This window comes from Brachyhypopomus gauderio, unplaced genomic scaffold (assembly GCF_052324685.1).
Source record: "Brachyhypopomus gauderio isolate BG-103 unplaced genomic scaffold, BGAUD_0.2 sc86, whole genome shotgun sequence".
Classification (NCBI taxonomy): Eukaryota; Metazoa; Chordata; class Actinopteri; order Gymnotiformes; family Hypopomidae; genus Brachyhypopomus; species Brachyhypopomus gauderio.
In genome coordinates, this window is record NW_027506907.1 from 875,940 (window position 1) to 1,020,118 (window position 144,179).

At 43.6% G+C, this 144,179-nt stretch overlaps 6 protein-coding genes and 3 long non-coding RNA genes across 11 annotated transcripts in view; 7 read left to right on the plus strand and 2 right to left on the minus strand.

Annotated features, from left to right (window-relative positions):
- Positions 1–19,476: 19,476 nt before the first annotated feature.
- Positions 19,477–24,606, plus strand: taf5l (TAF5-like RNA polymerase II, p300/CBP-associated factor (PCAF)-associated factor). The gene is given in 8 exon segments (XM_076991830.1): positions 19,477–19,621; positions 20,035–20,176; positions 20,370–20,474; positions 20,727–20,920; positions 21,754–21,900; positions 22,210–22,596; positions 22,778–23,440; positions 23,442–24,606. Coding segments are annotated over 7 exon segments (1,779 nt in total). The 5' UTR covers positions 19,477–19,621; positions 20,035–20,037; the 3' UTR covers positions 23,586–24,606.
- A 348-nt stretch (positions 24,607–24,954) lies between these two features.
- Positions 24,955–40,883, plus strand: capn9 (calpain 9). The gene is made up of 20 exons (XM_076991826.1): positions 24,955–25,283; positions 31,003–31,072; positions 31,549–31,667; positions 32,463–32,596; positions 34,927–35,095; positions 35,354–35,437; positions 35,593–35,678; positions 35,914–35,991; positions 36,369–36,529; positions 37,079–37,233; positions 37,360–37,568; positions 37,843–37,879; positions 38,198–38,278; positions 38,462–38,519; positions 38,659–38,723; positions 39,143–39,211; positions 39,531–39,609; positions 39,747–39,863; positions 40,196–40,254; positions 40,419–40,883. Exons 1-20 carry the CDS (start codon positions 25,083–25,085, stop codon positions 40,443–40,445), a joined length of 2,058 nt encoding a protein of 685 aa, XP_076847941.1. The 5' UTR covers positions 24,955–25,082; the 3' UTR covers positions 40,446–40,883.
- Positions 40,884–42,294: 1,411 nt separating this feature from the next.
- On the minus strand, positions 42,295–48,633 carry LOC143493439 (uncharacterized). The gene is made up of 7 exons (XR_013125419.1): positions 48,166–48,633; positions 44,472–44,661; positions 44,166–44,275; positions 43,760–43,965; positions 43,002–43,207; positions 42,753–42,912; positions 42,295–42,479 (listed from the first exon to the last, which is right to left on the minus strand). It is a non-coding gene; the product is annotated as an uncharacterized LOC143493439 (long non-coding RNA).
- Positions 45,330–54,339, plus strand: LOC143493440 (uncharacterized). Of its 3 annotated transcripts, none has more exons than XR_013125422.1 (6): positions 45,330–46,084; positions 49,932–50,099; positions 52,663–52,821; positions 52,935–52,995; positions 53,076–53,687; positions 53,771–54,339. It is a non-coding gene; the product is annotated as an uncharacterized LOC143493440 (long non-coding RNA). The 3 variants fall into 3 exon arrangements; XR_013125421.1 differs by having other exon boundaries at positions 53,076–53,204; positions 53,592–54,339; XR_013125420.1 differs by having other exon boundaries at positions 53,076–54,339.
- A 6,898-nt stretch (positions 54,340–61,237) lies between these two features.
- On the plus strand, positions 61,238–68,624 carry ltv1 (LTV1 ribosome biogenesis factor). Its single transcript, XM_076991789.1, has 11 exons — positions 61,238–61,462; positions 61,934–62,065; positions 62,242–62,439; positions 62,690–62,777; positions 63,153–63,288; positions 64,995–65,253; positions 65,439–65,566; positions 65,745–65,887; positions 66,078–66,130; positions 66,276–66,479; positions 67,358–68,624. Exons 1-11 carry the CDS (start codon positions 61,460–61,462, stop codon positions 67,469–67,471), a joined length of 1,458 nt encoding a protein of 485 aa, XP_076847904.1. The 5' UTR covers positions 61,238–61,459; the 3' UTR covers positions 67,472–68,624.
- A 569-nt stretch (positions 68,625–69,193) lies between these two features.
- ifngr1 (interferon gamma receptor 1) lies at positions 69,194–77,874 on the minus strand. The gene is made up of 7 exons (XM_076991791.1): positions 77,402–77,874; positions 74,297–74,429; positions 73,370–73,545; positions 73,082–73,251; positions 71,112–71,274; positions 69,901–70,031; positions 69,194–69,657 (listed from the first exon to the last, which is right to left on the minus strand). Exons 1-7 carry the CDS (start codon positions 77,472–77,474, stop codon positions 69,310–69,312), a joined length of 1,194 nt encoding a protein of 397 aa, XP_076847906.1. The 5' UTR covers positions 77,475–77,874; the 3' UTR covers positions 69,194–69,309.
- Positions 77,875–110,196: 32,322 nt separating this feature from the next.
- Positions 110,197–118,285, plus strand: LOC143493420 (uncharacterized). The gene is made up of 6 exons (XM_076991836.1): positions 110,197–110,444; positions 114,863–115,580; positions 115,713–115,948; positions 116,145–116,205; positions 116,368–116,418; positions 116,775–118,285. The coding sequence occupies exons 1-6, from the start codon at positions 110,297–110,299 to the stop codon at positions 116,833–116,835; spliced, it is 1,275 nt and encodes a 424-aa protein (XP_076847951.1). The 5' UTR covers positions 110,197–110,296; the 3' UTR covers positions 116,836–118,285.
- A 4,686-nt stretch (positions 118,286–122,971) lies between these two features.
- Positions 122,972–125,734, plus strand: LOC143493449 (uncharacterized). The gene is made up of 5 exons (XR_013125441.1): positions 122,972–123,308; positions 123,441–123,676; positions 123,873–123,933; positions 124,106–124,156; positions 124,513–125,734. It is a non-coding gene; the product is annotated as an uncharacterized LOC143493449 (long non-coding RNA).
- Positions 125,735–143,240: 17,506 nt separating this feature from the next.
- Positions 143,241–144,179, plus strand: part of LOC143493451 (uncharacterized) — a 2,000-nt gene continuing 1,061 nt past the window's right edge. Inside the window, exons 1-3 of the mRNA XM_076991872.1 lie at positions 143,241–143,442; positions 143,591–143,815; positions 143,913–144,158. Of these exons, the coding sequence (XP_076847987.1) occupies positions 143,286–143,442; positions 143,591–143,815; positions 143,913–144,158 (628 nt within the window). The 5' untranslated portion in view covers positions 143,241–143,285. The remainder of the gene's footprint in view (positions 143,443–143,590; positions 143,816–143,912; positions 144,159–144,179) is intronic.

Consider the following 144,179-nt stretch of genomic DNA (forward strand, 5'->3'; position numbering starts at 1 on the left):
CTAACATACACATAATACAGAAAGACCACACAAACACCAACATACACACATAACACACAATGACCACACAAACACCAGCATACACATAATAAAATCACATCCTGCTTAACACCTCAAAGCAGGAATCATGATGACATTTCAGTAGGTTTAAGCTAGGACACACTCTCTTTCAAACACACACACACACACACACACACACACACACACACACACACACACACACACACACACACACACACACACACACACACACACACACACACACAGAGAAAATACATAATTTGAGTAAAAAAATGTAAGTGTCTGGACAGATATGTATTTAGACATACATTTGTGTGTGTGTGTGTGTGTGTGTGTGTGTGTGTGTGTGTGTGTGCATCTACCTTAGTCATAGTTGGGCCTAGAGATGTTACTCTATAAATCCTGTGGATCAGATGCTGTGTGGCAGATGATGTTATTTTATAAACAAAATGCCATGGTATGTGCATTTGCATGTGAGTGTTTGCATGTGTGTGTGTGTGAAGTTAGGTATTCAGATAACCATAACAGCCAGAACCTGAAGTCTGCTAAGAGATGCCATATTCGAATGCTGAATAAAGAATCGAGTCCTTAAGCTGAACACAATTACTGATTTCAAGTGCTGAATCTAAATTGAAGTGCTGAATCAGAATTCTAGTGCTGAAACTGGACTTCCGCTGCCTCCTGTGTGCAGCTCTCTGAACACGTGCAGTAAGCTGTGTGCAGTCACACAATAACACTGTGTGGGCTTTTCCACTGAACACTCCATCCATCTCAGTCCAGCTTCCTCCCCCCACACCTGAATTGATCATCCCCAGAGATCAGCCCTGACAGTGTGACAGGTGTGTGTGCAGTGGCGATTCTACAGTCTGTTGGGGCCCTAGGCAAAAATCCCCCACCCCCCCCCCCCCCTCCCATAGGGAAGTCAGGTCTCATATAGTCATTGCAAACTTTGCACATCGCCACTGCTGTAGTTTAAAGTGTGTCGTCCCCCAGGGGCCCCCACTGTCCTGGAGCTTTAAGCAGTTGCCTATCTTGGAGGTGCTTCTGTGTGTGTGTAATGTGTACACTTTCATGAAGAGGTTCCGTTAATAGGTTCCTATGTAGTGTCAATAGTAGCAACAAACAGCTCCTGCTCTTCCCAGACTGATTGTTAAATATTATTAAGTTAATATAAGCTGTGAAGTGCGAACTGGCTTTTTCACAGGAATTTACTGTATGGCATAAAAGTGTAAAATTAATGAATGAAGTCCATTAAGGCACAGATAATGCACTTCCGCATGTACAGTCTCCAGTACCACGGACAGCTCCCTCTGCCTCGATCCGAGCCCTGGAGCAGACCCAGACACATCCGTGGTCCGTTCACGGGTTCCACTGGACTGCAGGTACTAATTTGGTTCTGATTTGGTGCGTGTGCACTCTTCCCCAACATGCCTGATTCAACCCATCAGCTCATTATCAGACACGCTAGATGGGTCATGGCAGGCAGGGGTGTATGTGGTGGTCTGTACATGGCTACCCTTGGGATCTTTTATCGATTTAAAGCAGATCTCTATTTTTTGTATAAAGGAATTATTCTCTCAAAAACTTTCAAACGATCTCAATATACTGTAAATAAAGAGAATAAGGTATGAAACCATACACACCACAGTACGCAGCAGTATTGTAAAGTGATCTTAGATTCCCGGGATTTGGTCACCTGCCATTGTTACCTCATAGTCAAACGTTCTCATATGGAACACGTCCTTCAACAGATATGTGATCTCCTGCAGCGTTATTCAGCTGATCCATATTTCAGTATGGATTGAGGACAAAGTCGAAATGTTTTACTGAAAAAAGCCATTCAACCTGTTCGTGGTACAGCTGACACTACCAGGCCTGTGTTCATAACACTGCACACACACACTACCAAGCCTGTGTTCATAACACTTCACACACACACTACCAGGCCTGTGTTCATAACACTGCACACACACACTACCAAGCCTGTGTTCATAACACTTCACACACACACTACCAGGCCCGTGTTCATATCACTGCACACACACACTACCAGGCCTGTGTTAATAACGCGGCACACACACACTACCAGGCCTGTGTTAATAACACAGCACACACACACTACCAGGCCTGTGTTAATAACACAGCACACACAGGGAACGGTGGTATCACACAGGATCAGCACACTGGGCTGGACAGACACACGGGCGGGTAGAACTCTACCTGCTGCTCTTGCGGGGCAATGGGAGATCCTTCTGAAATAAAAGGGGGGGGGGCAGAGAGAACAGTAATCATTTTAAACATGTTTAAACATTGTAGTTTAGTAACACGTTGCTTATAGACATGGAGAGCAATTGTGAAATTAAAGAGGTGTGATGTTACAGTGAGGGGACTTTAACATGAGCAGACACTCGAAGGAGAGGGAGGGGAGTGGGGGGGGGTAGGGGCAGAGGGAGGGGAGTGGGGGGGGTAGGGGCAGAGGGAGGGGAGTGGGGGGGGGAGTGGGGGCAGAGGGAGGGGAGTGGGGGGGGGTAGGGGCAGAGGGAGGGGAGTGGGGGGGGAGTGGGGGCAGAGGGAGGGGAGTGGGGGGGGGGGGTAGGGGCAGAGGGAGGGGAGTGGGGGGGGCAGAGGGAGGGGAGTGGGGGAGTGGGGGGGGCAGAGGGAGGGGAGTGGGGGGGGGAGTGGGGGCAGAGGGAGGGGAGTGGGGGGGGTAGGGGCAGAGGGAGGGGAGTGGGGGGGTAGGGGCAGAGGGAGGGGAGTGGGGGGGCAGAGGGAGGGGAGTGGGGGAGTGGGGGCAGAGGGAGGGGAGTGGGGGGGGTAGGGGCAGAGGGAGGGGAGTGGGGGGGGAGTGGGGGCAGAGGGAGGGGAGTGGGGGGGGGTAGGGGCAGAGGGAGGGGAGTGGGGGGGGCAGAGGGAGGGGAGTGGGGGAGTGGGGGCAGAGGGAGGGGAGTGGGGGGGGTAGGGGCAGAGGGAGGGGAGTGGGGGGGGAGTGGGGGCAGAGGGAGGGGAGTGGGGGGGGGTAGGGGCAGAGGGAGGGGAGTGGGGGGGGTAGGGGCAGAGGGAGGGGAGTGGGGGGGGTAGGGGCAGAGGGAGGGGAGTGGGGGGGGGGGGTAGGTGCAGAGGGAGGGGAGTGGGGGGGGGTAGGGGCAGAGGGAGGGGAGTGGGGGGGGGGGGTAGGGGCAGAGGGAGGGGAGTGGGGGGGGTAGGGGCAGAGGGAGGGGAGTGGGGGGGTAGGGGCAGAGGGAGGGGAGTGGGGGGGGGGTAGGGGCAGAGGGAGGGGAGTGGGGGGGGTAGGGGCAGAGGGAGGGGAGTGGGGGGGGGGGGTAGGTGCAGAGGGAGCTCCCAGGCAGACTACACTTAGGGGAGGGTAATCCCCAACACACGGGGCAATTACACAAATGAGATCATGCAGAGAGACATGAGAGGAGGCAGGAGGGGCAGAACGAGGGGGGAGAGAGAGAAACTGGGAGAGAGAGATCAAGAAAGAGAGGAGGGAGTGAAAACGTGTGAGGTGTTGTTGTGGAGCCCTCGCTGGTGCCCCCTGCAGGTGCAGGAAGGACTCACACTGGGGGCAGTGACTTCACCTGCAGTGATTCACTTTGATGACACTGGTGTGTGACACAGGTTCCTCCCGCCAGGTCGGCTGGCGCCACTGAGCAGCTAATGGAGGAGTGAGTGGGTAAATGCTCTCAAGGGCCAAATGGTGTGTGTGTGTGTGTGTGTGTGTGTGTGTGTGTGTGTGTGTGTGTGTGTGTGTGTGTGTGTGTGTGTGTGTGTGTGCTGCATCCTACCCCTCTGCCATCTTCCTTAAAAGGCAGTATGTTCAATTAGAGTGCACCACGCAGACACACACACACACACACACACACACACACACACACACACACACACACACGCACACATACACACACACACACACACACACACACATACGCACACATACACATGCACACAAACACACACAGACACACACAAATGCTACAACACTGAGAATAGCTCTCCAGAACTAGGATTTTCAAAACTATTTTGCCAGCTGACCTTGAATACTCCAGGTAAATAGCTGGGTGAAAAAATGGAAAGAGAAAGAAAGAAGGGAAACAGAGAGAGAGAAAGAGAGTGAGAGAGAGAGAGAGAGGGGAGTATTGTTCAAGCGCAACAAATTCTTGTGTTCTGAATATGATGAATAAACCTATAGACACATCTTATCAATACCTGTACCTAATGACACACTTTATCAATATATATACCTATAGACCGATAAATACACCGTATTAATACCTATTGGCTTATTGACACACCTTATCAATATCTTCATTTATATCCAGATGCTTTAACAGATCTTCTCAAGCATGTCTTCAGATCTATAGAAAACACCATCCCATATCCTAGATGAACTGACCCCTGCATAATCCTGTACTTATGTTAACTGTTGCTTAGCCTATTTTATTTCTTTCTTTAAACATGGAAACTTTTGAATCATGATGAAAGTGAGGGACATAACTGCAAGCAGGTCTGGTATCAGAGTCATCATGCTGTTCTGGGATCAGATTCCTCCCTGTCTATGATCTCAGCAGTCTCAATAACTGATCCAAGGTCAGACCGTCTCTCTTGTTCTTTAGTGATTGTGGTGAGGCATCGCTGGCACGTCTGAGCCTCTGTGCTAAAATGAGGCTGAGGGGGTGGGGGGTGGAGTCTGTGAGGGTGGAGGACACCAGGGGGGTGGAGTCTATGAGGGTGGAGGACACCAGGGGGGATGGAGGTGGGGGTGGAGTCTGTGAGGGTGGAGGACACCAGGGGGGTGGAGTCTATGAGGGTGGAGGACACCAGGGGGGATGGAGGTGGGGGTGGAGTCTATGAGGGTGGAGGACACCAGGGGGGATGGAGGTGGGGGGTGGAGTCTGTGAGGGTGGAGGACACCAGGGGGATGGAGGTGGGGGGTGCAGTCTATGAGGGTGGAGGACACCAGGGGGGATGGAAGTGGGGGTGGAGTCTGTGAGGGTGGAGGACACCAGGGGGGATGGAGGTGGGGGTGGAGGACACCAGGGGGGATGGAGGTGGGGGGTGGAGTCTATGAGGGTGGAGGACACCAGGGGGGATGGAGGTGGGGGGTGGAGTCTATGAGGGTGGAGGACACCAGGGGGGTGGAGTCTATGAGGGTGGAGGACACCAGGGGGGGTGGAGGTGGGGGTGGAGTCTATGAGGGTGGAGGACACCAGGGGGGTGGAGTCTATGAGGGTGGAGGACACCAGGGGGATGGAGGTGGGGGGTGGAGTCTATGAGGGTGGAGGACACCAGGGGGAATGGAGGTGGGGGTGGAGTCTATGAGGGTGGAGGACACCAGGGGGATGGAGGTGGGGGGTGGAGTCTGTGAGGGTGGAGGACACCAGGGGGGATGGAGGTGGGGGGTGGAGTCTGTGAGGGTGGAGGACACCAGGGGGGTGGAGTCTATGAGGGTGGCGGACACCAGGGGGGATGGAGGTGGGGGGTGGGGTCTGTGACGGTGGAGGACACCAGGGGGGATGGAGGTGGGGGGTGGAGTCTATGAGGGTGGAGGACACCAGGGGGGATGGAGGTGGGGGTGGAGTCTATGAGGGTGGAGGACACCAGGGGGGATGGAGGTGGGGGGTGGAGTCTGTGAGGGTGGAGGACACCAGGGGGGTGGAGTCTATGAGGGTGGCGGACACCAGGGGGGATGGAGGTGGGGGGTGGAGTCTGTGAGGGTGGAGGACACCAGGGGGGATGGAGGTGGGGGGTGGAGTCTGTGAGGGTGGAGGACACCAGGGGGGTGGAGTCTATGAGGGTGGCGGACACCAGGGGGGATGGAGGTGGGGGGTGGAGTCTGTGAGGGTGGAGGACACCAGGGGGGATGGAGGTGGGGGTGGAGTCTGTGAGGGTGGAGGACACCAGGGGGGATGGAGGTGGGGGGTGGAGTCTGTGAGGGTGGAGGACACCAGGGGGGATGGAGGTGGGGGGTGGAGCTGAAAGCAGGCCAGCCAAGGAAGCCTTCCAGCCACTGCTGGTTTCCTCTCCTGGAGAAACGTGACAGCGTGAGCTTATTTAACAGCGTGAGGCTCTTCGAAGAGACGATTAAAAGCCTGGGTGGTCTGGACTGTTTGACTGTGCTACTGCGTCTCCGTGCTGCAGACGAATCGGGCCTGCAGAGCTGCACTGATGTGGCAGACTGCTTCACGTAGCCACGCAGCCACGAACGCAAGAACGGCTCCACGCACTTCGGAAGAACCGCAGGCCTGGCGGCTTTGGGTGACAGGCATGCTGGGATACCAGCTGGTGCTGACCCGCTGCATCCAGTCCGAGGTGGAGAGCATCTAATTGGCAGACAGAGCGAAGGGATCGGCAGATCCAGACAGACATCTGGATGAGCGAAGGCAACGGCAAACAGCGGCAGGACAAACAAACGCGGTCTGCACAGCTGGCAGCAAGACAACAGCCTAATGAACCTGGGGGGGTAGAGTGGTGAAGGGGAGGGCAGACACAGAAAGAGCACAAAGTGACGGAATATGAGGCAGGGGCATTAAGGTGCTCCAGCTGCAAGGGGTGGAGCCTCGATCATTTGCCACCTGCCAGGGGCGGGGCCTCACTTGTTTTCCAGCTGCCAGGGGCGGAGCCCCGCTCATTAGCCAGCTGCCAGAGGCGTGGCCAGACTGTTGGGAAATGACTAAGTAGGTCTAGTCTTTCAGCAAGCTGATTTTGTGTTAAACAAAACGTCATCATTTCAGGCAAGAAAATACTGTGAGAGCAGCTAAAGTTGGTTGAGTTACACTGTGACAAGATACATACACACACATACCACTAGTGTGTGTAACATCTCACCCCTGGACCTGGACATCTCCAGAAGCCTGAGTTGTTTTTCACTCTGGTTAAAATGTTTACCCCCTCTCTCCCTCTCTCTTTTCATCTCTCCGTCTCTTTTGATATCTCACTTTTTCTTCTCCATCTTTGTGTCTCTGTTCCGTGTTTCTGCCTCTCTCTATCTTAGTGTCAGTTCAGTACTGACACAACTGCATGTAGCACAATACTGCAAAAGCATCGGAAATACAGTTTAGAACATTTTGCTCGATTAACATATTTTGTAGCAGCAGTAATAACAATCTCTCTCCCTCTCTCTCTCTCTCTCTCTCTCTCTCTCTCTCTCCCTCTCTCTCTTTCTCACTCTCTCTCCTTCACTCTCTCTGCCTGACTCAGTGAGCCGTCAGACTGTCGCTCCTCTGATGGAGTGTGGGAGGCCGGTGGCGGGTGGAGCTCCTGTGTCTCGCCCCCCCCCCCAACCTGCCTCCACCTGCACGCAGCCATCTGGAGAGCAGGAGCCCCCACTACACGGAGGGTGGAGAAGGAAACGCACCACGGCACAAGATCCACTACAGCTCGGAAATCACACTCAGTGTGACAGGATGATAGGACAGCCAACAGAAATACAGAGAAAAGGTGTGTGTGTGTGTGTGTGTGTGTGTGTGTGTGTGTGTGTGTGTGTGTGTGTGTGTGTGTGTGTGTCTGAATGTGTTTGCTAACAAATGCAGGAGAAAACAAGCAATCATATATGTGACCCTGTGTGTGTGTGTGTGTGTGTGTGTGTATAGAAGCACAGGAAATGGGTTGTGTGTGTGTGCCATAGCAGTGAACAGAATGGCACCATCATAGGCGCTCTGGGACATGGAGGCCTTGACCTCCACCAGGTGCCCAGGTAGAGCCCAGACGTAGAGCTAGACACAGAGATAGACGCAGAGATAGATGCAGAGACGGACGCAGAGATAGACGTGGAGCTAGACACAGAGATAGACGCAGAGCTAGATGCAGAGATAAACGCAGAGATAGACGTGGAGCTAGACGTAGAGCTAGATGTAGAGATAGATGCAGAGATAGACGCAGAGACGGACGCAGAGATAGACACAGAGACAGACGCAGAGATAGACGCAGAGATAGACACAGAGACAGACGCAGAGACGGACACAGAGACAGATGCAGAGACAGACGCAGAGATAGACGCAGAGACAGACGCAGAGACGGACACAGAGACAGATGCAGAGACAGACGCAGAGATAGACGCAGAGATAGACACAGAGACAGATGCAGAGCCAGACGCTGCCCTCGGAACAACTCACCATCCTATATTAGGATTGCTCAGACAACAGACATAGTCGTGAAGACATGTTTCTATACTTTGGTGTCTGAAGCTAGTTGAGATGGTATAGTGATTGAACTTGTTTTCACATGGTGTTAAAGGAGCTATTTAAAAACATTTTGCCTCACCTTTCGTGTGTGTGTGTGTGTGTGTGTGCGTCTGACTGTGTGTGATTTGCCTGTATGTCACCCACTGTAATGTTGAGCCATACTGTGTGTATGGAGGTAATCTCATGTGAAACTCATACAGCTGCATTGATCTGAAGATTAGAGCCAGGGTGGAGCCATCCAGGGCTCTGTGCATTTTTACTGCATCTATACACACACACACACACACACACACACACACACACACACACACACACCACTCAATAGTATCCACACAATACATAATACACACACCCAAGCCATTAAAGAGCCTTCTCACAATGCCTCTGACCGTAGGGGTCTTAAAATCTGCGGTCCGGCACTGAGACGGAAGCAACAGAGCAGGAAACACCTCCTCTACTCCTGAATGGCAGGAGAGAGGGAGAGGGGGAGAGGGGGAGAGGGGGAGAGGGGGAGAGAGGGAGAGGGGGGAGAGAGGGAGCTCTCTGCATCCCCCTGGCCTGTGGGAGGTGCTAACAGAGGACAGAGTTTCCTGGCAGGAACGCCACTGGCACCCGGGAGGCTTGGTCACGGGTCAGCTGGATGTGTGTGTAGGCTGGCCTCTAGACCACGCCTACCTCTGAGGGGCGGAGTCAAAGAAAATAGCCGAATAAATAAATAAATAATAAAAATGAAACTCTGAGAGCTTCTGTGGTTCTTTTTTTTTTTCTTTTTTACAATGGCTTATATACAAAATTTTAAAATAACACAGTGAAACCTGACACTCAAGGAGCAGAACCTCGGCCCAGTTCTGCTCAGAGCATGAGAAGAACCTCGGACCAGTTCTGCTCAGAGCATGAGAAGAACCTCGGCCCAGATCTGCTCAGAGCATGAGAAGAACCTCGGCCCAGTTCTGCTCAGAGCATGAGAAGAACCTCGGCACAGTTCTGCTCAGAGCATGAGAAATCTCAGACGTTTTGCTAAAAACTACACAATGTGTTGTGCAAAAACACTAAACTCACTTCTCAATATTAGACAGAGATCTAACATGATCTAACATTTCATGTCACAGCCTTTCGAAATACGTCTCTGTGGTCAAACACAGCTGTCAGGTGCATGGATGGAGGGAACTTCACCCACTGCCCTCTTATAGTTCTCTCTGCTGGTGACTCTACCGGTCTTCAACTGAAATCAAAGGTAACACTGCAGTCTCTTCTGCCTACAATAAAGTCAGTGTAAGGCTGCCTGTTATATGCACCACTGTTGCATGGTCTGGTAGCCATTCACTGCCATCCACTTTGGAACCAGGGCCTTGGAATCTGGGCTGTGCCATTCAGGATTATGAGTGGTCCATATTTAGGATTTAGGGTTCCAAATGTCAAGGAAGAAGGGGACAAGGGGACAAGGGAGAACTACTGTAAATGGATTTTGGTCGATTGTGTGTGTAGCGTTTATAGAAAATGAGCCTCGTTTTCCATATCATGCATAAGCCAAAGTGAATAACTGTGAGATGTATCTTAAGTTACACGGACTCATTCCTATGGGACAAACGAACAGGAGGAGTGAGAGAGCGAAACAACAAAGGAGAGTGAGGGAGAGAGAGAGAGAGAAACAGCCAAGGATAGAGGGAGAGAGAGAGAGAGAGAGGGAAACAGCCAAGGATAGAGGGAGAGAGAGAGAGAGAGAGAGAGAGAGAGAGAGAGGGAAACAGCCAAGGATAGAGGGAGAGAGAGAGAGAGAGAGATACCGCCAATGAGAGAGAGAGGGAAACAGCCAATGAGAGAGAGAGAGAGAGGGAAATACCCAATGAGATGTACACACAGACAGGAAGCATGAGGACCTTCTATGTCGTGATAGTAGCAAAGGTTCCATTTCAGTTTTGGGTGTGGACAGTACTCACACCGCCCAACCTAACACATCATGAGTAGTGTGAGCAGAAATTACTGGGGGGACATGACCCCCACCATAGTAACGACGTGTTGTGAGGTCTGCTACACCTGCTATGTGTATACGTGTAAGTGTATGTGTATGTGTATACGTGTATGTGTATGTGTGTGTGTATGTGTACATGTATGTGTGTGTGTATGTGTATGTGTACGGCTGTGTGTGTCTTAATCTGCTATGCTTGTTTGTTTTTGTCACTGTCAGTCTGTGTATTTCTGCAAAGCTAGGTCACAAGAAAGAAATGAAAGCGTATGTGCTTGCAGACACACACACACACACACACACACCACAAACACAGTTTTTGCAGAGCAACTAGCTACTTGTGCAAAGTGCTGAAAGTGTATGTAATGGCATCATCTCTGTTGTTGTTCTTTAAGTGGGTGTTGAAGAGTACAAACTGAACTTCAGACTCTTTGCTTCAGTTATAAGAACCTCAGATAGGACAATAAGTCTTAAACATTAAAAAGTTTTGCATTAAATAAAACTAAACTCTGGGTCTTAGGCCTAACAGTGTAACCTTAATAATTCAGTATTCTGTTTCAATACTGACGCTTGTTACAGTTTTCGAGAAAGACTCGAGAAAAGATACAACTGTAGAAATCAGCTCACCTGTATCCTCCGCCGGTGTATAATACCGGAGTCATCCTTAACGTCACTCGATCTCTCGGTCATCGCGGATTTATTTTCCAGGCTATGTTTAAATTAGGGGCGCACCAACAGAAACGTCATTTGCACCCACGCATCGTCCAGTGGCACGTGGTGTCCCGGAGAGCGCGTGGATGGAGAACCGGACTTGTTACTCCGCCGCTTTGAACAAACTGTCACCGTGCCGCGATAACGGCTGTTGATTTTGGCGGACAGCTAAACGTCACTAAAACGACAGTTAAGCGAAACTTTCGTTTTGCTCCAAAAGCTGCACCATCCTTGCAGTTAGGACGTGTTTTGCCTGAGTGAAAACGGTTGCATTTCAATAAATATGAATAAGCACATCTCGGACGTTGCTATAATCTCAGTACTATTACACAGTCTACACGGTACCGGGAAAATAACACAGGACACTCCGTGATTCACTACATCGTCACTGATGTGTATTGTACGTCTGTGATCCAGGAAGCCCTGATCAAACCGCGGTAGAGTGTCCGTTACCTCTCTCCGCGCGCACGAGCCGAGGACGGGCGGTGGAAGATGCTCACGGACCGCTCGTGACTCTGTCCTAATGGATCAGCGCGAAGCCCCCACGGTAGAAACACGCGATCTCATTATCGTATCGTATAACGCCCGCTATAACCTCCGCTGTGTGGCTGCTTCATTTGAGTCCAGGAAGACCTGTCATGTCCGGTCTCGCTCCAGTTTGGCTATTCCTGAATGAATGACGAAGACCAGGTGATATGTCATATCTTGAAAGTAGGTTACAACCTAGTCTGGTAGATCCATATTTAGGTTACAATGAGTACCCTCGAGATTGCCGCTCACTCCACCCCCTTCCCTGCAAACAAGACCGGAGCGCAATTAACGCTTTCGGCGCTGGTCTGGGCTAGAGACGTGGGTAGCCGACGCCTGACGGGCTTTATACGGGAGGGTGGCGCTGAGTTTATGAATGGTTACTATACAAGTATTACGCTTGATATCTCATCATATTGGAGACTGGGAGGGTGGCAGAATAAAAAATAGAGAGAGAGAATCTATTTACATCAGGAGGAAAACTATGTGGTTTAAATCTGAAAGAAAACCAGTGTCCAATAAAGAACATATCACATTTGTCCTACTACACACACACACACACACACACCGCTGCTGTATAAAGATTATATCTTGGAAACAATGCACACGTCGGTTTTCCCCATCTACAGGCACCAGTGAGTAAATCCTCAGTGCTGCATGTAGCCCGAGGCACGGGCTTTACTACGCGGCTCCGTGAAATAAGCGGAGTGGATCGGAGATGACACATTTGTTCCTGAACAGTCGCTTTGCTTCTGTCTGTTCTGTCAAATTTAAACTGGAGTGGAAAATATGTGTTGCTGCTGTTGGTGTATTATGAAATACTGTGCAATTGTACCAAGCCAAGCATAATGTTGATGAAAAATGTTGTTTGTGCGACCCTTTCATCAAAGGTGGGCAGGTGTACTTGGATACACATATTTAGGTAAATGCTCTTGACCGATGCGCCTGTGTAATAAAGTCCAGTCTTGGTTCTTCTGTATATTTCAGAGTAAAGTCATTATATCTACTCATTATATCTACTTATCTTATACTTATAACTACTTGAAAATATTCTGCTTTTTACTCAGTTGCATGCGTGTCATTTAGAATTAATTGCTAATTCCTTTTTGTATGTTATTTTCATTCTGAACTGCATCTGAACTGTGTCCTGTTGGACATAGTCTCACTTTTGAGCCTAAAGATTTTATTTTAGTCTAAAGGCCTAGTCTAAAATTTCTTTGGCCCAGCGATGGTTTATTTCAGGGTGAAACCTCCAAGCCAATGATAGAATGCAAAAAGAATGTGGGCAGTCGCTGCCTCTGTAGTGATGGACTCATCAAATGGGGTGATCCTGACTTAAATACAGACTTAAATACAAAGTAGAGAATAGGCTGATATTCTGTCAAAAATTCTAGAATTCCATAGTGGAGTGCACATTATTCCAGTTGTGTCTCTGACATCATCATCTGTTTCTGTGACACAGAACACAAGCCCAGTGGCCATTGTGACATCATAATGTTAGCCTAGCTCTGCTTTCTCTACAGACAGCCTGAATATAACGTTGCAATTTGCCCATTCCAGATTACGTTGGAGACAGTGGAGTCAGACAGAGGAGACAGTGGAGATGGAGGGGAGATGCTTCATTTCCTAAAGAGATTCAGGCTTAAGCTGGATTTGCCCCACAATGCTTTAATGGGGTCACTTTTTATGACCTACACAAACAATTCTCAAGAAAATGGAAACATCCAGATAGACACACACACACACACACACACACACACACACACACACACACACACACACACACACACACACACACACATTCACATACCCATCCCGGAAGGTCAGATGAAAGCTGTGCTTCTGTGGTTTCTGTTGTCAGGTAAAACATCAGCATAAAAGCAACAAGATCAACACATAATAGAAAAGCAAATGGCAAACACTGTACAGTACACAAACAAACCCACAGACGAGGTTGGCTCCGCCCATATCTGAATAATGCATATGACCAATTACATGCCCCTCCTTAATTCATCCAGGCAAAAAACAACAGCTTAAAAGCACCCATCTCCCAAACACTTTAAAGTTACATCAGCAAATCATGAAGAATGATCTGTAGGCCACATAATCAGGTTAACTGTGTCTGTCTCCTCCACGCTGTGCTCACAGAGTCAGATTAACTGTGTCTGTCTTCACCGTGCTGTGCCAGCATCATCTTAAGATCTGCCCACTGGCGTTTTGCACACTGCTGACTGTGTTATCACTTCTGGGGGAAGCAGTACCTCACAATCACGTTGGCACTATGAGCTTCTGGAGGGGATCTAGTGTGTGCTGTGTAATTGTGGAGCTGGGGCTCAGGCACCAGTAGGGGGTGCTGTGGAGCACTGTGCTGAGCACAGTCCTGCTGGGACAGGAGGCCTGAGGTAAGAACACACAGCAAAAGGCTTCCTGAGGAGTGTGTGTGTGTGTGTGTGTGTGTGTGTGTGTGTGTGTGTGTGTGTGTGTGTGTGTGTCTGTGTGTGTGTGTGTGCATTTACTGTGTCTCCAGAGGGCAGATAATGTGCACTGTGGTAAGGAGAGTGACTGACTGATAAGTGATAACAGATGCCTGCATCTGGGCATCATGATGTCATAATCTGCGGACAATTGGGACATATTTAAAAACCCAGGTACTGTATTATCTGACAACATTTTTAGATATATTGTCATTAAAAATGAAGCCATTAAGACAAGAGATCCATTTGGAGAAGAAGGCCAAACATATGGGCAAAGTTGTTACACACAAGCAGTTTCTCTGCTTTCTCTCTTTCTGTTACTGAATTTAAATAGTAATAATTAGTTAGTAATAACATGGTAATAATTAATTGTGTATTTACCCTGTGTTAATTTATTGCACGTAGCAATGTTGCTCTCTGTATTCACTTCAGAGGTCATTCAATAGCTGTCTGACACAGAACTGGGTCATCGTCTCCATTGCAGAAAGCCACTGAATAAAATAGAAGACGTCCATTACCCAGAGGTACTGAGAATGACACTGAGAAGGTAAGAGAAAAACAAGGTGGAGGGCTGAGAGGAGTGGCAAGGGTGGTGGAGAGAGGAGAAGGGTGATGATGGTGGGTGGAGAGAGGAGAGGAGCGGCGAGGGTGGTGGAGAGGGTGTAGAGAGGAGAAGGGTGATGTTGATGGGTGGAGAGGGTGGAGAGAGGAGAAGAGTGATAATGGTGGGTGGAGAGAGGAGAAGGGTGATGATGGTGGGTGGAGAGAGGAGAAGGGTGATGATGGTGGGTGGAGAGAGGAGAAGGGTGATGATGGTGGGTGGAGAGAGGAGAAGGGTGATGATGGTGGGTGGAGAGAGGAGAAGGGTGATGATGGTGGGTGGAGAGAGGAGAAGGGTGATGATGGTGGGTGGAGAGAGGAGAAGGGTGATGTTGGTGGGTGGAGAGAGGAGAAGGGTGATGTTGGTGGGTAGAGAGAGGAGAACGGTGATGATGGTGGGTGGAGAGAGGAGAAGGGTGATGTTGGTGGGTGGAGAGAGGAGAAGGGTGATGATGGTGGGTGGAGAGAGGAGAAGGGTGATGATGGTGGGTGGAGAGGGGAGAAGGGTGATGATGGTGGGTGGAGAGAGGAGAAGGGTGATGATGGTGGGTGGAGAGAGGAGAAGGGTGATGTTGGTGGGTGGAGAGAGGAGAAGGGTGATGATGGTGGGTGGAGAGAGGAGAAGGGTGATGTTGGTGGGTGGAGAGAGGAGAAGGGTGATGATGGTGGGTGGAGAGAGGAGAAGGGTGATGATGGTGGGTGGAGAGAGGAGAAGGGTGATGATGGTGGGTGGAGAGAGGAGAAGGGTGATGTTGGTGGGTGGAGAGAGGAGAAGGGTGATGTTGGTGGGTAGAGAGAGGAGAACGGTGATGTTGGTGGGTGGAGAGAGGAGAAGGGTGATGATGGTGGGTGGAGAGAGGAGAAGGGTGATGATGGTGGGTGGAGAGAGGAGAAGGGTGATGATGGTGGGTGGAGAGAGGAGAAGGGTGATGATGGTGGGTGGAGAGAGGAGAAGGGTGATGATGGTGGGTGGAGAGAGGAGAAGGGTGATGATGGTGGGTGGAGAGAGGAGAAGGGTGATGATGGTGGGTGGAGAGAGGAGAAGGGTGATGTTGGTGGGTGGAGAGAGGAGAAGGGTGATGTTGGTGGGTAGAGAGAGGAGAACGGTGATGTTGGTGGGTGGAGAGAGGAGAAGGGTGATGTTGGTGGGTGGAGAGGGTGTAGAGAGGAGAAGGGTGATGATGGTGGGTGGAGAGAGGAGAAGGGTGATGTTGGTGGGTGGAGAGAGGAGAAGGGTGATGATGGTGGGTGGAGAGAGGAGAAGGGTGATGTTGGTGGGTGGAGAGGGTGGAGAGAGGAGAAGGGTGATGATGGTGGGTGGAGAGAGGAGAAGGGTGATGATGGTGGGTGGAGAGAGGAGAAGAGTGATAAGGAACCATCTGCGTCTGGGCAGGAGAAGCAGAGAGAATGAGCAGCAGAATAGTGGTGAGGCCAGAAGAACCATAGAAAGTAAGCAAGTAAAGTAACCTGCTTATCTGCATCCAAACAGTTCGAACAACGGCGCCTGTTGGTGAATATCAGTTATTACAACCTAAAAGAGTCACGCCCAAAAGGCACAGAAGAGTTTACCTATATTTACCGCGTGCAAAACCAGAGATAATACGGCAGATGGAAAGTTGACCTAAGACCTTTGTTGACCTCAACAAAGAGATTCTTGTTTTTTTGTATGTTCTTTACTGCAAAATGACTAAGCAACATGCTATATGCCCAATTATTTTGATTTGTTTCTAAACTCAAATGTTCATAAGACATGAACGTGATGAGTGCAAAGAGCCTATTTACGGCTTCTGTCGTTTCCACGATAACATGTGTCTGCTGCCTTGTGATCGATCGGTCTGTGACATGCCGCGCCTTACAAAGGCAGAGAGATGAGGACTGAGGCGAAATAACCGGAAATCACCGTCTCGCTCTTCCAATCTGCGCGTGGCATTCCTCATATGCGTGCGTGTGTGCGCGCGGACGACACTGTCCCACGAGGGGGGGGGGGGGTGTCAATCGCTGCCTGAACACAGCAGCGGCACAGAAGGCGCGTGACCGCCCTAACACGTGCCACTAATGAATGAGTACTTACCGCACGAGTGTTACAGAGCGTGCACTCCCATGAGCCAATGGCTCATTTGCCTTGTGATCACTTACGTGCATAATGGCTATCGTGGACACGGAAGCGGACTCTGTTATTCTTCCCCTGGCTGTGTCCCGATGGTGCTTCTGTTTAATTTCATTAGTATATCGACTCAATAATGATATTGTTCCTGTGTAGTGAAAGGAGAGCTGGACGCTCTCTATAGCTGAATACGGCGGGGCGGAACCTGGGGGAAGCCCCTCCCCACGAAGACAACATGTGGAGGCAAAACAGAAAAGTACATCTAATCTAATTATCGCGATTGATCGACGAAGCAGTACAGAAACTGGGCTTTGATCTAGCACAGAAGCAAACACACACACACACACACACACACACACACACACACACACACACACACACACACACACACACACTCGCTGTGGCCCCGATGACCACGTCGCTGCCTGCCTTAGTGACCTTAATGTTGCCTTGGTTATTTACTGGATGACGACTTACAGGATGAAACTCAGCTGACGTGAACTGCATCACGACACACTGCATAATAACTGGAAAGCTCATGAATAACACGGTGACTAATATAGGACTCAAAACACATGAACCCCGATCTCCAACGTTTATATCCACATCCATATTAGGATACTTAGTGTTGTTTTATCAGCGTGACATTATTATTAAGCATTCTTTGGTGTCGTTGTCATATCAGAATGACACACATATATTCATTGTCTGGTGTAACTAGCCCTGTGAGTGCTACCATAGTGACCGGTCCAGACCGGGTCCAGCAGGTATGACAGAAAAGGGCAGAAAAATATGATAGAAAAGGCACCAGACGGTTTCTGTCTTCTGCTTGGGTGTGTCCGAGACGGGCTGACATTTCAAGCAGTTCCCCGGGGTCGAGCTTCTGCGTCTGGGCAGGTAGCCAGGGGCTTTGGTGCTGCTACACTGGCTCCCAGCGTCACGGCAAGCAGAAACCCCAGGCCTGTCTGTCCTACTCATGGAGGATTAGATTCCACCCTGGTGGGAGTTATATGTGGCTACGCTGAACTCCATCTGTCCTGCAGAACCATCTTAAACTGGGAACTTAAATGGATGTACACACACACACACACACACACACTCACACACACACACACACACACACACACACACACACACACACACACACACACACACACACACACATATCCAAAAGCACAGAGAATGAATGCAGGTGTCAGGTGACAATGTGGTCTGACCAACATTTTCAAAGTTGTAGCTTTTTTATTATACATGTCTAAACTCACTCGGGCTAATGAGAAGACCTTCACTAATATACTAATAATCACTAATACAACACAACAGCGCTCAAACAGACATGGAGGAGGTGAGCACTACCACCAACGAATACATGTGTAGTCTAGAAAGTGTAAATACAGCAATATGGATCTGTTTGGACAAGCAATATGCATATAAATGATAGATAAATAGACAGATAAATGAATGCTAGTGCATGTCGTGGCAGCTACCAACACGACGAGTGCAAAAAGGGAAAAACCTCCAGAAGGGCGGCGCTCTGCTCATCGGCCACCATGAGCCGCAGTAAACCTGGGGACATTGGAGACTTGCTCACAGGAGCCCGGAGGAAGTGGGAGGAGCCTTGGGAGAGTGGAGGGAGGAGGGGCTGGCTCCCGCCTGTACACAGACGCACATCGACTCAAGAATACAACACTAACAAACATTTTTGTCATTTTCTCAATTTATATATTGCTGATATACCCTGTCAACCCCCCATACCCCTCCCCCCCAAAGCTCACATCCACCCCCCACCCCCAGAGTCGCCCCCTCTCTCCAAGTCAACTCCATGTGTTTTATGGGCAGCACCACTGCTTTCCTTTGCTCCTACACGCTAGCAATGAATCGTGGGGAAAAGACTTCAGAAGCCAAGAATGAAAGTGGAATCCTAACTAACGTCTCAGAGGACTCCGAAAAAATGCAGAGGCATCCACAGCACAGCAGCCGCAGCACCGATCCACCTGTCAATCTCTCGCTCCATCCTTCCCGTGAACTCATGAACAAGAACCCGAAATACTTGAACTCCTCCACTTGAGGCAAGGACTCACCCCTGACCTGTAGAGGGCGCTCCACCCTTGTCCGACTGAGCACCATGGTCTCAGTTTTAGAGGTGCTGATTCTCATCCCGGCCACCTCGCTCTCGGCTGCAAACTGATCCAGCGAGAGCTGTAGGTCCTGGCCCGATGATGCCAAGAGACCACATCATCCACAAAAAGGAGACACAGAATCCTGAGGCCACCAAACCGAGAAATTCTGTCCATAAAAGTTATGAACAGAATCTGTGACAAAGGGATCGCGTCTAAAGACTCGTGGAGACCGTGCGTTTAAGGTGGTTGCTCCAAAACTGGAACACACTTCCTACACATTTAAGATCAGCTGACTCTGTGGATACTTTTAAAAAACAGCTAAAGACTTTCCTTTTTACGCAGGCGTTTAGTTAGTAGTGAGGTTGCAGCCGTTGACCTTGTGCACTGTATTTTCTGGAGTTTTTTTAGTGTGTGCAACTGACAAGTGTGACTATATAAACTTGTCAGTTGCAGACATGTACTTACATGTAGCGTGTAACAGTCACATTATATTTAAACAGTCAGGTTATACACTGACATAAACTGAATAAATGAAGAATATAGGACTATCATAGTTGTCCAGTGTGGTGTGATACATTACTGCTGTTACTGAATGCCTTTTTACTGTTGCTTATTAATAATACAATATTACATGTTAATGCAAAAATAAACTCTAAAAATAAGTATTATTACACAAAGTAAAACAGTAAATGTAGGGTTATTGGTTTTTATAATACGTTTAAGAAACGGAACATTACAACAACGTACCATAGGATAAATGAAACGAGCGTCTTATCGTCGCTGGCTTCACAGTTTGACGGACGTGTGAAGCCATCGACGATCTAGCCGCAACATGAAGCATCAGCTCAGCTGTGAAAACTCTCATTTACTTTAATTTGACTTCTTAAACTTTTGCCTCGAGGGGAGAAAGATATGCAGTGAGTATAAAGATATCTGGACGACGTGGTGTGGTTTTATAACGATGGGTACTAAAGTATCCCAAGCAGGCGCTTAGCTAGGGCGCTAATCCGAGCTGTGTTGAAGCTGCCGCGGCCTGGTTGGACTGGCGGGGTTGGGGAACATTTATCAGAGACATTCACACACACATACACGGCTTCAGGGATCATACCGCGGTTTGCATGATCTAAATTGTTCTGTTCGTTTTTCTGGCTCGCTCGTGTCCGGTTCTGGCGCTTTGGGACAACCGGAGAAGTAACGTAAGTGTTCCGTAGCGCCGCCGATTAGGGGCAATTAACTGAAGGTCTGTCTTAGTTCACAGTGAGGAGAGTTTCACGTCGAGGTTGCGGTTCGTCCGGGGCTCGGTTCGTTAATGGTGATTGTCCCGGAACAGGTGATGAAACGGGGCCGGGCGGAGCAGATTCAGTACGCGGTGACGCAGTACCTGAAGCGGCGCCAGTATGTGGACATGGAGGGCTCGCTCAAAGGGGCCAAGCTGACCCAGACTGCAGAGGAGATGGCGGCCAATCTCACGGGTAAGATTGTACAAGTGGTGGTGTAACTAGTGCGCGCACGGGTCATCCGTGTGTGGCCTCGTGGCCAAAGAGTTTTAAGTGCATCAGTACCTCACTGGACTGATGGAAACTCCTTTATTTCATGGTCATTCAGAGGGATCTCTCTCTCTCTCTCTCTCTCTCTCTCTCCCTCTCTCCCTCCCTCCCTCCCCAGTCCAGACAGAGTCCAGCTGTGCTAATGTGGTATCAGCGGCTCCCTGCCAGTCAGACTCCCAGCAGTATGAGTCTCAGTTCTCCAGATTACGCACCTTTTTACTGGGTAAGTACAACACAGACAGAACCTGTCCCGACCGGCAGACTCTTTCGGTTCGGTTCTGAATCTCTAATGCTTGTGTGCCTGACTAAAAGTGCTGCGATATCGGTGCTTTTATATTCTGCGTGTTACAGAATAAAGGCCACCTTGGGTATTGGACTACTGAGCCTCAACATGACACTGCAGGATGTAGTAGTGAAGTGAGGTTTACCTCATTGAGGGTTTCTTCATGTCTGTGTGCCTCCCTCTCTGCATCAGAGGCGGAGACACCGTTGGGCCGGGAGGTGAGCGTGGTGCTGTTTCCTCTCTTCCTCTACCTGCACCTGGACATGGTGCGCTGTGGCCTGAAGGGGGCGGTAGATGCGTTCTACAGCCGATTCCACTCGCTCTTCCAGCAGGACGCCGAGCAGAAGGCCGTCGTCGAGCAGCTCCGCGGAGCGCTCACGCCACAGGTCGGTCTCCATGACGACAGCTACTACTCGCCATCGTAGGACAGTTTCTAATCCAGCAGGTGCTTGCACAAACTATGAAGACAGCCACTGAGTGTTGGTATCAGGATTTTATTTGGAAGAGCTAATCCTCCTACTGGTGAATTGACCCGCCTCTTATTTGCGAGTCTCTTGTTTGCATTGATGGGGTTTTACATGGATTAAGCATTGGTGACTTCTGGTGTACCGTGAGGTCTCTGGGCACAGTGCCATGTCTTCGTCCTGGATGAGCTTTAACTTTTTTAGTTGGTGTGTCTGCCCTACCCATGAGCGCCTCGTGTGGGGACTGAGTGCTGTGAGGTGCTGTTGATATTCGGAGTTGCTGACCCGGGGGGGGGGGGGGGGGGGGGGGGGTGTGGCTTCTATCATCAAACGCAGACTGAAGACCCATCTCTTTGTAAAGCACTTATAAGCACTAATCTACTGAAGCATTGGTATAAATCGTAATTGCACTTTATCTCTGGGAACACTTGCTAATGTAGTCTTGTAGGTTATTTCAGTCTTGCTAGGTAGTGCTCTCTGGGAACACTTGCTAATGTAGTATGTAGTCTTGTAGGTTATTTCAGTCTTGCTAGGTAGTGCTCTATGTCTAATCTTATATTTTGTTGTCTTCTTTCTAGGTATCAGCACTGGCAACTGTTTATGGCAGTGCTTGAGCTCGAGTAGTTTGGACTTAAACCTGTTTATACTAGATAGAGATGCATATTCTGACTAAACACTTAGCACTTTTGTAAGTCGCTCTGGATAAGAGCGTCTGCTAAGTGCCGTAAATGTAAATGTAATGTGTCTCGCTGCAGGATGTGACCTCCAACTCCAAACTGTGTGCCCTGCTGGAGCACAAGTATGTGGTCCACCTGACTGACCACGCCTACAGCTACCTCCTTCGCTATCTGCAGAGCGAGGACAACAGCACCCTCTGCAGGGTGCTCAGCACACACCTACAGGTGCGTTAAAAGCAAAATATGAAGTTGTACTTCAGCATTCGTAGTAGATTGACGTGGTTCTTGCTGCTTGGTCTCAGGGTTGGAGCAGATATTGATGGAATCCACTTCTGTACAGCTAAACATTTGGGGGGGGGGGGGGGGGGGTCCTAAAACCATTAAAAAAATACTGCTGTTTATACTGAATTTGTGAATGAACGTATCCTGAAGTTTTAAGCTGGAATCTTCTTTTACTCACGTATGCTGCTGTACTGCCTCGGATCTCCGAATGTCCGTAATGCCGAAACGCGTGTTTCATCTGTCCTTGCGCAGGTGGAGGTGACCGCCGTGCGCCACACCGACTACCAGCTGTACGGGACGGGGCTCGTGGCGGGTGTGGACGGGGCAGAAGGGGCGGAGCCCGTGGAGGTCCCGGCGGGGCTCCCGCAGAACGAGGCGGCGCTGGAGGCCCTGCAGGACTCCATCAAGCGCGTGCGGGAGGGCCCGCCGTCGCTCACCACCGTCTGCTTCTACGCCTTCCAGGACGCGGAGGGGCTGCTGAACGGCGCCGAGGTGTCGCCCGACAGTCGCATGCTGGCTGCCGCCTTCAACAGCTCCGCCCTCAAGCTGTGGAGTCTCCGCCCCCGGAAGCTGAAGGCGGCGCCGCACACGGTGGACGTGGCCAACGTTCGGCTGGCCTGCGACGTGTTGGAGGAGGAGGTGAGGCCCGTCTTAAGACCCACATCCGAGTCCCACCTTCGTCGTTTCGTTTTCTATCTAGTCGTTTTCTAAAATTTCTTTGTTATATTTTGTGTTCATTTTAAACCGTACTCTAATTTGTAACTTTAATACGTTTTGTCCAAATTTCAATTGATTTATATTGACGCGTATATTTGTCCAGGCGGATGAGGAGGACGACTCGGGCAGCGAGACGAAGACCCTGCGCGGTCACTGTGGGCCGGTGTACCGCGCGGCCTTCCTGACGGACAGCTCGGGCCTGCTGTCGTGCTCGGAGGACTCGACGGTGCGTTACTGGGACCTGCGCACGTTCACCAACACGGCGCTGTTCGCCGGCCACGCCTACCCGGTGTGGGACGTGGCCGTCAGCCCCTGCAGCCTGTACTTCGCCACGGCGTCGCAGGACCGCACGGCGCGCCTTTGGGCTCTGGCCCGCGCCTACCCGCTGCGCATTTACGCCGGACACCTGGCCGACGTGGACTGCGCCTGCTTCCACCCCAACTCCAACTACCTGGCCACGGGCTCGTCCGACAAGACGGTGCGGTTGTGGAGCATCCAGCAGGGGGCGACGGTGCGCCTGTTCACGGGCCACCGCGGGCCCGTGCACGCCCTGGCCTTCTCGCCCAACGGCAGGTACTTGGCGTCGGCGGGCGAAGACCAGCGCGTCAAGCTGTGGGACTTGGCGTCGGGCGGGCTGCTCAAGGACCTCCGTGGCCACGCCCACTCCATCACGGGCCTGTCGTTCAGCCCGGACAGCTCGCTGGTGGCGTCCGCCGCCCTGGACAACTCTGTGCGGGTGTGGGACGTTCGGGGCGGGCACGGGGGCGGGGGCGGGGGCGGCGGCCGACGGCTCCAGTGCCGAGCTGGTGGGGATGTTCTCCGGAGACACGGGCAGTGTGCTCAACGTGCAGTTCATGGCCTGCAACCTGCTCCTGGTGACTGGCACAGCGCCGGAGAAACAGGAGCAGTGACTGTATGTGTGAGTGTGTGTGTGAGGGTGGTCCATATTTAACTTCAGATTTTGCATCTTTAAGCCCCAATAAACAGTCTCGGATCGGATTGTTGGTCAGAACTCTGACCTTATGACATGTATGTTCAGAACAGTTTGTGTGACTGGATTGTCACAGCCGTACTTGATTTTTATACAAGTGGGCTTGTAGTTTGCAGACGATCGTTGCCTGTATTGTTGGAGAATATCTGTTGTATTGTAGACAGCCTGGTGTTTCCTATCCGTGTTTAGAGATGCGTTCTATCGCTCTATTCTTCATGGTGAGATCCTGAGCGATAGAACGATAAAGATGCTAAAGGTGCTAAACGTCCACAGGGGTCACGACCTCTGGCTGCAGCGTTTCTGCTCTGAGCCACGCTGCCTCCAGCTCGGCGACCGGCTGCTGTGAATCTCTGTTCAGTCAGAGATCAGAGTTCCCACGTGGCCCTACAGAGAGCAACGCACCAGCCTGAACGTTTAACAAAAACAAAAAAGCGCCAGATGTTGCCAAAACAGAACAACTAGAAGGAGGATGAAGTCTGCTGGCCTACAGCAGTTCCGGTTCTTCCACACACTGTGGGTTTATGTTCTAGCTGCTGGACTGCATGCCTCACATTTTTGTCATTGTTTCAGTCACGGTGAGAGGGCGGAGCCTGGAGGAATGGGCGTGGGGTATGGGGCGGGGCTTAAGAACATGTAAAACAGGTGGCTGCTTAATTCCTCTGGGACTGATTCTAACACCGGCTGTATCTGAGAAGGGCCCCATTGATTACTCGGTGCTGAAGAGTGTGTGTGTGTGTGTGTGTGTGTGTGTGTGTGTGTGTGTGTGTGTGTGTGTGTGTGTGTGTGTGTGTGATTGGCATTGTTATGAGCAAATATTTCCTATCTTGTCTGCAGGCATGCTAAAAATAGAGATATTAAACTTTGTACTCTTTCATATTTACCTGCAGAACTTCAGTGTTTGTATTGTGGTTAAAGCTGTAAATATATTTTGTTATATGTGATGTATTTGTCTGTTGACTTATTTGGGGGCGGAGGGTGTGTGTGTGTGTGTGTGAACGGTTTTAGTCTAGACATTTGTCCTGTAAGTGGTTGATGATGGGATAGGCAGGTCCTTCCTCATCATCTCCACTCCTTTTGTAGAGGTTTCGTTAGCTGTTCTTCTTAGGAAGATGGTGAAGTATTTACAGTCATTGTCACCTCGTGAGCATTTGCCAAGGTGTTGGCTGGGAATGCCTTCCATCCATACGCTGACCAATCAGAGTGCCCGACTGGCTCTCGGGGAGAAAGGTGTGGCGACTTTCGCCTGGGAGGCCAAACCTGTTTCCCTTTCTGAGGTGGGAAGAACCTGCCCATCCTGTCCACACACACACACACCTCTGCTCCGTGAGTGCAAACGGCAGAGCCAGTCAGCCCAGACGCACGTCCCTTGAACCCATCGTCACGTCGCTGTCTCGGTGAGTGAGCGGTTCGTGCCAGCATGCCTTCCAGTTCCACGCTGTCCGGCGGGCCCGGCGTCCGGGCGGAGAACACGCAGGCGGACGGCAGGTCTTACGAGCAGCTGCGGCAGGACTGCCTCCAGAGCAGGAAGCTCTTCGAGGATACCGACTTTCCCGCCTGCGACTCCTCGCTCTTCTACAGCCAGAGTGTGCCCATCAACTTCGAATGGAAGAGGCCCGGGGTAGGTACCGACCCAGAAGGGGCCCCGAGACCCAGCCAGGGCCCCCGGAGCAGTTTTGATGGGGGATTTGAAGCAAGCGTGGATGCTGGCCCTTCTGGCTTATTGGCGTAGGGCTGTCTGATGTTAAAAGGTCTGATGCAGCCTGTGCAGTGATGTCAGGAATTAGATGATGTGGACCGTACTCAAACTGACGACACTGTATGACTGATAAACCAGGACTGTAAGTGGTGTGTTAGTGGTGGGTCACAGGGCTCTTAACTAGTGTGTTAGTAGTGGGTTATTAAAGCATGCCGGTGCTTTTTTTGTTCAATGAGAAGATCTTCCACCAGCCTGGTCACTGAACCAGCACGACTCTTCTGAACATCCGTAGTCTCTCATGTTCCTCTGGGCAAGAGTGTCTGCTACACACTGTAGGTGTAGGTCTCTAATTCACTAACCTAATAACCGTCTGAATGAACCTGTCTGTCTTAGGCCTTAGGTGGGTGGATGCCTAGGTGTGTGTTTAGGTGTAGTTGGTGTAGATGTAGGTAACCTACCTATCTCAAGCCTCGAGTGTGTGTCATCTTCCACACTAGTCAGTGTGCTGTTCAATTCTGTAGATGTAGGTTAAATAAAACAAAAGGAAATATACGAATTCCACCTGTCACTACATCAGCAGGTTGGTGGGGGTTATTTGCCCTAGAACAAGTTTCTCTGGTTTGCTGAGCCAGTCAAAGGGTTCAAAGGTGAAGTAGCAAAAATGTATTATGTACAGTTGTGATCAAATTTATTCAACCCCCACTGAAATAAAGTGTTTTGGCCAGTTTGACATTGATTTTGATCATTTCAGTCATCTTATTTACAATTATATCAAAGAGGCACTTATAAATTAGACAAACATAACATAATATTTATGATGGAATAACCACAAATGTCTTTACTGTGCTCACATCATTATCAGTTTTATTCAACCCCCTAGTGACATTATTTTTTAGTACTTAGTACAACATCCTTTTCCAGTTATGACAGCTTTCAAGCGTGAAGCATAACTTGACACAAGTGTCTTGCAGCGACCTATGGGTATCTTAGCCCATTCTTCATGGGCAAAAGCCTCCAGTTCAGTCACATTCTTAGGCTTGCGCACTGCAACTGCCTTCTTTAGGTCCCACCAGAGGTTCTCAATTGGATTTAAGTCTGGTGATTGCGATGGCCACTCTAGAATGTTCCAGCCTTTCATGTTCAACCATGCTCTAGTGGACTTGGATGTGTGCTTCGGATCATTGTCCTGTTGGAAGGTCCAACGTCTCCCAAGCCGCAGGTTTGTGACTGACTCCATCACATTTTCCTCCAAGATCTCCTGGTACTGAAGGGAATTCATGGTACCCTGCACACGTTGAAGCTTTCCTGTACCATTAGAAGCAAAACAGCCCCAAAGCATAATTGACCCCCTGCCGTGCTTCACAGTAGACAAGGTGTTCTTTTGTTCATAAGCCTGGTTCTTCCTCCTCCAAACATAGCACTGGTCCATTGGCCCAAACAGTTCTAATTTAGTTTCATCTGACCACAGTACACTGTTCCAAAACCTTTGTGGCTTGTCCACATGACTTTTGGCATACTGCAGTCGACTTTTCTTGTTCTTTGGAGTCAGCAAGGGGGTGCGTCTGGGCGTTCTGGCATGGAGGTCTTCGTTATGCAGTGCGCGCCTTATTGTCTGAGCTGAAACTTCAGTGCCCACATCTGACAGGTCTTTTTTCAGTTCCTTAGCAGTCACGCGGGGATTTTTCTCCACATTACGCTTCAGGTAGCGCACAGCAGTCGCGGTCAGGATCTTCTTTCTGCCACGACCAGGTAACGTTTCCACTGTGCCCTTTAACTTGAACTTGCGAATGATACTTCCGATAGTGTCTCTTGGAATATTTAACAACTTCGCAATCTTTTTATATCCATTGCCATTCTTGTGAAGAGCAATAACCTCTTCTCTTGTCTTCTGGGACCATTCTCTTGCCTTCACCATGCTTGGAAACACACCAGTAGATGTCTAGAAGGAGCTGAGTATCACAGTCCTTTTAAATCTGCCTAATTGGTGCTTATCATGCTTGATTGCTGCTCGTTGACATCCACAGATGTTTTCAATACCTGATGGAAAACACTGGAATGAACCTCTGTTCTTAGGAGTGGTAGTCGTAAAGGGGTTGAATAATTGTGTCAATGAAGAAATCACAAAAAGGCCATTTAATACTTTATGACAAAAAAAATTGATGCTATCTTAGTTGCATTTAGTTCTTTAACAAGTCCTTGTAAGATTTCATTATGAACACAATTACAAATGTGCACTGAATTCCATAAAACCCTTCGCAGCATTGGGGGTTGAATAAATTTGATCACAACTGTATGTATTAAAGTCCTCTATACAGTCTCAGTTACACACTGCTGAACATTTTAGAACGAGCTGTACACACCCACCATTTGGTGACGGCGTGGTCACTAGATGAACCGTTAAATACCTCGTGGTCCTTCTGAAAGTTGTGGTCACATCACCAGTGTGAGTGCAGCAAATGACCCCAGGTCACACGGTACTATGGTACAACCAAAATATTAGTGGGTAAATATTATTTGTGCTTTTCTGATGAGAAAAGTCCAACTGCATGATGGTGGAGTTGACAGGTGGGCGGATGACCTCTGACCTCTCAGCAGTGTTGAGAGAAGGTGGGGTGGGGTTTGGAGCAGGTGGGGTGGGGTTTGTAAGTGTAAGTGTTTATTTATATAGCACTTTTCCAAGTAGGCCTACAAAGTGCTTTACAACAAATACAAGCATAAAAAATAGAATAAAAAGACCACATAAAACACAACATAAAAACAAATAAAATAAGACATCACAACCACATGCATAAAAAATGCTAGCCATGACCAACCTCAAATGCTACGCCGAACAGGTATGTCTTTAATCTCTTTTTAAACAACTCCTTAGACCCAGCAAGTTTAATGTCTAATGGCAGACCATTCCAAAGTTTCGGGGCACATACAGCAAAAGCACAATCCCCCTTGCGTTTTCTTTTAGTCCTTGGAACTACTAAAAGCCCTTGGTTAGAGGACCTCAGTGACCTAGCATTAGAATAAGGAACTAATAGGTCAGAAATATATAATGGTCCATCCCCATGTAAGGCTTGGTATGTTAAAACCAGAAACTTAAAATCTGCACTTTGGGCAACAGGCAGCCAATGCAGTGAAGCCAAAACAGGTGAGATATGCTCTCTACTTTTGGCACCAGTAAGCACTCGAGCTGCTGCATTCTGGCATTCTTAGCTCCTTGACTAAGACACGTAAATAAGGCATTACAGTAATCAAGGCGTGATGATACGAAAGCATGAATAATTCTTTCTGTATCTTGGAACGAAAGCATTTTCCTAATGTTTGCTATATTTCTCAATTGAAAGTAGCAGCTCTGAACCAGCTTCCTTATATGCACTGAAAACTTTAACTCAGAGTCAAAAATTACTCCCAAATTCCTTGGATAAGAATTTATCCGTAAAGCCAGTGGGCCAATTTCCTTCTTTACGTCCCCAATCACTGTTGGAGAGCCAAAAATCAAGACTTCTGTTTTTCCTTCATTTAACTTGAGGAAATTACAGGCCATCCAATCTCTGAATTGGATGAAACTCTGAATGCAATCAGTTAGACTCCTCAATCTACTGAAATCATCTCTTTTAAAAGATAAATAGAGCTGTATATCATCAGCATAAAAATGATAAGAAACATTAAAATGGCTTATCAAATTTCCCAAAGGAAGCATATATAATAAAAATAAAATAGGACCAAGCACTGATCCCTGTGGAACTCCACAGGAAATAGCAGCACAAGAGGACAGACTGTCACCAACAGACACCATCATATTTGATAAATATGATACAAAACATTCCAACGCAGTCCCTGATATTCCCACCCATTTTTGCAGCCTATCTATTAAAACACTATGTTCTACAGTGTCGAAGGCTGCACTAATATCCAATAACACTAAAACAGACACATCTCCAGCATCAGCATTCATCAGGATATAATTTAAAATCCTCACCAGGGCTGTCTCTGTACTATGTTTAGATCTAAAACCTGACTGGAACTTCTCAAAAATACCCTTCTCTTCTAGAGTAGCCAAAACTGTTTAGCAACCACTTTCTCCAGTAGTTTTGAGACAAAATGTAACTTTGAGATTGGTCTATAATTTACACAGTCTGTAGTATCAAGACCCGGTTTTTTAAGAATAGGCTGCACCATCGCTAGCTTAAAACAGTCTGGGACACAGCCTGATCCAAGAGACAAATTGATAATTGACTGAATGTGAATGCCCACCGAGTCAAAGACCTATTTTAAGAATTTTGCAGGGAGAATATCACCAGAAGAAGTAGACGAGTGCAGGCCATGCATAACCTTTTTTAGTTCCTCAAGAGAAATAGGAGAAAACTGCTCTAAAACTACAGGTACAGCCACCTGAGGAACCACTGTAATAGGTATAGAGGGAAGCGGAATATTACCTCTAATATCCCTAACGTTATCTACAAAAAAACTTTAAAACGTTTCCACATCAATCCTAGAGCTCATCGCATTCAGGCCAACCCCATTTACAAACAAATCAATAGTAGAAAACAAAAATCTAGGGTTATGCACATTTGCAGTTATTAATTCGTTAAAATATTTAGCTCTTTCGACCCTAACCCTATTATTAAAAATTAACCACATATCTTTTAAATATAAATAATGAACCTGAAGCCGTGACTTCTTCCATTCACGCTCAACTCTCCTACATATTTTCTTTAAATGCTGAATATCCTCATTTATCCATGGAGTTGAATTTACAACAGATTGTAGCCTTGTTTTCACTTGTGCAACCTCATCTAAAACAGTTAAACATGATTTGTTAAACGAGCAAGCCAATCATTTACATCAGTACACATAGACAACTGATCTCTAAACCCAATAAACATATCTGAAAAAGCAGCCACTGAACTGTCATTTAAAAAGCGAGACTGTACATAGTGTTTAGAGCATGCAGCAGTCATAATCAGGGGAACCTTAAAAATAATACACTTGTGGTCTGATACAAACAAGTCCTCCATAGAAAAGGAATGAGGAAACAACCCCAGCGTGAACACCAAATCCAATGTGTGACCCCGATTATGAGTCGGGCCTCCAACATGCTGAACAAAGTTAAAATGATCCATGGTGTTCAGGAATATCTGTCACATATCTATCAGGAGCCGGGACGGTGTTCCACCGGGTGGTGTTTTTGAGTTTGACTGAGAGTCGCTCATTTTGCAAATTAAAACAGCAGAAGACATGTAGACCCCTCCAACACGTCCACCCCCAACATGCCAGTGTAGAAGCCATTGAGAGTGAAAATTGCTCACTTGGGCGTTCCACTGAGGGATGAGTGAGTTTGTGTGTGTGTGTATGTGTGTCTGTCAGAGCTAGTTTGTCACAGGTATTTTTCAGACCAGGGCAGAGCTTGATCAGAACTACAAAAATGTGACCACACCTCACAGAAGCAGCCCGGGTGTCCCTCCCAACCACCCACACACTCCACACTGCACCGTCACACCACACTGCTCAGTCACCCACATTACACACACCTTGCACACACACTGCGCTGCTCAGTCACACGTTGGATCAGCCATGTAGTGTGTGTAACATCACACTACAGTAGCAATGACGATCAAGTAACCTCTGTCTCTACCTCTCTCTCATACAGGATGTTTGCAAAGACCCCAAGTTCATCGTCGGTGGGGCTGATCGAACGGACATCTGTCAGGGGGAGCTAGGTGAGAGGTCAACACTTTGGTCTGATCCATATTGTGTCAGCAGTGTGTCTGATCCGCAGTGTGTCTGATCCGTAGTGAGACTCAGATAGGTCTCCCAGCACTCCCAGTCTGCTCACTCCACTTCTGTGGAATGTTGCTCCCATGGTCCAGGTGTGCTGGCGGAGATTCAGGGGAGGCCCATACTGGAGATCCCTGGGGTCAGGGGTCAGGGGTCAACGGGGTGGGGAGACAGACACTGCTGGAGGCTACAGAGCACAGAGCTGCACCCTTACATTCCTGCAACATAACAATCGCAGCTCCAACACTGTGCATTCAGCACGAAAACACACACACACATACACACACACACACACACACATCCGCCCAGCTGGGCTCAGACACCGCTAGTCTTGCTGTTTTCACTGTAGAGGAAATAATGTCCAGTCATCTGTCTAAGTGAGATCTGTGGTCCCTAATGAGGTCCTTCCTGCTTACAGGAGACTGCTGGTTGCTAGCGGCAATCGCCTCCCTCACCTTGCACAAGGACCTGCTGGCGAGGGTGGTGCCCCTAGACCAGACCTTTGACCGTGGCTACGCTGGCATCTTTCACTTCCAGGTGAAGACACACACACACACACACACACCTTTAAAGTGAATGATTTAGGTGTTGGTATGCTCTTATGTTGCTTTTCCCAGATGTTATGAGTGAGATCTTCAGTGCTAAACTTTGAACACTGACCTTTGACCCTTTGAGTCCCTCATGGTGCAATTGCAGAAAATCAGTTCTGCATAGACTCTAAAACCAAGCAGTTGTCAACAAATATAAATCAAGTATACTGCATTAAAAACAGATTGTTTTGTTGTGGGGTTTGAGGTAGTGAATTTGATTAGTGTTTTTAATAAACATGGAGGTAAAGGCAGCTGGACTAACAGCTCGTCTTGGAGTCCAAACACAGCTCGTCTTGATTTACAAACACAGAGAGTCTTGATTTACAAACACAGAGAGTCTTGATTTACCAACATAGTGTCTTGATTTTACAAAGAGTCTTAATTTACCAACACAGAGAATCTTGGTTTACCCATGTAGAGAGTGCCAGCTCGCCAGCTCTGCGGTTTGAGCCGCTAAACGAAACAATGGGCTGGTATTTATCTGGCTGCCTGCCAGTTTGGAGTCGTTTCAGAGGGACACGTTCAACATGAAACTGCTGCTACGGAGCCCTGTGTATGAATCACGTGCTGGGTGGGGAAGATACACACTGCTGAATAAGTGAATGAAGAATTAGGCAGCGAGTTATTTTTTCCTGTAGCATTCATTGAACTAAAAGCTCATTTGCTGTGTGTGTGTGTGTGTGTGTGTGTGTGTGTGTGTGTGTGTGTGTGTGTGTGTGTGTGTGTGTGTGTGTGTGTGAAGTTCTGGCAGCATAACCGCTGGCTGGATGTGGTTGTAGATGATCGGTTGCCTTGTGTGAGGAACAAGCTGGTGTTCCTCCATTCTGCTGAAAACAATGAATTCTGGAGCGCACTGCTGGAGAAGGCCTACGCCAAGTATACACACACACACACACACACATATATACACACATATATATATATATACACACACACACACACTCACCTACACACACACATATATACACACACATATATATATATATACACACACACACACATACACACTCACATGTATACACACACACACGCGCACACACATATATACACACACTCACATGTACACACACACGCACACACATATATACACACACTCACATGTACACACAAACGCACACACACACTCTCACAAATACACACACACACGCTCGAACAAACACACATACACACACACAAACACACACATGTATGCGTGCACACACATGCACAACACTCACACGTACATTCATAGATTCAGAGACATACATACAGTTGTGGTCAAAAGTTTACATACACTTGTAAAAAACATAATGTTATGGCTGTCTTGAGTTTTCAATAAGTTCTACAACTCTTATTTTTCTGTGATAGAGTGATCGGAACACATACATGTTTGTCACAAAAAACAGTCATAAAATTTGGTTCTTTCATAAATTTATTATGGGTCTGCTGAAAATGTCACCAAATCTGCTGGGTCAAAAATATACATACAGCAACAAAATTTGTCAATTTTGGTGATGTAGCGAGTTGTGTCAATCAAATTAGCTTCATGTCATGGCCTCTTCACTTCTTGTAAGTGATTCTGATTGACTACAGCTGTTGACTTCTCATGAGCCCATTTAAATAGGGCTCATTTGACCCAGTGACTCAGCTACAAAAGCTACAATGGGAAAGTCAAAGGAACTCAGTGTGGATCTGAAAAAGCGAATTATTGTCAGGGAAGTCACTTGGAGCCATTTCAAAGCAGCTACAGGTCCCAAGAGCAACTGTGCAGACAATTATATGCAAGTACAAAGTGCATGGAACAGTTGTGTCACTGCCACGATCAGGAAGAAAACGCAAGCTATCACATGCTGCCGAGAGGAGATTGGTCAGGATGGTCAAGAGTCAACCAAGAATCACCAAGAAGCAGGTCTGCAAGGATTTGGAAGCTGATGGAACACAGGTGTCAGTCTCCACAGTCAAGCGTGTTTTACATCGCCATGGACTGAGAGGCTGCCGTGCAAGAAAGAAGCCCTTGCTCCAGAAAAGGTACCTTAAGACTCGGCTGAAGTTTGCTGCTGATCACATGGACAAAGATAAAACCTTCTGGAGGAAAGTTCTCTGGTCAGACGAAACAAAAATTGAGCTGTTTGGCCACAACACCCAGCAATATGTTTGGAGGAGAAAAGGTGAGGCCTTTAATCCCAGGAACACCATGCCTACTGTCAAGCATGGTGGTGGTAGTATTATGCTCTGGGGATGTTTTGCTGCCAGTGGAACTGGTTCTTTGCAGAAAGTAAATGGGATAATGAAGAAGGAGGATTACCTCCAAATTCTGCAGGAAAACTTAAAACCATCAGCCCGAAGGTTGGGTCTTGGGCGCAGTTGGGTGTTCCAACAAGACAATGACCCAAAACACACATCAAAAGTGGTAAAGGAATGGCTAAACCAGGCTAGAATTAAGGTTTTAGAATGGCCTTCCCAAAGTCCTGACTTAAACCCCATTGAGAACATGTGGACAGTGCTAAAGAAACAGGTTCATGCAAGAAAACCATCACATTTAGCTGAACTGCACCAATTCTGTCAAGAAGAGTGGTCAAACATTCGACCTGAAGCTTGCCAGGAGCTTGTGGATGGCTACCAAAAGCGCCTAGTTGCCGTGAAAATGGCCAAGGGACATGTAACCAAATACTAATGTTGCTGTATGTATATTTTTGACCCAGCAGATTTGGTGACATTTTCAGCAGACCCATAATAAATTTATGAAAGAACCAAATTTTATGACTGTTTTTTGTGACAAACATGTATGTGTTCCGATCACTCTATCACAGAAAAATAAGAGTTGTAGAACTTATTGAAAACTCAAGACAGCCATAACATTATGTTTTTTACAAGTGTATGTAAACTTTTGACCACAACTGTATATTCATACACACATGCGCACATTCACATACATGTGGGCGTGCACATACACACACATACTCACAGACATAGATACATTCATACACACACACATGTACGCATGTGCTCACGTACCACAATAATGGCCCTCACACCTGCTCTGTGTGACCAAATACTACAATACAGTTCTAAACATAAATATAATGATTGTGTTGCTATGGACACTAAAACGTTTGGACTCATTTACAGACCTGAAGCATTTGTGGTTTGGGTAAATGAAAGGTGTGTTTTGAGGTTTGTTTTGAGGTGTGTGTGTGTGTGTGTGTGTGTGTGTGTGTGTGTGGCAGGCTGAATGGTAGTTATGAGGCTCTGAAGGGGGGCAGCACTTTGGAGGCCCTGGAGGACTTCAGCGGGGGCGTTGGCGAGACATTTGAGACCAAGGCCGCGCCCTCTGACCTCTACAGCATTATGAGGAAGGCCTTGGACAGAGGCTCCATGATGGGCTGCTCCATAGACGTAAGGCTTCCTTTAATTTAAAGAAATAAAACATCCTCACAGAACTGGCACTTTGTGTTTATGGGTTAGAATTTCTGACCTGACCGGAATTCTGCAAGATGTGGTAGAAACTAATAGAAGTAGACAAGCCAAAATAATTGAAAGTGTAAATAAAAGGATATTTAAAAAGGTCAAATGGTTTTTAATTACAGCCTCTCCCTCTCTCTCTCTTTCCCTCTCTCCCCACTCTCTCCCTCTCTACCTCTCTCTCCCCCCCAGATCACCAGCTCAGCAGAGTCTGAAGCTCAGACCTCGACGGGCCTGGTTAAAGGACACGCCTACTCTATTACCGGCCTAGAAGAGGTTACTGTCTATCAATGTCATCACTCCGAGTTGTGCTGGTCGCGTCCCATAACTTTACATTGAAATTAACTTAAATCCTGCCGAGTCAACCATGCAACAAAGATTTCATGAATCTTCTCGATCAAGTTTCTCTCTCTCTTTCTGTTGTTCTACAGGTGAACTACAGAGGGAGAAACGTCAGGCTGGTACGTGTCAGAAACCCCTGGGGCCAGGTGGAGTGGAACGGCCCCTGGAGTGATAAGTATGTGTCCCCTAATGATGATGTCACTCGAGTTATAAATGTTTGCTGTAATAATGCTTCAACCTAGAGTTATCCTGGATGTACTGGTCTCAGGAAATAATACCATGGTCAGCAGAATTACTGGACCAGAGTTGAACTTGCACTGGGCCTCCTGATGTAGAGCGTCCTCCTGATGTAGAGCGTCCTCCTGACGTAGAGCGTCCTCCTGACATAGGTGTCTTCTTGTTTTGTGCAGTTCCAGAGAGTGGAGCTACGTTGACAAAGCAGTCAAGACCAGACTGCTGGAAAACGCAGCTGAAGACGGAGAGTTCTGGTAAGAGACTTTGTTGAAGAGACAGTGTTTAATCCACTGTTAGCTCCTCCCCTCATGGCTAATGACAATCTACCATTAGCTCCTCCCCTCATGGCTAATGATGATCTACCACTAGCTCCTCCCCTCATGGCTAACGATAATCTACCATTAGCTCCTCCCCTCATGGCTAACGATGATCTACCACTAGCTCCTCCCCTCATGGCTAATGACGATCTACCACTAGCTCCTCCCCTCATGGCTAACGACGATCTACCACTAGCTCCTCCCCTCATGGCTAACGATGATCTACCACTAGCTCCTCCCCTCATGGCTAATGACGATCCACTCTTGGCTCCTCCCATGACAAACCAACATGTGGCGCTCCACCTGTGTTACAGGATGGAGTTCGATGACTTCAAGTCGAACTACGACCGGGTGGAGATCTGCAACCTGACTCCAGACTCGCTCACCGACGACACCAAGAAGAAATGGGCCACCAACACACTGGAGGGGAACTGGATCCGCGGCGCCACTGCTGGCGGCTGTCGGAACTTCATCGGTCAGAGCACTTTATTATAGACAGTGATTTTACTGACTGCTTAGAAGCCTGAGGGCCCTGGTACAGTAACTGAGGGCCCTGGTACAGTAACTGAGGGTCCTGGTACAGTAACTGAGGGCCCTGGTACAGTAACTGAGGGCCCTGGTACAGTATCTGAGGGCCCTGGTACAGTATCTGAGGGCCCTGGTACAGTAACTGAGGGTCCTGGTACAGTAACTGAGGGCCCTGGTACATTAACTGAGGGTCCTGGTACAGTATCTGAGGGCCCTGGTACAGTAACTGAGGGCCCTGGTACAGTAACGGAGGGCCCTGGTACAGTAACGGAGGGCCCTGGTACAGTAACGGAGGGCCCTGGTACAGTAACTGAGGGCCCTGGTACAGTAACTGAGGGTCCTTGCCTTTCCACAGTTATGTTGTATTCAGCTGTGGATCTTTAGGAAGCCCTAAACTGCTGTGTTAAGCACACAAACGCACGCACACATTTGTATAGTAGAGCCCTAACAAGCCTCAAGTAATAGAACTGCTTCAGAAACATGTGTTTTCTCACAGACACGTTCTGGACGAACCCTCAGTTCAAGCTGCGTCTGGACGACGTCGACTCGGACGGTCAGTGCAGCTTCATCGTGGCCCTCATGCAGAAGAACAGGCGTAGACTCCGCAAAGAAGGCCTGGACCTGGAGACCATCGGATTCGCCATCTACGAGGTGAGCGAGAGAGACAGAGAGAGGAAGTGAAAATGGAGGGGACAAGTGAGGAATAAAGGAATAAAAGAAAGTGTTCTTAAGTTGGACGAGCTCTGTAAGGAGACCCTTGTGCCCTGTCACCTCCAGGCCCCTCAAGACGAGGACCACCTGAGTAAGGACTACTTCCGCTTCAACCCGTCCAAGGCCCGCAGCCGCACGTACATCAACGTGCGGGAGGTGTCCGAGCGCTTCTCCCTGCCGCCGGGCAACTACCTGCTGGTCCCCACCACCTTCCAGCCCCACCGCGAGGCTGACTTCCTGGTCCGCATCTTCTCCGAGACCAAAATGGGCGCAATGTACGCATCCCTCCCTCTCTCTCTCTCTCCCTTTCATATATTTCCTACTCTTTCCTTTCTCAGTTATATACCTAACCCATTATCATGCACCATTGTTCTCAAACAGTAGGCAATAAAAAGTCATGAAGTAGTATTTTACTTATTTCTTCATTCGTTTTTTTGATTTTCAACACTGAGCTGTTGAGCATAGATTAATCACGTCCAGGTGTTGTCCTGGGCGTCTTACACATGTCCTCTGAGTTTCCACTGCTAATGAAGTGTTGTGTGTGTTTAGAGAGATGGGGACCACCGTCATCGCTGACCTGCCTGAAGTGAGTGCCGTCCCTCCCACCTGCTCTAAGAGTCCCCATATTGGTCCTCTTATCAGTCCCCATATTGGTCCTCTTATCAGTCCCCATATTGGTCCCCTTATCAGTCCCCATATCAGTCTGCTAATCAGTGTTTTGTGTGGGTGTTTTGCAGTGTTATTGTTGTTATAGTGTTATAAGTCACCAGTGTAAACAGATTTCTACAGTTTGTTTATATTCTGTTCAATTTATTTTGTTGGATGTTTGTTGGGCAAAGGAAATATTTATGCTGACTTGAATGAGATGACTGTGTGTGTGTGTGTGTGTCACTGACCCTCTCAGCTACCAATTCCCACCCAACCAGAGAATGAGACGCCTGAGGAAAAGGGCCTGCGGAAGCTGTTTGAGCAGGTGGCAGGATCGGTGAGTTCTGGTGTAATTACAATGTATTGAGAAATGTTATCAGGTGTAAACAATATAACACACACACACACTACTGCCGTCAGAGCTGGGCTGTAGAACCCCTTTACCCTTCACTGCAGTTAAGGAAGTGCATGTGAAGCTCCTGCCCCTGAACTTTGGTCCTCCTGGGCTATGTGTTTACAGGACCAGGCGATCAGCGCCTTCGAGCTGAAGGATCTCCTCAACGGCGTCCTGAGCAGGAGTTAGTTCACCTTTTATGAAATTACTGCCCTGCATGTCTGGCAACTGCAACCTGGGTTTCCATGTGGCGTTTTGGCCTTTTCCACACTACTGGTTAAGGGTTCACATGTGATTCTGAAGGTTTGATCCTTTTGCTTCAGGGAAGGAGATCAAGTTTGACGGTGTGACCCTCAACACCTGCCACAGCATCATCAACTTGATGGATGTATCCTTCTACAGTGGCGTGACCTTGATTCCATGCACGTGACCTCAGCTCTGTGCACGTGACCTCGCTCACTCGATCTAGTGCTGATGTCCACTTACTTTTGCAGCATTTAGCAGTTTAATTTAGTTGTCTCCAATTTAGTTGTATCCATTGTCCCACTGCCACTAGGTCACAGACTAGGGACCCTGCAGGGAAATGAACACGGAGAACAAAGACACTGTTGGATATTCATATATTTAAATGTGTTTTTGTTTGTTTGTTTTCTTTTCTGATAATGTTACCCTGGTACAGTCAAAATAAATAAATATCTCTGATTTAGAAACATTAGAAGCTGAAGTTGAAATAGGTTGTAACTAACTGGGTATTAGTTCTATGAGCTTGTCTTGGCTTTGCTTTTTTGTCCTTAACCTTTTGTGCAGACGGATGGCTCAGGCATGATAGAGTTTCAGGAGTTTAAAATCTTCTGGGAAAGGCTGAAGAAATGGATGGTAAACATAGTCTTCACTTAGATGTTGTTTTCATCTCACATCTCTTTATTTATTTGTAAAAAGTAAATACTTTAAGAACTGTCAGATCATCATTGGGCCTGGTCTTGGGTCTTGCTTCCCTACAGATCTTTGACATGTGGTCACTCACTGTGTTGTCATGCAGTCACTAACTGTTGTCATGTGGTCACTAACTGTGTTGTCATGCGGTCACACCCATTGTGTTGTCATGCAGTCACTAACTGTTGTCATGTGGTCACTAACTGTGTTGTCATGCGGTCACACCCATTGTGTTGTCATGCGGTCACTCACTGTGTTGCAGATGCTGTTCCTCTCCTTCGACACAGACCGTAACGGCTGCATGTCTTCTTATGAGCTCCGTCTTGCACTGAAAGCAGCAGGTGGAAAACACACACACACGTGCACACACACACACACACACACACACAGACAATCAAAACAACATATAGGCTGGTGCATATATGTAACATATCTGAAGCTGGTGCAGCTTTATGAACTGTCCTGTGTGTTTTTAAAGGGATGCAGTTGAACAATAAACTACTTCAGCTGTTGGCGCTGAGATTTGGAGACAAGAACTACGAAATTGACTTTGACGATTACCTTACGCTGATCGTGCGTCTGGAGAACATGTTCCGTTAGTATCCTGAAACACCACAGATCACACATGCGATCACACGTTGGGTCAGCAGAGCAACTGCATTGGGATAAATGCACCTACCACATAGCTGAACTTCCAGCACTCCTAGTTCTGGAGTTCTTCTCCTAGTTCTTGATAGTGAATATCTTATCATCTTACTATCAAGTTCAACCAAACATGTTGACCTGTTGACCCAATGCTGGTGCCTTCCAGGGCATTTGATTGGAGGACTGAGAAAACGGACCTCCCTGTGCATTCTAGAATGTTCTAGACTACAGTTCAGTGTGATGTTTAAACAAATATAACTTGTTACATTCCATTTTTTACAGGGGTTTTCCAAGCCTTTGACAAATATAACAGAGGAGAAATCTCTTTGAACTTTCAACAAGTATGTGGTGACATTACATTTATCCTAATAAATATTTTATATATATATATATATATATATATATATATATATATATATATATATATATATATATATATATATATTTTAAATAGCTTGAATAAATTTATATTTTTAAATTGCTTGAACTTTGTCCTTTTTAACAGTTTCTCCTCTTGTCCATGAATATCTGAAGATGATGGTAAACTACAGAAGAAATATCCAGCCATCAAATCAATGCTCTGCTATGCTGTGCCACGGTTAATTGAATGGTGCTAAAATGTAACCACTGTATGATTTCTCTATGATGCAGTAGTTCCCCACAACACCCAAGGATTTACCTTAAGCCAAGGCCATAATGTAGTATAAATGAATTCAGTTACTGTGGAATTCAGTTCAAGACTAGTCTCCTGAAGCTCTGTACATGCCCAGAAGACTGACTTTTCTGTGTTTTCATCTGATCTACTTGAGGGCTGATTTAGTCTTTCCTTTAGCCCTGCTTTGATTCATTATTTCCCATATTTGAGTTGGCACATTGAGAATAATATGAAATGCTTCTGTTTCCTCAGAGTTGATCTTCATAAACCTAATACTGATTGTAACTCAAGTTGAAATAAACTGACTAACTCAAATCCACTACATTCCTGGAATTATCACCCTACCTCGTCTCTGTAATAAGCAGGCATGCACTATTGAGTTTACGCCTGGCATCAATTTGTCTTCAATCGACTCGTGCTGCCTGATCTGCACACTCCACCTGATTTAGCCTGTATGTCAGGGGTGTCAAACTCATTTTGGTCTGGGGGTCGCATACAACTTAATCGGATCTCAAGGGGGCTCGACCTCTAAACTCATTCCAAAATTGCATGGAACTAACAATATGTCCACATTTTTTCTTTGTATTAGTGCAAAGAAGTAAATTATAAACATCTTTATATGAAATGAATTGTCCTTTTACTAAATATATTATGAATACCTTTTTAAGAAAAGTATATGCAATTTCGAAAACACTTACTCAGTTAAACATTTATTTGTAAGTGCATTATGCATAAAAACTGATCAGTGACATTCCACATCTAGGAAGCAATTCTGAACACATGAACTTTACATTTTTCTTGGAAAATCCAATACACTGTCCACTTTTCTCTTTTTTGACAGACATCTCACTTAACAGGGTGCCAGGGTCAACAGAAAAAGCGGGTAAAGCGATAGATAGGGACAGATAAGGACAGATAGGGACAGATAGGGACAGATAAGGACAGATAAGGACAGGGGCAAAGTATTCATTGGAATTGAAGATGGCGCCGGTGTGTTTGGCTGGCTGTCTAATTTTTTTAACGTTGCTCCTTTTACTGGGTCTTAGTATTACAGATTCAAAGGCTTTGCTGGTGTATGATCGCCAAGCTCTCCTAGATCTTAGGAAAAATGTTGACAAATCACCACGACTAAAAATTCCCAGATCGTTGACATTTTTCCTAAGATCTAGGATAGCAAAATTATTCTGGCCCAGATCTGGCCCACATTGCCCATTTTCATCTGGCCCACTTGCCACCTTGATGGACGGCCCTTGGTCGGACCACTCCCGGTTGCCAGATTTGGGCCACGTCAGCCAAAAGAGAAGCACACATTTGGGCCAAATGTGGGCCAGAAGCTGACTACAAGGTGTGGGCCATATCTGGAACAGATCCAGACTCATTTCAGACAATAAAACTATTCTGGCCCAGATCAGGCCCACATTCTCCATTTTCATCTGGCTCGCTTTCCATGTGAATTGACAATATTGGGCAGACCGCTCCCGGTTCCAAGGAGGCACACTGCAGTGACAGATCCATGTCCTACTGACACTCAAATTCACTTAAAACTAGACAACCACTAGCCTTCATATTTCCCCATTATGACCGGCCTACACATTTGTAAAAGTATAATAAATTAACCTAAAAACTTTTTAATCATTCAGTGACATGTAGTTATGCAAAGAGGTGAAATCGCACCATAGCATGTCATCTGAAAGCAGAAAAATGAATGCAAACACTGGAATTAGTGCAAAATAATTTTATTTCCAAGCTACATCCAACCACAAATTTGGTGTGAATCTCACACACACTGTCTCTCCTGCCGCAACTTCCTCCCTCCTTCTCTGTCCATGGCTAAATGTAGCCATCTTTTCACGTAAAACTCTATTTCTTGGTTTGTGGCTTGTCTAGTGAGATGATTTTTTCTAACAGCTCCTGCAAAACAAAGAGCAAAACAAAAAAAGGAGATTATTTAGTAAAGCAAGTGTTATAGAAGCTTATCAACATTTCTAATCAAATTGGAAACGATACTTAAAAATGCACTACTGAACTCAAAATGTATATTTAAATCTACTTATTTAAATTAGCTGTTGCTTTTTATCTTTTTTTAAATGAAAAATGCTAACATTTTGCTTTACAGCATTAAGTAAATTTCAAGGAATTAGTTTATGGTAATCAAACAAGTCAGTAGTATAATACAGCACCTACCAGCAATCACATCCTTTAGGCACAAGCTGCTGAACGCCATTTTGCCGTTTATGCCCCGCCAGTTCAACTTCTTGGCTAGAGAGTTCGCCACAGTTCGCTTCATAATTCTCCACACAGTATCCTTCAGGTCCACCCCTCCATTAAGCCCCAAAGCAGTGATCTGCAAATAATTATGCACTCACTGTGTGTCCAAGATACAGACCTTTCATCAAGAATGTTCAGAAGGACATAAAAGTAACGCATTATTACCATTTTGTTTTTGAGCTCTGGTTCGTTTTTCAGGGCACTCTCCAGATGAAGCAATGACTCTGTATCTGCAAGCGGTAGAGCTCCTTCATCAAGATCTTGTTCACCTGGACCTCCTGAACTTCCTTGTATGGCCTCAAGAGTTCTCTGCATGATCTTCAATTGGTCCAAGATAATTTCCTGTTTTACAAGTAGATTTTGTAAAACAGCTGAAAAGCAAAAAGAACAGATAAGGACAATAAATGATAAGGGGTTAGACTTGGGATACAGATGTAAATAAATTGTGTATTATGTACTATAATATATGATAATACTACTACCCAGTAATTAAAAGCAGTGAAATTCATATTAATGTAGACGGTAAGAAATCTGGGGTTTGGTTCCCATGCTACACTGCTACAGCACTTTGTTAGTCGCTCTGGATAATGTAAATGCTACACTCCTTCGGCAAGACTCCTAACATTATTTTGATCTACCTTTAAAATGGGTAACCTTGTAAGTCACTCAGAATAAGATCATCTACCAACTGCCATAAATGTAAATGTTTCAGTATTTGCTCTGCTTCATTAGCCTGCTGAACACGATAGATTCAACATAGATTCTTTATCATCAACTCTTTATCTGACTATCATCAAAATGACATACGCAAAATTAGTACAGATCAAATCCAATGACACCATCCAAGCATGCAGTTATATAGTTAAACAGTAATAAGAACACTGACTTAGAACATCATATTTTAAACAAGTAAAATTACTCACAGGCAAAATCATGAGCGCTTTGAGACATTACATGTCCGGTCACGGGGGTCGCCGGGCCATGTCCGGTCACGGGGGTCGCCGGTCTCGGTTGAGTCAAGCTAGCCAATCCTGGGTTTGGGTGCATTATGATTGGTGGTGGCGGAAGTTTTCTGCTCTTTTTGCTCGGGAGGTCATCACTTTCACTGTCAAGAAGTCTTCTGTTGGGTCTTGAGAGGAACACATAGAAAACTAATAATAGTAATAGCAACAGGAAACAGCAATAGGAAAATAACCGTATTCAGTTCAGTAGATATATGCGGCTTTTAGCCCGGTGTGGCTTATACAACATTTTCCATTAAAAATGGAACTTTAAAGGTGTGGCTTATATTGAGGTGCGCTCTGTAGTCCAGAAAATACAGTAACTTACATCTTTTTTCTCCTGGATTTTTTTTGTCACAGTGTCATCTTCTTCAGCTGTATGGATGTTGGTCATGGCTTCTGCCTCAGGGAGCTTCAATAGTGCGCTGGTATAGTTGTCTCAAGGGAAAAAAGGGAAAAAAGGGAAAATTGTTAAATTAGTTGCGAGTACAGTTTGAATTCCTTAGACAGAAGAAACCCCTCACAATGCAAAATAATAAAAATAAAAAAAATTATTTGTAAATTATTTTAAATGTTTTAAATTTACCAGAGCTAAACTCTTAAGAATCTGCAAATAAATGCTTAATGTACATACCAGTTGAATATAAAATCTTTATACTGAACAACTCCCAATGGTCTCCAGGCTGATCTTGATTCCGTGTAGCTCTGATGATGTCACTCGTTTTAGATGTCAGAGGCCACCGACACATTGCCTTTTTAACCCAAATTGATGGGACAACTGCAACTTCGTTTGTTTGGAGAAATTCCACAATGTAATACATGATCTAAAATAGGGATGCAAATGATTAATCGACTTTCGATTAATTGTCGATTAAGACGTTACTCGATCAAAATGTATTAATCACGATTAATCATTAGAGAGCGCTCCTGTATTAACTTGAACAGAGCGTAAGAACGAGAGGTGAACACGTGTCGCGAAAGACCAGAGTGGAAAACAAAATGAAGCGGGCGAAAAGACGTGCGGTGTGGGACCATTTTGAAGCGTGTTCGGGAAACGAGGCAGAAACTGCGTAATCCAGAAAATCCCAAGGAGGGAAACTATTTTCCACGCAACTCAAACAATAGCACTGTTCTCTTCCCCTCCCCTGGCGCGCGCAGGCGCCGCTCTCCCAGTTTCACTTAAAGGGCCAAGTGCCTGTCTGTTAGAGAACTCGCTGCGAGGAGTAGTAGTCGCTACAATTTCAACATTGTTATTATGCAGAAGCGCCCCCTAGTGGGCCCGCCGGCGGGCCCAGCTCCTTTACGGCGATATAAAACATATTAAACATTAATGAATCTCCGAACAAAAGCGCTTAAATCAAAATTTCCTATCCCATCTACATGCCTACCGAGTTTCAGCCGTCTACGTGCAGCCGATCGCGAGATATCCGGCTTTGAAGTTGACCACAAAAGTGCACCCCGCGAGGGGGTCTCCCGACATATCCGTTTACAAAACATATTTATGTTGTGAAATGTCTTAATGTTTTGTCACCTAAAAATCGTTTACTAATAAGGCTTTAATTTAAGACCTTAACAGCGTAGATCCGTTGTGGTTAAGTACCTTAAAAAGCTTGCTCACCTCACTGCAAAATTTTCCAAAATCCGCTTCCTGAATGAGACACTCCGACAAATCTGCCCCCTAAGCGTCACAGAAGCATTCTTAACGCTGATTTGACCCCTCATTACAAAGCTGCAGCGGTTCTGCTTTGATTTGAGTGGTTTTTATTGGTCTAAAGTGGGGTAGTGACTTTGAATGACAGGTTTTACAACCTCTCCCACGGCGAGGTGCGAAGGGGAGGGGGGGAGGGTGAACCAATAAGCCCACAGAGACAAGCTGGCGCCTCAGAAGTGATTGAAAGCTGTTCTAACCAATAGTGTACATCCTTCCGAAGCTAACCAGCCCTCATATGACATGATTGGTCAAGTATATTTTTAAATTGAGCCCTCGGAAACTGGCGCTTCATTTCCAATTTCGGCCGCTAGCATAGCAACATAAGCTAACCCTTTGCTAACCTAAGCTAAGCTCCCCAGAACACACTGTTCGGCGAAACTGAAGCAGCCATGGATTATTTTGTTCGTTTTTATGCGGATTGTGGATACTTTTGAACATAAACGGATTACTTTGTGTGGAATATATGAGCAATTTTCGGAATTTTCGCCAACCCGGAAGTGAGACGGTACACCGGCTACGACGCGATTCTACGTACTGTGAGTAACAATGGATAATTTTTCATAAGCGATATTGTACAAAATATATATTCTAATACTAAACATTAACTAAGCGTTAGATTATAAACAGTTTTAGAGCGTTTGAGTGCTGCAGCACTCTGTATCGTGTCGGATGCTACCGGAGTTGGCTACGGTAACCTAGCTTATGCTGTCGGACTATATTGGACATAAATATGATATCATAACGTTCATATTTGGACATGAAATTTAGTCATTGGAATTTTCTGGTCTTGCTGTAATATGTGCAGCATTGTTGTTTGTCGTAGCTCCTCGGTTTCGTGTAAGGAATTTGTTGGCATGTTAGCTTAGTTGGCTAATGGTGTGTGTCGGGTGTGGCATATTTAGACATGGGTGTGGTGCACTTGACATACCTTGGATAAAGCTGAATAACTTTTCAATGCTTGCATGGATTTGCTCCATTTTTTCTGTGTTGTTAGAAAAGACCCTAGCGAAATTTATTGTAATTTCTGATACCACATTTGAATAACTATGTGAATATACATTCCAGTCATGTTCAAGTTCAAGTCAGCATTTGTGACATTCCTGGCATATTAGCATCTGCAATAGAGGCTCTAAAATAAACCAAATTATGTGAATATGATATTGAAGTGTATTAATATGTTCCCCCAACTGCCTACTTCAGTTTGAGCCATGAATGATAATTTTCCTATATGTACAACTTGAGATATCTAGTTTTAATGTGAACTATGTCAAAAATGTTAAAAATGGCCACCAGGCGTGCGAATCTGCAGTATAAGGTTAATTTAGGCAAAGAAGTCAAATGTTCTGTGTGTAATGCGGTATTGAAGTACAACAGTTCCACTAGCTCACTCAATTATCATTTGAACACCGTGCAGCTGTCCTGCATATCACCAGTGCACCTGGTCAAACTAAAATCACAGCTACACTGGGAAGGCGAGCGTTTTCGAAGCTCGCTACAAAAAAATACGAGTGAGCTAAAAACAAAGCTATCTACTGCTACTACTGTAGCCCTTACAACAGATTGTTGGACGGCTCTAACAACAGAAAGTTACATTACCGTGACGTGCCACTACACTTACGAGAACTGGCAGCTAAAATCTGCAGTGCTGATTACGACGAACATGTCGGATAGACACACCGCTGACAGTTTAACTGACAAGCTCAATGATGTTGTGGAAACTTGGGCACTCTCCGGTCGCGTTACAGCATGTGTTCACTACAAAGCTAGAAACATTGTCCAAACATGGGCTCAATAATATTCTGTTTGGCTCTCTATTTAATTTCTTCTTTTTTTTAAACATTTTTTTAAATGTCTAATGTTTCAAATTGAACTGAGCCAGTCCTTAATTTATTCCTTTTTTAAAACGAAAGAATGTATTTTGTTATACCATAAAAATTTCCTCATGCATAATTACTTGAGCAATATATAATATAATACAATATAATTATCATAATATAATATATACTTTTTGAACAAAGTGTTTTAACTACACTGCTCAAAAAAATAAAGGGAACACTTAAAAACAACACAATGTAACTCCAAGTCATCCACACTTTGTGTTCAGATAGGAAGCAACACTGATTGTGAATCAATTTCAACTGCTCTTGTGCAAATGGAACAGACAACATGTAGAAATTAGAGATTTTCAACTGATTTCAAAGATTTTTATTAATTGAGATCTAGGATGTGTTATTTTAGTGTTCCCTTAATTTTTTTGAGCAGTATATTTAGCTGATATTTTTAAATGCCCTATTGAAACACTGAAATTCAGGTGAAAAACGCCGCTTATCGATTAATCGAAAGTCGATCGATAAGATCAGTCAACTAACGATTAATGAATTAATCGATAATTTGCATCCCTAATCTAAAATCAAGCAAGCGCACACACACAAACAACTGTTTTGAGTCATTAAGCAACAACAGTAGGAATGGGTATCAAAACCGACGTTGTGTGTTTCACATCTTTTCAGTTTATGTTATTTTTGCAGCAAATAATGGAGAGTAGTATTCATAAGAATATCAATTGGCATCAATAAAATTGTGATATCTATTTACAACAAACAGTAATAATACTCACATACACAACTAAGAACAGCCAGTCAGAACTCGGTGTAGCTGCAGAGACCATGAATCACAGTTAAAAATATATAAAATAAAAATCTGTTGGCGCACCGCATATGTTAAGACAATTAGGATGAACCTATAAACCAGTCAGATGCCAAAATTAAAAACCCTACGTCAACCCCCATTTCCACATGCCTGATGCACACAGCCAGCCAATCAGACACTGTATTCTTTACAATGTTATGGTAATACTGTTGATCTGATGTGTAGTATATGCTAAGGGTGGCACTTGCAGCCAATACTCAGCTTTATTTAAACTTGCATATTAATAAAAACATAGTACCCTGTAAAGTAGCTCCTTTTAGGTATATTGTGACCAAAAATGTGAACCATAGCTTTACACTCATTTTATAATATCATTCTTCCTGTTGCTTGTGGGAGAAACGCTATGTTTGGAATATAGCTATTACTATTAATTGTATTTTTGGTCACAATATCTCAAATATTTAGGAGAACCCTGCATGTAGAAGTGGAATGACAACAAAACCAGACTCCACAGGTAACCTTGCACACTTCAGTACACCTTCAAACTCTAGGCCCAGTAGACAAGATAGATCGGACGCAAAACAAATTCCTAAATCTGTTGAACCAACAGGATAGTCAAAAAACTTCATGGCACACCTAAATTCTTTGCATACAATGTATTTCACTCCATCAAGGACAATAATATTCTGAACTAGGACAATTTTGCTATTCACTGTGATGCAGCAATCCCTCTCTGATGTGTTAATGATGAACTCATCCATTACCAGCTCTTTATACTGATTTAAAATGGTTCCTTCAAAAGTCTCAGGGACAGGACCACCTGAATGCTGCAATTTCAATGCAGTTCTAGGGGAGGGCAAAGTAACATCTGTGGAACAATTAATTTCCGATAGTCTTCGTATGACTTGGGACATTGAGTATCTAGGCTTCCTCACCATTTTCTTTAATTGCTTCAGGTAATTTTCAAACGGGAACCCTGAAAAAAGGTCCAAATGGCCATGAATCCTTACATCACCACAAAGGTGTGTCAACCCATGTATATTATAAACCAAAAACTCACGGCCATAGAGCTTCCCAAAATGATCAACAAATGACACCAGCAAAGTTTCTGCAAAGCTGTTCAACAACAAATAATATGAAGGACTAGCCAAGATGTAGATGCTCACAAATAACAACATAAAGTTCTGATAAATCTCAGTAGGCAACACATCTCTCAGAAATACTAAATTCTGATCCCAAAGAAATACTAAAACTTGTTGCCCACTCTCTCAAACAGCTGGCTAAATAATATTTGGGAGAATCATCATCATCGGAACTGTCACAAGATGACGTACTATCCCAGTTATTTCCCGACACACACATTGGATAATCTGACAACAAGTTATTTTCGGGGGACACTAAGGAAACATCTCCAGAACTTCTGCCCACATCTTCACTCAAAGATTCTAGTAAACTATTGACTCTTTTCTTAGCTGTCCTCCTTAAATTGCTGCTTGTTGTATTCCACCCATGTCTCTCCATTATGTACTTAACTGTTTCTTTTTCTGAAGAATATCCAGATACTCTGGAAGGCAAAAGAAAATAAAGTTTATTACCATTTTACTAATGCACTTTGGAACAAAGTTGGCTGTTAGATGGTTGCTAGATGACTACCTGGTATTGTGCATAATATTACGTATGTTTACAAACGTAACTACACAACTTCTGAGAGGGGGTTTAATCTCTTATCGGCAGCTGGCAGCAGGAAGGAGCAGCCAGTGACGGCAGCCAATCTCTACTGGCAGCAGGAAGGAGCAGCCAGTGACGGCAGCCAATCTCTACTGGCAGCAGGAAGGAGCAGCCAGTGACGGCAGCCAATCTCTACTGGCAGCAGGATGGAACTGCCAATGGCAGCCGCCTATTGTGAGTGTCGGGAAAATGTCTAATTGGCAGCTGGAATGAGCAGTCAGTGACAGCCGTCAATCACTATAACCTGTGTCCGTGGTGTCTACATTGGTAAGCAGCGGACCCTGTGCTCGTTCGTCTGGTCAACGTCACTCTGCAGTGGTGTTGCAAAGGTGGGAATGTCACAGTTGCTCCCTTTGCGCCGCGCGGTTAGTTACATTTCTGGCGAGGGCTGGCGTAAATTTTACGCAAAAACATACGTTGAGTGGATGCCGTCAAGATATTTATGATGCAAGTGTCTTTTTTGCCTTTATACATACTAAAATTACAGGAATGGAATGTAACATAACCGAGTACAAACTTTTTTAACATTTGTAATATTGATAGTGTTAGGTTGGTGTTAGCTAGATAGTTGAATATCACTGTCTGTCGTCACCATGAATCGGAGCTAGTGTCACCTTATTAGATGACTAAGCTAAGTAGCTAGCTAAATAGTTTTAATAATTTTCATGTTGTTAGAGGATTCGTTTTTCTGTACATAATGGGGGTTGGGTTGTCTTAATACTAATGAATACGTTGCTATAAAGGAAAAAACAAGGAAAGTCCATGTTGAGACAGGGGCGCAGATAGGAATTCTGAAGTGAGGGGGACCAAGCTGTATAATATATACGTTTATGCTTGTAGATCAGGGGTAATCAACTATATTTTTTGGATAGCTCCGACCTGGCGAACGTAATTAGTTGAGTGGGGGGGGGGGGGGGGGGGGGGGGCGAACGTAACACTCGTGACGGAGTGCTTTTTTCAATAGCGCTGAAATAAGTGAGGGGGACCAAGCTGGGGTGGGTTTCCCGAAACTCTTCGTAACTTACGTCGTTCTTAGAGTCGTTCGTAAGTTAAGAATCTCCGGACCCATTCGTAACTCACTAAGTACTTCTTAACTCGAAGCTCTCGTGCAGTTCTACTTCAAAAATGATAGAGGCGCTAATTTCACTCGCGCGGGTTTTAATCACGGCATTACTACCTTTGCGTTTATGTGTATAATTAGCCTAGTAGCCTATTTTCTTTTGAAGTATTTACATCGCATATACCACAATGTGTCAACAGAAATCAAATGTACTACTTTAAATTATTTAGCATTAGTTTATATCTTCCCAATATTTAATTAAGTCTCTCCGTTCGTCATCGTGCAGTCAACAGCGTTTCAGACTCAAAATTAATGTATTCTTTGCAAATAAATGGATACAAGTTGGCCTATTAAGCTTGTTTTAACTTAACCAATAAAATGGATTGATTAATCGGTAGCACATATAAGTAACTTGGATTAAGGCTAGCAATTGTGCTTGTGTGATGAACATAGCAGCTCTTCAGAGTACTGGCTTTGAATAGAAGACATAATTTAAGAAGACGACGTAATCCACGAAGCCATGTAGTTCGCCTGAATACAGAATTTTGCCCTTAGCTCCACGACGCAGTTACTGACCGCCCTCCGATTTTATGCCACAGACTGTTCTGCAGACTGTTGGTGATGCCCACGGACTAGTGATGTGTCGTTCGCGAACGATCCGGCTCTAAGAGCCGGCTCTTTGAAGTGAACGATTGGAACCGGCTCCACAATGGGAGCCGTTTTAGGATCCTATTTGGGAGCCGCTTTTTCCTTCAGTATTGCGCTTGTGCTCTGTAAGTGCCACAGTGCCACAGTTTTTTTCCAACATCGTTTTTATTTGTCCTTCGGTGCCTCGCTGTCTCTCCCTCTCCTTGCGCGCATTGCTCTGTTTCTGCCAGTGGTAGAGCATACTTGGCGCGTCGCGACCAGCGCGAGTGTCCGTGCGCCGAAAATGACGCAATCGCGGTGGCTCCGCCCCTGCGTGAGGACCCCCGTGCGAAGCGAGGTCGTGCACCTCTTCAGCGCAATAAACAAAGTTATGTATGCCGGGTTCATACGTACGTCACTTGCCATTTTCAATATTTCCCAGCACCTTAAACTTAAATATTTATACATAGCCTATACTCGAAATTATTCGCTTTTTTATCACATCGATTCAGTCAGACATCTATTTGTTGTGAAACAAAATACAGTTACATTTTCAAGTACTTTAGCACTTTTCAAACCTGGAGCACAATGCAACATTAATTTTCGTCAGGTAAAATCCTGTTTTTCCCTGTTTTTTAGGGGTGTTTCTTTATACTACCACCCATATCGTTTCAGACAACACTGCAAAGAACTTCTCCACTGCCCGCATGTCAAGCGTGTGCTCCACACATCTGACCAATCACACGCAGCTTTCAGTTAATAATGTGGTGGGAAAACACTGAAAAAAAAGTCTCCACTTTTTTTGTGGAAACGGCAGGCAATTGGCCAAGCTGTATTGCGTTCTATTTTGTGATAATTTAATAATTGGTTATAATAAAACTTTTATTTATAAAGCATTGTTATGCAGCATTTTTACTTAACAATGTCAATAATGAAACAAAATGTTATAAAATTAGGTTTTCAGTTTCTGCATTAACTGTACTCTTTAGATACATGTACAGTTTAGTGTTACAGATTTCTTTGTATGTATTCCTGTTTGTATGTTTTCAGAACTATGCATTCCCACATTAAACGAGTGGAGTGGATCCAGTGTGATTACTGTGATGGATGGTTGCACAGTGAGTGTGCAGGCGTTACCGTATCCACACTGTACAAGGACGCTCCATTTAGTTGTGGATGCCATCTCCCTATGCCTTACCCATATGAAAGGTGGAACCTCCTATCTAGATTACTAATGTAATGGGGAGATAGTGGTTAACTGGCACAAATGACCCTATTTGTGACCCTATTTCATTATCCTCACTTTGCCATTTGTATTGTAGAACACATGAAGCGTTGCGGAAAGGCCTGGTTGCAGACTTGATCGAGGACAGGGAAATTCTGGTATGAGAAGTAAATGTTCCAATGTTTAAATTTTGAAAGTTTGTTGTAAAACGTGCATTTCAAGTTATCAATTTCTACAGAAACTGCAAGATGATCTTTTATCTGGGACTGTAAAGTCACATCGACAGTTCCTTTACAACAACCCTACTTTCAATGTAAAAATGAAAGCTATGAATGAACGTCGTTTCTGCATTTTTGACGAAAAACAGGTAAAGCAATTGTCTTATCCTTGGTATTACTGCATGTAATCTTATAAATATTCTTGCATGTTTAGAATATGTACACTGACTTTCAGAAAGAACACCAACCCTTCTATGCCATTCCATGGTCCATGCGAGTCTGTGAATGTAATGAGTAGTACAGATAGGTCTAGAGGTATAAATGAATTTCCTGACACCTTTGTGATCAAATTGTGTATATGATTTCTGCTGGAGGAATGGCGCACATTATTGTACCAATGTAATAAATATAATAGTAATAATAATTCCAGCCAGTGTTTCCTTTAACCATTAGCTTGTCATTGTACCATGCTCAGCTAACCTGAGTGGACTCGGTTCAGTTGAAGAATAAAAATCATTATTATTAATTTTTTCCAGACTACTGCTATTATTGAAAAGGCATTCACAGTTTTAAAACTTGATAAGCGCGAGATCAGAAATGTCTCTTTTGTGCTTGATGTCATCACACCTGAGGTAAGGTCTTATTAAATCCATTTGAGCCTGCCAGTTTCTTCCTAAGTTACGGCAATGCTAAGTTGTACATTTTTCCCCTTAAGGTCACAATTCTTATTTTAAAGAAGCTGGAAGGGTTTAACCGTTACCAGGCGGAAATGACATTTGCACGCGATTGGGATCTCTGCAAGGATGTCGAGGAGTAGATGGTAAAGTAAGGTTCATTGTGAAATTGGTAATGGGTGTTTAGGTTTGAAATAATCATATTGTATACACTGTATGGACTTGATTAGGATTGGGACACTCGTTCATTTTTTTTTTTTCTGAAATCAAGAGCATTAAAATGAGTTTCCCCTTTTGTTAGTGTAACTGTCTCTTCTGTCCAGGAATGGTTTTCTACTAGATTATGGGGCACTGCTGTGAGGATTGTCTTATATTTGGCGACAAGAGTTTTGGATGATTGCAACCCCATTTCGTCCACAACCCACCAGCTCAATCTTTAGACATACATTTGTGGAGACATATGCTCCCAATATTCTCCAGATATTTTTTGTTGAACATGTGGATAAGTGTGGTAATAAAATTTTTGAAATAGAACTATTGTTGTCCAGTTCCTGAAATTAAGCCCATTACACTTCATTTTTGTCCTAAGATATATAAACAGATTAAAGGACTGATCATTATCAGTATGTTACGGTGGGTCAGCCCAGAAGCCACCAGAGGGCGCGTGCACACACAGGGCCGGCGCCAGGACATATACAGTGAGGGGGCGTCAGAAAATTTCGGGGGGGGGGGGGGGGGGGGCGAACGTAAGTTGTTGAGCGGGGGGGTGTAACGATTGTCGAGCGGCCGAGGGGGGCACCATGTGGCGATTGTTGTAAAATAAATGGGTCTTATTTTTTACATTGAGGGGGCGGGACACCTCGCCTGAGGGGGCGACGCCCCCATTCGCCCCCCCGTGGCGCCGGCCCTGTGCACACACCTCCCTCCACACACACGCCCACTCTAGCGCTGCGCACGCCCTCTCATTCACGGTCACTCCCTCACTCACAATCGCCCGAGTACTGACACCTGCCGTTAATCAGACTCGGGCTCTTTATATTCTTACAGGTCGCGCCGTCCAGTGCTGCGCAAACTTCATGCACCCCTCGCCTCACTTCGTGGGAGAGACTGCGGCACCACTGTTCCTGCCCGACGTCGTTCTACTGCCTTACTTACCTTCAGTTATTCCTTTGTTTTCCTGTTTCTATACTGCCAAGTGGCCCGAGTTTCTTGTTTTATGATGGAGAATAAACCTTTCGATTCTCAGCCTCTGCCTCCTGCTGCCTCCATACCCGCGTCAACAACCTCCAAAATAGCAACTTTTTCAGATGTCCATGTAAAAAAAAAATATTTTGGTCTATTCAGCAGCACAAGGAGCGTGCACAAGGGCTTATTTATAAGCTTATTTATATTAGTATGCTTAATTTATATTTAAAAAAAGATGTCAACTGCCAGCAGGTAATGAATAGTAAATATCTGTAATGAATAGCGGTTTTGGTTTCTCATTGCAGTTCAGCGAGTTGTTGCCATGTGTTGTGACAAATTCCAGACCTGTCAGAGCAGCAGAATGAGTGTAACGGATTCCCCTCAGATTCATGTTATCTCGTTTATAAATAAATGAATTCCCGGTGTAAGCGGTTGTGTCCATACTGCTGCATGGTGTGCTGCACGACAAGGTAATTCGACTTGTTTAAAGACTGCCTCAGTTTCACATGTAAAATGAATTGCAGCTGCCCCTGCCCAATAGTGTCTGCCCTGGTTGATCGGCAATAACTGGCTGCCGTCGCTGCTGCTGTTTGACTGGTGTCTGCCATAATCATCTGGCAGCTGACACTGACGACTGGCAGCTGCCATTACTAAATTGGCTGCTGCCACGGACCTACTGGCGGCTGCCACGGACCTACTGGCGGCTGCCAGTCCAGGTTGGCAGCTGACATTGACTGCTCCTTCCTGCTGCCAACTGCCAGTTAGAGATTAAACCCTTACTGCAACTTCTGCATCATTTTCCATCATTTAACCACCAAATGCCAGTCAGGTGGAAGTCCAAACATCACAATTTGTTCACAAATGTCAGCAAATTATTAATAGCTGAACACTCCAATAGCTTTATTATGAACATACCTAGCAACCATAAATTAAAAACACTCACCACAGCCGATCATTTGAATACAAAATCTGCTAATTACATCCTTTCCGCTTGTAAAACCTCACGGTAGCTCTGCTAGGAGCTGCTAACTAGCTAGCACACGAGCTAAAAGCTCACGGGACACCAACCACGCAGAACTGACGCATGAGGACCAGCGAGAATACCCTGCACGTAATTTATATGTAAATAACAATATTTATATGAATTAATTGCCAATGCCTATTTGGTAGACGTACATCCTTCTAGTTAGTTATAGCTAGCTAATGCGTTTTCTTTTGCCTCATGTTAGCTTCTTTTTCATGCCTGTCCTCTAGTCAAAAGCTGCTTCCATGATTCACAACATCTATTCATTTAACAGCTGTATCAAATTAAAGCAGATAAAAAGCCTGTTGGCATAATAAGATGACTAGATCAAAATTTGTATTCATTATATCAATACATTAGCTAGCTAAACATATGCTAGTTTGGTAGCTAGCTACCAAGCTAGCGTCTTTGTTTAATGTAACGGTCATTTATTATGACGTCTTCGCGCGCTCTCAAGTTTCCCACAGGAATTACAAGGAATTCACATTACAGGAATCACAACATCGCGGCTGGATTACTGTAATGCACTTTATTTGAGTCGGCCACTCCTCCCTCAAGCAGCTTCAGCTGGTACAGAACACTGCTACTAGATTGTTGACAGGAATGCGCAAGAGGGAGCACATCACTCCTATCCTGGCCTCCCTCCACTGGAGCACATAACTCCTATCCTGGCCTCCCTCCACTGGAGCACATCACTCCTATCCTGGCCTCCCTCCACTGGAGCACATCACTCCTATCCTGGCCTCCCTCCACTGGAGCACATCACTCCTATCCTGGCCTCCCTCCACTGGAGCACATCACTCCTATCCTGGCCTCCCTCCACTGGAGCACATCACTCCTATCCTGGCCTCCCTCCACTGGAGCACATAACTCCTATCCTGGCCTCCCTCCACTGGAGCACATAACTCCTATCCTGGCTGCCCGTGCATTTTAGAATTCATTTTAAGATTCTTTTGTTTTTAAATCATTAAATGGACGCGCCTCACCGTACCTCTCTGGGCTGCTCCATCCATACACTCACTCAGTCGCTCAGTTCAGCTGATCATTTGAAGCTGAACATTTTGATCATTTGCTCTTGAAGGTGCAGAGGGCAAAATGTAAGCTCAGATCAACGATCCCTCCCTCTAAGCTACGCAAGCACCCACACTACGCAAAGTAAAGCCTGGTTTAAACTAGACACGTCGCGAGGGTCCGCACGCCAAAAATGAAGTAATCGCAGTGGCTCCCCCGTGCGCGCTGGCGATTCTCAAGGTCGTGCACCTCTCCAATTTTGTAACTTCTTGCGCACCGTGCTTCAGCACAACAAACCAAGTCATGTTTTCTGGGCTCATACACCTTTAGAAGGTGGAATTAAAGCACCTAATTAAGTTAAATATTTATACATATACTCATAATGATTCGAAATAATTCGCTTTTTCATCACATTATTTAATAGTTGTTTATTTTCAAAACGCCCGATCTTAACACGTTCTCTCATGTTTCGTCCTGGAATTACAAGAGGCTCGTATTTGTTAACATAATACAAGAGAACTGTTCAGTCAGACAGCTATTTGTTGTGAAACGAAGTAGTTACACTTTCAAGCATTTTCACGTACTTTAGCCTAAATCTCAGCACTTTTCAAACCTGGAACACAAAGCAACATTAATTCTTGTCAGGTAAATGTTCCTTCCCATTTTTGAGGGGTGTTTCTTTATATTACCACATAGGCCTGTGTTGAAAAAATTGATTTTCCGATTCAGAATCGATTCGCATATGATGATCTGATTATCGATTCGTACGTCCAAAGATCGATTTTTTAGTGAACTTTTACCCCCGCCTTGTCACTGAATTCACGCACTGAATTCACGCAGGCGTGCTCGGTCTAACTAACTGTAAAACGACTTGACGTCGGACAGTGCCAGTAACGACGATAGTCAAATCGGAAATGTAAAAACAGAAGGACAGTTTATCCAGTGTCAGTGACTATTTACAGTTAGTCCGTGTCACTGACCGTTTACCCAGTGTTTTTACAGTTTAAAAAAAGTTTAAAATGTTCTTGTAACGTTGGGCGCAAGGCGATGGACGAGACAGAATCCTTTGCACTTTCCAAATCGTTACGTTTATTACATTTACCGAAGCGCAGACAGCGCACATAAAACACGTTTTCATAGAACATGTGTGACTCAAACAACGACGAGCACAGGACGCTGTGCGCGCGCAAATTAAATAGACAAACCACATAAACCCCACGTGATTACGAGACGAGTCACAGGTGAGGACTATCACAAGACGCACCCGCACCCACGGAGATACACCGACGTAGACGATTAGACGCAGACGACGTTAACACGCCCAAAACGGAGGGGTCGGGGACCGTAATGTGAGAGTTCTGTTCTTATATTCTCACTTTAAAGAAAAATACACGTTTACATTTTATACTTTCAGTTTATTAAGTGTGAGCACTTTAAAAATAAAAATGCATTTGGTAGCAACAGCTTTTGGGTGAATTCTTAATTATTTCAATCATAATAATAATGCACTGGTTAGTGTCCCAGTAGGACTGTTAGTGTCCCACTGTTGCAGATATAGACACCTCAAAGATGTCCTCTGTTTATTGTCCTGGATTACCTTTCTTGAAGGTAGATTTATGATGACCCTTTTCACCAGTCTTCCAGCCATCAGTAACTACCAACTACCAGTAACTATTTGCTGATTAATATCTATATAATACTAGTTTTAACATGTTGCTTCTGTACACAGTCAGGAAACAGTTCAAATACATTTTAAATAACACTAAACCCCGAATTGGATCAAATCGATTAAATCGAAAAAAATCGATTCTTAATCTTCAGAATCGGATCGATTCTTGGAATTTGAATCAATACCCAGCCCTATTACCACACATCGTTTTGGAGAACACTGCAAAGACTATAAACGCCTCCGCCGTTCGCGCGAGGTGTGCAGAGTCTCGCGCTACAGTCACTCGCGAAAGTATAAACCATAATAAATAATCGGATTACGTCACACGCAGCGCCGTGCGGCCGTTACGGTTATTTAAACAAATTTAAACATGGGTCTGTGGCGAGAGCTGAGTGCAGAGCGTTGAGGAACGATTTCGATTGGAGGATCGTGCTCTCTGTCTGAGATTTTTTATTATTACATTTTTTTGCTGATGCTGGTCCAGCTTGGCGCGCGCCAGTGATTATGCCTCGGCGTGCCAACAGTGGCACGCGTGCCATAGGTTGCCGACCCCTGCCATAGACTAATCTAAAATTGGCATAGGCCTTTCTGCTGTAAATCGAGAATCGAATCAAGACCCTAAAATTGGAAATACAATCGAATCGAGGATTTAGAGAATCATGACACCCCTAAAAAATACATTGAATTAGATTAGAAACAGGTGAAGACAATAACGACATGGGCGTGGCAGACGTGGGGAAACCATAGAAACAAACAGCAAGGCGGGATCAAGGAGCAGGGAACCACACAGACACCAGGAACAGGGAAACTGGAGTGACAGTTAGGAGAGGGGGGCGTAGCCCTACGTAACAAAGGTTTTTGTTTATCTAGTTTTTATACTGTATTATTTCTTAACATGTTATATTCACAGGTTGTTACATACCTTGTGATATGTTCTTTTAACTGATTGTATCCTCTGTACAGCACTTTGGCACGGCCATAGCTGTTTTTAAAGTGCTATATAAATTGAGTTGAGTTGAGTTGAAAGAACTGACAAAAACAATATAGGAACTGCAGATATTAAATTAAATTGAGTTTATTCTTCTTAAATAATGCAGGTTTATTCGGCGGGCTGGATTAAACCCCCTGGCGGGCCGGTTACGGCTGGCGGGCCTTATGTTTGACACCCCTGCTGTATGTACAATAAATGTCATGTATACATGCTACCATTTATAACACCATGTCAAAATGACACTGGAATTTCAATTACATTAGATATTTTTTAACAACTCTATTAAGCCCTGACCTCAAAGGCAATAGAAAAAGATTTACTCCATTATATTTGTACACATCATTCCATGGCTTTTAATTTCATTTCATAATCCTTTGATGTTTGTATACAACTGCACGCATGATATACGCTTGATCATTTATTTACATTTACATTTTCCTCAACATTTTACATTTATATTACCAAAGGGAAGCAGAAACACACTTATTAACACCAGGTTATATATAGATTAATGGTTTAAACTGTTACATTACTTACCTCTGTGTGGTCAGAGATATCCATCATTTATAAGAGTTCAGGTGTCAGATAAGCGCTTTGACAGTCATGCCAGGATTCAGACGCCATAGTTGAGGTTCACTGATCTACACTCAGAAATGTACGGAGACCCACTTACCTACTGGGTAGAGCAGTTCGTCCTCGATTGTGTCCAGTTACACCAACGTCACGCCATAGTCTGAGCCCTCACAGTTTTAATACAAACTCAGGAGCGCCCTCTAGAGATCAGTAATGCGCATCTTTTAACACATTTCTAGTCCTTCACCCAAAGGACGCTATCTACCCTATAATCATAATTGACCCCTCTTTACATACCAATAACAAACATCATAAATTAATCTAGCAGTCAATCTTTGATTTACATGTAAATAAGACACAGAAACATAAACTAGTATCGGAGTTGCTGACAGTTATATAAGTGGCTCTGGTGTAGCTGTCAGGCCTGCAATACATAATCTTAACAGCAGATGTCACTCGTGTGTCACCTGTGTGACCGAGTCTCCGGATACCGAACCAATTTTTTTAACAGTGGTTCAAAAGGCTCCTGAAAGCGTCGTTCGTGCATATATATTTAGTCATAAATTAATGACATAGCAGTTTATCACATTTAATAGATGTGATGTGTGCATTTATCCGCAGTAAAGCTGTTCGCGCTGTAAATTTAAAAGAGCGTCTTCGGTGAATCCGAAGTGCAGTACTTAAGCAGTGGGCACTAGATTTCAATGCAGCACGTTCTGCTCAAGCGTTAAATCAATTGAGTTCTTTCAGTAGGCGACTGGGCATTTTTCATAACCTCGGACAAACTACCTGTCATCTCGTACTGCTTTGACGTACTGAATAGGAGCGAAGTATGGCATTTCAGATTCAGCCTTAATGAATCACCAGTGGTCGTTCGGTTTATCAAAGTGACACACGTGTGACGTTTACTGTGACGTAGGGTGGACTGAACCAAAACGGAGGCAGCGGGTTTTAAAATGGTGCTGCTATCCTTATGTATGTCTTGGAAATAAATGCATCCGAAATTATTCTTAATTAGTCTTAATGCTTGTTACGTAATTAATTACAAAAATTGTGTTACAATTACCTTTGTGCTCTGTTTTTAAAACGACATCCCCTTGTACCGTTACTCTGGTGTGATCCAAAAATGGCCGAAAAAACATGTGTCTTAACAGTGTCCCTGGGAATACAAGCTAAGTTTGCGTTTTAACTTATTCTAAAGTTCATGTCTTTGAGTTAATTTGACAGCATTATACGTAAAGAGGCCAAGTTCACTTTTAACGCACACTTTAAACAAAATGGTAAGCGGACATTTGCATTTAGACTTTTAGCTATCTGACAATATGCCATTTAGCTAGCATAGCTATTTATCTGGCTAACGAGGGAAGTATCTTTCTAATATCATTTGTTTATAGTTATTGTCCTAGCAAGCTACGTTCCTAGTTAGAATCGAAATTCGAGAATTTGAAAACTGGCGAAAGGCTGAAGATCAGATATCTAAACAAGCTAAGACAAGCTGAAGACTCACATTAAGTAATCACTGCTAGGGCATATAGCTAGCTAGTAGTCAAGCTTTAAAGATTGAGCACGTGATGGATACAGGCATAGGCGTAGTTCTGTTTTGGGAGACTAGAGAGAACTTTAATTGTGAGAGAGTCATTCCAGGAGTCACCAGTAGTCACTGTTAACTGGAAATGTCAGGCATTAACCAGTAACGGTGAACCCATTTCCTATCCTCACGTGCAGTAATCACACCTGTCTGCTCTGTACAGCCTCACAGAAAGAAGAAGGCTTTCATATGCAAGAAGAATGCAGTGTCCTTCCATCTGGTGCACAGGAGTCAGAAGGACCCTCTGGCAGCAGACGAGAAGGCCCCTCAACATGTTCTTTTACCCACCACAAAGGTGAGACAGACGTTCGCGCATGTCCAGTGGATGTGGACATTCACATGTCTGAGAACAAGCTGGAGCGCTGCTCGCCAGTGACGAGTAGCATGTTGTAAAAGTGCTTTTTCCAAGACACGGCCCGGCCCAGCCGGAACGGGTGTAAAATGTCCGTAAAGCTCAGGGGTGTTCTGCAGGTGGAGGCGGAAAAGAGGATGGAGGAGCAGAGGAAGTTCGGTGTGTTCTTCGACGACGACTATGACTACCTGCAGCACCTCCGAGAGACGTCACAGCCCGCAGAGCTGGTCTCAGCCTCCCGACCGCACCGTGACACGCAACCTCTGACCTTTGAAGAGGAAGGAGATGGATGCGAGGAAGAAGTTGTTGTGATTCCTGTAAGGCTGGTTTCATGTTTTGTTTTGTTGCTGTTTGTTGTGGTTTACAGTTTAGGTGAGAAACATTGCAATACTGGACCAACTCTGAATCCAAAAGAGTTCTCCAGCTACTAACTGGAAGGCTCAGCTCTGACGCACACACTTTAGTGTTTCCACTTACATGCACGTCCTTGACATAAACCCTGAATGGAGTCACGTGTCCCCATTGTCTCACGCCACTGTGGTCGTTTTCCCCATCTCTGAACTGCAGGTGTCATCCCTTACGTTGCCATCGTCTGTGTTCGCCTCTGAGTTTGAGGAGGAAGTGGGTTTGTTAAACAAAGCAGCCCCTGTGTCTGGTGAGTAGATTAGACACCACAAGCATGCACGTCCCTTGTCGGGCAGTGAGTGACTGACAAGTTCTGTTTGCTTATGTATCTGAAAATCTCAGGACATGACCTGGAGATTCTATGAATATTCAGAGTGGCTTCTTCTGTTTTATGACGTTCTGTTTTACCTCAGTAGTTCACTCTGGCAAGTCTGTCAAAAGCTGTAGGTGGACATTTGACTGCCTCTGGGGGTGACGCAGTGCACCATCTTCAGCTGTAGATGATGATGATGATGTGCGTGGGTGTCCGTGTGGTTGTGTGCAGCCTTGGCCTGGTGCCAGTACCACATGGGCAGTGTGGTGGCTCTGACCTCAGACTGAGTAAACGACTTCCGTGGCCCTGCAGGTCCCCGGCTTGACATGGACCCTGACATCGTGGCAGGGTTGGACGAGGACTTCGACTTCGACGACCCTGAGAACATCCTGGATGACGACTTTGTCATAAAGGCCAATGACGTCATGCCAGGAGACAGCAGCAAGGGGTTGGTGTGGCCTACCATGGTTCTCTGGTGTTGGTGAAGCGAGTGTTTTCTTAGCTGTGAATAATTAGGAATTCTAAGATAATTGGGTAATGACTCTTGATTCTTATCTGCACAAAATGTTAGATACACACTTCTCAAATGTTTGGGATCACTGTAAAATTTTCTTGTTTTCAATGCAAACACACACAAGATTAAGAAATATAGTGAATAAGTAGGACATGCAGACATCATCAGAGAAAGAAAATTTGATTTGAAATGAAATGATGACTGTGTGCTTCATATTTTGCCTTAATCAGAACGGCCACCTTTTGCAGCAATTCCAGCCAGGCAAACCCTATGCATTCGAGTTGTCAATCTCCCACAACATGGGTCAGGCTAGTCCCACACCAGCTCAATAGGGTTCAGAACCAGAGATCCAGTCTCGCAGTCCAAATTCGGACAGACTTCCTATTTTTTAAATATTGCTAACACATTTTGGAGGTGTGTTTCGGTTCATTATAGGATGAAATTGGCCGCAATGTCCAAAGTTGCAAAATCTTATGGTAGCCATCTTTCTTTAAGATGCCTTCCACTTTATATAACTCTCCTATTTTACCACCCTCAATGCATCCCCAGGCCATCACATTGCATCCGCCATGCTTGACAGGTGGCATTAAGCATTGGTCTTGCATCTTTTCATTGATTTCAGAATTGTTCTTCTGTTTGCTCCAAAGACCTGAAACCTGGACTCATCTGTCCACTACACCTTCTTCTAGTGTCCCATGTCTTTTTTTGGTTGGCTCATCGCAGTCTCTTCGTTTTATTGGCCAATGTGACGTATGGCTTTTTGTTGGTCATTCTGCCATGCAGCATCCTGAAGTCGCCTCTTAACTTGTTTGCTGACGCATGTTTGACGGGCTGCAATTTAGTGGCAGACTATGAGGCGTCTTTGTCTCAAACTGCACACTCAAAGATCTTTATCTTCTTGCACAGTTGTGCATCAGGGCCTCCACTCCTTTATCTGTCCTTGCTAGAGCCAGTTTGGCCTACTGTGTAAAGGGAGTAGTCCACAGCTTGATAAGATTCCTTTCGTCACACAACAGACTGATGGACATCTGAAGAAAGTTGGCGATTTTCAGCCTGTAAGAAAGCCAGCACCTACTGATGCTTCAGTTGCTAAACAAAAGAATAGGACATAACATGTTTTCATTCTTTAAAAATCATATACATAATAATAATAATACATTTAAATTGATTATGCAATGGACAAAATTGTTTGTGAATTGTGTGAAAATACAAAATTGTGAATTGCGTGTGTCTTTCTTTGGAAAACTAGGAAATTTGGGAATGATCCCAAACGTTTGACTAGTAGTGTAAGTTGGTTGTATCCCACCTCCTTTCTTTGACAATTGTTCCTCAGAATAAGATTAGTTTCTCAGTACATAACCTATAAACAAGTGTAGAACTATATGCAGCCATTCCTTTACAACCATTCCTTTACAAACATTCCTTTACAAACATTTTCCTTCCTCTTAGAGCAGATATTCTTGTTCTAATGTTGGTAATGTGGGTTACAAGTGAGCAGGTGCATTTTCATGGCTTGCAGGACTCTTCTAGTGAAAAGCTCTTAGAAATGACACTAGTGCTGCAGGAATGCCTGTTAGATGATGCTGTGGAGATGTAATCTGGTTTCTCTGAACCCATGCAATCATATTGAAACACTGCAGTGATGAAGGTGGTGATGACGATGATGGGGAGTGGGAGTCCACAGACGAGAGCGGTGAAGAGGAAGAGCAGAACAACGACTCGGCCGGTGGTGTGTCGGAGGATGACGGAAGTGAGGATGAGGAGAGTGATGAAGGCAGGCGGGGACGGTGCATGTTTATGAAATGTGAAACGAAGAGCCGTTTCACCGACTACTCCCTGACCTCCTCCGTCATGCGGCGTAATGAGCAGCTCACCCTCCTCGACGACCGCTTTGAAAAGGTATACCCGAGCGTGTCCAGACAGTCACTAGGGAAATTATGAAGTGTGTGTGTGTGTGTGTGTGTGTGTGTGTGTGTGTGTGTGTGTGTGTGTGTGTGTGTGTGTGTGTGACCGTGATGGCCTGTGTGTGACCGTGATGGCCTGTGTGTGAGAGAGACATTGATGGCCGGTCTGTGTGCTTGCAGTTCTTTGAGCAGTTTGATGATGATGAGATCGGTGCTCTGGACAACGCGGAGCTGGAGGGTTTTATTGACCCAGGCAGCATGCGCTTGGATGAGGTCATCCAGGACTACTTCAAACAGAAGGAGAAAGAGTAAGTGTGTGTGTGTGTGTGTGTGTGTGTGTGTGTGTGTGTGTGTGTGTGCGCTGCACGTGCATGTCCGTTCCTGCCCGTGTCCCTCTAGTTCATTTTTAGACCTCTCAGCATTCCTGTGTGTGTGTGTGTGTGGTCGTCTGCGTTCCGTGTGTGTGCGTTTGGCGTAACATCATAGGTTCCAGAAGCCAAATCAGCTGGGTCCACCTGAGCTGCCCTCGATCAAGGAAGACGAGGATGATGAAGATGAAGAGCACGAGATGGAAACACTGGTTATTGAGGAGCCCCCTGCTGAGAAATGGGATTGTGAGACCATCATCAGTGAGTGATCACCTCAAATCTCACTTCATGCCATGCAATCCCGAGTTCCATCTAATCTACATTTAACACTGGTTGCTGCAGAGGTCAAATACATCCCTCCAGCATGATGGATTTAATATTTGAAAACACCAGATTACTGAAGATGCGTTTTATCCAGCTGTGAACAAGACCATGTTGTTTTCTCCTGCAGGCACTTACTCAAACCTCTACAATCATCCAAAGTTGATTAATGAGCCACCCAAGGTGAGTGAAGTCTAAAGTCGGCATTAACCAATCAGCTTGCATGTGAGACAGTGGCTCAGAAACATGCAGATTGGACAGCGCAGTATTTGATAAATGCTTTCCGAGCTTTGATTGGTTGACCCATGCGTTGTCCGTGCGTGTGCAGCATCCCAAGCAGATCCGCGTGTCCGGTAAGACTGGGATCCCCCTGGACGTGCTGCCCAAGAACGGGCCGACGGCACGGCAGGTGGAGCGCATGGAGCGCATCAACGATTCTGACCTGCCCCGCGCCTCCACCCAGCCACGGTCCCGGCACGAGAGCACGGAGCAGCGCAAACTCAGGAAGCAGGCCGTTAAAGACGAGAGGAAGGTACTACACCCGTTTGTGTGTGTAGAGGGGAGATTTGCATGTGTGTGGGGGGGTTGGTGGTGATGGAAGCAGTAGCCGGTGTAGCTAAGGGCTCCATGGTAGGTGCGTTAGAACTCTGTCCATTTTTCCAGGGCGTGTCTGGACCAGTTTCTAGGCCTTTCGCGCGTTGCCATTGTGTTGGAACATGAGCCAACTGTGTTTTGCCGTTCTGCCTGGACTTGTGTGTGATCTGATTCAAGACGTTGGCAGGTGGAAGACCATGTCAGCAAAACTGCGTGCCAAAAACATCACAGCAGACAAACTGGCAAAATACACGGTCACATCCAGAGTCCCTCAGCAAAGTTCAACACTAGGGGTGTGATGTCTACACATTTGATCTTTGATTCTGACGACAAGATGAATCCTACATTAGGGAAGCCCCGAAATGAAAATTTTAGGCCGAAACCAAACAAAAACAAACATTTGGCCGAATGCCGGATTCTGAATACTAAACATAGTTTTTCACTTGTTTTGTTAATTTTGCCAACTTTACACTATTGCATAAATTAAATAGGCTAAATGTATTTTTGTCTTTGTTTCCAAAGAAAAAATTACTGCATGAACTGCAATAATAATGTATTGAACTATATACAGTAGCAAAGGTCAAAGTCAAAGGTTTGCATATTATTTTTGACATAAAAAATGAGAAGAAAAAAAAAGATGCCAAACCAATGAAAGAAAACGTTTGGGATCCCTCACGATGCACCACGACATGCACAATACATGACAGTAACAAATATATATATATATTTTTGTTACTGTCGTGTATTGTGCATGTCGTGGTGCATCGTGAGGGATCCCAGTTTTCTGATGTTGGCTTCTATCCCATTTGCTCTCAGGAGAGACGAGCGGAGAAGAAGATGAATAAGGTGGCGTTTAAGCAGGAGAAGCAGGAGCAGGAGAAGCAGATGGCTGGTCTGAGGGCAAACGTTCAGGGCCTGAAGCTCTCCTAGAGCCCTGCACCTCCCTCCACGCCCGTCCTGCCGGCCCCAGACGCCCCGGCTCGGCGGGCCGAGAGACTCCACACACTCCTCCACTCGCGGGAGCTGACGGGACGTGCCGGAGACTCTTCTCACACTCTGGCTTTTTAACGTGGTTGCTGCTGGATTGACTTCATATGCAAGACCTTCACTGATGACACGTATGGTTATGTCGGATTTAAGATAAACAATTGTTGGTGAATTAAATATTTAACCTGCATCTTGTCAGGGCATCTGATTTTCTTTACTGTACACTTTTGCTTCTGGGACTGGAGTCATGAAATCGAGAAATGTTAAATAGTCAATATTGTGCCATTATCAAGATGGATATAGCAGCTGGAGTGGAAGCAGATGATTGCATGTAGATGTGCTTCTGAAGTTCTAGAAGGTGAATCAAGTTTATGTGCAAAACATGTTAAAATCACAATATTTCCTTGAAGTTCTAAACAGTGCAGTACAGATCAGCTCTTTAACTTGAGTCGTAGCTACAATGCTGGTATAGTATCGGCTGACACCAATAAACCTGTGTAATTAATGCAATATGCATTGAAATGTTGTTTATAATGATTTATCTGTTTCTCTCTAAACACCTTGTGAAGTTCCAGTTTTAAATTCCTTTGCAGCTTTCATTTCCTAGAATCCTCATTTATATATAGCTACTGTTTTGAACACGAACAGGTTTCACCTCTTGGAACTACGCATCTTGCCAAGATTGTGGAGAGAGACGTGACAATGGCTCTAAGACTCCACCCACGTTTAAGATCTCCACCCACTTTAAGGACTCCACCCACATTTGATTCAGCACACACAAGGGCAATCTGCAGAGCTGCATAAAAGGCCTCTGTTGACCTCGTGAAGAGACTCTTGTTTGCGCTACACCTCACGTCATCACCACGACTGTCTCTCCTGTTCCCACCCTTCACTGTGACCATGTGGCCGCATGTATTTAGAGTGTTTTTTGGTTCCTTGTTTAACTTCCTTTTTCTCTGTTGGTTTAGTAAAAGTAGGCGTCTTTTCTTCTGATGGGTGGGTCAGAAGGGTTTATGTTGCTTTTATAAAGGTACAAGTCTTTGTTCCTGTGATTTAGTTCATTTTGTTAATTAAACAAGGTTTACTTACCCAGTGAGCGCTGACATTTTGGCTGCTAAGCGGTTGACGTCTCCTTTGCTAAGCTGAGTGTGTGATATTGCGGCTTGCATGTCCTGGTGCTGGTGCTTTTCAGACCTCTGTCTGAAATGTGGTTTCTATTCAAACCTCATACTTCACTACAGTTTTGACTGCCTCTGTATCCTTTACTAGAGTATACTGGAGTTACTTTTCAGAAAATTTTAATATAAAGCATATTGAGCAGCACAAAGTTTAATTGAAATTCAGTAAAATTCCATTTCTTTATTAAAACCTTCATGTATTTCAAACGAATAAGGATAACAATTCGTTCATCTGCTGGTCATATTATGGGCTTGCGCTCAGGAAGCCTGTTCAACTCAGGCTGATCAACATCGGTTGATTTTGCAATGTGGCTTCATTTGAGAGGCGGGATCAACCGAAGGACGCCAGGCACTCTCCTGCACCTGTGAGCTGGTGTGGAACAGGAGTCTTGTACAGGACCTGTTTGAAAACACCAAGGTCTGAGAAGACCAACAGAAATATGACCACAGATGGAAAGATAGGTGCTTGTTCAGACCAATGCTACCAGTCCAGCATCAGAAACGGCATTCCTCTCAAATCTAAAAAGTTTTTTTTTGTCTATTGTCATTGGCTGGCGAGCCCCTTCTTTTTCCTTATTGGTTGCGATTTGGCCACTCAGGGTTTCACAACGTGTCTCGCGGGCCGTAGCTGTCTACGAAATCTCCAGGGCTCATTTCAATTCTGTGCGGGCAGTCATAATCCGATGCAAAGCTGCTGGTAGTTTCTATGCCATATTTTTCTATCGGATCCCAGCTGCCCGAATCCTTCCCTGTATTGTTCTCACTAATAAGAGAGCTGTAGTTATCCAAGTGCTGCGTGCTGTTGGCTAACGTCTCCAGCAGGACGGTGCTGTCTGGCAAGTCACTCTTCAGAGATGTTGCAATGTCGGGTTCCACCACGGGGTTTTCCACCACGGGGTCGGTTTCCATCTTCAGGATTGTGTTCAGGTGTTTGAATTTTAGCTTGTTCTCCTGGCAAACCAGAAAAGCGAGCAACAAACTAGTCAAACAACTTGCACATGCACGCGCGTGTGTGTGTATATATGCACATGTGCACACAGTTTAGTAGTGTGTGTACACATGTGTAAATGGCTATCAAATAGCTGAATGGAATAGTTAAGCTAAATATTTAGTTGAATGTGATTTAGTGATTGGTAGATTATCTCAACTGAATTAATTTGGCTAAATAGGTAATTGAATGAAACCAAAACATACCAGAATCTTTGGGAACTTCGTCAGATTTTTCTTCTTGATTGCCTTTTGCAGACATAATTTAAGAAGCAATACAGCACTGATCACTGCCACAGAGACCATCACTGGGATGAGGTAAACTTTGACTGAAGGACCTGTGGAGGATCAACAGGAGAGCCAGTGGATCACCTCCGTCAGTCTTATGTGGGAGTTCTGATGAGTGACACCTTGCAGGTGGCAGTCTGACTTGATTACAGTTGTGAGCTTGATTGCAAATATGATCCAATTACAAATTTTCAGTACTTGAGTATGAGGGTTTCACGTTCAGTTGTAGTAGCATTCAGTACTAATTCAGTACGGTATAGATGAGTCAGGAGCCAGAACTGGGGTGGGTTTCCCGAAACGTTCGTAGCACTAAGTACTTCGTAACCTCGTATGTAACGTACGAGGTTAAGAATTACTTAGCGCTACGAAAGTTGATCTTTCAGATCTTTCAAAGTTTTTTTGCGTAAGGACAGAAGTCTATCATTATTTGATCTGTCTCCCTAATGGAGAATCTCAAAGCAAGCTTAGTCAGCCTCTACAGTATCTACGCAGGAGAGCTAACCAGTCAAACCTGCCCCTCAACAAAAACCTACCCAGTCAGAAATCAAAATGGTCAAACTTCTATTCCACATACCATGCTTGGAAAGATTACACAAGTCTTTTGTTGTTAAGCAACAAAAGTGACGATCACTATTTTTTGACAGTGTTGTGCCAGTAGGATCCCATAAGTCCTCCCCTGTCCTTAGGTTAGGGACATTGTTAGGGTGGATAATATTAGAGCAGGTACCACCTCAACTGTGCAGTGTAGAGTCTAAAGCCAGACTCCTCATCATAGTCATCATCATCTTGAGTGAAGGCAGAGCACCTGTGATTGTGGTTTAACCTGTGATTAACCAGTTGGTGTCTAATCTGAGAAGTCATGAACCTGATAGTAATTGCATAACTGTAGAAATTAGAGCTCCTAGCATCCAGGACCATCAAGTTATATTGAACTTAAAAAACATAATTATTAGAATTATAGATGCTCATAGCATGAACCATCAGTGTAACTCTGTCAAGTTTAACACAAAATCGGAATTGATCAGAAATTAACATAAGCGTATATGACCTACAAGATGCGTGTATGAATTCCTGCAGTACACAATCGTTAGCATCTTAAAGACTGTCCAGGTGTGGCTGCATTGACTTACTTGGTCTCAGTCTGCCTCTGTAACAGAGGGGCTCTGTTTTCCGTAAGGGGGTTTGATTAATTTCTCCGGAGAGTGTGACACAATACTCCTCTTGCTCTTCGCCAAACATCACGCTGCACTCACACATGTCCGACTCGGGAATGCAAGTAAACGTTACGTCGGACTGAAACGACAAGACATGAGCGCTGAGTGGGAACACCGATAAGCTCACCTGTGTGGAGGCTCCCCCAGCCTCTTAGCATCGAGCTGAGATTGATGGAATCAACTTTGTTTACTGTACAGTGATGGCCAAAAGTTTTGAGAGACACAAATATTATATTTTCACATGATCTGCTGCCCTCTGGTTTTTATGTGTTTGTCAGATGTTTGTCACATACAGAAATATAATTGCAATCATATTATGAGTAACAAAAGCAGCAGTTAATGCAGTAAGTCAATATTTGCAGTGTTGACCCTTCTTCAGGACCTCTGCAATTCTCCGTGACATGCTCAATCAACTTCTGGACCAAATCCTGACTGATAGCAGTCCATTCTTGCACAATCAATGCTTGAATTTTGTCAGAATGTGTAGGTTTTTGTCTGTCCACCCGTCTCTTGATGATTGACTACAAGTTCTCAATGGGATTAAGATCTGGGGAGTTTCCAGGCCATGGACCCAAAATCTTTGTTTTGTTTCCTTAGCCATTTAGTGATCACCTTTGCTTTATGGCAAGGTGCTCCATCATGCTGGAAAAGGCATTGTTGATCACCAAACTGCTCTTGGATGGTTGGGAGAAGTTGCTCTCGGAGGACATTCTGGTACCATTCTTTATTCATGGCTTTATTCATGGCTATTTTAGGCAAGACTGTGAGAGAGCCGATTCCTTTGGCTGAGAAGCAACCCCACACATGAATGGTTTCAGGATGCTTTACAGTTGGCATGAGACAAGACTGGTGGTAGCACTCACCTCGTCTTCTCCGAACAAGCTGTTTTCCAGATGTCCCAAACAATCGGAAAGGGGATTCATCAGAGAAAATGACTTTACCCCAGTCCTTAGCAGTCCACTCCCTGTACCTTTTGCAGAATATCAGTCTGTCCCTGATGTTTTTTTCTGGAGAGAAGTGGCTTCTTTGCTGCCCTCCTTGAGACCAGGCCTTGCTCCAAGAGTCTCCGCCTCACAGTGCGTGCAGATGCTCTCACACCTGCCTGCTGCTATTCCTGAGCAAGCTCTGCACTGCTGGTAGCCCGATCCTGCAGCTGAAACACTTTTAAGAGACAGTCCTGGCACTTGCTGGTCTTTCTTGGGTGCCCTGGAGTTTTTTTGGCAACAATGGAACCTCTCTCCTTGAAGTTCTTGATGATGCGATAGATTGTTGACTGAGGTGCAATCTTTCTAGCTGCGATACTCTTCCCTGTTAGGCCATTTTTATGTAGTGCAATGAAGACTACACGTGTTTCTTTAGAGATAACCATGGTTAACAGAAGAGAAACAATGATGCCAAGCACCAGCCTCCTTTTAAAGCCTCCTTCTTACGTAATCATGACAGATTGATCTCCAGCCCTGTCCTCATCAACACCCACACCTGTGTTAATGGAGCAATCACTGAAACAATGTTAGCTGGTCCTTTTAAGGCAGGGCTGCAATGAAGTTGAAATGTGTTTTGGGGGATAAAGTTCATTTTCTAGGCAAATATTGACTTTGCAATTAATTGCTGTTAAGCTGATCACTCTTTATAACATTCTGGAGTATATGCAAATTGCCATTATAAAAACTGAAGCAGTAGACTTTGTAAAAATTAATATGTATCATTCTCAAAACTTTTGGCCATGACTGTATACTTTGTTTAGTTTTCTATTCTGTCTATTGATTTGCATATCAAACATGGTTAATTTGACAATTTTTAATGAAGAAATTACATATAAATACACAAGTAAAGTGTAAATGGCAATATTCAGAATATGTAGAATTGTTTGAAAGACGTGAACATACCCCATTTCCTCCTTCTCGGCTGCTGGTGACTTGGTATATTAGCTTTTTTTTGCTAGTTGTAAGGTTGCGTAATGCAGGTGTGTGTCCATACAGATGCAATGGGCTGATGAACCTAACGATCAGCTGGTTGTCTCCAGGAGACAGATGGATGGCAGGAAACTCAAGGTAGCCTGGGAACACAAGGTGGGGAACACAATGTGTGGCTGGGGTTAGTAAAAAAAAAAAAAAGAAATCAATTGCAGGCTCATCCGCTTCAGGACTAATAAAGGATTAGAAGATGAAACTCACAAATGATGTCTGCAGTCGCCAGATGATTGTAGGAGAAGATCGGTGACGGGGTTGCCTCTGACTCCCCGGTACCGTCCCTGGCCTTCACCCTCACAACGTAGCGGTTGAACGCAGCATCCTGCAGCTCAGCAGATACGTTGATATGACGACGTCCCGTGATTCGTGTTGTCCTGTTCCTGGAAAAGCCATTCAGGACGGAACCAAGTGTCACATTCAGCAGTTCTTCACATTCAGCATGTATGGTTAACTTGGGCAATATGTTCATACACAAAGCCAGAATTCTTAAATATTTTTTTTCCTATATGAAGTCAACTGGTCAGGTCATCACTAACCCAGTGCTTAACCATAGTTTAAGACTACATTATGTAAATTATGTATTATACATGATCTTTTGAATGCTATAAAAGGAAGCCTGCTCAAGAATGAACACTAACCATTTAAATGCTGTTTTTCGTTGAACACTTTAACCAGTGCTACAGCACACTATGTAGTACAAATGATGTCAGTACATGACACAAACTGAACATACTAGGAAAGGTTTGTGGTGTTTTCTCTTCATTCCTCTTAAGACTATACACTTTTGTATATGTGTATACATACATGTCCAATGAATGGAATCCCAAAGAAGCATGACATACTATTTTGCAAGACTGGATCTTTACGCTAGCAGATGAACTAGTGGCCATGTTGCTTGAATCAGGCAATTAGAGAATCCACAAATGACTTTAAAGAACTAGGTTTCCAGAACAGATTAAACCAGGTTTTAGACTAATTATCTTGAAGGGAAACTCTAAGCTAAAACCTTCCTGTGATTTCAGTACCTCGGAGGTTTCTGTATGACTGGTAACTCAGTGAGTCATTAGCTAGCACCAGCTAGCTAACACGACAGTCCTAGCGTGAGCGTGGTTAGGCGTGGGCCGCACTTACCCATGGTCTGGCACAAGCTCTAACAGGAAGTGGGCTTCCATGCTGAGACCTGAGGCCTCCCAGTCCAGTACAACACCATAGCTGTCACACGTTACGGACACGTTGTAAGGAGCCGGCAGCACAGGGGAAAGACCTGAAAGATACAGAAGGACTGTTAGTTTGAGCTGATGTTATTGCTCTCATTAATAATTGTTTGTAAAGTTCACATATATAGTTTACATATATCTGAAGATTTCCCAGGTTTAAGGCTGTAATTTGAGGCATGGCTTATGAGAAAAGATTTTTCAGTTTGTACAGCTGTTAAACCTACACTAAAATAGAGAGAGTGACAGTATGTTTTAAGTCAGGAATGCCATTCAAACAGGTTTGTTTGGTTCTCTGCATTGTTGATGCAGTGAATAAATCATGGTATTCACTACACTTGGTGAGAACAACACATGTTTACTCTACACTTGGTGAGAACAACACATGTTTACTCTACACTTGGTGAGAACAACACATGTATCCACTACACTTGGTCACTACAACATATATGTATACACTACACTTGGTCACTACAACATATATGTATACACTACACTTGGTGACTACAGCACATATGTATACATTATAGTTGCAGACTACAACATATAGAAACACTGATGCTCAACCACACATGTGCTGCACACCAAATACATCCATAATTCAAATTCATGTTACATATTTATTTCAGTCTTCATGGCGGTTTTATAAAATCAACAATCCACACCCAAGACTGTAGACTTTATCTTCCGGCTACGTATGCCTGTCATAAATGTTTTTGTGTCTAATGACTCATAATCGTGTATTTCCAGTCTCAGATGCCATCAGGAATGTGGGGTTGGCAGTAGCATTCGGAAGATTTGTTTCTGGCTTGCTGTAAATTGAAACGGTGAACCTAATCCTTGCTAAGCCTAAAGTCTACCCCTAATCCTAATGTGACTGTAACTACAACTGTAATCATGTATGTAAGCAAAATCAGATGAGCCAATTAACAAAAAAGATGAATGGATAAATGAATACAGATTATAGGCCTACATAAATGACAAGTTTTCAAGTTGGAAATTGTACAAAGGTTTTCTGTACCCCAGTACTGTAGAAACAAACCCACCAGCCCATTAGTTTGTCTGCTTGTTAGGACCCTGCTTGGCCAATTAAAAACCCCACGTCACAATTAAGAAACAGGGCACCACTGAAATTATTTTTAAAACTAAATGGGAAACAATTATTGGCCTACTGCACATCTGTTTTAAACCAAATGTTCATATGTCTGACACTGTTGAAATCAGATATGCTTGAACATAAATTCTTGACCATAATCACATAGGCTTGACAAACACCCATAAAAGAGTCAGTGAACTTCGTTCTTTCAGCCCCAGTGTTGGTGTCCTTTCAGTGACCGTGAGAGTGCACGAGAACTTGATTTCTTAAAGGGGACATGAGCCTGAGCCGCAGCTAAACTGAAGGCAGCACTTGCTCTCTGCAAGTTCTTGCTCCACAACAGTTTTCAAAGTTACACCCATGTACTCGGACATAAGCGAGGCCTCCTGGTGTTACTTGGGGTACTTTTGAAAAACAGACCATAGTCCATACGTTCTACACAGAGACCGTAGGCCCTGCACAGAGATGGAGCCGTCTGTGCAGCCCAACACCTAGCATCCCCCCCCCCCCCCCCCACACACACACAATGGTACTCATGACCATTATGAACATTATGACCACTATGACTATTAAAAAGTGAGAATAATTTGGTGCTGCTAGGTTGTTTTAGTACATTTAACCACGTTAAGCATTTTAAAAACGTCCCTGATATATTGGTAACGTCTCCGGTGCTTAAAAGCACATAATTTAGAAACTCCATATTTTAACATCGTTACCTTTGCTTATTATTAACTATGTAAAAAATAGAAAGTTGGGTCATATTTATGGCACATTACACAGCAGATTAACAATCAGGGTAGCAGGTATTTTTGGGAAACGGGGCATTTTTTTCTTTATGACACAAAGTCAAATTCAGATGTGCTGTTGAAACTTGCATGAAACGCGCTGTGTCGTCTCGCGACGCCAGGCGTGCCTACGTAATAATGATAATAGGATTTAACAGCGTCATAAACGTTAATTTTTAAAAACCAGTTTCATTAATGTTTAGCCTTTCAGATAGGCAGCTTAAAAATAGACAGTTTCGCGGCGCGCAGTGAAAGCGTGTATGATGATGTGTGAAATATCGGATAGCCCATGGAGCTCAGGAGAAACACTGTGGCCTGTGGTTCATAATGTGGCATAAATCAAAGCCACGAACTCGTGAAGTCCATCTGACAGTCACTGCTGTTCAGGTCGGGCGTCGTTAGACCTGTTTTAGAGGACTGTGCCCTCTTAAATGTAATTTAGCCCTTCCTAAAATAAGATAAAAGACATTGATAGTTTGAAACGTCAATATTTTTAATTCATTCTGACGTAGGTGTCATCGTGTCTCCAAATTTAAAATATACCGAGATCCCCATTCACAAATCTCTACTGACGCCTCTGACGTTCACTACAGCTCGGATCTGATAAAATCTTAACCAGTTTGTGTCGCGCTATGCGTGAGACAGGAAGAACAAACGTAATCTAAATGTCCATCACAATTGTCCGAAATAAAATTGACAGAGGAACCCTGATGATTGATGAACAAATGTTAAAGTTACTTTAAAAGCAAACTAAAAACAACTTCTGCATTAAACAATAGGCCTACAGGATTTAGGACAAATGTTAATGGATGGCTTAACCGTCCTATTCATATAAATTTTGTGATGCCCCGGTTAAGGTCATGGGTCTTCCTTTAACACGGACCACGAAGTGCGTGTCGTGTCAGAGTCCTACATTTCAAATACAAGAAATGATAATTATATATATGATTAACTGTTCATGTTGTATATGAAATACATATTTGTGTTTTATATATATATATATATATATATATATATATATATATATATATATATATATATATATATATATATATATATATTACACACACACACAATTACTACTGCATTGCATACATATTTATATATTCTATGACACACATAAACTCAGTATGCTACTTACCTGCTTCAACGCTACTCACAACCAGGACCAGTGCACTAAATACAGTGAAGACACTGTGGACCTTAGCCCACATTGTATCGCTGATAAAAGCACTCACATAGTTTAGTCTACATTTAAGTAAAGTAAACGTGTTGAAACGTTATCTTAAAATATATTCACACATGTATATATGTGTGTGTGAAGTCATTTAAAGCAATTGTTGATACTGTGTGAATCCGCGCAGTAGATTCAGAAGACGCAGCACGCTCGCTCTCACAAGTCTCGTTTCTTGGAGACTCCTTCGACGTGACGTGAGTTGTGTCTTTCCCAACTTCCTTTTGTCCTGCGTAATACTGTAGTTTCGTGTGGTGATTATGTTAATATAGGTTACTTAGCAGTTGTCATGTTGACAATTTAGCCACTCGTATCTAAATTGTTTAACATAGGCGAATTTACATGTTAAAAATACCATAAAAAGGCTAAACTTATTTAACTGATTAAACAACAGGTAAAGATAACAGGTACAGAGACACGCGCTCACCTGACCATATGGGTCATGTTTCACTACGAGTTTTAAGTCCAACAGCACCTCCTACTGTTCTCGACATGTACTGCAGCAAAAGCCTCAGTTTTCAAAGCTGGTTTGTTAAGGGTTTATACATCACATGAGGTGCGTTAAGAATCTATATATGAATATTGTATATATTGAAAGCCAGGTTTTCATACACTTGACCACTCTGTTTAATCACTGAGCTGGCCATGATGTTGGGTAACACACTCCATCTGTGCAGTGGTCAAGATCTCCCGCTGCCATCTGTCTCTTTTTTCCAGTAATCAGAGCTCACATTTCGAGTGCCGAGTGGGGTGAGTGTCTTCAGCGTTCGCCACACATGCTGCCAGGAGTGAGATGGCGGTAAGGCCATTAGGAGCATGCACAAGGTTGATGTACTCGTCCCTGCAGTGAGGGGAGGGTGAACCCCAGCGTGATGACTCCCAATGGTGGTCCCTAGAGGAGAAGGCAGTGACATACATCTCTCTCTCTCTCTCTCTCTCTCTCTTTCTTATGGGTCGGTCATTGGTGGCTTTAATATGACAAAGTTCAGTGTGGAATTTAACCAGAAGAACTTTAGACATACATGTGAAGGAGACATCTCTCTCTTGAACACACACAAGGAGCCCAGATGTGTTCCTGCATCATCCCTCAAATGTGTGCTTTGTGTTCTAATATTTTGACCTGAATACCATTCCTTCACCATTCCATGAATCACAGATAACAACGCTCCCACCTCCTTTATTACCTATTAAATATATACAAACAGCATAACATCCCTGACCCTAAGTGTGATCCCGCCCCCCAATCCTCAGTTCTGGCTGGTTTTCAAGCCATTGGTTGACTGCATGCCTAGGTAAAGTACGCCTGCACATGGGATAATGTCAAATCGCACATGCCACATCCCAGCTGTCTCTGATGTGAGACAGTGCCGCTGTCTCTGATGTGAGACAGTACCGCTGTCTCTGATGTGAGACAGTACCGCTGTCTCTGATGTGAGACAGTACCACTGTCTCTGATGTGAAACAGTACCGCTGTCTCTGATGTGAGACAGTACCGCTGTCTCTGATGTGAGACAGTGCCACTGTCTCTGATGTGAGACAGTACCGCTGTCTCTGATGTGAGACAGTGCCACTGTCTCTGATGTGAAACAGTACCACTGTCTCTGATGTGAGACAGTACCGCTGTCTCTGATGTGAGACAGTACCGCTGTCTCTGATGTGAGACAGTACCGCTGTCTCTGATGTGAGAGGAATGACTGTGGAAAAGCAGCTACTGGTGAGTTTGATGTGGAGCTCTTGCGAATGGCTTTGTTTGAGTGTGGTCATGTTTGAGTGTGGTCATGTTTGAGTGTGGTCTTGTTTGAGTGTGGTCATGTTTGAGTTTGGTCTTGTTTGAGTGTGGTCTTTTGTGTGTGCAGTCTTTTGTGAGTGTGGCCTTGTTTGAGTGCGGTCTTGTGTGAGTGTGGTTTTGTTTGAGTGGTGCACTTTTGTGCCTTTTTGCAAACTAAAAACATGCTACGAGAATTCATCCATTTAACTTTCTGGAGTAAATTCAGTGAATTGTAGATTTAGTTCATACTTATGATACTAAGTTCATACCAATCTAGTGTTATGTGGATTCAGTTTATACCTGTAAATACAGCTGCTTTCATTTGCTGCGCACTATGATAAATCCCAAATATCACATGACAATGTTCTATTGTTCAACTGTGAAAATGTGAGGTTTATTTTTTTGTTATTTATGTACTTATTAGCACTGAAGTGATGTGGTATTAAAATGACTTTGGGAAGTGTTCCTGACATACGTTGGCCTCTGTATTCTTATTACTTGATCAAAAGGAAGATTAGCTACACTCAATGCGTATCGAAACAGACGGGATGACGCACGAGTTGTGGGAGCTATCCATGGTACCTAACCAATTTACAGTTCTGTTTCATCTGTTGTGCCGAATTCAGCACCCCGCCGTGAAATGCATCCCTTTATCGTGAACGCGCACAGTACGGTCTGCTTTCGAAAACGGATACAATCCGCTTCGATATCGCTAAAAATAGCGAGAGATAAATATCTTACTTTTCAGTTAACGTTGATGGAAATCGCTGATTTACAGAAAAGAGCTCAATGTTGTTTTATACTATGATTACACGGGAAAATGTAGTTTTGCATAATGTACAAAAACGATGGTTTCAGCGATGTGATTACCAAAAGGTAGTGACTTTAAAATGATTTTACAAAATGTTGGCATATTAAAGAATTTACTAAGTGATGTTTTGACTGATTGATAGCATCAACAACAGCTGCAGTTAAGGCATGGATAGTTATGTCCTGTGTTTGATACATACTGTGTTGTATGCAGTGTTGCGAATAACGCCGTTAAAAATAACGGCGTTAGGTAACGTCGTCATTTTGTCAGTAACGGGATAATATAATTAGTTACTTTTCCTGTCGTTACAACGCCGTTGACGTTACTGGTCATTAAAAGCGGTGCTTTTAATGAGCGGTGCTTTTAATTAGTATATTGATATACTAATGCGAGCGGACCGCTGCCCAGGCTAGTGAGGAGTAACAGTTCTCGGTGTAACACCTGTTTAACTTAACAAGTCAGTAAGCGTTTGGCTAAGGCAGCGTTATGATAGCCAATCAGAGCCAGTGTTTTTACACGCGCGCCGAAGCACGCGAGTGACACGACACAAACGGAGAAGAGGCCGAAATGGCGTCAGGTGCAAGCCGAAGAAAACTAGAACTTTCAAGGCGATATAAACATTATTTAATTTTTATTATTATTATTTTATTATTATTATTATTTAATATTTTATTTTAATTTATTAAATACTTGAAGTTCCCGAATGTCTACCAGACTGGGTATTTGATTTATTTAATTAAGAATAGAGGTTTTAGTGCTAAGTTTACTTCTGTTGTAAACAAACCAGTTGTCTCAGGTTGAGAGAATTTAATTTAATTTCATAGATGTAAATGCACTTTATATAGTGTAACTGTTTACTTTTGCTTTTTTTTCCAAAGATTTTGGGATTTTAAAGGATTTTATCCTGCACTGGTCTGTGGATGTGCAATAAATATCAAAAGTTAAACAATTTTCTGATCTACTCATTTCAACTGACTGTGAAAACTGCTTAAAAAAAACTTAATTAATTGGCATATAACCTTTTTTTAACTGTAACGCAAATAGTTACTTTCCCTGGTAACGAGTTACTTTTATTATAGAGTAATTCAGTTACTAACTCAGTTACTTTTTTGAACAAGTAGTGAGTAACTATAACTAATTACTTTTTTAAAGTAACGTTCCCACACTGTAAAAAATTTCAAGTCTCACCAACTAAAAAAATCTTAGTGACCCGTTGCACCTAATTTTTTTAGTTGGTCTAATTTAAGCTCTGCAAATTGCAAATTTTAAGTTCTGCTGACAACTACAGAATTCAGTCTAATTAAAGAAAACAAAAATGTTATATATTAACCAAATACACCTAGTGAGTCCAACAAAATGTTTTATGTTGTTCCAGCTACAATTGTTTAGTTCAGGTAATTATTTATTAGTATCCAAGTTGCCTGAACTATACATTTTATGCTTTATGAAGTAAATTCAAAATATACAGAATATAATTAAGTAATTGTGCATTTTATTTGCATGTCAAAAAGTAAACCAAAATGTCAAAAATATTACCAAACAGGCATATGAGAGCTGCTTTATAAATGTAATAAAAATTGAAACGTCGTCAAGTCAGGAGGACAAGAATGAGCCATGACACCAACGTTAGCTCAATGCTATTTTATTAGCAATACGCTAACGGCAAAAACACACTAGTTCTAAGGGAAGGGGGGACACTAACACGCACACATCCAGGGAAACGGGAGAACTGACCACGGAGCTGTATGTGGTTGGGAAAAGTGTCTAAAAAAGTACTTAATTAGAAATCGATTGGGTTTCAGCAAATGCTTAATTACTATGCAGTTCTAGCTAGCTAAGTAGCTAACGTTAGTCCGCATGCTAACAGTTTGCCGACGTGAGGTAGTTCAATTCCAAACGGACAGTTAACGCGTAACGGTTAACCGTTAATCGGTAGCTTGTCCTTGCCAACCACAACAGTATTAACACTAACATTACTAAACTCATAGCAAAGTGAAACACTGAAAAACAACTTGTTGGCTTAGCTCTAGTACGTTTGGAAAATATGTTGAAATACGACCTAGTTCAAATTCAAACTCAACAAACACCACCAAGTTAGTTGTGTTAGCTTAGTAAAGATCCACATTAACTTCACTCAGTGAACGTTTGAAGTCCTCTAGATAAATGGTGAAACGCTGGGTCTTCATTTTAGTTTTGGTGCAGAAGGCGCCAAGAAAATCTTCTCTCGAGCATGCGCATTAGTTTCACCACTACCACTATTGCTCGCCCAACACAGTTTTTTACTTTGGACTTGACATGTTGACTGAGAACCATAATGCTCATTCACTGAACACAAAATATTAAGTTGAATGGTAAAAATGCAGCAACTGATGGCACAACTCGTTTTTTGTTTTTGGAGTAACTATTTTTATGTTTCATGCTTTGCCCACATAAATTTTTATATTCACAGAACATAAGCAAACAGATTTTTTACAGTGCAACACTGGTTGTATGTGAGTGCTGTGCTTGTTTCAGTCTGTTAGACAAACCATGTACTGATGAGGCCTGACAGCAGTGCATGCTGCTATATTTAAGGAAGGCTACCTGCCAAGAAATGGTTCTCGCCCCTAACTTAGGCTACACTGGTCATACGTTCATGAAATTCATAGAATCAACATGAATTGGATTCAAATATGTAATTCTAAAGTGAATTTGATCTACTATCAACAGAGACTGAGTTACAAGGGGGTGCCCCTAATTTAGGCTACTCTGGTCCTATGTTCATGAAACTCATGGAATCAACATGAAATGGTCTCAACTATATAATTCTGAAGTGAATTTGACCTACCATCAACAGAGACTGAGGTACAAGGGGGTGCCCTTTACAGCAGGCCATCTTCCATAAAAGGCACCCCCCCCATTTTAGCTACACTGGTCCTACGTTCATGAAACTCATGGAATCAACATGAAATGGTCTCAACTATGTAACTCCAAAGTGAATCTGATCTACCATCAACAGAGTCTGAGTTACAAGGGGGTGCTCTTTACGGTAGGCCACCTGCCATAAAAGGCACCCCCCCAATTTTAGCTACATTGGTCCTACATTCATGAAACTCATGGAATCAACATGAATTGGTCTCAAATATGTAATTCTGAAGTTAATTTGATCTACCATCAACAGAGACTGAGGTACAAGGGGGTGCCCTTTACGGCAGGCTACCTTCCGAGAAACGCACTCCCCAATTTAGGCTACACTGGTCCTACACTCATGAAACTCTTGTAATCAACATGAATTGGTCTCAACTATATAATTCTGAAGTGAATCTGACCTACCATCAACAGAAACTAAGTTACAAGGGGGCGCCCTTTACGTCAGACCACCTGCCATAAAAGGCACCCCTGCCCCCATTTTTGGCTACACTGGTCCTACATTCATGAAACTTATGGAATCAACATGAATTGGATTCAAATATGTAATTCTAAAGTGAATTTGATTTACTATCAACAGAGACTGAGTTATAATGGGGTGCCCTTTATTACTGAAATGATTTATAATCACTAATAATTTATAATCATTAATAATCACTAAAATGATTATTCAGTATTTTCTAACTGACATGCATATACATTTTATATTAAAGTTATGGTGTTATGGCAAAGTTATGGCATCTGTAAAGCTGGTTGGTTGTGTCTATATGGCTACAATGATTTTGAGCTAGAATGAACAACATTCAAACAAAAAGTGAGAGCTATAAGGGGGTGCTTTTTACAACAGGCCACCTGCCGAGAAAGGCTTCCCCCCCTCTAATTTAGGCTACACTGGTCCTACGTTCATGAAACTCATGGAATCAACATGAAATGGTCTCAACTATGTAATTCTGAAGTGAATCTGACCTACCATCAACAGAGACTGAGTTACAAGGGGGTGCCCTTTACGGCAGGCCACCTGCCAAGAAATGCACCCCCCCCTTAATTTAGGCTACTCTGGTCCTATGTTCATAAAACTCATGGAATCAACATGAAATGGTCTCAACTATGTAATTCTGAAGTGAATCTGACCTTCCATCAACAGAGACTGAGTTACAAGGGGGTGCCCTTTATGGAAGGCCATCTGCCATAAAAAGCACCCCCCCCATTTTAGCTACACTGATCCTACATTCATGAAACTTATGGAATCAACATGAATTGGTCTCAGATATGTAATTCTGAAGTGAATTTGACCTACTATCAACAGATACAGAGTTACAAGGGGGTGCCCTTTATGGCAGGCTACCTGCCGAGAAACGCACCCCCCACCCCCCAATTTAGGCTACTCTGGTCCTATGTTCATGAAACTCATGGAATCAACATGAAATGGTCTCAACTATGTAACTCTAAAGTGAATCTGACCTAGCATCAACAGAGACTGAGTTACAAGGGGGTGCCCTTTACGGCAGGCGACCTGCCAAGAAACGCACCCCCCCCCCCCCCCCAATTTAGGCTACTCTGGTCCTATGTTCATGAAACTCATGGAATCAACATGAAATGGTCTCAACTATGTAATTCTGAAGTGAATCTGACCTACCATCAACAGAGACTGAGTTACAAGGGGGCGCCCTTTACGGCAGGCCATCTGCCATAAAAGGCACCCCCCCCCCATTTAAGCTACACTGATCCTACATTCATGAAACTTATGGAATCAACATGAATTGGTCTCAGATATGTAATTCTGAAGTGAATTTGACCTACCATCAACAGATACAGAGTTACAAGGGGGTGCCCTTTATGGCAGGCTACCTGCCGAGAAACGCACCCCCCCACCCCCCAATTTAGGCTACACTGGTCCTATATTCATGAAACTCATGGAATCAACATGAATTGGATTCAAATATGTAATTCTAAAGTGAATTTGATTTACTATCAACAGAGACTGAGTTATAAGGGGGTGCCCTTTACGGAAGGCTACCTGCCAAGCAGGGCCGGCCCTTCCATTAGGCGATATAGGCAAATGCTAGGCGCGCCGGCTGTCCAGGGGGGCGCTCGCGTGCATGCGTTTTTTTTTTTTTTTTTTAAACAAATGAACAATTAATAAATGTGAAAACAAGCAAAGTCCACATACTCATAATTTCATTGTTTAATAATATTAGACAAATTAATAATTCTTATAATAACAACAAACGACACCTATCACCCGCGCGCCAACCCGCCCTCCCCTGCGCGCTCTGCGCACCTCGTTACTGTTTCTCTGTACACCACAGAGTGAGTGACATCTCCCTGTAAAGACGTCAAAAAGGCAGAAGTCCTCTGGTGCCCAGTGTAGAAAAATGAGAAAAGTGGAGGAAGAAAGGTGGCAAAAAACAGGTAATATAATGGTAATATGTGGTGAATTAACACTAAACCATTGGCGAACCGTCAGGGACTTCAACGCCTTCTCTGAAGGTTAATTGATCTTAAAAAGGATGCTTTAACTATTATATGTAATATATGTTAATAACGCTTCACCAATAATTTGTATTTTTCCTATAAATCGGCTTTCAAATCCACTTTTCGTACTTGTGCTTGAAAAAAACCTCAGCGGTGAAATAAAAAATCAACCAATCAGAATATTTCACACCGTTGTTTCTAGGTAAAAGAGAGAAAGGCCCTTTTACATTGAGAGCTTTTATTATAGATTGGCAGTTTTATCAACCAATCATATTATCGAATTAGAATTGTGGGGGCGTGCTCCAATGGTCTCTCATTTTTATTTGAAACAAATCCAAAATGTTGCCAATCTGTAGCTATTGTGTTTTTCTTTGAAACCAGCTCGCTTGACTCACAACTAACACTCAATCGTCATTGTGGCTTTTTCCCCTCTGTATGACCTTAGTGAAAACCGCCACTGTCATCATACTGCCCAATCCTAGTAGGTGCTATGATTAGCTTAGCTTAAAATAAATATATACTAATATTGCGGATGCACTTTTGAAATAATAATGTTGCAGTAGGCAAATTGCCCTGATTTGCACTGGTGGTAGTTGTTTTTAATTTATTTTTTTAAATTTATTATTAATATTTAAAAGTTGTTCTCTGCACTATGTTATGTAAAATAGTTTTAAAATATTTTTTGTGCAACACCTTTATATTTATTGCTTGTTATATGGTAATATTTAAGTCATTTGCTTTTTATTTGTTTCTTTAATAGTGACACAATCAACCCGATGATTGATGATACAGGGGGCGCCAACCAAAATCTCGCCTAGGGCACCACATTGGTCAGGGCCGGCTCTGCTGCCAAGAAATGGTTCTCGCCCCTAATTTAGGTTACACTGGTCCTACGTTCATGAAATTCATAGAATCAACATGAATTGGATTCAAATATGTAATTCTAAAGTGAATTTGATCTACTATCAACAGAGACTGAGTTACAAGGGGGTGCCCCTAATTTAGGCTACTCTGGTCCAATGTTCATGAAACTCATGGAATCAACATGAAATGGTCTCAACTATATAATTCTGAAGTGAATCTGACCTACCATCAACAGAGACTGAGTTACAAGGGGGTGCCCTTTACGGAAGGCCATCTGCCATAAAAGGCACCCCCCCCCCCCCATTTTAGCTACACTGGTCCTACGTTCATGAAACTCATGGAATCAACATGAAATGGTCTCAATTATGTAACTCCAAAGTGAATCTGACCTACCATCAACAGAGACTGAGTTACAAGGGGGTGCCCGTTATGGTAGGCCACCTGCCATAAAAGGCACCCCCCCAATTTTAGCTACATTGGTCCTACATTCATGAAACTCATGGAATCAACATGAATTGGTCTCAAATATGTAATTCTGAAGTGAATTTGACCTACTATCAACAGAGACTGAGTTACAAGGGGGTGCCCTTTACGGCAGGCCACCTGCCATAAAAGGCACCCCTCCCCCCAATTTTGGCTACACTGGTACTACATTCATGAAACTTATGGAATCAACATGAATTGGTCTCACATATGTAATTCTAAAGTGAATTTGATCTACTATCAACAGAGACCGAGTTACAAGGGGGTGCTTTTTAGGGCTGGTAGCCTTCAGTAAAGGGCACCCTCTCCCCAATTTAGGCTACACTGGTCCTACGTTCATGAAACTCATGGAATCAACATGAATTGGTCTCAGATATGTAATTCTAAAGTGAATTTGACCTACCATCAACAGAGACTGAGTTACAAGGGGGTGCCCTTTACGGCAGGCCACCTGCCAAGAAACGCACCCCCCCCCAATTTAGGCTACTCTGGTCCTACATTCATGAAACTCATGGAATCAACATGAAATGGTCTTAACTATGTAATTCTGAAGTGAATCTGACCTACCATCAACAGAGAATGAGTTACAAGGGGGTGCCCTTTACGACAGGGCATCTGCCATAAAAGGCACCCCCCCCCCCCAATTTAGGCTACTCTGGTCCTATGTTCATGAAACTCGTGGAATCAACATGAAATGGTCTCAACGATGTAATTCTGAAGTGAATCTGACCTACCATCAACAGAGACTGAGTTACAAGGGGGTGCCCTTTACGACAGGCCATCTGCCATAAAAGGCACCCCCCCCCCCCCATTTTAGCTACACTGATCCTACATTCATGAAACTTATGGAATCAACATGAATTGGTCTCAGATATGTAATTCTGAAGTGAATTTGACCTACCATCAACAGATACAGAGTTACAAGGGGGTGCCCTTTACGGCAGGCTACCTGCCGAGAAACGCACCCCCCACCTCCCAATTTAGGCTACACTGGTCCTATATTCATAAAACTCATGGAATCAACATGAATTGGATTCAAATATGTAATTCTAAAGTGAATTTGATCTACTATCAACAGAGACTGAGTTACAAGGGGGTGCCCCTAATTTAGGCTACTCTGGTCCTATGTTCATGAAACTCATGGAATCAACATGAAATGGTCTCAACTATATAATTCTGAAGTGAATTTGACCTACCATCAACAGAGACTGAGGTACAAGGGGGTGCCCTTTACAGCAGGCCATCTTCCATAAAAGGCACCCCCCCCCCCCCCATTTTAGCTACACTGGTCCTACGTTCATGAAACTCATGGAATCAACATGAAATTGTCTCAACTATGTAACTCCAAAGTGAATCTGACCTACCATCAACAGAGTCTGAGTTACAAGGGGGTGCTCTTTACGGTAGGCCACCTGCCATAAAAGGCACCCCCCCAATTTTAGCTACATTGGTCCTACATTCATGAAACTCATGGAATCAACATGAATTGGTCTCAAATATGTAATTCTGAAGTTAATTTGATCTACCATCAACAGAGACTGAGGTACAAGGGGGTGCCCTTTACGGCAGGCTACCTTCCGAGAAACGCACTCCCCAATTTAGGCTACACTGGTCCTACACTCATGAAACTCTTGTAATCAACATGAATTGGTCTCAACTATATAATTCTGAAGTGAATCTGACCTACCATCAACAGAAACTAAGTTACAAGGGGGCGCCCTTTACGTCAGACCACCTGCCATAAAAGGCACCCCTCCCCCCATTTTTGGCTACACTGATCCTACATTCATGAAACTTATGGAATCAACATGAATTGGATTCAAATATGTAATTCTAAAGTGAATTTGATTTACTATCAACAGAGACTGAGTTATAATGGGGTGCCCTTTATTACTGAAATGATTTATAATCACTAATAATTTATAATCATTAATAATCACTAAAATGATTATTCAGTATTTTCTAACTGGCATGCATATACATTTTATATTAAAGTTATGGTGTTATGGCAAAGTTATGGCATCTGTAAAGCTGGTTGGTTGTGTCTATATGGCTACAATGATTTTGAGCTAGAATGAACAACATTCAAACAAAAAGTGAGAGCTATAAGGGGGTGCTTTTTACAACAGGCCACCTGCCGAGAAAGGCTTCCCCCCCTCTAATTTAGGCTACACTGGTCCTACGTTCATGAAACTCATGGAATCAACATGAAATGGTCTCAACTATGTAATTCTGAAGTGAATCTGACCTACCATCAACAGAGACTGAGTTACAAGGGGGTGCCCTTTACGGCAGGCCACCTGCCAAGAAATGCACCCCCCCCTTAATTTAGGCTACTCTGGTCCTATGTTCATAAAACTCATGGAATCAACATGAAATGGTCTCAACTATGTAATTCTGAAGTGAATCTGACCTTCCATCAACAGAGACTGAGTTACTAGGGGGTGCCCTTTATGGAAGGCCATCTGCCATAAAAAGCACCCCCCCCCCATTTTAGCTATACTGATCCTACATTCATGAAACTTATGGAATCAACATGAATTGGTCTCAGATATGTAATTCTGAAGTGAATTTGACCTACCATCAACAGATACAGAGTTACAAGGGGGTGCCCTTTATGGCAGGCTACCTGCCAAGAAACGCACCCCCCCACCCCCCAATTTAGGCTACTCTGGTCCTATGTTCATGAAACTCATGGAATCAACATGAAATGGTCTCAACTATGTAACTCTAAAGTGAATCTGACCTACCATCAACAGAGACTGAGTTACAAGGGGGTGCCCTTTACGGCAGGTGACCTGCCAAGAAACGCACCCCCCCCCAATTTAGGCTACTCTGGTCCTATGTTCATGAAACTCATGGAATCAACATCAAATGGTCTCAACTATGTAATTCTGAAGTGAATCTGACCTACCATCAACAGAGTGTAAGGCAGGTGGTGCGCACGGGCACACACTGCTTGGTGTTAGACTAAAGGGACCCAAAAGCCGAACCATAAACAAACAAAAACAAAGAACTGAAACCTCCGCCAAAAGGAGTGCGGGAAAAGAGAAAAAGAAAAACCCTACAGTTAAATATAATGAAGGGTAAAACACAGTGAACTGAGAAATAACGCGGAGGGAACTCGACGCGCAGTAAATACTAAAAGAAAGGAAAACCAAATCAGAATGACAACAGAAAGACGCGGAAAAGCTCAACGCGAATACGAGAGAGAGAGAGAAGGCAAGGGAAACAAACTGCCAGGGAAGGGCTGACCATAAAGCCAAACGTGGCAAAAAACAAAACCTTTCCTAACTAAAACAAAAAACTGGATAGGAAGAATATAGCGGGGGGAAAACTTGAGAATGGTCCAAAGGACGCAGGAGAGCGAAGAGAAAACACTGCAGAGCAGGACGAGAGAGAGTAACGTAAGGAAAACCACGATACCGGCTGACCGCTTGAAAAGACCAAACAACTCAGCAAAGACGAGTCGCAGCCGGCTTCCTTAAGAAGGATGAAATCCGGCTGCGGCTCATCTTTGCTGATTGCGTGTTGTGGAATGCGCACGCCTTCTGGTATGCATGGCATGCGTAGAGGAGGGACCTGCCCTGACGGGGGACCGTGAGCGCCCTCTGGTGGTCACGGGCGGGGCAGCGCTGGGGCCTGCCCTGACAGAGCCCCCCCCCCTAGGCCCGCGACCCCGCGGGCCAAGAGCGACGGCCCGGTCGCGACGGAAGTCCCGGATCAAGGCAGGGCACAGGATGCGCGAAGCTGGAACCCAGCTGCGTTCCTCCGGCCCGTAGCCCTCCCAGTCCACCAGGAATTGCTCCCGACCCCGAACCCTACGCACGTCAAGGAGGCGCCTGACGTTGTAAACCGGACCGCCCCCAACGATTCGCGGAGCCGGGGGCGACGGAGCCCGAGGCAGAGTGCACAGAACCGGCCGCAGCTTGGACACGTGGAAAACAGGATGGACACGAAGGGACGAAGGAAGCTCCAGGCGATAAGCAACGGGGTTGACCCGCCGAACCACCTTGAAGGGCCCCAAGTACCGTGGGGCCAGCTTCCGAGTACCCCCTCCTACCGGCAGATCCCTGGCGGACAACCAGACCCGCTGACCAGGGCGGAACGAGGGAGCAGGGAGTCTGTGTTTATCGGCCTGGCGACGTTGGGCGTTGGAAGCGGACAACAGGGCCCGACGGGCACCCTTCCAGGCCATCCGGCACCGCCTGACAAGGGCCCGAGCCCCAGGAACCGCGACCTCGTCCTCCTGTTCGGCAAACATAGGGGGAGGGAACCCGTTGAGACATTCGAACGGGGACATCCCCAGGGACGAGTGCCACAGAGTGTTGTGGGCGTACTCTGCCCACACAAGACGGTCTGCCCAGGTAGACGGGTTAGCGGAGGCCAGACAACGTAGGGTCTGCTCCAGGTCCTGGTTGACCCTCTCGGTCTGGCCGTTGGACTGGGGATGAAATCCCGAGGAGAGGCTAGCCTTGGCCCCCAGCAGCCCGAGGAAGGCTGCCCAGAAACGGCTGGTGAACTGGGGCCCTCGGTCGGAGACCACGTCGACCGGGAACCCATGAGCCCTAACCACGTGCCTCAAGAACAATAGCGCTGTCTCTTGGGCAGAAGGCAGCTTGGGCAACGCCACAAACTTAGCCGCCTTGGAAAACCGGTCTACCATGACCAGGATGGCCGTGTTGCCTCGTGAGGCCGGTAAACCGGTTACGAAGTCCATGGAGACGTGAGACCATGGTCGCGAAGGCACCGGAAGAGGGTGCAGGAGACCTAAGGGCTTGGACCTGGAGGCCTTGCTGCTGGTACATACAGCGCATGCGGCCACAAAGCCCTCAATGTCCTTACCCATGCTGGGCCACCAGAACCTCCTGCGAATGAGTTCGGCAGTCCGCCGAGACCCAGGATGAGCAGCAAACAACGACACATGACCCCATTGCATGACCCCGTTCCTTTGGCTTGAAGGAACGTACAACCGCCCAGGCGGTCCACCCCCAGGGTCAGGCTCAGCCACAAGAGCCCGTTTAATGGCGGCCTCGATATCCCACTGAATGGGAGCCAAGATCTTAGTGGCTGGCAACACCGCGTCAGGGGCAGCCGAACCGGCCTGCGGCTCCCACTGGCGGGACAGAGCATCGGGCTTGACGTTCTTGGAACCAGGGCGGTAGGACAGGACGAAATCGAACCTGCTAAAAAACAGGGCCCACCTAGCCTGTCTGGGGTTCAAACGTTTAGCCTGTTGGAGGTAGGCCAGGTTTTTATGGTCCGTCCATACCAGGAACGGATGTTTGGCCCCCTCCAACCAATGCCGCCATTCCTCTAGGGCGGTCTTAACCGCCAGCAACTCCTTGTCCCCAACATCGTAGTTGCGCTCGGCGGGTGTCAAACGGTGAGAGTAAAAGGCACAGGGACGGAGTTTAGGGGGCGTCCCTGTCCTCTGGGACAACACCGCTCCGACCCCTTCGTCCGAGGCGTCGACCTCCACGGTGAAGGGGAGCTCAGGGTCGGGCGTGGCAAGAATCGGGGCAACCACGAAACGTGCTCTAAGGGCGTCGAAGGCCACCTGGGCCTCAGGGGTCCATGCAAATGGCCCCGGGGATTTTCTGGTCAGGGCGGTGAGAGGAGCGGCTACTTTGCTGTAGTCCTTAATGAAACGGCGGTAGAAATTGGCGAACCCCAGAAACCGCTGCACTTGGCGAAGCGTTGTGGGAGCAGGCCACTGAGCTACGGCCTTAGTTTTAGCGGGGTCCATAGCCAGCCTGTTTTGTGAGATGATGAAACCCAGAAAGGGCACCTCAGTGGCGTGGAAGACTGACTTCTCTAGTTTGACATAGAGGTGGTTCTCCAGCAAAAGCTGGAGAACCCGACGGACGTGCTTGACGTGCTCTTGCTGTGAGCGACTATATATCAATATGTCGTCAAGATAGACGTACACATATCGGTCCAGGGCTTCTCGCAGAACGTCGTTGATGAGCCTTTGGAAGACAGCGGGGGCGTTCATGAGCCCAAACGGCATGACTAGGTACTCGTAATGACCAGACGGGGTGATGAAAGCAGTCTTCCACTCGTCCCCCTCCCTAACCCGAACCAGGTTGTACGCGCTCCGGAGGTCCAGTTTGGTAAAGACCCCGGCCTGCTGAAGGGACTCAAAGGCAGTGGCCATGAGAGGCAGCGGGTGGCGATCTTTCACGGTGATTTTATTAAGGCCCCTGTAGTCGATACACGGCCTTAACCCCCCGTCCTTCTTGCCCACAAAGAAAAACCCTGCCCCAGCCGGGGACGTGGATGGCCGAATGAGACCGGCCGCCAAGGCTTCCTGGATGTACAGGTCCATGGCTTTACGTTCGGGCCTAGCGAGAGAGAACAGCCTACCCCGGGGAGGACTGGTACCAGGTAGCAGGTCGATGGCTATGTCATAGGACCTGTGAGGTGGAAGGACGCTGGCCTGTTTCTTGCTAAACACCCGTTTAAGGTCGTGGTAGACAGAGGGAACCCGACTGAGGTCAACGGATTCAGGGCGCCCATCGGGACAACCGGTTTTGTGGGCAAGGAGACAGGACTGTTTACACGTAGAACCCCACTGACTAACCGTCAGGTTAAGCCAGTCTATCTCGGGGTTGTGACGCTGGAGCCACGGAAGACCAAGGATAAGCGGTGTTTTGGGGGCACTGATGACATACAGGGTAAGGTGCTCAGCGTGTTCTCCTACTGACAGTTTGACGGGAATGGTTTGGTTGGCGACCTCCCCCGAGGATAGCGACCTGCCGTCTACGGCAGCAACAGATAGAGGCGTGTGAAGGGCGAGCAACGGCACCCCAAGGTCCTTGGCCAACGTGGCATCTATAAAGTTACCTGCTGCCCCTGAGTCAATGAAGGCCAGCTGTCGATGTTCGGTAGAGCCCCGCCATGACAGGGTTGTGTGAAGGCTCAGACCAGTGTATTGAGGAGAACCCGAGAGGCCCGCCGGTGGTCTCTCGTCTACCGGCGGGCCCTGGCTTTTCCCTGTAAGTCAGGACAGGTGGCGATTTTATGACCCGGGCTACCGCAGTAAATACACCGGCCCTCTGACAGACGCGTTTGCCTCTCCTGCGGGGTTAACCGGGTCTGCCCTATCTGCATAGGCTGCTCCTTATTGTCCTCGCCAGCTTCACTGCTTGAAACCGGGGGATTAAACCTAGGTGCGTGCGTGGCGGTGTTGCTGTGGGAGCGGTGCCGATGCGTGCGTTCCCGCAACCTGTTTTCCAGCCGAACCACGAGACCAATGCATGCGTCGAGGTCGCCGGGGGGCTCGCGGACAGCCAACTCGTCTTTAAGGTTGTCATTAAGCCCCTCCTGAAAAACCGCCAGCAGGGCTGCGGATTCCCACTGGCTCTCAGCTGCTAGTGTTCTGAACTCCAGGGAATACTCAGAGACTGATCGCTTCCCCTGGCGCAGACGCAACAACCGACTACCCACTACTCCCCCCGAGGCAGGATGGTGGAACGCCTGCCGCATGGCCTCGGAAAAGCGGTCGTATGAAGCACACAGCTCTGGCTGGTTTTCCCAAACCGGGGTTGCCCACGCCAATGCCTTCCCAGAAAGCAGTGTCACTACGTAGGCCACCTTGGCCTTTTCGGTGGGGAACCGAGACGGCTGCTGCTCAAACACAAGGGAGCACTGAAGCAAAAACCCCCTGCATTCCTCCGGATCCCCTGAGTAATGTCTAGGCGCCGGCAGAGCGGGCTCTGTGCGTGTCACGACAGCGGGGGGTTCGGGTGCAAGGGGTACGTTAACGCTGGCAGGCTGTGGTGTGGCTTGAATGGCAGCCTGCAGCGTTACGGTCAAGTTCTGTAGCTGACCTAAGATCCGCTGCAGCGTCTGCTCGTGACTGCCCAGCAGTTGTCCTTGCTGGGCTACAGCAGTTCTCAGATCAGCTACAGCCTGTGGTAAGGCTGGGTCCATGTTTATGGCTGAGTTGTTCTGTAAGGCAGGTGGTGCGCACGGGCACACACTGCTTGGTGTTAGACTAAAGGGACCCAAAAGCCGAACCATAAACAAACAAAAACAAAGAACTGAAACCTCCGCCAAAAGGAGTGCGGGAAAAGAGAAAAAGAAAAACCCTACAGTTAAATATAATGAAGGGTAAAACACAGTGAACTGAGAAATAACGCGGAGGGAACTCGACGCGCAGTAAATACTAAAAGAAAGGAAAACCAAATCAGAATGACAACAGAAAGACGCGGAAAAGCTCAACGCGAATACGAGAGAGAGAGAGAAGGCAAGGGAAACAAACTGCCAGGGAAGGGCTGACCATAAAGCCAAACGTGGCAAAAAACAAAACCTTTCCTAACTGAAACAAAAAACTGGATAGGAAGAATATAGCGGGGGGAAAACTTGAGAATGGTCCAAAGGACGCAGGAGAGCGAAGAGAAAACACTGCAGAGCAGGACGAGAGAGAGTAACGTAAGGAAAACCACGATACCGGCTGACCGCTTGAAAAGACCAAACAACTCAGCAAAGACGAGTCGCAGCCGGCTTCCTTAAGAAGGATGAAATCCGGCTGCGGCTCATCTTTGCTGATTGCGTGTTGTGGAATGCGCACGCCTTCTGGTATGCATGGCATGCGTAGAGGAGGGACCTGCCCTGACGGGGGACCGTGAGCGCCCTCTGGTGGTCACGGGCGGGGCAGCGCTGGGGCCTGCCCTGACACAGAGACTGAGTTACAAGGGGGCGCCCTTTACGGAAGGCCATCTGCCATAAAAGGCACCACCCCAATTTTAGCTACATTGGTCCTACATTCATGAAACTCATGGAATCAACATGAATTGGTCTCAAATATGTAATTCTGAAGTTAATTTGATCTACCATCAACAGAGACTGAGGTACAAGGGGGTGCCCTTTACGGCAGGCTACCTTCCGAGAAACGCACTCCCCAATTTAGGCTACACTGGTCCTACATTCATGAAACTCTTGTAATCAACATGAATTGGTCTCAACTATATAATTCTGAAGTGAATCTGACCTACCATCAACAGAAACTAAGTTACAAGGGGGCGCCCTTTACGTCAGACCACCTGCCATAAAAGGCACCCCTCCCCCCATTTTTGGCTACACTGGTCCTACATTCATGAAACTTATGGAATCAACATGAATTGGATTCAAATATGTAATTCTAAAGTGAATTTGATTTACTATCAACACAGACTGAGTTATAATGGGGTGCCCTTTATGGAAGGCTACCTGCCAAGAAACGGTTCTCGCCCCTAACTTAGGCTACACTGGTCATACGTTCATGAAATTCATAGAATCAACATGAATTGGATTCAAATATGTAATTCTAAAGTGAATTTGACCTACCATCAACAGAGACTGAGTTACAAGGGGGTGCCCCTAATTTAGGCTACTCTGGTCCTATGTTCATGAAACTCATGGAATCAACATGAATTGGTCTCAACTATATAATTCTAAAGTGAATTTGACCTACCATCAACAGAGACTGAGGTACAAGGGGGTGCCCTTTACGGCAGGCTACCTTCCGAGAAACGCACCCCCCCCCCCCCCCCTATTTAGGCTACACTGGTCCTACGTTCATGAAACTCATCGAATCAACATGAAATGGTCTCAACTATGTAACTCTTAAGGTAATTTGATCTACCATCAACAGAGTCTGAGTTACATGGGGGTGCTTTTTACGGCAGTTTCACCTGTGATAAAAGGGGGGAACTGAAGGGGGGAAATATTCACAAAAATTGCTTTAGATTCACATATTTTGCAGTCAATTCCATCCATTACTATATTTCTTAGTTTTGAAATAACTTTTTTTTTTAGTTTGAGTTCGATTTGCTTGTTTTTTTTTTGTTAAAAGAATAGAATACATTTACTGCACATTTATATAAATAATAGAAATAATTGGTAATATTATTTTTATTTTACAGTTAAATAAATAACTGCAGAACCTAAAGCAAGAAGTTTGCAAAAAAAAAAACAAAAAACAGCAAAAGTGCAAGGTTAGGCCAAGTATTTACAACAATAATTACAACAATAATAACAGCAACAACAACAACAGTAATTACAAAGCAATCATTTTAAATCACAAACAATAAACAGCAGCAATAATAATACATAATAACCAGCAACTAATGCATATTATTTGCAAGCTGGACACGTATAATCTTTATCAACTGGTGGCTTCTGGACGCAGTCATAATGGTACCATCTCTCACAGTTGTCACAGCATATCTGGAAAAAAAGAAAAGGTCTAACTGAAAGGTGCCCATCTAGAATGTAGAAATTACTATCATGCTTTTCATTTTTAGTCCAAAGATTTGATGCAGTGCTTTACTGATAAGTTAAATGGAGCTTTTCTAAAGTACAAAGATGTTACAAAATAAATGATTGAAAATGACATGCAAATGAGTGCAGTAAAGAGTTAGCATACTAAACTGCCTTAAAAGTCAGTTTATAGGACTTGAGCTGAGTAGAGTTTAGGGAGAGGTTTGTTCCATCACTAGGTGGTGTGGAAACTGAGGCAGCATGACCTAGACATACGAGCATGCGTAAACAGAGACATGTCAAGGGCCCAGATGTGGAAGCCTGGATGCAAAGCAGTGAAAGGATGAGCCTTTTGAAAATGAAAATGTGAGAATTATACCTTGCTTACTTGAACAGGAAGCCAGCATGCCGTTTTCAACAAGAATCACATGTTGACAAACAATATGAGCTGTAGTATTTTGAATGCTTTCTAGAAGCCAGTAAAATGTGAGTTACAGTAGTCAAGTCTGAGGACGACTAGAGCTTACTGATGTTGCTCGTATTGATCAAACTCATGAGGAGCTCCAGCAATGACACTTGAGGTGAGGTTGTGTGAGGTTGTGGGTGAGCCATTCCAGGCTACATGACCAGATAAACCCTGAAGATAGAATGAGAACCAAGCATCACGTGAAAGTGATGAAATTCACAAGTAGTAGTTCACAGTATCAAAAACAGTAGACCAATCTAGTAGGATGTGAACAGAAGACAACCTCTTCCTGGCTTTGTGGGGAGGTTTTGTTATTGACAAGACAGCAATATCTGGTGAATACCCTGGTCTGTACCACAGATGGTTGGCTTGTGTTTACTTGTGTTGTCCTGGTTCGATGTTCCGAAACACAAACATCAAGTGTGACAAACATGCAAAAAAACACGAAATGAGGAAGGGGGCAAACACTTTTTCACACCACTGTACCTCTCCTCCCTCCTCTGTACATGTCCAAACCATCTCAATCTTGAACTCTAACTTTATCTCCAAAACTACATGTGCTGATCCTCTAATAAACTAATTTCTGATCTTATCCTTCCTCGTTACTCCAAATGAGAATCTCAACATCTTCATCTCAGACACCTCCATCTCCCTCAGCTGTCTCTTTGTCAGTGCCACTGTCTCCAGTCCATACAACATAGCAGGCCTCACTACTGTCCTATAGATCTTTCCTTTCATTATAGCCGACACCCTTCTATCACAGATCACCCCAGACACTTTATGCTATCCACACCACCCTGTCTGCACTCAGTGCTGTCACACTGTTCTCATACATATCCTGCACTACCCTCACATACTTTTCTGCTACTCCTGACTTCCTCATACAATACCACAGCTCCTGTCTTGGTACTCTATCATAAGCTTTCTCCAAGTCAACAAACACAAAATGTAACTCCTTATGTCCTTCCCTATACTTCTCCATTAACACAAAGCAAACATAGCATCTGTGGTGCACTTAGCTGGCATGAAACCAGTGATGGCTTAGTTACCTTGAAAAAGTAATCCGATTACTGATTACTGATTACTCCTTTTAAAAGTAACTTAGTTACATTACTGATTACTTGATTTTAAAAGTAACTACGTTAGATTACAAGTTACTTTAGTAGCTACATTCAGCAGCAAAATGAATTTTTCCAATACTCACTTTATTGGAAGTGCATTTTTAACAGTAACAATGTATTGAAGCAGGTTCGGTAACCGAGGCAGAAACTACTTAATCCAAAAATCCCAAGGAGGGAAATTTTATTGATAACGCAACCCTGGCGCACAGGCTCCGCCCCCCCAGTGCCACTTAAAAGGGCTAAGACTCCTTGAGTAGCCAAGTGTCTGTCCGTTAGGGAATTCACCGTGAGGAGTAGTAGTCTCTATAGTATCTCCTGACTAGGGTTGCAGCGGTAATCAGTTTCACGGTATATCACGGTATTAAAATGCTCGGTTATCATACCGTGTGCGTTTGCTTATTACCGGTAAAAGGCAAGCTAGCGGAGAAAGTGACCCGCGCATATGCAACTCCACTCCGGTTCAGCTACTCAGCACACAGCTGTGAGAATGGCAGAAAGTACATCAGACTTAACAAATTTTTTAACAAAAAAAAGCTAAACTAAAGTCAGCGGCAAAAATTATGTAATCGCGGTGGCTCCGCCCGTGCGCGAGGGTCTCACGCGCTGTCAATTAGCGAGGTCGTGCACCTCTCGAATTTTGTAACTTCGCGCACGCCGCGCCTCAGCGCAATAAACAAAGTCATGTTTGCAGGGTTCATACACCTTTATAAGGTGGATTAACGTTTCACGGGGGCAGGAGGTAGCAGGAGTGACGCAAGTGCAATAATCAGGGGGGTTTAATAGGAAAGTAACAAACACAAATATAACACAGAGGGCAGAGGGACAATACTAAACAATAGGGAGAGGACACCAACTAAACAGGTAAGCTAACCAACAGGGAAACATGAATGTATAGACCATAACAACCTGAGAACTATGTAAGCATACGGAGGGGAAGAACATATGATACAGGGATAACACAACCGTAAACTTAAACTAAGCAAACAATGAGACACGGAAGTACAAAAGATTACAGAAGACTAGGGGTATGCACAAGGAAAACATACGCGCTGAACATGGGAAACAAAACAAACGAAGGGTAAGAACGAAGCAGAGAGGGAGAACAAGAACTATAACATAACCAGACTATGAAGCAGGGCAAAAGGAAAAACGAGGGACTTATACACAAGGACAATAGCATGAACGGACCAAAGGCAAAACAGAGGAACAGCGAGGGACTCACGTACAGGGAATGACCAACAAGGGAATGAAACACTCGGGGTTCTTTATACACAGAGACAAGACGGTGAAACGAGACTCAGGTGTGTGGGCACTAATGAGGGGGGCGTGACAGACAGAGGGAGGAACGAATGGGAGCGGGGAGCTAGGCGGGACCAGGGAGGAGGGAGGGGCTGGACGTGACAGTGGAATTAAAGCACTTGTACGTCACTTTAAAGGTCCGTTTCAATATTTCCCAGCACCTTAAACTTAATAAAGTTTTCATCACATTATTTAATGGTTGTTTATTTTCAAAACGCCCAATCTTAACGTCTTCACGTTCTCTCATGTTTCGTCCTGGAATTACAAGAGGCTCGTATTTGTTAACGTAATACAAAAAAACTGTGCGGAGTCGCGCGCTACGGTCACTAGTGAAAAGAATAAACCTAGCTTTTTATGGTCCTTGCTTTCACTGGATGTGAAAGACGCCATTAATTTACATGCGTTCATTTTCAAATTCTAACGTGCCTGTTTTTCATATGTTAAAACCAGACTCAGTGTGAAAGCCTTAAAATAGAAATCTCTATTGTGAGGGTCATGTCAGAAATAAATCCTCTCTTTCTGCAGTATCTGGTTATATTGTAACTTGGCAGTACAACGGACGTTTACAACAGTTGTTGATCAGACACTGACCCAGGCTGAGTTTATCAGATATTAAATAATTTAAACTTAAATAATTGTACTGAAATCCATGATTTAGGTTTCTCTAATTTTGCAGTATTTATATAAACATGTTTACAGCTTATTTTTTTAAAGGAGACATTTTGTATACAATAGTTGCAGGTTTCTACAATAAATAGTTAATTGAACAAAAAAACTTGTTGTAATTTCTTTAAGGGTCAGTGTATTTTTTAATAATATACAAACTAACTGTGATACCGTGATAACCGTGATACCGCGGTATTTTCTGAGACGGTTATCATACCGTGAAAATCTCATACCGTTGCAACCCTACTCCTGACATTACGTTTGTGTAGCTGCGCGGTATTATTTGTAAATTTATTTGTAAACGTAATACAAGCGAAATGTTCAGTCAGACAGCTATTTGTTGTGAAACGAAAATACCAGTACAACTTACCTAACCCAAGCATTTTAAAGTAGGCTATGTTAGCCAAAATTCCAGCACTTTTCAAACGTGGAACACAAAGCAACATTAAAATTGGTCAGGTAAATGTTCCTTCCCCTGTTTTTGAGGGGTGTTTCTTTATACTACCACATATCGTTACGGACAACACTGCAAAAAATGACTTGTAAAACGTGCTCACGCTCTCACAGGGTCGAGCGCTACGGTCAGAAAGTAGAACTGAGCCAAGAAGAAAGCAAAAATATATATTTTTACTAGGGAAAATAAAAATAGTAATGCACAGTTACTTGGATAAGTAACTTTAATCTGATTACTGGACTGGAAATAGTAGCGCATTATATTACTCGTTACCGAAAAAAGTGTTAAGATTAGAGTAACGCGTTACTGACATCACTGCATGAAACCATACTGCTGCTCACAGATCTCTACCTCTCCTCTAAGCCTAGCTTCCACTACTCTTTCCCATATTTTGAGGCTGTGACTGATCAACTTTATTCCAACTTTATTACTACAGCTCTAAACATCACCCTTATTCTTGAAAATCGGCACCATTATGCTTCGTCTCCACTCCTCAGGCATCTTCTGACCTTCCAAGATTCTGTTGAATAACCCAGTCAAAAACTCCACTGCTGTCTCTCCCAAACATTTCCATGCCTCCACTGGAATATCATCCAGTCCAACTGCCTTACCACACTTCATTCTCCGAATTGCAGCCCTTATTTCCTCCTTGCTCACCTGAGGCACTTCCTGATTCACAACCTCTACCTCTTCTAACCTTCTTTCCCTTTCATTCTCTTGATTCATCAGTTCCTCAAAATACTCCTTCCACCTTCCCAAGACACTCTCCTCACCAGACAACACATTTCCATCTTTATCCTTTATCATCCTAACCTGCTGCACATCCTGCCCATCACAGTTTCTCTGTCTGGCCAATCTGTACAGATCCTTTTCCCCTTCCTTAGTGTCCAACTTCTCATACAGCTTGTTATATGCCTTCTCTTTAGCTTCTGCCACTGCTCTCTTTGCCTTACGACACATCTCCTTGTACCTCTGTCTACTTTCTTCATTTCGCTGAAAATCTTTTTAGCCAACCGCTTTCCTCTCAAACTTTCCTGAACTTCCTCATTCCACCACCACGCCGACTCCTTGTCTATCTTCCTCTGTCCTGAGGTCAAGTACCTTCCTAGCCACATCCCTCACTGCATTTGAAGTCTCATCCCAGGTATCCAGAACACCACCACCATTACCCAGTACCTGCCTCACCTCATCCCTGAATTTTACACCACAGTCCTCATCCTTTAACTTCGACCACCTTACATTTATTAACAGTCAAAATTTGGACACAGATGACTGAATGCATGTTTTTTTTAATGTCATTTTAGCTAATGACCTAAAAATCTTTTACCTTGCTTCTAATGTAAATAATTAATGTTAATTATAATAAAAATAATTATTGTCCCCCAAAAAACAATGTATATAATTAAAATAATAATTATATACATTTTAACAATAATGAAAATTAAAAATAATTTTAATTGCCTCCTCAAAAAATTCATTAATTAGTGACCTCATCATACATGAGAATGTGTTCAGGGCATCATAGGTGCTGCCTCATGAAGCTGGTTAAGAACACCAAGATCATCCAGAGAATCACCCCAAACTGTACAAGAATGAGTGGCTCTGAAGAACAATCTACAGCCATCTATTAAACCATCTATCTTGTTTTTACATTGCATAGTTATGAGTTATTTCATTATTTTGATACCTTTAGTTTTTCCCAGATGCATATATATATATATATATATATATATATATATATATATATATATATATATATATATATATATATATATATATATATATTCCCAGATAATATAAAGAGAGAGAGAGAGAGAGAGAGAGATAAAAAATTATAATTATAGTGAAGTACACAAAGTGTTCAGAGAAACAGAACGTTTTCAGACAGAGAAACAGGACATTTCAGACAGAAAAACTGTATGTGTTGGACAGAGGTCCTTCATCAGCTGTGCCAGCAGGGTGCTTCACATTTTTAACATGCTTATTGCATATCAGCAATTGTGTTTGGTCTGTTTGGTTATGCTTTGGCAATACAAATCTTTACATTTGTCTTCCCAAAATATTAGGGACTCCAGCATTAATATGGCTCTGTGGACGCTGTCTAGTTATACACAGCTCTTACACTTTCTGTGTGCAGTGCATCTACTGTTCTGAACAAAATGGGTTAAGAGTCCTGACAGTACTACATCACAGAGGCCACTGGGAGTGTAGTGACCACCAGTCCAAACATCACGGAGGCCACTGGAAGTGTTGTGAATACCAATTACCGGTATAACTTCTTAGAATTTAACCATAATCATACAGACATGAATGCATTTCCAAGACAAAAAGCCTTATTGTTCTCTAGACAATCAGTTTCAGTCCCTGAAACACTTATTCAGGTTTCATTGTTTACAGAGGCCATTGTCTGTATGCATATATTGTTTCAAAGCTTCACAGGCAATATTCAATCCTACAGTGAAGGTGAAGGTATGCTGTCACACAAAGGTACAAGATAAAAGTCACTGTATATCCCGATACCACGCAAGCTGTGTTTGTGGTGAAAGCAGCTTTTCAAAACACCTCCAGACACACGTAATTTCAGCCAGACTAAATTTAGACCTGTCACAGAGCGAACGTCACGGACACGTTTTCAAAAGCCTGGTTTTTTTTTTAACAAGGGGAGTATAATTTTAGTGATGCCAACACAATATCTGTCGAAATTATACTCCCGAATATATATATATATAAGGGTAGTGCCCTTGGAGGGGGCGTCTGTCACGTTGAGGACCCTGGCCCCTCCCTTTTGGGCGTGTGTTTACGTTGTCCACGTGTACTCGTCTGCGTCTGTGGATCTGTGTGGTGGTGGTTGTGTCTTGTAATAATCTGTCTCACCTGTGGCTCGTCTCGTAATCACGTGGGGCTAATGTGGTTTGTCTATTTAATGTGCGCTCGCGCAGTGTCCTGTGCTCGTCGTTGTCTAAAGTCTACACGTTGCTGTGTGAGTGTTTTTGTTATCCGTGTGCTATTGCGCAATCATTGTTGAAATTAAAAGTGACGTCAGTCAAAAAGGAAGGATTCTGTATCTCGTCTTTCGCCGACCCACGAGCGTCACAATATGCTTATATGCTACTTATATGTAAAATATTGAAAAGTAGTAAGAAGTAGTATTGCTTCTTAGGTTTAGTTTTCATATTATAATAAGAAATATTATAATACACACCCTTAATTAAGCTGAAGAGATGTAATGAAAAAGTGGTTTCTCTTAATTTTTAATTGTCATGTACCATGTATGTAGTGATAATTTTGTAGAATGTCACATACAGAAATATTCACTGTGCCTTTATGACATTCCGAGTCGTCACAGTGATTATTTGCTCTTGGATTAAAGGCGGGACTCACAAGCCTATGTGCTTCTGATGAAATATGATAACCTGTTAGACAAGTTTACAAATGATCACACAATAACCCCACTCTAATAAACCCAGAGCCAACATGTCCAGCTTTTGCAAACACTCCTAACATATTCCCTTATGTTAGGACATTTTGGATCAGTTCATGCAGTCACAAAGCAATGATGTCATCTGTCACACACCCTTCTAGCCTTTACAACTTTGCAACTTCTTTGCCTCTTGGATTTGCATCTACAGTGTATTTTCCAGACATTTCCAAAGACAGATGAGATAAACCGACTGCAGCGTGGCAAAGAATTAGCCAATTACTTATGAATGAGTGTCATGATTTTCATGTACGTTATCATCCGAGCATTTCTTCCATTAAAATGCCATCCTCTCATTCATTTGTATTGCAGGGCTTGGTCTCATGAAAGTATGTCATATAAAGACTGTGGTCTCCAGACCTTTTTCATACAGCACTGCCTAAACTGTCGGGGGGACATTTTTTTTTACCCAGGATACTGAAAATAGTATTGAGAAGTTTATTACTGCTTAAATGAGCTGTCGGCCTCTGTCCTAAGCTACTACCATCAGGGCTTTAAGCTGTGCACAGTATATTGAAATGTGTAGGTCTGTCTTAAAATCTGGACTTGGAATGGAATGACATAGCTCAAAGTTAAGAACGAGGCACAGAGAGCTGACTACATTGGCTTGTCGGCTATATTTTGTAGACCATGTTTACGCACTGGTCAAAGTCTGCATTCACCTCACACCACCAGCACTGTCTGTCAACACCAAGCTTGTGTTTGCATTTATTTACATAAAATTCCATATAATGTGAATCAGTTGTATAGTAACAAAGTAGAACTTTTTCACTACTGTACTTAAGTATTAAAATGCTGTAGGCCTATCTGTACTTTACTGGAGTATTATTTTTTCTCCTACTTCCACTTTTACTTCACTACATTTTTTCCATTAGTTGAATACTTTTACTCCGATACATTAATTACGTGCTGTATAGTTAGTTACTCGTAACAATTATAAACATGTTAGCTGGCGCTGTCTCCGGGTCAAAAGATTATGAGCAGCGCTGTCTTATAAGAAAACTGTGCATGCTCCGGTCTGCTGCTGCCTTCACTGAACACTTGAGCTTCGTAATCTAGGTTCACTTGACACGTCGTGACTGCCGCAAGGGTCCGCGCGGCAAAAATGATGCAATCACGGTGGCTCCGCCCATGCACGTTGGCTACGCGCGCGGTCGCGTCGCGAGGTTGTGCACTTCTCGATTTTTGTGTGTGTGAAGTTACAAGGTGGAATTCATGCACTTGTACGGAACTTTGAAGGTCCATTTTCAGTATTTTCCAGCACCTTCAGCTTAATTTACATATTCATACAAACACACATATACTCGAAATTATTCCAAATAATTCGCTTTTTATCTCATTAAAAGAGATGGTATCATGTTTGGTAACAGCAGTATAAGTGCTGCATAATAAGCTTGTTGGCGTTTTAATGTACATATAACCTTTAAGGCACCTTCCACACCTTCAACATCGAGTGATCGTGGCAGTGAGGGTGAGGAAGGAGACCACCCTGGCCCTACCTAGAGACAGTGTTTGCGTTTGCTGGAGTGAAAGTAAATTACTATAGGATGAAGTGCCATCTCTGCCTGCCTAAAGACGGTGAAATATTGACCTTCAAAAATTCACCTTCGAACTTGAAGAAACACATCAATGTAAGTTATTAATATAACGCACAGAAGACACACCAGTTTTAACTGTCAGTAAGCGCTAGTTAGGTTGGATATTGTTGGGGCTTTAAACTTCTATCAACCACTTTAGCCCAGCGTGTTCGTTTGATGGGAAGGAGATAGCAGGAACAACATACCAAAAATATAGCAATACCAAAAAGGCCTTTATTAAAACAGAGATATCTCTGGGGATCTCACACATTCTAACATTTACATCAGAGAGATCCAACAAGTGTTGGTAACATGCAGTTTTTATTTGCTATTTCTCCACCCCTCAAAACCCTCAGATCTTCTTCTATACCTTACATGGTGTTCTTGTTCAAGCAGACATGACTTTGTTGTTCAAGCAGACATGACTTATCCATTTGTTTCATCTTATTAGAATGTCTGTTCAAAGGGATGTTGTAATTTACCATTATCAGTCTAAAACATCTTCAGGCCTCTCGCGGAGGTCCACCACTTCCTGTAGACCAAATCATCTTCCCTTTGTACTATTACACAGCATAACTTGCGAGGGCCTTCTTGAGGTTCACAATTTAAACATAGCTAAAGCAGCAGTTATATTTAATTACTATATTATGTTTACTGGTAAGCAATATAAATATTGTTGCTAATGCTATTGCTAAGCAAAAACCCATTCTCTCAACAATATCTTAGCTAACTAACCTAATTATGTTCATGACGTGCTGCAGTATTCACTTAACATTAGCTGGCAATCATAAAGGCGATGTCACGCTGAGTTGTGTTTTTAGCAACAGTAATCTGTGTCTCTTTTCATGCTGACTAATCATGTGCCCATTTTTATAGTGTAGTGTTTTTATAGGGTTAAGGGCATTTATTGAGGGTAAACGCAGGGCAGTATGCTCACCCTTAGAATCCGATGGACAGATTTTACATCCAAAATACACCTCGTTTTCTCAGCTAAATTAAGGCGAACTTGTACTTCTGCATCAAACCTACGACGTAGCGGGACATAGGTTATCTGTTTTTTGTGTACAAAGTGTTAAGCCCAGTTTTTAAAGTTGCTACTTGTTTGTACATACAGACCACTTGTATTTGTGGTCTTTGACATCTTTGATTTGCAAGTGATATATAAAAACAATTGATAATCAAACTTTGATGGCTTTCTTTAATTAATTCAAAGCACAATACTTGTACTTTTTACTTTCAGTACTTGAGTAATACATTTTAGAATAAACTACTTGCAATACTTAAGTACAAAAAATTCTGAATACTTCTGTACTTCTACTTAAGTAAAGTTTTAAAAGAACACTTTTTTGATAGAGTACTTGTACTTTTACTCAAGTATGGGTCTCTAATACTTTATACAACACTGATGTGAATTCAGTTTTGTGAATTTCTCCAGTGTGGGACTAATAAAAATTGTATGGTGGGAAGCTTGAACAGGGAGTGACTGAACAAGGGTGCAATGCCTCCGTAAAGTCCACCCCACACGCTGCACCCACCGCTACTCTATTAGCAAGACACAAGTTCTTGTAGGTGGGTTATTCTGTGATATTGACGTGGTGAGCAAATTAAATAAAAGAGCAGGAGGCCGGTGTGAGTCCCAAAAGAAAAGAAAATGTTTTATAGAAAACAAAATGAACCCAACAAAAGGCACACAGTCATTAGCTAATGCCCAATAGAAAATAAGTTATGTTAAGCAGATGTCACAAAGTACACACACAATGATAAAGGGAACAAACAAGGTACAGGTGACTTGGGCAGCACTGCCAACAAGAGGGCGTGGCAACACGTGAGGAAGGAAAACAAAGCATGTGGAGAAACGCAAACAAAGAATGAAAAGAAACACCATGTGATCAGCATCATCACGTAGATGAAGGGGTAGAGGGGGGGGCCATTACATATGGACAGATGTTATTTCATATGTAGTTATATATAGTTCTCCATGTTTTTAGCCCTACTTTACCTCCTAACCACCCATTTTGTTTATTTTACACATATAATGAACATTTATTAGAAACACATTGTAGGTGTATATTTACAGGCCATCATCCACCTGTTGTTATGTATAACTTGTGTTAACTGTCCTTCAACTCTGCGTTAGGGCTCCTTTTCTGATGACATGGCTACTGTTGACCCAGTAACTCTGGGTAGTAGACCATTACCAGTCAAACAGTGATACTGACACAAAACACCCTCTGTAATCTCTTATATCAGCTTGGTACAGCTGGTAGTCAAACACCGATAGATGAGATAATGCTAATGCAGTGGTGAGAATGTTCCAGAACTCATCCAGTCTGCAACAGTACAGTGGAAAAACCAAAAAAGCTTATTGTGAAGTACTGTTTAAGAATCACTCAGTATTGTCCTCAGATAATTTTGTATATCTTTCTTCTGCTAAGGTGTGGTATGAAGTGAGATGAGGGGAGGTTTTTCAGCAGATACTCTTATTCAGAGTGACTTACAAAGTGCTTTGCCGTCTGCTCACAGAATTCATCCTACATGTCAGATGTCAGAATTCAAGATACTCTTGAAGCAGAATAATCCTAAACTACAGGAATTGAAACTGAAACCCAGAAATACTGCAATTAAACATAGACATCAATAAATATGAGCACTATATCATACGATGTGAAGTACAATGACAACTGCTAGAGTTTTAGAGTTTTTGAAATATTTTCTTGAAAAAAAGGCTGCACCCAAAACTGTATGCTATACTATACTAAATACTACAATAAAAACAGTATTTCAGTAATAGTATGCGAATAACAGTATGTTATTAATAGTATGTTAATAACAGAATGGTAAAAAAAAAACAGCATGTTATTTAAATAATGTTAATAATAGTATATTAATAATAGCATGTTCATAATATCATGTTAATAATAGCATGTTAATAATAGTATGTTAATAATAGTATGCTGTACTTTGCCAGCTTGCCAACTTGCATCATTCAAGGTCAAACATGTTACACTTTGTGTGATGTTTTGATTTGGTGTATCAACATGCTTCTCATGTCGCTAACAGGAAGTGGTTTTGCTTCACCTTCTTCATTTTTCACCTTTGTTGCTTGTGCACTTGCTGTTATCAGTGACTGCAGGATGATGGCGATTCAAAGGGATCTTTCTGCAGCTCAGTGAGCTATTTTGCATTTCTCCAGGTTGTCAGGTTGTTACGGATTGTGTTGGCACGGAAACCAATGTCTGCACATTTGCACATTTTGCAAGAATTTGCATTCGATTTTCACCACATAATCTTTGTGCAATCATTTATTAGAAACAATCTTTGTGTTATGCCCTTAAATGTTTTCAGTGTTATAGATCAACAGTAAAAAGAAAAGGGAGAGTTTTAAATTCATTATTAACTGTGTTGGGTGATTAGGATCCAATCCAATGGGACCAATGACATCACTGTCCAAACTACATTGACACAGCATTGTGGGGACAAATGAAGCACTAATTGAGGTGGAGGGGGAGACATGATGGTGCAACTACTGTCCCTGAAAGCTGACTCATGTTAATTCTCACTACCCTGGCCCTAATCCTAAACCTTTAAAACATTATTGGTAATATGGTTGGCAATACTTAGGATATTACATTGCATTATTAAGAAATTGATTGCATTATTTTATTACCTTTTTGACTGGGTTACCAGCAATGTTTTATTACATTTCTGGTTTTACATTATTGGGAAATTATTACAATATTGGGTTCTGCAGTCTTTTTTAAAGTTTCACAGAGCTTTCAAAGAAATGCACGTTTGTTTTTTTGAACAGCGATCCATTACCCTCTATTCAGTGAAATTACATATACAACATTGTTGCAGGTTCATAAATTAGAACAACAACCAAAAAAGAACAAACACACGTTCATTCGTCATGATGCAGACGATTTATATATTGTTTTGTACACAGAATCACACGACACTTACTGACCAGCCCAGCCCAGCCCAGCTTTGGGAGTGGTTTGCATTTTGCAAAGCCCAGAGAATTTTTCCCTGAGGCCCATCACCCATCACAAAAGCAGCGTGACTGGCAGAAAGCAGGAGTGGAAGTGATGCTGGTGGGAGGGAAGACAGAGGAGGAATCAGGTTACTGGACCTTTATATTACACACACTGCAGAATTCACAGAGGAGACGCAAACACAGGCAACATGCAAGTGCGCAGAGGAGTGGAGATGTTGGCAGTGATGGTGATGGTGTTGCTGGCTTCCAGTGTGAGTGACGGTGTGGTGCTCAACAAATGTGAACTGGAGAAACAGCTGGCAAAGGCTCAACTGAACAGCACTGAGGTGGCCAAGAGTGAGTCAATAATAATAATAATAATAATAATAATAAATGTTTGATGTGGAACCTTTCAATTAGTTCTGTAAACTGCTGTTAAACAATGGAAGTCATAATCCTCTAAAAACAATTTTAAAATTAAACATTATAAAATGGGCTATAACATACAATAAAAAATCAAACAAATTTTTTTTTTTAATGCATTTAAATTTTAAACTAAGTTACATTTTAAAAGATGCTTATTTGGTAGTTGCAATTGTCTGTTGAATATGTAGAGGACATTCTGTAACACCGCGTTTGCTACACACACAGCGGACACAGTTGTGAATGAGAAATGCTTTTATTGACAGGGATATCACAATTAACATTGACAATTTCGCGTAACTTAAGAGAAGACATCCGGACAACGCAGGAACACCATGAAATGATGTGGAATGAACCAACGGAAGAAACGAGAGAAATAATAAACAAAACAGTGACGAACTAAGAGACTTGACTAAACCGCTATGCATGTAGATACATAGACTAGCACGAATGAACACACATCAATGGATATAAACTATCAAATGGATAAATGAACCAAAGAAAAACATAAGTACATTCAGCAGAAAACTTAACTGCCAAACTATCACTCATACAACAGTACAAATATCCAAGCATCACCACGACGTCCAGATACCCCTTTCTTATTTTTTTATTTTACCTTTATTTAACCAGGAGGTCCCTTGAGATTAAAATCTCTTTTTCAAGGGAGACCTGGTCAAGACAACCCAACGTTTCCAGTTACAAAATTTAGAACAACAAGACATTCAAATAATATCAGTAGATTCAAACATAATACAACACAGTGTCATGCTTAAATGTAACAGTTGCATTTTTCTGTTATACAATTCTTTATTAGGAGTTTAAAGTTCTTTAAAGAAACAGCATTGTCCATCTGTAAGGCTTTCTGCAGATTATTCCACGACCAGGGAGCATAATATGAAAAGGCGGTTTTCCCCCATTCTGAGTTAACTCTAGGTACTTCAAGGAGCCATCTCTTAGACCAACGAGTGTCATAGGTGCTCCTAACTCCATCTCTTAGACCAATGAGTGTCATAGGTGCTCCTAACCAGGGGCGCAGATGGCACTGGGGACGGGGGGGACATGTCCCCTCCAGATTTATATTGACCCCATACGAAATCTAGCATCTACAAGCATAAACGTATATATTGTACAGCTTGGTCCCCCTCACTTCAGAATTTCCATCTACGCCGATGCTCCTAACTCCATCTCTTAGACCAACGAGTGTCATAGGTGCTCCTAACTCATGACAAAAATGTACACAGGTAAAAAGGAAGTATTTATAAAGTAAGGCTTTATAAATAAAATTATACCAGTGCCATTTTCTTCTTAGTGTTAGGGAAGGCCAAGAAACAAGTTCATAAAGTACACAATGATGTGTTCGACTAAATGAGTTAGATATAAAACGTAGGGCACTATGATAAACCGAATCCAAACAGCGAAGTGCAGTGGAGTCAGCATGCATATATAAAATGTCCCCATAATGTAACACACTTAAAAATGTAAATGTTCTGATAAATTCAGACAAGTCTTGTTCCGAAAGTAAAAACCCAGTACAATCTTTAACTTTTTCACTAGGTTTTCAATATGTATTCTAAAAGAAAGCTTTTCATCCAACCATATACCCAGGTACTTATAGGATGACACTCTTTCTATTTCAGTGTTCTGTAAGGTATAAATACCAATGGACGATAAGTCCAAAGAACGAGATCTAGAAATGATATATTTGTCAGGGTTAGACCCAGGCACGTGCCTCCGGCCGCCACAAGGAGGAGCCCGCGAGCTAGACCTGGGTGCAATCGGACGCAATAGGCATCAGGTGTTTGTTGCCTATTTAAAGCAAGTAACTTCAGCAGCTCATTGCTGAAGTTGTTAGTTGTTGTTACACTCACAGACCAAGCCGTTTATTTCTCTCTGCGTCTCATTCGCATACTCTCTGGTTCTTTCTCGCTGAGTGTTCTCAGTCTCTCTCTCTCTCTGCTGTTTCGATTTTCTTTTATTTTCTAAGTTGGTTTGTCTGCCAGTGTTCTGGTTGACAGACTGACAGGTATTCTAAGGTAGAAGCTTTAGGTCTTGCATCTGAGCTTCTCTTCCCCTCCCTTGCCTCTTATTTTTCTCCTGGACACGTTGAGCTGTTGTGTATTTTTGTTTTCCCCATTTTCTCTGCAGCGACGCGTTGACTTTTGTTCCGCGTGTTTTTTGTTTGTTATTTACTTACCTGGTGTTTTCGCACGTCGAGATTCCTCCGTGTTCTGCCGTTATCCCTTCGGGGTTTTTTTTTGTTTTTGTTTTCCCGCTATCGCGGAGGTTTCCGTTTGCGGCATTTATTTATGGGTTTGCCCTTGAGTCCTACACACTGCAAAACCAGCGCGACACCGCCGTGTTCGGGGGTGCCGCGTTACAATATTTAGTTTTCTTAGCATTTCAACTTTAATCCACATAATGTAGCCTGTAGTTGTTGAAAGGCTGCCTGCAGATTATTAGTAGCTTGATTTAAAGAAGATGCAACTGAATAAATATTTGTATCATCTGCATAGAGATGTACTTTAGCTGTGGGCATTCCCTTTCCAATAGTATTCATAAATATAGAAAATAACAAAGGGGCTAAAATTGATCCTTGTGGGACTCCTGAGTCAATCAACACAAATTTTGATTTGTGTCCATCTGAGTAGACACACTGAGTTCTATCTGTGAGAGTTTCTAAACCATTCCAGAGATTTATCCCCTATACCAATATCTCTGTCTGCCTAATAGCAGCTTATGGTCAACCGAATCAAATGCCTTAGATAGATCAACAAATGGAGCTGCACAATATTGCTTTTTATCCGCTGCCCTCACAATATCATTTGTTACCAACATAGCTGCTGTGATGGTGCTATGACCAGCTCTAAAGCCAGATTGAGTTTCACTTAAAATGTTGTGTTCAGTCACAAAATGTTTCAATTGAGAATTTACTTGGGATTCCAATATCTCAGCAAGGACTGTAACAACTAGGAGAGAGGGCTGAACGCAAGTGCGGACTGAACAATGAATTTAATGATAAAACTGATACATATACACAAAGCACACAAAACATACACAAAGAATAATCAAACACCTAACATATGAACCAAACAACACTAACAGAAATAGCTGGGTGGACAAGGCTAAATAAAAGCAAAGACATCAACAAGCAAAATCACTAGAGAAACCAGTCACACAAAGTACATCTAATAGGGAATACAAGGAGTACATACAGACTAGTATTACAGACACAAAAGACCAAGATACCAAATCGCATACAAACAAGAGGTACTTACAATAACCGACAACACAAGAGACTAAACACAAGACTTAAATACACTAACCAACCAAGGGACTCAAGACACAGCAGAAAGCAATAACGCGGGGGCAGGGGAGTGAAGACAGACACAACTAGGAAATTTCAAAATAAAAGACAAACAAGACATGACCGACAGGAGGGAGGCAGGACTGACAAGGACACAGAGTTTTGAAATAGGACGATAATTAAGTCAGATGGGTCCCCACCCTTTAGTAATGAAAGAACAAATGCTGCTTTCCAAATTTTGGGAATAGTATTTGTTTGAAGGCTCAGATTAAAAATATGAGCGATAGGTTTAGCAATAACATCGGCTGCTAGTTTTAAAAAATAAGGATCCAGATTATCTGGTCTACAAGACTTTTTATGGTCAATGGCCTTCAAAGCTTTACAGGTCTCTATATGAAATATAGGATTTCTGGGAAGAGTAATCCCTGGGTCACAGAATCACTTTCTACCTTGATGAAGGAAAGAAATATTGCGTGGGCCAGGGCAAGATCTACTAACTCTAGTGCTGATTGGACTGCCTTCCGAGTTTTAAGAAATAAATGTACATTGCAAATTAGGAAATCTAAATCAGATTACTATTTAAAATTTATTTTGGAAAATCTAAATAATCCTACAAAGTTTTGGAAGCAGATAAAATCATTATCAAGCTCCGATTCAAATTCACGCCTTCCTGAGCGTATTTTTTAGTTAACTCTAAAGAAATAACATCTAAAGTTGGTATAGTGAAGCATTTAAATGAGCACTTCATAACAACTAGACCCATCTCAAATACATTTACAGAAGAAAGGTCAAATTTTATAAATGTGACACAGCAAGCCAATCAAATCAGAGACGCTTTTGTTTTTAATCCTATTTTCATAATAGGGGCATGTACCCCTAATATATATTACATGACTGACAGGAGGGGTGGAGCCAATCATGACACATTCTAAGCTGTAAAAAAAGAAGCAGAAGTCTTCCTCACTTCATTAATAATTTTTAGTAAACTAAAAGTTTGTAAACTGTACCTATGATGACTGACATTCTTTTATTTGCATTTTTTAAGTTGTGTGCCATGTGCAGCAGACGTCTGGCTTCAACACCAGCATGGTGAATCACCTGAATGTAACAGAGGATGAGGCAAAGCACCCCGGAGGTCGCAATCCCCCCATCTCCAACCATACCTCTCATCACAGTACAGCCAAGCAAGACAAAGTTACTGGCCAAGCTGAACACCATGATGGTGCTGGCAGAAATGAAAACCGTGGAGGTCGCAGGTCCAGAGCCGTTAAGTCAATTCCCATCAATGCTACCAAGCCCCCCATCTCCAACCATACCTCTCATCACAGTACATCCAAGCAAGACACAGTTACTGGCCAAGCTGAACACCATGAGGGTGCTGACAGAAATGAAAATCACCTTGGAGTTCGCAAGCCAGCAGTTAAGACAGTACGCATCAATCCTGCCAAGCGTCCTAACTCCAACCTTCCACCTCACACTGACTCCAGTGAAGACAACACTGACGACCATGAAGATGTTCATCATGTCCATCCCACTACTCTGACCCCCCAAACCCAAAAGTCCCGCCCAGAAGCCACACCAGGGTTAAATTCCTCCCGTCCCCAAGATGGGAGCAACAATTCCACCAGCAACAATTCAACCAGCAACAATTCCACCAGCAACATTTCCACCAGCAACAATTCCACCAGCAATATTTCCACCAGCAACAATTCCACCAGCAGCAATTCCACCAATAATAATTTTCGTAAAACCAGATCCTTAAGGTTTGAACCCCAATCCAGGCCTGTTCCCCCTCCCGAATTTGATGATGAACCTTTTAATGTGGCCCTTCATGATTTCAATGATTTCACATTCAAGTAAACTGTTGACCTTGAGACTCATTACTATTTCCACAGACAAAAAAGCCCCAGCTCCAATCACCCTCTTCCTGAGCATGGCCCTCCAGAACATGGCCCTCAGGTTGGGTCCTTCGATTCAGCACATGCAGGGGGCAGCGAGGAGTCCAGGGATCATGAAGATGATGATGATGATGGAAGATGGACATTCTATGGCCTCTTCCAGTTGGCAGATCATGTTGTGTGTGCCTCAGGCAACAAGACCTCACTCAACCTCTGTGGGATGAGCTGTGATGGTGAGTCCATTTAGGAACTTCTTGATAATGCTGTCTGTAGATTATTTATTTTTTAATAATAATAAATTTATTTTTTAAGGATTAAATTCCTAAATTAAAAGTCATTTTTGCCATTATACATAAAGATGAGTAATTAGATTTGAAATTGAATTAGATAGGAACTTTGCATTATTCTGAATGTAATGTCTCTTTAAAGACTTAACCGATGACATCATCACTGATGACATTGCCTGTGTTAGGACTATAATAAACAGCACGTGAGTATTCACTAGTCTATGAGATTTAACACTAGACACATCTTTTTTATTTCAATGTCAAATGGATGTGGGTCACTAATTATGCTTAATCTAGATATCATATTTGTGATGTATTAAGTTACAAACGTAGTCAAATTATATATTGTCTATACATTTCAACAGACTGTCAATGGAAGATGGTTCCACACCATTTAATAAACTTATCAAACAAATGTAAGTATCAAACACTGAAAAATAGATAACGTAAACACACCACAAACAGTTAGTTTGAGTGGTAGCCCAAGTAAGCAGTTTTAAGACATCCACTAGATATCAATGACAGCACAACTCCTGTGTGTCCGGAGAACTAATGGTAGCATATTGCTGGGATAGGTGGTAAAACTATATAAAACTGTACATACATTGTTATAGAATTTACCATGTATGGTGAGAGAACCTTTCATTCATGTCAGAAGAATTCACAACAGGCAGATAAAAAGAACCAAGCTGTGGTGGAACAAGCAGGGTTACCACCACTGTTTCTTTAGGCTTGGTTGCATCTATGATCTCACTTCCTTTCTCCATTTCAGGTATGATGTGCTCCATGATTGTGACACCAAGATGGCCTCCCAAAATTTTGTCAGTTGTTAATAACTAATGAAAACATGGTCAATTGATTATGATAATCATCTTTCTGATTTGCTAGCTGTAGCTCTTTTCTGTGCTTTTCAGAACTACATTTAAGATTCTTATAAGATTAAACGCTGTAGCAATGCAAGTTCTATTGGTCAACATTTTGTGATTTTGTACACGTGAACAACATAACAGCAGTGACTGTATCCAATCAACAACTTTCCAATTGTTAGACCTGCTCATATTTTTAAGCATATAAACAACAATTTTGTATCCAACAAAATGAGGAATGTGAAAGATGAAATTTACAAGAAATATTTGTATTACCTCCTGTCAGTCTAATTAAAACTCCCAACACTGGAACTATAACAGAAAGGTTCCATAAAGTGATACATAGAGCTACATCATTCGTAATCTATCGTTTTGGACATTTCCTGTAATCTGTAAGTAACCTCATGTCTCAAAGGCTCATGTTCTCGTGCTCATATAGTTTTTTATGTACATTCACTTCTTATTAATAGGACTGCATTGTATAGCCTTATACCAATGAGAAAACATTTCTATGAATGAGAAGGCAGTTCTACAAATGACATGGTTACACAATACATTCTCCATTGAGAAGCAGATAAAGCAGCTTAGGAAACACTCAATGCTTCTGGATCATGCACTTTTGACACATTGTCAAGACACGCAACATAACACCAAACTGAACTGTGTTGGAGGCTCCCAGTGTGAGTGAGGGCCGGGTGCTGATCAGGCGTGAGCTGAGGGATCTGTTAAACATAATTCTACCTGTGAACGTGTTGGACTTAGGAGGTTAAGCATGCACATTATCTTATGAGAATGTTTCTGTCATTAGCTATTAGAGGTCCCTGTATTATTCATTTATTTATTTGACAGATCTCATTTAACAAACTGTTTTTTAATTTTGCTGTTTTTATTTTTATTCTTATGAACATTAGAACATTTGCATCTGACAGGAAACCCTCTGTAAAGACCTTTTTGATGATGATTGTGCAGGTAATTGTGCAGGCCTATATATATCTTGGACTCCATCTAGACAATAAATTGAACTGGTCATGAATGAAACACATAAGAAAGGCCAAGGCAGGCTCTGCTTCTTATGGAGACTGAAATCGTTTAGTGTTTGTAAGGAGGTTCTGAATATGTTTTAGCATGCTGTTGTAAGTGTTGTGTTCTTCTGTGTCGTTTGCTGGGGGAGCAGCATTTCTAGAAGAGATAAAATCAGGCTTGATAAACTGAAGTGTGTGAATGTAATGGGTGTGAGCAGACCATGTGAAGGAGCTAGCGGAGGAGAGGGTGAGATGTCTGGTGCAGACCATCCTTAACAGCAGCAGACATCCGCTGCACAAGACTCTGGCAGCTCAGAGGAGCAGCCTTAGTAACAGGCTCCTCTCATTGCGTTGTAGAACTGAGAGATTAAAAAAATATTTTATTCCTACTGCTATACGGGTCTGTCTGTCTATCTATCTATCTGTAATGATATCACATGTCTTGGAACCATCATAACTAAAACACCAGTAAATGATAAATAAAATAATACAAATCACAAAAATGAGTAATGTATGTAAATTTAAGTTATCAGGTATTAACAAATATTTATCTTGGCTAATTCACAACAAATCATTCCACATACAGTCTCTGTGTTAAAAGTCAACACGTATTTTTGTCCTGTAATTCTTGAAATTATGAAAGTCATTATAGTGACACCTAGTGGCCTGGATATGACAAATTCTGGAAAAAATCTATTTTAAACACGGCTGTCCCACTTCGCGTTAAATAATGAGCCATCGCCATGCTAAGAGGTGGACACAAATGCTGAAGAGAGCAGGGTTTAATAAATGGGGTGCTGACATGACTAATACAAGCAGCAGGAGCACAGGAACTATGAGACATACTAGTTCAAATAAGGCTACACCATAACAAGAAACCAATAACCAGACAAGATAACTCAGATAACAAAAGTCAAAGAATACAACAAATGCAAGAACTACAAACGAGGACAGAAAACAGGCATAGGAACACAGGAACAACTTACAGACCAGAATACAATAAACCAGAGATTACTAACACAATGACTTCCAAAGAGGGACTGAAACACAGGGAGTACAAGTACCAAACAAATCAAGACAAACTAGAAACACCTGAGCTGAAAGCAAGGAAGGAGGGACAGACAAGACAAGGTGAACAACAGAAGACACGGACTGGACTAACTGGGGAATGGATCTAAACAAGGTTACACAGAAGACATGGACCGGACTGATAGCAGGAGTGAACACTGACAGGGGTGTGACAGACAAAGGGAAAGCTTAGCAACAGGGCAGGATAAACAGACAAGGAAAACACAGGCACATGGAACAGGGGGCCGGAGTGACAGCTAGAGAGGGGGGCGTAGCCCTACGTGACAGTACCCCCCCTCTAAGCATGCCACTCCGGGGCATGAAAAGGCAGACAGGACAGAGGAACAGACTAGGACAAGACAGGGAACCATGGGCCATGGCAAGGGACAGGGACAGTGGAACCGAGACAGGACACCACAGGACAGACTGGAAAGACAGGGCCGGGCAAAACGGGACACGGGACCTGGGGCATGGCAGAGAGAGGAGGAGCGGAGACTTGCCTGGAACACTAAGAACAGGACTAGGGATCAGGGGAGACCAGACAGGACCAGGGCGAGGTACAGGAGCAGGGCTGGACAGGACAGGACCGGGAGCAGACATGGGAGCAGAGCCAGGGATTGGGGCTGAGGCAAACACAGAGGTGAATATACTAAGAATAACAGAGACCGGGACAGGAACAAGATGGGTGATAATCTGGGGAACAGACAAGGGGACAGGAACAGAGAACACCACTGAAGTGGTGAAGAGGCCCATTCCAGATCCTCCTAATGACCCCAACAGCAGTGAAGGTGGCCGAGAGGGCAACGTGGATTCACGCCAGCCATTGCAAGACGGTTCCAGTACCTGAGCAGACAAAGGGCAGCCCTGATGCATCCCAGCTCCTATAGGGTGAAAGGAGGGTGTTCGGGCACCTCAGCTGAGTGTGTGGTAGTGCAGATTGGGCGTGCCCGCACAACAACTGTCAAGAAAGGTTAACAATCACCCACCATGAACCCTATGCTCTTGCTCATCCTGTGGGGGGTGGTGGCACCTCCCCAGGAGGGAAGAGCAGGTAAACAAGACACCGTAACTTTGTGGGAGGGGGAACATAGTAGTAAACTGGGGAACCTAACTGGCGACTGTGTGTACCCCAGTGATTGTTGTGTTACTATTGATTTTATTCTGTGTACCTTGTTTGATGTCTCTCCTGAGGAAGTGTGTCTTGTATAAAACCTGACGCTGAGTTAGCAGATGTTCAAGTACTTGATAGCCAACTGGCGCCATCTGGTGGAGCAATCAGTTTTTCAGCTTCTCTTTTTTTAATCTGCTAACTCAGTGTCAGGTTTTATATTTATTGGGTCATTCCATGTCAAATCAACCAAGAAGTTGTGTAAATGAATTTTTTGTGTAAATACTGCATTTTAGCACAACATAAATTTAGTTTTGCTTCTCTTTTTTGAATGTTATTTTTCCATGATATTGGTGATTTTCAGGTGAATTGGTGACTTTCAGGTGAATAAAACCACTATATCAAAAAAGGCCATTCCAATTTTTCTACCATATAATCAGCACATATCAAAGTATATAACAGAACAAAAAAATTGAAAAAATTAATATAGGTATTTTTGGAATCAAGTGTCCAAACAAGGGTACCGTATGTGTGAAATCGTATATTTGACAGCAAATTGTGCAAAAAAAGTACATAAATTACAAGTATACAAGTTTTTAAACATTTCAGCCTTCTAGCTGTAATAGTTTTAGAGATATTCACATTCAAATATTGCTATTTAGCCACTTTCGCAAAAGATGCGTCGGGGGGGGGGGGGGGGGGGGGGGGGGGAAACGGCTGTAACTCTTGAAATATTGAACATGGAACAGAAATACTTTGGATTTTTCCATGAAACATATCTGCCTACAAATGGGGAAAGTTTGAAGGGATTCTGAGATGGTCAATCAAAATTTTGGTTGCTTTGACATGGAATGACCCAAAAGTGGGCTTTTTTTTTTGGATTTTTTTTTTTCAATCGCGCTATCCGCTCTTATTTTGAAATCGCGCATGCGACGATGCTGGGGATAGTATGGCCTCTATGCCCCCCCTCTATCCCCCCCCCCCGATTCAAACTTTCTAGACAGGACATTACAGCAGAAGCCTGCAGAGGCTGGAGAAGACATTTCAAAAGATTTGTTCCACGATGTCTGTCATGTCCACTGTAATATTAATGAGAATCTGTGGCCTGACAGACAGGAATGTTGGAAGGCGTAGAAAGATTGCGCTATAATTCTACATACAGTGTGATGTACAGTTGTACAGTTCTGCCCGTTTCCTTTGTTAAAATTTTTATTAAGTCATTTTTGTTAATTGGGCTATGGCATGTTATGACAGTTTTGTATTTCTTTTCTGTGTTGCAATGAGATGGTCTATCAATGCAGTAAAGTTTACAGTAGGCCTACAAACTGTAAAAAGCAAGTCCAATGTTTTGCAGTCAATCTCCTATATACGGTAGGCAGTCTCTTCCAGGTTGCGAGAGTACGCTGGCGTGTTTGACTGCCTTTTCTTCCCCGCTAAATGTGCATTTTCATTATGTAGCGCCCCCTTAACTCAAGATGATACGAGTTAGGTGAGTTCGGGCTATCTTAAGTAATTTATGAGCTGTTAGCAAAGGGTTTTAATCTTGCAGAACTATCCCTTTATCACATAAGAATAATAAAATACCTATTAATAGCAATAATGAATAATTATATATTAATTAAAATATATAATTTTCCAGAAATGTCTGAATTTATAACGGGTGTTTATTCAACCATAAAAACCTAGAAAGGCCGGGATTTCCCTCAACCCAGTCTCTCAACTAAAGACATTACACTCCAGCAACAAGTGCATAAAATGAGAAAATAAAAATATAAAAAGAAAACCCAGATGACAAGTATAACTCTTTACAGTACAGACTTTCGTACTGAATGTTAACCGCTCTGTCAGTGTGTTTGTGTGTGTGTGTGTGTGTGTGTGTGTGTGTGTGTTTTGGTGCAGGCCTGATTCGCTGCTTGGGAACGTAGAGGCCACAAACTAAAATGGCCGTTTCACGCTCATCGGCGCAAACAAACAAAAAAATAATAATGTAGACTCACTCCCTGGTGTGGAGGACAGGTGTGCAGAGACGCTATCTAGCGTCGGCGATGGAGAATCCCGCGTTGCCAGAGGAAGTCTGAGCCTCACGGCAGCTCAGACCGCTATCTGGTGCAGACAAAGAAAGTGCAGAAGATCCCTCTGCCAAGTCCCTCAGATTCGGTTCACCGAGGAAGCGAACTTAAACTAAACTTGGGGCTGTCAGCCGTTTGGGCTAAGCTAACCGAGCATCACGCTAGCCGCAGCAACACTCCAGGTCCACCCTAACGTTGCCAAGGAGACTTTCCCTCGCAACCCCACTCAGGGCTAAACGGTTCACTATCGGGTTCCCTTAATTGACAATCCCGCACTTTTATTATTCTACACCAGACGTACTCAACTGGCGGACCGCGGTCCGGATCCGGACCCGATCTCATTCCTGATTAACTGGATACGGACAAAAAAAACATATTTATAATTTATGACGGAAGAATTAATTTTAAAATGGAGCATTTATTTCAGGGCTATTGAAAAAACACTCCGTCACGAGTGTTACGTTTGCCACCCCCGCTTAACAACTTACGTTCGCTTTATGGAGTACGCATTTCTGCTGCTGCTTCTGTTTGTGTTAATAAGACTGTGTGAGTTCAGCATGGCTGCAAGTATTGCAAGGTACTCTTTTAGTGAATTACACGCTCTACGTAACACTCACTATAAACTCCCTGATTCACTTCGTCGTCTTCACCACCTCGGCATATTACGGAGACCTAAATACGGCCACCGAGGCTCTGGACGCACATTCATTCACAAACTGCATCTGAACAATATTCCCACACTTTGGTCATCGTGTCGTCCAAGCATTACCCTGGAAACGCCAGACTCGTCTACACAAACTAGTGGTCGGACATTACAATATGTTCACTTCACTCCAGTGAAGACAACACTGACGACCATGAAGATGTTCATCATGTCCATCCCACTACTCTGACCCCCCAAACCCAAAAGTCCCGCCCAGAAGCCACACCAGGGTTAAATTCCTCCCGTCCCCAAGATGGGAGAAACAATTCCACCAGCAACAATTCAACCAGACACAATTCCACCAGCAATATTTCAACCAGCAACAATTCCACCAGCAATATTTCCACCAGCAATATTTCCACCAGCAACAATTCCACCAGCAATATTTCCACCAGCAATATTTCCACCAGCAACAATTCCACCAGCAGCAATTCCACCAATAATAATTTTCGTAAAACCAGATCCTTAAGGTTTGAACCCCAATCCAGGCCCGTTCCCCCTCCCGAATTTGATGATGAACCTTTTAATGTGGCCCTTCATGATTTCAATGATTTCACATTCAAGTAAACTGTTGACCTTGAGACTCATTACTATTTCCACAGACAAAAAAGCCCCAGCTCCGATCACCCTCTTCCTGAGCATGGCCCTCCAGAACATGGCCCTCAGGTTGGGTCCTTCGATTCAGCACATGCAGGGGGCAGCGAGGAGTCCAGGGATCATGAAGATGATGATGATGATGGAAGATGGACATTCTATGGCCTCTTCCAGTTGGCAGATCATGTTGTGTGTGCCTCAGGCAACAAGACCTCACTCAACCTCTGTGGGATGAGCTGTGATGGTGAGTCCATTTAGGAACTTCTTGATCATGCTGTCTGTAGATTATTTATTTTTTAATAATAATTAATTTATTTTTTAAGGATTAAATTCCTAAATTAAAAGTCATTTTTGCCATTATACATAAAGATGAGTAATTAGATTTGAAATTGAATTAGATAGGAACTTTGCATTATTCTGAATGTAATGTCTCTTTAAAGACTTAACCGATGACATCATCACTGATGACATTGCCTGTGTTAGGACTATAATAAACAGCACGTGAGTATTCACTAGTCTGTGAGATTTAACACTAGACACATCTTTTTTATTTCAATGTCAAATGGATGTGGGTCACTAATTATGCTTAATCTAGATACCACTTCTAATCATATTTGTGATGTATTAAGTTACAAACGTAGTCAAATTATATATTGTCTATACATTTCAACAGACTGTCAATGGAAGATGGTTCCACACCATTTAATAAACTTATCAAACAAATGTAAGTATCAAACACTGAAAAATAGATAACGTAAACACACCACAAACAGTTAGTTTGAGTGGTAGCCCAAGTAAGCAGTTTTAAGACATCCACTAGATATCAATGACAGCACAACTCCTGTGTGTCCGGAGAACTAATGGTAGCATATTGCTGGAATAGGTGGTAAAACTATATAAAACTGTACATACATTGTTATAGAATTTACCATGTATGGTGAGAGAACCTTTCATTCATGTCAGAAGAATTCACAACAGGCAGATAAAAAGAACCAAGCTGTGGTGGAACAAGCAGGGTTACCACCACTGTTTCTTTAGGCTTGGTTGCATCTATGATCTCACTTCCTTTCTCCATTTCAGGTATGATGTGCTCCATGATTGTGACACCAAGATGGCCTCCCAAAATTTTGTCAGTTGTTAATAACTAATGAAAACATTGTCAAATGATTGATAATCATCTTTCTGATTTGCTAGCTGTAGCTCTTTACTGTGCTTTTCAGAACTACATTTAAGATTCTTATAAGATTAAACGCTGTAGCAATGCAAGTTCTATTGGTCAACATTTTGTGATTTTGTACACGTGAACAACATAACAGCAGTGACTGTATCCAATCAACAACTTTCCAATTGTAAGACCTGCTCATATTTTTAAGCATATAAACAACAATTTTGTATCCAACAAAATGAGGAATGTGAAAGATGAAATTTACAAGAAATATTTGTATTACCTCCTGTCAGTCTAATTAAAACTCCCAACACTGGAACTATAACAGAAAAGTTCCATAAAGTGATCCATAGAGCTACATCATTCGTAATCTATCGTTTTGGACATTTCCTGTAATCTGTAAGTAACCTCATGTCTCAAAGGCTCATGTTCTCGTGCTCATATAGTTTTTTATGTACATTCACTTCTTATTAATAGGACTGCATTGTATAGCCTTATACCAATGAGAAAACATTTCTATGAATGAGAAGGCAGTTCTACAAATGACATGGTTACACAATACATTCTCCATTGAGAAGCAGATAAAGCAGCTTAGGAAACACTCAATGCTTCTGGATCATGCACTTTTGACACATTGTCAAGACACGCAACATAACACCAAACTGAACTGTGTTGGAGGCTCCCAGTGTGAGTGAGGGCCGGGTGCTGATCAAGCGTGAGCTGAGGGATCTGTTAAACATAATTCTACCTGTGAACGTGTTGGACTTAGGAGGTTAAGCATGCACATTATCTTATGAGAATGTTTCTGTCATTAGCTATTAGAGGTCCCTGTATTATTCATTTATTTATTTGACAGATCTCATTTAACAAACTGTTTTTTAATTTTGCTGTTTTTATTTTTATTCTTATGAACATTAGAACATTTGCATCTGACAGGAAACCCTCTGTAAATACCTTTTTGATGATTATTGTGCAGGTAATTGTGCAGGCCTATATATATCTTGGACTCCATCTAGACAATAAATTGAACTGGTCATGAATGAAACACACAAGAAAGGCCAAGGCAGGCTCTGCTTCTTATGGAGACTGAAATCGTTTAGTGTTTGTAAGGAGGTTCTGAATATGTTTTATCATGCTGTTGTAGCATGCTGTTGTAAGTGTTGTGTTCTTCTGTGTCGTTTGCTGGGGGAGCAGCATTTCTAGAAGAGATAAAATCAGGCTTGATAAACTGAAGTGTGTGAATGTAATGGGTGTGAGCAGACCATGTGAAGGAGCTAGCGGAGGAGAGGGTGAGATGTCTGGTGCAGACCATCCTTAACAGCAGCAGACATCCGCTGCACAAGACTCTGGCAGCTCAGAGGAGCAGCCTTAGTAACAGGCTCCTCTCATTGCGTTGTAGAACTGAGAGATTAAAAAAATATTTTATTCCTACTGCTATACGGGTCTGTCTGTCTATCTATCTATCTATCTGTAATGATATCACATGTCTTGGAACCATCATAACTAAAACACCAGTAAATGATAAATAAAATAATACAAATCACAAAAATGAGTAATGTATGTAAATTTAAGTTATCAGGTATTAACAAATATTTATCTTGGCTAATTCACAACAAATCATTCCACATACAGTCTCTGTGTTAAAAGTCAACACGTATTTTTGTCCTGTAATTCTTGAAATTATGAAACAGTCATTATAGTGACACCTAGTGGCCTGGATATGACAAATTCTGGAAAAAATCTATTTTAAACACGGCTGTCCCACTTCGCGTTAAATAATGAGCCATCGCCATGCTAAGAGGTGGACACAAATGCTGAAGAGAGCAGGGTTTAATAAATAGGGTGCGGACATGACTAATACAAGCAGCAGGAGCACAGGAACTATGAGACATACTAGTTCAAGGCTACACCATAACAAGAAACCAATAACCAGACAAGATAACTCAGATAACAAAAGTCAAAGAATACAACAAATGCAAGAACTACAAACGAGGACAGAAAACAGGCATAGGAACACAGGAACAACTTACAGACCAGAATACAATAAACCAGAGATTACTAACACAATGACTTCCAAAGAGGGACTGAAACACAGGGAGTACAAGTACCAAACAAATTAATACAAACTAGAAACACCTGAGCTGAAAGCAAGGAAGGAGGGACAGACAAGACAAGGTGAACAACAGAAGACACGGACTGGACTAACTGGGGAATGGATCTAAACAAGGTTCCACAGAAGACATGGACCGGACTAATAGCAGGAGTGAACACTGACAGGGGTGTGACAGACAAAGGGAAAGCTTAGCAACAGGGCAGGATAAACAGACAAGGAAAACACAGGCACATGGAACAGGGGGCCGGAGTGACAGCTAGAGAGGGGGGCGTAGCCCTACGTGACAGTACCCCCCCTCTAAGCATGCCACTCCGGGGCATGAAAAGGCAGACAGGACAGAGGAACAGACTAGAACAAGACAGGGAACCATGGGGCATGGCAAGGGACAGGGACAGTGGAACCGAGACAGGACACCACAGGACAGACTGGAAAGACAGGGCCGGGCAAAACGGGACACGGGACCTGGGGCATGGCAGAGAGAGGAGGAGCGGAGACTTGCCTGGAACACTAAGAACAGGACTAGGGATCAGGGGAAACCAGACAGGACCAGGGCGAGGTACAGGAGCAGGGCTGGACAGGACAGGACCGGGAGCAGAGCCAGGGATTGGGGCTGAGGCAAACACAGAGGTGAATATACTAAGAATAACAGAGACCGGGACAGGAACAAGATGGGTGATAATCTGGGGAACAGACAAGGGGACAGGAACAGAGAACACCACTGAAGTGGTGAAGAGGCCCATTCCAGATCCTCCTAATGACCCTAACAGCAGTGAAGGTGGCCGAGAGGGCAACGTGGATTCACGCCAGCCATTGCAAGACGGTTCCAGTACCTGAGCAGACAAAGGGCAGTCCTGATGCATCCCAGCTCCTATAGGGTGAAAGGAGGGTGTTCGGGCACCTCAGCTGAGTGTGTGGTAGTGCAGATTGGGCGTGCCCGCACAACAACTGTCAAGAAAGGTTAACGATCACCCACCATGAACCCTATGCTCTTGCTCATCCTGTGGGGGTGGTGGCACCTCCCCAGGAGGGAAGAGCAGTTAAACAAGACACCGTAACTTTGTGGGAGGGGGAACATAGTAGTAAACTGGGGAACCTAACTGGCGACTGTGTGTACCCCAGTGATTGTTGTGTTACTATTGATTTTATTCTGTGTACCTTGTTTGATGTCTCTCCTGAGGAAGTGTGTCTTGTATAAAACCTGACGCTGAGTTAGCAGATGTTCAAGTACTTGATAGCCAACTGGCGCCATCTGGTGGAGCAATCATAGTTTTTCAGCTTCTCTTTTTTTAATCTGCTAACTCAGTGTCAGGTTTTATATTTATTGGGTCATTCCATGTCAAATCAACCAAGAAGTTGTGTAAATTTGTGTAAATGAATTTTTTGTGTAAATACTGCATTTTAGCACAACATAAATTTAGTTTTGCTTCTCTTTTTTGAATGTTATTTTTCCATGATTTTGGTGATTTTCAGGTGAATTAGTGACTTTCAGGTGAATAAAACCACTATATCAAAAAAGGCCATTCCATTTTTTCTACCATATAATCAGCACATATCAAAGTATATAACAGAACAAAAAAATTGAAAAAATTAATATAGGTATTTTTGGAATCAGTGTCCAAACAAGGGTACCGTATGTGTGAAATTGCAAATTGTGCAAAAAAAAAGTACATAAATTACATGTATACAAGTTTCTAAACATTTCAGCCTTCTAGCTGTAATAGTATTAGAGATAATCACATTCAAATATTGCTATTTAGCCACTTTCGCAAAAGATGCGTCGGGGGGACAAAAACGGCTGTAACTCTTGAAATATTGAACATGGAACAGAAATACTTTGGATTTTTCCATGAAACATATCTGCCTACAAATGGGGAAAGTTTGAAGGGATTCTGAGATGGTCAATCAAAATTTTGGTTGTTTTGACATGGAATGACCCAAAAGTGGGGTTTTTTTTGGAATTTTTTTTTTCAATCGCGCTATCCGCTCTTATTTTGAAATCGTGCATGCGACGATGCTGGGGATAGTATGGCCTCTATTGCAACAGACGCCCAAATGTGCAAGCCACCCCCCCCCCCCCCCCCCCCATTCAAACTTTCTAGACAGGACAACATCACAGCAGAAGCCTGCAGAGGCTGGAGAAGACATTTCAAAAGATATGTTCCACGATGTCTGTCATGTCCGCTGTAATATTAATGAGAATCTGTGGCCTGACAGACAGGAATGTTGGAAGGCGTAGAAAGATTGCGCTATAATTCTACATACAGTGTGATGTACAGTTGTACAGTTCTGCCCGTTTCCTTTGTTTAAATTTTTATTAAGTCATTTTTGTTAATTGGGCTATGGCATGTTATGACAGTTTTGTATTTCTTTTCTGTGTTGCAATGAGATGGTCTATCAATGCAGTAAAGTTTACAGTAGGCCTACAAACTGTAAAAGGCAAGTCCAATGTTTTGCAGTCAATCTCCTATATACGGTAGGCAGTCTCTTCCAGGTTGCGAGAGTACGCTGGCGTGTTTGACTGCCTTTTCTCCCCCGCTAAATGTGCATTTTCATTATGTAGCGCCCCCTTAACTCAAGATGATACGAGTTAGGTGAGTTCGGGCTATCTTAAGTAATTTATGAGCTGTTAGCAAAGGGTTTTAATCTTGCAGAACTATCCCTTTATCACATAAGAATAATAAAATACCTATTAATAGCAATAATGAATAATTATATATTAATTAAAATATATAATTTTCCAGAAATGTCTGAATTTATAACGGGTGTTTATTCAACCATAAAAACCTAGAAAGGCCGGGATTTCCCTCAACCCAGTCTCTCAACTAAAGACATTACACTCCAGCAACAAGTGCATAAAATGAGAAAATAAAAATATAAAAAGAAAACCCAGATGACAAGTATAACTCTTTACAGTACAGACTTTCGTACTGAATGTTAACCGCTCTGTCAGTGTGTTTGTGTGTGTGTGTGTGTGTGTGTGTGTGTGTGTGTGTGTGTGTGTGTGTGTTTTGGTGCAGGCCTGATTCGCTGCTTGGGAACGTAGAGGCCACAAACTAAAATGGCTGTTTCGCGCTCATCGGCGCAAACAAACAAAAAAAAATAATGTAGACTCACTCCCTGGTGTGGAGGACAGGTGTGCAGAGACGCTATCTTGCGTCGGCGACGGAGAATCCCGCGTTGCCAGAGGAAGTCTGAGCCTCACGGCAGCTCAGACCACTATCTGGTACAGACAAAGAAAGTGCAGAAGATCCCTCTGCCAAGTCCCTCAGATTCGGTTCACAGAGGAAGCGAACTTAAACTAAACTTGGGGCTGTCAGCCGTTTGGGCTAAGCTAACCGAGCATCGCGCTAGCCGCAGCAACACTCCAGGTCCACCGTAATGTTGCCAAGGAGAGTTTCCCTCGAAACCCCACTCAGGGCTAAACAGTTCACTATCGGGTTCCCTTAATTGACAACCCCGCACTTTTATTATTCTACACCAGACGTACTCAACTGGCGGACCGCGGTCCGGATCCGGACCCAATCTCATTCCTGATTAACTGGATACGGACAAAAAAAAAAACATATTTATAATTTATGACGGGAGAATTAATTTTAAAATGGAGCATTTATTTCAGGGCTATTGAAAAAACACTCCGTCACGAGTGTTACATTTGCCACCCCCGCTTTATGGATTACGCATTTCTGCTGCTGCTTCTGTTTGTGTTAATAAAGCTGGGCGTACACTGTACGATATTTTAAATCGTGTACTCAGCTCCAGCTCAAACTGTACGACTACATCGCAGGGTTTAAAAGTTCACAGCTCACGATTCATATACTCACACTATAGGCTACGACCCGACGCTCTCATGTGATCTCACGAGGAGCGATTTGAATTTCAAACATGTTTGATATTCTTGCGACGCTGCGATTTCTGATCGGGAGTTGGTCGTGAGGTGTGAATCGCTCCTCGTTTACCTGTGTAAACTATACGATGCACGACACGCGATTGAGCCGAAACTCAGCCCGATCGCAAAAATAGTCGCACGAGTGAAAAATAGGCTGAAAATGGGCCAAAAATCGCACAGTGTACGCCCAGCTTAACCTAGCTAGATATTGTTAACTAAAGCTGTCAGTATCATTTGTAATATTATAATATATATCATAATAATATATTGTTTTACCACTCCGTAGGATGACTAATGGAACCAGCTATACCTTAAATAATAGTTACCTAGCTAGTGCTAGCTGGTGTTAGCTTACCCTGGTATAAGTGAATAAATTATTCTACAAACAATTTGTAGCCTCTATTTAACTCGGCCCGATCGCAAAAATAGTCGCACGAGTGAAAAATCGGCTGAAAATGGGCCAAAGATCGCACAGTGTACGCCCAGCTTAAGACTGTGTGAGTTCAGCATGGCTGCAAGGACTGCAAGGTACTCTTTTAGTGAATTACACGCTCTACGTAACACTCACTATAAACTCCCTGATTCACTTCGTCGTCTTCACCACCTCGGCATATTACGGAGACCTAAAAACTGCCACCGAGGCTCTGGACGCACATTCATTCGCAAACCGCATCTGAACAATATTCCCACACTTTGGTCATCGTAAGCATTACCCTGGAAACGCCAGACTCGTCTACCAGACCCTCCAGAAAGTCGCGATGTTGCGATTTGCAACTTCAACACAACTTCAAGCAAACCCCGCGAATTCAGGGCGGTGTTGCAACTTCAGCCAATCACCGCAACTTTCCCGCAAATTTGACCAATCACTGTCGTATTGATGTGACGTCGACAAACTCCCGCCTTACTTCCGTATATACTTCAAGAGGAGCAGACTGAAAGCAGCATGAGCGACGAAAATAACGGCAAAAATAACGGGAAAAGCAGTATCCCGGTACACTACATGAAAGCGGGGATAAACTGTCCAGATCCGACCCGCGAATTGATTATCTATGGCCCCCTGGATGATATTTAATTACTATTAGAACCGGCCCGCAGGCCACAGCCGCCCGATGGTGTTTTGCACGCACAAACACTACATTCCCCACAATGCAACGGTAGCCCGCGAAGTCACTGCAGCGCACGCAAGTGGCGAGGGTCTGAGATAAAGTTTATAAGTTTAAACTTTAAACTGAGATAAAGTTTATTTATCTCTGATCCATATCTATGAGTTACTAGTTCGCTCTGGCGCCAACCACTGGCGATCGATCTCGATATAATACTTAATTTGTGTCCATTTTACAGGCCGCCCGGTAACAACTTACGTTCGCTAACCCCGCCCCCCCGTCAACAATTAATGTTCGCCACCCCCTCCAGATTCAACTCTCACTTCAAGCGATCTTGAAAAGTTGGCAACCCTGAATAAATAGGTAAATAGATAATTAAAATGGACTACTAAATAGAGGAAACCATACAACATTTACTCCCTATTGTAATGTACTCACAAAAAAGCAAAAACACACCGCAACTTCCATCGCAATTTTTTTGAAAAACACCCGCAACATCAAACATTTTAGCCCGCAACAATCACAAAAAAGGCCCGCGAAATCCTGGTGGGACTGGTCTACACAAACTAGTGGTCGGACATTACAATATGTTCAAACAATAAATCTGCCTCCACTGAACACTGATTTTAACATTCAATCTGCGCTATTTAATGTACAATCTCTAAATTAATAACAAAGCATCGCTCATTGCTGAAGTTATTGTGGAGCGTAATATCGATTTGTTCTATCTGACTTAAACATGGCAGCAACCCAATGATTTTGTCGCACTCAACCACTACCTGTCAGTTAGACCCCATCCCAACACAGTGGGTGAAACAGTGTCTCCCTGCTATCTGTCCCCTTATTACAAAGGCCATAAATGCATCACTCACTTCAGGATTGGTTCCAGTGTGTTTGAAGTTAGCAGCTGTTACTCCTGTGCTAAAAAAAACCTGGCTTAGACCCTGACAACTTTGCAAACTTCAGGCCAATTTCTAATCTACCTTTTCTGGCCAAAGTGTTAGAGCGAACTGTTGCTTCTCAGCTTAATGATCATCTGGAATCAAATGAATTGTTTGATGTGTTCCAGTCTGGTTTTAGAAAGAATCATAGTACTGAAACAGCATTAGTAAAGTTGGTGAATGATCTACTAGCTGCTGATCAGGGTATGCTGAATGTGTTGATTTTATTGGATCTTACTGCTGCTTTTGACACGGTTTTCCATAACCTGCTACTTACCAGGCTTGCTACTTTGGTTGGCGTGAACGGAACTGCGCTAAATTGGTTCCAATCTTACCTTGCTGATAGGCAGCAGTTTGTTTCAGTTGGGAGATATCAGTCGGATCTGTGTGTGTTGTCCCATGGTGTCCCTCAGGGTTCAGTGCTTGGCCCATTGCTCTTTATACTATACATGCTCCCTCTTGGCAATATAATTAGAAGGCATGGGCTCCAGTTTCACTGTTATGCAGATGATGTACAAATCTATATCTATACTAAACCATCTCATACTCTTCCTATAACTACACTGCTTGAATGTCTAACTGATGTTCAGGCCTGGATGAGTGATTTTCCTTATGGATGAGAGAACTTCCTAAGCCTAAACAGCAAAAAATCTGAAGCCATGCTGATTTCCTCACCTGCGACTGTCAGGAAGCTCAGTAACATCCCTTTCACTATACCGGGCTTTGTTGTCTCTTCCTCGGATCAGGTCCACCAGTGTTGAGGGATCTTCACTGGCTGCCAGTACAGTTGCGAATCCAGTATAAAATACTGGTACTTGTTTTTAAATCTCGTCATGGTCTTGCCCCCTCGTACCTGGCTAGCCTCTTGGAGAATTATATTCAGACACGCACTTTAACTCACATCTTCTAGCAGTTCCATCTGCAAAAATTCGTACTCTAAGTGATAGGGCTTTTAGTGTTGCTGGTCCTGTCACGTTGAGGACCCTGGCCCCTCCCTTTTGGGCGTGTGTTAACGTTGTCCACGTGCTTTGTCTGCGTCAGTGGATCTCCGTGGTTATGGTTATGTCGTGTGATAATCTGTCTCACCTGTGAATCGTCTCGTAATCACGTGGGGCTAATGTGGTCTGTCTATTTAATGTGCGCTCGCGCAGTGTCCTGTGCTCGTCGTTGTCTAGAGTTTACACGTATCTGTGAGAGTTGTGTGTTCTTCGTGCGCTGTCTTGCGCAATATCTGTGAAATAAAACTAAAGTGACGTCAGTCAAGGAGGATTCGTGTCTCATCTTCCCTGCTCCGCCACGTGTCACAGGTCCTAAACTATGGAATGATGTCCCGTTACAGTTACATACCTGTCAGTCATTACCGTCGTTCAAAATCAGTCTGAAAACTCATTTATATCAGCTAGCATATGAGCAGTGTTGGGTAAGTTACTTTTAAAAAGTAATTTGTTACAGTTACAAGTTACCTTGTTTAAAATGTAATTGTAGTGTAACTTTTCTGATTACTTTTGAAAAGTAATGTAACTAATTACTTTTGGATTACTTTAAGGCTTAAATGCGTATTGACCCATGATCAACATTTAATTTTTGAGAACTAACAGTGTGAACCTTAAAAGAGTACTAAGCTGAGAGGGAATTGCTAACAGGCAATCACAGGAGGTCCACAAGAAGAGATACCTGCACCAGGCATGTAAGATTCTCAGACTCCTATCATCGGGCCATACTCTTTTCTGCTCCTCCCCCAGGCTCTACCATTTTCAGTTTGCAGACTAACACAAGCAGGTTCAGAAACCACTTCTTCCCCAAAGACCATTCTTTCCTTCCCCTCTATCCATACCTTACCATCCACACAAAATCTGTGCAGTGTTCCTCTTCAATTCACATCTGTATAGTCCTATCTACAGTGGTATAGGATAATCTGTATATTATCTGTATGATTCCATCTGTATTTATCACATTTATTTATACCATATATTTTTATTTGCCCTGTGCATTGTACTGCCATAACTACATTACACATACATGCATTTCCCTAGTTAATTTATCTACTCTGCACATATCTATTAACCATCTTTACTTACACTAGCTGTAAATAACTGCATCTTATCTCTAAATACTGTATTCTATACAATCTGCACATGTTGCACTTGATTAGATACCAAACTGCATTTCACTAGTTCATACAAATTTAATTTAAATGTATTGCTTGTTGAACGGTAGGTCTAAGATAGGTCCAGGTCATAGGTCGTGTCATAGACAAACGGTTTTCCAACACCAAACAGTGTAACATTGCTCGCGCTGCGGAGCGAGGAGACGGACACAAACACTGAGGAGAGCAAGATTTATTCAAGGGAATACCAAAATCATGATCGAAAGGACAGGCGTGGGTCAAACCAGGAGGGCAGCCAGAACAGGTAAGGTAAACGGGCATTTCAAGAATAGACTAAACACAACGGGGAAACACGGAACGGATAACTGAAACACAGAGCAGACTCACGTAAAACAGCGAACAGGGATGAACAAAGCATAAGCCGACTGGTAGACAAAACAACTGACAACCAGACAGGGGAAATACAGGGACTATATGAACACGGAACTAAACTAGGGACAGGTGCTAACAATGATGACAGGGGCGGGACTAATGAGAAGGGTAATGCTGCAGGCCGGAGCCCCTGTGGGCGTGGGTAAAGGGCGTATCATGTGTCAATCATTTTCGATTGCAGCCAATCAGATACTAGACTTTCGTTGTCAATCAATTTTTATTAAGCCAATTATCAGCCAGAGTTAGCTGTCAATCATTTTTTACTGCAGCCAATCATCTTAACAGATCTGCCAAATGAAGGCGGAAACTGCACGGAGAAGCTCTTTAAACAGAAGTATATGCCGCTCTTACACAAAAGTAGCTGAATAAAAACATTAGAAGAGCCATGACTTTAGACATTTTAAAATCAAAGTTTAAAATACTTCTCACTTATTTTTCTGGAACGGCACTTTAATGTTTTTTCCTTTATTGCACGTATTGCATCATTTGTACATCATGTAGCGAGTGTAAATTGGTAGCGGAGGGGAGGTGTAAATGGACACAAATTATGTATTATATCGCGATCGATCGCCATGTATAAGCGCCTCCGCCGAGCAGAGCGTTGAGGAGCGATTTCGATTGGAGGATCGTGCTCTATTTTTTATTATTAATTTTTTTGCCGATGCTGGTCCAGCGTGTCGCGTGCCACTGATTATGCCTCGGCGTGCCAACGGTGGCCCGCGTGCCATAGGTTGCCGACCCCTGCTGTAGAGCCTTTGAATATTATAACCATTGTCGAAATTAAGCTCAGCAAGTAAAGTAAAAGAAGGACGCGATCACACAGTCTCATTGAAAATGTAGGAGTTAATGAATAAAGTGCACCAACGCAAAACCCGTGACATAATCCAAATAAAGTTTGAAGACTAGTATTGTTTTGATATAATCAAATGACGATGGAGTGTTGGGAGTTATCGGACAGAGTTGATCAAATCAGAGTTAATCCAACTCAATGACTCCCGCAAAGATGTAATTAAACTCTGCCCACGAATTTCTCTTGGCGAAAGATGTACACGGTGAGCATACAATAGCTAGCTCTATATAATTATGAGGATTATAAGCAATGCCTGATTATATCAAAACAATACTGGTCTTCAAACTTTATTTGGATTATGTCACGGGTTTTGCGTTGGTGCACTTTATTCATTAACTCCTACATTTTCAATGAGACTGTGTGATCGTGTTCTTCTTTTACTTGCGCTACATTACTGGTCACATCTGAGCTTAATTTCGACAATGGTTTTAATATTCAAAGGCTCTACAGCAGGGGTCGGCAACCTATGGCACGCGGGTCACCGTTGGCACGCCGAGGCATAATCAGTGGCACGCGACACGCTGGACCAGCATCAGTTAAAAATTAATAATAAAAAATAGAGCACGATCCTCCAATCGAAATCGCTCCTCAACACTCTGCTCGGCGGAGGCGTTTATACTTTGCGATCGATCGCGATATAATACTTAATTTGTGTCCATTTACACCTCCCCTCCGCTAACAATTTACACTCGCCATATATATGTATGATGTAAAATAATGATGCAATACGTGCAATAAAGGGAAAAAAACATTAAAGTGCCGTTCCAGAAAAATAAGTGAGAAGTATTTTAAACTTTGATTTAAAAATGTCTAAAGTCATGGCTCTTCTAATGTTTTTATTCAGCTACTTTTGTGCAAGAATGGCATATACTTCTGTTTAAAGAGCTTCTCCGTGCAGTTTCCGCCTTCTTTTGGCAGATCTGTTAAGATGATTGGCTGCATTAAAAAATGATTGACAGCTAACTCTGGCTGATAATTGGCTTAATAAAAATTGATTGACAACGAAAGTCTAGTATCTGATTGGCTGCATTCGAAAATGATTGACACATGATACGCCCTTTACCCACGCCCACCGGGGCTCCGGGCTGCAGCATTACATATATGGGACTAATGGGCGAGGAATAACAGAAAACACGAGGAACAGACATTGGAGTGACAGCGGGGAGAGGGGGGCGTAGCCCCACGTGACAAACAGTCATAAACATTCATTTGATACCGTCTGTCATTGTATAATGTCATGTATGATTCCAACGAATACCTGTTTAGGACTTTAAACAGCTAATTTGGTTACCCTGTAAATCAAGCTAGCATACTAAAGGACAAACACATTCAAGTGAATGGTAGTTAGCCCAGCAGGTAGCGAACTATGGAAACCAGTTTGACGGTCAGCATACCTTGCTGTTATCTCGCTTACAACCTCAATAGTGGTCGCCTTCTGATCGGAAATAAACCTCCAAACTCCAAATTTACACAAAGGCTTGGCATAATCACAAATAGTTGCCGATGGTAGCACATGGTTCACATTTATTTACAACACGTAGCGAAAACAAATGCTCCTTAAATGTCCAGTGCTTGAAGGCGTCTGTCATTATTGCTGCTTGAGCTGAAACCAACCGCGCGCTTGCTGCTCCAGCACAGAAACAAGCGGGAAACGGCGATATAGGGCTCAAAGCAATAAAAATATAATTAAATATTTCGCAAAGGTTTTTGTTTATATTTTTAAAATGTAACTAAAATTGTAATTCTTAATTTTTCCAGTAACTGTAACTAAATTACATATTTTCTCATTGTAACTGTAACGAATTACAGTTACACTTTTTTTGTAATTAAATTACGTAACGTCGTTACATGTAACTCATTACTCCCCAACACTGCATATGAGTGAGCAATTGTTTGTGTAATCATAGTTTGGTTTTTATTATTTTATAACATTTTTATTATTATTATTAATTTTTTATTGTACAGTGTCCTTGGGTCTCATGAAAAGCGCTTTATAAATAAAATGTATTATTATTATTATTATTATTATTATTATTATTATTATTATTATTACGGTAATGTGCAACTTTCTACTGTTGAAATTGATATGTGCAGCCTTGTACATTTTCAATCATTGTCCTCAAAACCTTAGCTATCAGAAAATGTTTACAGAGTACACTAATATATGACAACATGGCTGAGTATTTTGACTGTCTTGGGTCATTCTGATGACACTGATATGTTCATTCACATAAACAATTTTGGGACATGAAGAGTTTGAGCATGTGACGGGCTTTTGCTGAAAATCCACTGTTTGGTGCTGGTGGTACGAGTTGTTTTGAGAAATGCACTTACTATTGCGCAAATTTTCACGATGATTCAAGTAATGCACCAAACTGACTGACAAACTGTAAATGAATTAGCTGTTAGGGATTAGTGGCATAAATATCCACTGCCGAAACACTCACACATCGTGATGATGTCATCTTTGTTTACAAGCGTTGAAAGAGAGTGGTTAACAATGAAGCTAGCAATTAATAACGTGGCGCTTATAAAGAGTGATCACTGTTCTCCCAAGAACCTCATAATTAGGTAGTTCGATTCTGTTCTGCGACCACGGAATTGTGCTAACGGGCCGCCCAATGGAGGATGGGTTCCCGTCTTGGTCCTCCCGAGGTTTCTTCCTAATCCCCACCCTATAGGGAGTTTTTCCTTGCCACTGTCGCCTTTGGCTTGCTCATTAGGGATATGGACCCATAGTATTGTTAACCAAGTAAATCCTGTAAAGCTGCTTTGTGACAACATGTGTTGTGAAAAGCGCTATATAAATAAATTTGACTTTGATTTTGACTATTCCAAGGATTGTCACATTTTATTGTCAGGGATTTCTTAGTGCAGTCAAGTATAGTCAAGTGTACATTCTCACTGAAGGCATCAAAACTATGAATGAACACGTGGAATTATGTACTTAACAAAATGGAATTAATGAGCTTCCACGAATGAACCCTGATAAGGCACACCTTGTAAGGAATGCCACCTGATCTCCACCTAACCAGCCTCACCTGACCCTCATCACCACACCCCCTGTATCTCTACTTAAACGCCCACATTCCACTTCCTAGTCGCGAAGTAATGCCGACTCATGCCGCGTACCAAGCCTTTCTATTACCTGTCTGCTTTCCTGTGTTCTGACCCTCGCTTACGTCCCCGACCTTGTCTCCTGCCTAGTCCCTCTGTACCTCCTGACTTCTGCTCCCCCGGTATGACCCTGGACTGTCCTGACCACGCCAAGAAAATGCAGTTGCTACTAGTCATAGTGCTCGTGATACACCTGCCTGTTTCTGTACCAGCGTCTCATTTCAATAAAAGCGGTGTTCTTCCGCATTTGGATCCCTCTCTGCCTGTTCAGTACGTTACACACCTGAAAAACATTTCAGGTGACTACCTCGTGAAGCTCATTGAGAGAATGCCAAGAGTGTGCAAAGCAGTAATCAAAGCAAAGGTGGCTATTTTGAAGAAACTAGAATATTAAAACATGTTTTCAGTTATTTTACCTTTTTTTGTTAAGTACATAACTTCACATGTGTTCATTCATAGTTTTGATGCCTTCAGTGAGACTCTACAATGTAAATAGTCTGGAAAATAAAGAAAACGCATTGAATGATAAGGTATGTCTAAATTTTTGGCCTGAACTGTGTGTATATATATATATATATATATATATATATATATATATATATATATATATATATATATATATATATATATGTATATAACTATATATATATATATATATATATATATATATATATATATATATATATATATATATAGTTGCAATCAGAAATATTCAACCTCCTGATCTCCAAAGTGTCACGTTACGGTCCACGACCCCTCCCTTTTGGGCGTGTGTTTAAGTTTTATGAATGAATGTTCGATTTATATAGCGCCTTTCCAGATTCGCAAGGCGCTTTACAATTTAACACAGGTACAAGTCACAGACAATCAATCACACACACACCGGCGAGAAGCGGCAGCCAATTGCGCACAGCGTACTCTCTACCGGAAGCCACAGCCCCCTGGGGGACTGAATGGGGTGCAGGAAGGGGAGAGAGGACAGACCCTAGTGGCAGAGCACCATCCACCACTGGGCATACAAGCACACACACGCACATACACAGACACAGACACTACTTTTTATTGAACATAGAGACACAGACACACACTCAGGGAGAATTTTTTGTTGACTGCCAATTTACCTAACCTCCATGTTTTTGGACTGTGGGAGGAAACCGGAGATCCCGGAGGAAACCCACGCAAACACAGGGAGAACATGGAAACTCCACTCAGATAGGGACTTGAACCGAAGACCCCAGTGCTGAGAGGCAAACGTGCTAACCACCAAGCCACCGTGTTGCCCGTAAGTTTAAGTTGTCTACGTCTGGTTGTCTGCGTCGGTGGATCTCCGTGGGTGCGGTTACGTCTTGTGTTAATCCGTCTCACCTGTGGTTCGTCTCGTCATCACTCGGGACTTATGTGGTTTGTCTATTTAATGTGCGTTCGCGCAGTGTCCCATGCTCGTCTTTGTTTGAGTCTTACATGTTCATTGTAATCGTGTTTCATGTGCGCTGTCTGCGCTTTATTTGTTGTAATTAAAGTGACATTTGTTTTTCATGTGGGACTTGTGCCTCATACTTCACCCTGCCGCAATCGTCACACAAAGATATTAGAGATGTGGATGAAAGCAAATGACAATTAATGACAAAAAACCTCATTAAACAACAAACAGTATTTATTAATACACATGAGTTATTTTGACAACAAAAGTTGACTTAACTTTGAAGTTCAAATGAAAAATGTAACTCTTTGTACACATGTGCATGTGCACTATTATTAAACCCCCTGCTTCAATACTTTGTGGATCATCCTTTAGCTTTTATAACTTCCAACAAACATTTTTGTACTAACAAGCTTCTTACACCTCTCAATTGGAATCTTGGCCCATTCTTCACGTGCAAAAGCCTCTAGTTCAGTGATGTTTGATGGCTTCCGTGCTGCAACTGCCTTCTTTAAATCCCACCAAAGATTTTCAGGTTTAGATCTGGCGACTGAGAAGGCCACTCCAGGATCTTTTTCTCAACCAAGCTTTGGTTGACTTGGAGGTGTGCTTGGGATCATTGTCTTGCTGGAAGGTCCAATGACTGCCAAGGTTTAATTTGTCAACAGATGCCATCACGTTCCTCTTTAAAATGGCCTGGTATTTCTGAGAATCCATGATGCCAGGTACACAATGGAGATTGCCAGTTACTGCTGCAGAAAAACAGCCCCACATCATCAATGACCCACCTCTATGTTTGACTGTGGAGATGGTATTCTTCTGGTCATAAGCCTGGCCTTTTGCACGCCAGACATACCGTTGGTCCATATGTCCAAACAGTTCCAGTTTGGTTTCACCAGTCCATAGAACTGTCTCCCAAAACTCTGTAGCCTTATCCAAATTCCTCCTGGCTTATTGTAGTCGATGTTCCTTGTGGTTAAGAGTGGAGTGCGTCTTGGAGTCCGGCCATGAAGTCCTCTTTTATTCAGCGCACATCTTATAATTGCTACTGAAGCATTTGTTCCAGCCTTCATCAGGTCATCCTGTAGGTGGCTTGCACTCACACGGGGGTTTTTCTTAGTTGTCCTGACTAAGTTGCTAAGGGCCCTTGATGAAGGGCCCTTTTGGCTTTCTTCCATGGCCAGGCAGGTTTGCAGCTGTTCCATAAGTTTTAAACTTCCTTATAATGCTCTCAATGGTGTCTCTTGGGATGTTATTTTTTGGGAAATCTTCTTATACCCAAGGCCCTTTAGGTGCAAGAAAGAATCTCCTTTCTCAGCTTTTGTGGAAGCTCCTTTGTCTTCCCATGATTGCAACTCACCTTGAATTCCTTCATGGGTGGGGTTTACACAGCTGAAGCAAATGAAGGATCATTATAGAGTTCTCAAAGGCTTAGTTATGTTACAACTCCACTTTAGTCCATAAAACCTGTCAGGAAGCTTTAAAAATCAAATTATATAGGGGTTGAATAATTGTGACATATAACAAAATATACTGTTACACTGTTACACACAAATACTATATCATGCATTTTCTGTTCTGATTTTATGTATGACTCAACTCATAAAGAAGTGATCCAAAGCAGAATCTTGCTATTTGAAAAAACTTATATTGATAAATCCTTAAAATCTTTGGGGGTTTGAATATTGAATATATCAGACATGTGAACAAGTCACTAAGTTGCAAGTAACAAGTAAGTCTCAAGTCTTCACAATCAAGTCTCGAGTCAAATCCCAAGTCAATACAATCAAGTCTCGAGTCAAGTCCCAAGTCAATACAAGCGAGTCTCGAGTCAAGTCCCAAGTTTTAAACTTCAAGTCCTAGTCAAGTCACCAGATGTAATTTCAATATTTAACACAATTGATGGCGTTGATTAGTAGTATATTAAGTTAGTCAGATTAACTAATGTTAGGCTCAAGTCTAAGTCAAATCACAAGTCTTCAGTGATGTTGTCGAGTCAAGTCACAAGTCATCAGTTTAGTGACTCGAGTCAGACTCGAGTCCAAGTCATGTGACTCGAGTCCACACGTCTGCAGGAAACATTGTTGCCCATGAGAAATGGAGAAATTATTATAACTGTCCCATTAATCTCTTTATTAATTATATAGTTAGTTTGTTATCTTTTTAGGTAATTACATTAGGATTAGGATGATTTCTGGGGTGGCTTTGTCATGGGTTAAAACATTCTTGCTGAGTCATGTTTGTGATCTGAGTTTGAACGCAGTTTGTGCCCAACCCTGTTTTGTTCTGTGTAGGTTTAGTACTCTGTCAACCTTCAGTGGTGTATTATATTCCAGACACCAGATCTAATCTAGGCAATCTACGTCTAACCTAATGTCTTCATAATAAAGGCCTTTTCCCCCAAAGTTCTCAAATTCAGTTTTCTCCCACGTTCACTTATTACAAAACAACACTGAATCGCCCTTCTATGAATGAACTTTATTCATAAGCAATGAGCTAATAAAAAACATTCTAGAAAAAAATACCAGTGCATTGTTTCCTGATGTAACAAAACGAGGCCACATTTTTGTGTTTAAAAAAAAATTATATTCTGCAAGTCACGTATCCCAGTGACTCAGCTTTAAAATATCAAGTTTCAAGGGTGCTTGTAGATGTATATATAACAGGCAGCAGGCCAGGCGTGTGTAGGACATACTGAAGAGAAGCAAACTTGTGCAGTATGCAGTTCCGTTTTGAAGTGCAGATGTTGGTGGTGTTAGTGGTGGTGTTAGTGGCTCCCAGTGTGAGTGAGGGCCGGGTGCTGAGCAAGTGTGAGCTGAGGGATCTGCTGAACACGACTCTACATGTGAATGTGTTGGACTTCAATATCACCAAAAGTGAGTTAGGCATCTGCTCTCAATACAATTCAACAACTGGATAATAGAATAAGGCTAGCTGTTTGCTACCAACAATACTGCTGTGGTTTCGTGATCTACCATTTAACTCCATCTACCATTTACCATTTATCTCCTTTCCTTCCCACAGTTGTGTGCATTGCTGAGCTGAACTCTGGCTTAAATACCAGTGAGATTCGCAATATCACTGTTCCCAGTGATGATGATGATGATGATGCCTCTCCTGAGAGAGGACCTGCTAAACGTCATAGAAGAGGAAATAGTGATTATTCCAGTGAAGAGGCAGAACACGATTTTGATTCTTCAACAGTGAAAGCACCCACTACTCCACAGCGTAATGGCTCTTTCACTGGAGGTAGGTGACATCGGTCCAGTAATAACTGCATATAGGTCAAGCCATGAGGAATCCAGTGAGAAGAATGATGCCCAACCTGACTGTGATTCTTCAACAGTGACGACGGCGGCACCTGCACAGAAATCTCACGATGGTCCACGCCGACCTAGGTCTGCCTATGGGTTCAAAATGCACGTCTCTGGTGGCGGCCATCATGGATCCAAGTCTGGTCACAGCTCCAGCAGTGAAGAATCTGATGAGACGGAAACGTGGACGCTGTACGGTTTGTTCCAGCTGCCGGATCGTATAGCCTGCTCTTCAGGAAGGCCACACTCACTCAACCTCTGCAATATAACCTGCGATAGTGAGTACATTTGAAAACCAC

Bases quoted from the DNA above. Each gene is read 5' to 3' on its own strand.
- ifngr1 (XM_076991791.1), bottom strand. From the start codon at position 77,474: ATGTGGGCTAAGGTCCACAGTGTCTTCACTGTATTTAGTGCACTGGTC. The intron at 74,430-77,401 runs GTAAGTAGCATA...TGTATCTTTCAG, and splicing joins TGTGAGTAGCGTTGAAGCAG to GTCTTTCCCCTGTGCTGCCG. The intron at 71,275-73,081 runs GTATGTTCACGT...TTGTCGTTTCAG, and splicing joins GCCGAGAAGGAGGAAATGGG to TCCGACGTAACGTTTACTTG.
- capn9 (XM_076991826.1), top strand. From the start codon at position 25,083: ATGCCTTCCAGTTCCACGCTGTCCGGCGGGCCCGGCGTCCGGGCGGAG. The intron at 31,668-32,462 runs GTGAAGACACAC...GTGTGTGTGAAG, and splicing joins CTGGCATCTTTCACTTCCAG to TTCTGGCAGCATAACCGCTG. The intron at 35,438-35,592 runs GTTACTGTCTAT...GTTGTTCTACAG, and splicing joins CTATTACCGGCCTAGAAGAG to GTGAACTACAGAGGGAGAAA.
- LOC143493420 (XM_076991836.1), top strand. From the start codon at position 110,297: ATGCAAGTGCGCAGAGGAGTGGAGATGTTGGCAGTGATGGTGATGGTG. The intron at 115,581-115,712 runs GTTTGAACCCCA...CTATTTCCACAG, and splicing joins CGTAAAACCAGATCCTTAAG to ACAAAAAAGCCCCAGCTCCA. The intron at 115,949-116,144 runs GTGAGTCCATTT...GTCTCTTTAAAG, and splicing joins CTGTGGGATGAGCTGTGATG to ACTTAACCGATGACATCATC.
- ltv1 (XM_076991789.1), top strand. The intron at 65,254-65,438 runs GTATACCCGAGC...GTGTGCTTGCAG, and splicing joins TCGACGACCGCTTTGAAAAG to TTCTTTGAGCAGTTTGATGA. The intron at 65,888-66,077 runs GTGAGTGATCAC...TTTCTCCTGCAG, and splicing joins GGATTGTGAGACCATCATCA to GCACTTACTCAAACCTCTAC.